General features: G+C 44.8%; 1 protein-coding gene across 1 annotated transcript; it reads right to left on the reverse strand.

Moving 5' to 3' along the window:
* Positions 1 to 31,616: 31,616 nt before the first annotated feature.
* LOC120909305 (membrane-spanning 4-domains subfamily A member 4D-like) lies at positions 31,617 to 102,637 on the reverse strand. The gene is made up of 7 exons (XM_040321053.1): positions 102,420 to 102,637; positions 84,147 to 84,490; positions 75,293 to 75,403; positions 56,217 to 56,273; positions 46,925 to 47,083; positions 39,496 to 39,615; positions 31,617 to 31,770 (listed from the first exon to the last, which is right to left on the reverse strand). Exons 2-7 carry the CDS (start codon positions 84,483 to 84,485, stop codon positions 31,651 to 31,653), a joined length of 906 nt encoding a protein of 301 aa, XP_040176987.1. The 5' UTR covers positions 84,486 to 84,490; positions 102,420 to 102,637; the 3' UTR covers positions 31,617 to 31,650.
* Between the last annotated feature and the right edge of the window lie 17,080 nt (positions 102,638 to 119,717).

A 119,717-nucleotide genomic window follows, 5' to 3' on the forward strand; every position in this document is an offset into this window, starting at 1 on the left:
CTGAAGCCACAAAATGAGCTTGATAGCCAGTAAACTAGTATTTTCAATAGGCATGAAGGCAGTGCCTCTGAAATCACAGAATCCCTTTGCAATTTCCATGGGCAACTTTGAGACAAAAGAGATCAATTCACTAACGCCGTGTACACACGACCGGTTTTTATGTCATGGAAAAAACAAAGGGCCAGATTCATAAAAGAGATACGAAGGCGTATCTCCTGATACGCAGTCGTATCTCTGAGATACGACTGTCGTATCTATGCGCCTGATTCATAGAATCAGGTTACGCATAGATCTCCCTAAGATCCGACAGGTGTAAGTGACTTACACCGTCGGATCTTAGGCTGCAATTCTAGGCCGGCCGCTAGGTGGCGATTCCATTGCGGTCGGCGTAGAATATGCAAATGACTAGTTACGCCAATTCACGAACGTACGCTTTGCCCGTCGCTGTAAATTTACGTTGTTACTGTAGAGATATGCGGCGTAAAACTAAACCTGCCCTCTAGGTGGTCTAGCCAATGTTAAGTATGGCTGTCGTTCCCGCGTCGAAATTTTAAATTTCACGTCGTTTGCGTAAGTCGTCCGTGAATGGCACTTGAATTGTTTTTTTTTTGCCAGCATTTTTTTTTATTCAGCGGGAAGGCAGCTAATAGCTTATGACTCATAGTTTGTTAAGGACGCAGCAGCCGGCTTCCCGGCCCCTGCTTAGCAACCAGCTAGAGTGCCACCACATCTGAATCAAAGGTATTTTATGCATTTTTCCATTCCTAATTTCTATTTAAAGAAGAAAGAAGTAGTATTACCAAAATTATTTTTTGGGGTAAATGCACATGGATATTTCAAAATGCAAAACTTCCACCTTCGTTAAATACGTCAGAACCACATGCATGGGTAAATGCTGATGCAAAGAACCATCAGTGCTTACAAGAATAGGGCCTTCTCCAGCCATTCACTTGTATAGCGGACTCTAAGGCCCCATACACACGAGAGGATTTATCCGCGGATACGGTCCAGCGGACCGTTTCCACGGATAAATCCTCTCGAGGATTTCCGCGGATTTCTATGCGATGGCGTGTACACACCATCGCATTGAAATCCGCGCCGAAATCCTCTGGCGATGACGTGTTGCGCCGTCGCCGCGATTATGACGCGGCGACGTGCGCGCCGCTGTCATATAAGGAATTCCACGCATGCGTCGAATCATTACGACGCATGCGGGGGATCCCTTCGGACGGATGGATCTGGTGAGTCTGTACAGACCAGCGGATCCATCCGTTGGGATGGACTTCAGCAGATGGATATGTTCTGCATGTCAGCAAATATTCGATCTGCTGGAATCCATCCCAGGGGAGATATATCCGCGGAAACAGATCCGCTGGCGTGTATACACCATAGGATCTATCCGCTGAAACCCATTTGCGGGGATTTATCTGCGGATGGATTCTATGGTGTGTACGGGGCCTTAGGGGGAGATTTACTAAAACTGAAGCGTGCAAAATCTGGTGCAGCTCTGCATAGAAACCTATCAGCTTCCAGGCTTTTTTTGTCAAAGCTTAATTGAACAAGCTGCAGTTAGATTGGCTTACTTCAGTGATTAGCTACCATGCACAGTTGCACCAAACAAAACAAAAAGGGTATTTACACTGCAATTTTTTATTTATTTTTTCTTCCATGTGGTTGCATGACTGCAAAGCTCCGCTCTCTCTCCTTCAGGAGTGGATGACATCACTGCACTATTGAATCCATTCCTGTTGTTGGCCCTCCACGTTACAGAGAGGAGCCTGATGTTTCATGACTACAAAGAAAATATGCCAAGGACGTGGTGTGGGAAAGGACACATTTCTCATACCACACAGAAATGTGCTGCCCTAGATAGATGTTCACGGGTGCCATTAATTGATAATGCACCCCAAACACATCTAACAAATGCAGACCATTTTTGGCCACTAGGGATGAGCCGAACACCAGAACCTTCGAATGGACCGAACGTTCGCACAAACATTTAGAACCCCATTGACGTCAATGGGACTCGAACGTTCGAATTCAAAAGTGCTAATTTTAAAGCCTAATATGCAAGTTATTGTCAGAAAACGGGTTTGAGAACCCGGGTCTTGCCCCAGGGAACATGTATCAATGGAAAAAAAGTTTTAAAAACGGTAGTTTTTTCTGGAGCAGTGATTTTAATAATGCTTAAAGTGGAAAAAAAATGAAAAATTCCTTTAACCACTTGCCGTCGCTGCACCGCCGAAATACGTCCACAAGGTGGCTCTCCTAGGCGAGACCACGTAAATGGACGTCCTGCCTATTAGCCGCCACTAGGGGCGCACGCGCGCCCCCCGCTCGCCCCCGACTCCCGTGCGTGTGCCCGGCGGGCGCGATCGCCGCCGGGCACACGCGATCGCTCGGTACAGAGCGGGGAACGGGAGCTGTGTGTGTAAACACACAGCTCTCGTTCCTGTCAGCAGGGGAAATGCTGATTTTCTGTTCATACAATGTATGAACAGAAAATCAGTGTTTCCCCTAGTGAGGCCACCCCCCCCCCCACAGTAAGAACACACCCAGGCATACTTAACCCCTTCCCCGCCCCCTAGTGTTAACCCCTTCACTGCCAGTGGCATTTTTATAGTAATCTAATGCATTTTTATAGCACTGATCGCTATAAAAATGCCAATGGTCCCAAAAATGTGTCAAAAATGTCCGAAGTGTCCGCCATAATGTCGCAATACCGAAAAAAAAATCGCTGATCGCCGCCATTACTAGTAAAAAAAATATTAATAAAAATGCCATAAAAATACCCCCTATTTTGTAAACGCTATAACTTTTGCGCAAACCAATCAATAAACGCTTATTGCGATTTTTTTTTACGAAAAATATGTAGAAGAATACGTATCGGCCTAAACTGAGGAAAAAAAATGTTTTTCTATATATTTTTGGGGGATATTTATTACAGCAAAAAGTAAAAAATATTCATTTTTTTCAAAATTGTCGTTCTATTTTTGTTTATAGCGCAAAAAATAAAAAACGCAGAGGTGATCAAATACCACCAAAAGAAAGCTCTATTTGTGGGAAAAAAAGGACGCCAATTTTGTTTGGGAGCCACGTCGCACGACCGCGCAATTGTCTGTTAAAGCGACGCAGTCCCGAATCGCAAAAAGTACTCTGGTCTTTGGGCAGCAATATGGTCCGGGGGGTAAGTGGTTAAATATCGCACCTGCTGGGTGTCTATAGCATGGGTGCTCAACCTGTGGCTCTCCAGCTTTTTCAGAACTACAATTCCCATGAGGCATTGCAAGCTACTGACTGTTACAAGCATGACTCCCAAAGGCAGAGGCATGATGGGACTTGAAGTTCTGCAACAGCTGGAGAGCCACAGGTTGAGCACCCATGGTCTATAGTATGCCTGTGAGGTGGCACGTGTTTAGAACTGTCCCTGCACAAAATTAGATTACTATAAGAAAAAGGTAATTTAAAACTGCTTGTGGCTTTAATGTAATGTCTGGTCCCTGCAATATGGATGAAAATCATTGCGAAAAATAGCATGGGTTTCCCCCCACTCCCCCCAGGTCATTACCAGCCCCTTTGGCCCTATATACTTTGCACGGCCTGTATAATGCTGTTCAAACAAGACAGGCACTGTAGGTTTGTTGTTAAGTAGAATCTGTTTGTAATTGTGAACTGGTACTTTTTTAAAGTGTAGCTCCAGCCATAAAATCTATTTTTAAGCTTTTCTGAAAACATAGAGAGGGGTTATCACCCCTGTAAACATTTGTTTTGCTGTCTGTGCGCATCTGTTCAGAAGATTGCAATTCAGTTTCTGTCCCAATGACAAATGATGTTTTGAAAATGTTTTTTTTTTTTTAGTGAAACAGGGATTGGTGATAAAGCATCAGCGGACAGGAGACACCTCTTACAGAAGAGAATTTCCCTTCCTAGAGGTAGATTTCCTCTCACTTCCTGTTGTCTCCTTCCGTTTGCAAATAGGAGTCGTTTGTAAGTTGGATGTTTGAAAGTATGGACCTGCCGTATATACTCTGCAGAAATTTGGGCCATAGGTGTTGGTGTTGCCACAACACTGTAAGCCCTCAGTTTGTCTTGGTGGGCGCTGGAATGCCCTGCTGTGTGAACTATTAATGTAATTGCATGCCATTGTTGAACAGTGGTAGAAAAATTGGGCCTTTGGTGCTGGCACTGGTGCCACAACTCTGTAAGCCCTCAGTTACTCTTGGTGGGCACAGGAATGGGCCCTGCTGTGAAATAATAGATCAAGAATTGTAATTACATGCCCCTGTTGAACAGGGGCAGAAAAATTGGGCCTTTGTTGGTGGTGGTGGTGGAGCCGGTGCCACAACTCTGTAAGCCCTCACAGCTACTTTTGGTGGGCCCAGGAATGGGCCCTGCTGTGAAATATTAGATCACTCTCTAGTGACGTTGCAGCTGCACATTGTACACACTAGTAGAGAAAGTCACACTGAGTGTGGGAGTGGGGCCCTCTCAGGTAAGCTATAGGGTAATTTGATTTCTAATGGTGACCCTGGGCACCCTGATCACCATTGTAGAGGGGCACACCGACCATCATTGTACAGGGCACGCTGATCACCGGTATACGGGGGGCACCCTAACCACCATTGTACAGGGGGCACACTGACTGCCATTGGACAGGGCGCACACTAAAAACCAGTAAACATGCAGCACACTAACTAACAAAGTAAAATTGTACATAGTCCTGACCCCCACACATTATACACTACATAGCTCGGATCTCTTCACTCTATACATTATGTTGTATGTTTGTATTAGTATGCAATATTGGGGGTATTTTTTGTATAGTTCTAGGGGTTAACAGTATGCATTCCTGGGGGTGTATTACTGTGCAGTGCTGGGGGAGATACTGTGTCATGTTGGAAGTTTATTATTGTACCATAATGGAGGTTTGTTGTTGCCATGCTAAAGGATTAAATATTGTGCACTGTTGGGGGTTAATTATAGTGCAGTGCTGGGAGTTTATTATTCTGTGATGCTGGTGGGTATTGAGCAAGGGATGAACCCCATGAAGCCGCACATCAATGCAAACCCACTGGTGTAGGAATGAATGGCAGTCTCAGCCTGTGCTCCCACCAGGGCCATTCATTCCTATACCAGTGGCTTTGCATTCATGTACGGCTTCCATCTCTTGCTCAATATTTGCTTGGATTCGAGACAAACTCCCTCCCTGGCCTGCACTTACAACAGTGGACACAGGACTGCTTTCCCTTATAGCCTAAGCAGCACACAATTTTCATTACTCGTTCACAAGCTGGTGCTTAGTTATTGTGCCATGCTGGTGGTTAATTATTGTGCCATGCTGATGGTTAGTTATTGTGCCATTCTGGGTGTTAATTTGTGTTCTGTACTGTGGGTTAATTATTAAGCCATGCTGGAGGTTATGACCGGCCCTGACATATGCTAGGGGTTATCATTGCTGGCCCTTAAACTTGCTGGGGGCTATATTCTCTATACAAAAGGGGCAAGGTGACACACTACAGGCTATAGAATGTAAAAAAAAAACCTGTCTTTGGTTACACTCACATTTGGACACCCCCACTTGGAAAACACTACCACTACCGTTTTAGAGATAGATGTTCTCCGTGGCTTCCGGGTATGGGCTGCGGGACTGGGCATTCATTCCTGTTTGATTGACAGCCTTCCGACTGTTGCATACAGCGTGTCACCAGTTTCCGAAAGTAGCCGAACGTCGGTGCACAGGCGCCGTATAGAGCCGCACCGACGTTCAGCAACTCGTGACGCGCTGTATGCGACTGTCGGAAGGCTGTCAATCAAATAGGAACGCCCAGTCCCGAAGACCATACCCGGAAGCGGCGGAGAACATCTATCTCTAAAACGGTAAGTACTGCATTGATTTTAAACAAAACACCGGATTCTGCTTCCTGCAATTAGGCCCAATCTACCGTTAAATTTTTTTTTTAGAGTGAACTCCCGCTTTAAAGGAAAAAAGAATCACATTAAAGTGGAGTTCCACCCATAAATATAGCATTACATCAGTAGTTTTAAAAAAATGTCATTAGTCCTTTACGGAAAACATTTTTTTTTTAGATGCCTTCAAAGTGTTGTTGCTAGGCAGAATAGTTAATCTTCCCACTTCCTGCACCTAGGTGCTTAATGCTTCCTAACCTACACCGCACAGACTCCTGGGAATGTAGTGGGTGTAACTTTCCAGGAGTCTGTGCACTCCCCAGTCTCAAAGAATCATGTGACTTGGACAGCACAGGTGCTGAAACCTGATCTGACACTGCTTGTGCAGCACTGAGCATGTGCTAGACCTGCAAGGCTGAAATCCAGGAAGTCATACAGTCTGGCTTCATGATGCCCACACTTAAGATGGCCCCAGTCAATTTCTATTTTATAAAGTGTCTAAATGCTGTAACAACCTAACAAAACGGACCTTAGTTTACAGACTAACTTTACTAGAATACATTAAGCTTGTGTATTACATGGGTATTTATATTTAAAAAGTGAAATTGTGGCCAGAACTCCGCTTTAATTGATCTATTTAAAAAGAGCAGTTGTTTTATAGAGATCACCTAAAGAACCAAAAAAGATAAACATTGTTTTTGCTTTGTGAAGGAAAGGAAGCATGAACACAGAAAATATTACTTGGAAACAAGGTATGTAAAAAATGCAAATGCGCAAGCTGTCAAACAAACAAATGTCAATGCCTGGCTTCTATTGTGGTTCTGTGATCTGGAGACTTTTAAGCTGGGTGGGGGGAAGTTAGTATTGTGCTGCATAAGAGATGTGACAAAGATATTCATTTTATTTATTTTTTCAGGGCTGTGGAGTGATATTAAAGCTGACCATACCGATTTTTACATGAACGCTTGTTCAAACATTCCCAGTACATTGAATGACTTTATGAAAATGCTTAAAAATTTCATTTGGTTTTAACATTCGATTTTGGAGTGAATGGACAGAAATGTCAGAAATGTGTTAACATTTTTCCCATCCTGCTACCTCAAATTTTCTTGTTACTGTGGTCATAAATGAACGCTGATTTGGCCTCACTAATGATTAAAAAATAGAGCTAAAATTTTTCTGGTGTATGGCAATTTTAAAGCCTAGTACACAACCGCCAAATGTCGGGTGGCATTGGACGCTTCAAAAGAAACCAGCTGACATTCAGCCTGTGTGTGCGTTCGGCTGGCTTCTGTTAAAGAGGCATAACCAAAAAAGATCTACCGACCGGCATGTGATCAGTGGTCTCAGCCAGCATTATGTGGGATGGGGGGGCAGCCGGTCATTTTGCCCCGGGCGTGACATTTAGGGGGCACAAAATTATTCCTCCGCATTCCCGAGGGTCTGTGCTGCAGCTTTTTGCCTCCCCGGCCCCTACACCTCTGATGAGGCATTTGGGCATTCCTCTCTGCGGCACCCTATTCCAGCTCCTCCCAGCCCCAGGACTCCTTTGGTCCAGGCTGTCCCTCTGGTGTGGCCTGTGTAGGAGTACAGCGGAAGGGTGGTCCTTGGTGCAGATCATGGGAGAGGTGCAGTGGCTGTTAGCTCCCGTGGGATGCCAAGGAATGGCTGGATGGCAGGGACTCCTAAACAGCACTGCCTGCCATCTGATCAGATAGACAATGAGGTCATGGAGAGGTAAGAAGAATGATGGATCCACCGATCTACATCGAACTTTATGTGAACTGTGTGTTTGGGGGGTGTGAGTAGTGCAGGAAGTAGGAATTGGGTAGGTCAGTGGAGGGGTCAGGTAGGTCAGTCTAGGGGGCAGGTAGGTTAGTGTAGTGGTCAGTGTAGGTAGGTTAGTGTAGGGGTCAGGTAGGTTAGTGTAGGGGTCAGATAGGCCAGTGTAATAATCAGGTAGGTCAGTGTAGGGGCTAGTGTAGGAATCGGGTAGGTTAGTGTAGTGGTCAGTACAGGAACCAGGTAGGTCAGTGTAGAAATCAGGTAGGTCAGTCTGTGTAGGGGCCAGTGTAGGAATCTGGTAGGTTAGTGTAGTGGCCAGTGTAGGAACTCGGTAGGTCAGTGTATTGGCCAGCGTAGGAATCGGGTAGGTCACTCTGCAAGTGCAGTTGCTCCAGAGGTAAGGCTTCACTTTGCAAAGAATACCCAATCATGTGCAAGGAAAATGAAAAAACAAAAAAACAGCATTTTTACTTGCACATGATTGAATGGTTAGTTAGTTATTGAATGCAAGTTATCATGCCACGTACACACTATTGGAAATTCCGACAAGAAAACCGTGTTTTTTTTTCTGGCCGAATGTTGGCTCAAACTTGTGTTGAATACACACGATCACACAAATCTTGTCGGAAATTCAGACCGTCAAAAATGCGGTGATGTACAACACATACGACGAGCCGAGATCAATGAAGTTCAATAGGCAGTTTGGCTCTTCTGCTTGATCCGGAGCATGCGTGTTGTGGATGGCTTTGTATGTTGCGGTAAGAATTTTAAATGTTATACATTGAGCTAATGGAAGCCAGTGAAGGGACTGGCAGAGAGGGGCAGCAGCCACAGATCTGTTAGTAAGGTGTATAAGTCTAGCAGCAATATTCATGAAAGACTGAAGGCAGGCCAGTGAGAAGAGAGTTGCAGTAGTCAAGGCAGGAGATAACCAGCAGGGAGTGCATACATTTTTTAGTTAAGATGGGGTGAAATCTGGAAATGGAGAGGTCAGATTCTAGGATTATACCTAGCACCCTGGTGTGTGTGGAAGGACCAATATTAAGCTACAGTATTGATCTCAATGGTAAAGTCATGAAGCAGGGATTGAGGAGGAGGAAATATTACAAGCTAATTTTTAGAGTGATTGAGTTTGAGACAATAGTGTGACATCCATACTGATTTTGTGATATTTGAAGTGACTGAGGGGATGAGCTGGGAATTAGAAAGCTAGATCGTGGGTCATCAGCATAGAGGTGGTAGGGATGAATTAAAGGGTTGTAAGGTTTATTTTTTATATATTTTATGTTATACTTACCTCCACTGTACAGTTTGTTTTGCACAGAGTGGCCCCTGATCCTGGTCTTCTGGGGTCCCTCGGCGGCTGTCTCGGCTCCTCCCCGCAAGAGCTAACCCCCTTCATGGTAAGCGCTCTCCCAAGGGGGCCATAGCCGCCGGCTGTATCACTCGCCCCCCCCCCCCCCCCCCGGCACGCCGCTTCATTGGATGTGATTGGCAGCAGTGAGAGCGAATGTCTACACTGCTATCAATCCATCCACTTTAGCCAATCGACGGCCAGACTCCATGGAGAATAGGACATCAGACACGCACACAGCAGGTGAACAGGCTCAGGTAAGTAAAATGGGGGGGCCGTCAATGCCAGGTGTTTTTTCACCTTAATGCATAGGATGCATTAAGGTGAAAAAACACAAACCTTTACAACCCCTTTATTAATCAGCGGATGGACTGCTTATTCACCCTTCTCGGCCTGGTGTAATTAGTAAACTGGCAAAAAGCAATGTTAGTAACCATTAACTAGTTTAGTAATTTACAGCATTCCTCTGGATCAGACCCCAAAGCCCCTTTGTCATGTCCCTTCACCCAGTGGGACCTAAGGGAATCATGTTCTCAAACCATGTAAGAGATTATTTAGTGGACCTGATAAGGGACTACGAGATTAGCACAACAACTGGTAGGTGGTGCTCTAGAGCCCAGTTCACAGAGTGAATTGAGTTGGCCAGAAAAGCATATTGCCCCTTTGTGATGAACCCCAGTTTAAAGCGGGAGTTCACCCGAAAAAAATGTTTTAACATTAGATTGGGCCTAATTACGGGAAGCAGAATCGGGTGTTTTGTTTAAAATCAATGCAGTACTTACCTTTTTTGAGATAGATGTTCTCCCGCCGCTTCCGGGTATGGTCTTCGGGACTGGGCGTTCCTATTTGACAGCCTTCCGATGGTCGCATACAGCGCGTCACGAGTTGCGAGACAGCTGTATGTGACGGTCGGAAGGCTGTCAATCAAATAGGAACTCCCAGTCCCGCAGCCCATACCCGGAAGCGGCGGGAGAACATCTATCTCAAAAAAGGTAAGTACTGCATTGATTTTAAACAAAACACCCGATTCTGCTTCCCGTAATTAGGCCCAATCTAAGGTTAAAAATTGATTTTTTGGGTGAACCTCCACTTTAAAGAGAACTCTACAAACTAATTTGCTCAACTTTGTTCTCCTATGAACCAAATTCATAACATGCAGCCAAATAATTTCTAACAAGAACTGATTCTAGGGCAATGTTGGGTAGATATATTCGGGATGCTTGAAGTTTATACACAGTTGCAGTTTTGCTGTCATTAGATGAAAGTAGATTTTTGTCAATTTCTGCTGATTGACCTAAGTTGATTTGGGACCTTTTTCTTAAAGTTGGGGATGTCTAGCACAATAAAAAACTAAAACCACCAGAACTGAGACCTTCGCTAGCATTGGAAGCCTCTGCACCAGATATGACGTGATAACCAGTTGCTACCCTCACAATTATTTATGGGTTGTTGCGTCTGAGTGTTTCTAAGGTAATTCATTTAATCCCGATGCCTATTGAGCATCACTTCTCTTTTTTTGGGTTATTGACTGTAGCATGACCACTTAGTTATACATCACTACCCCTTCCCATACACCAGCTGATGGAGCTGTCCAAATTTCTATTTATCATCTGAATTTTTGCCCATGATGAGCAAATCCAACAGATTTGGTGCATGTGCCAAACACCTCTAACACCCAGGGTAATTACTATATTGGTATGCCTATGAACAATCATACATGGCTTATTTTTTTTTAAGCAGATGTATATCGGCCTCCATTGTTGGCAAAAGCTCATTGACTGATCAGTTATTAGCACAGACATTTCAAACAAAACTTCTTGGAACTGTAGTGTAAGGGAACCTAAAATCTAATCTACCTAATGCCCCGTACACACGATCGGATTTTCCGATGGAAAAAGTCAGACGGACTTTTTCCATCGGAAAATTCCAACCCTGTGTATGCCCCATCGGAGTAATTTCATGGGATATTCTGATGAATTCCATCAGAGTTTACATAGAGAACATGTTCGCTTTTCCTCCGATGGAATTCCGTCGTAATTCCGATGTGAGTTTAATATTCGGGACTTAAGGGCCAGATTCACAAATGAGATACGACGGCGTTTCTCCTGATACGCCGTCGTAGCTCTGTTCCTATCTATGCGACTGATTCATAGAATCAGTTACGCATAGATATCCATAAGATCCGACAGGTGTAATTGTTTTACACTGTCGGATCTTAAGATGCAGTACCGCGGCCGCCGCTGGGGGGAGTTTGCATCGTAAACCAGCGTCGGGTATGCAAATTAGGAGTTACGGCGGATCCACAACGGTTTTTCACGTTCGCTACGTCGCCGCTAGTCTAGTTTCCCGTCGCAAAGTTAGTCGTTTTTTTTGGTGCCCTAACTTTAGTCATCAAGTGTATTGCTGTCTAAAGTATGGCCGTCGTTCCCGCGTCGAAATTCAAAATTTAACGTCGTTTGCGTAAGCCGTCCGGGAATACGGAAGTACGCTACGCGCGTCGCCGTTCAAAAAAAAAACGTCACGGCGCGCAAAGCACGGCGGAAGTTAAGAAACGGAGCATGCGCAGCAGGTCCGGCGCGAGAGCGCGCCTAATTTAAATGGCACACGCCCATTTGAATTGGCCCGCCTTGCGCCGGAGGCCGCCGGCGTAGTTTTCATCGCAAGTGCTTGGTGAATCAGGCACTTGCGATGAAAAATTGCGGCGGTGTAACGTATCTAGGATACGTTATGCCGCCGCGATTCTACGTGAATCTGGCCCTTAAAGTCTACCAGAAATTAAATTAGCAGATTTCCTAATTAATGATTGCTACCACTGTGATCTACCAGTAAACCCTCCATGATTTTAAACACGTATCTGAAGATCATAATTATCACAACATTGTGATTGCAATTTTTGGCAGCAGGTCCTGCGACCAATAGTCAATAATACTTCAAGGCTAAAGCTACAACATATTTTTAGATGCTCAATCATGCTACCAAAGCCTAGTACACAAGGGCTTAATGTCTGGCAACATCAGGCGGTTCAATAAAAAACAGCCAACATTTGGCCTGTGTGTATGGTAGCCGGTCCAACAGAAGCCAGCCGAATGGCTCCCGATCAGCGCTCTGTCAATGGCAAGGACTGCTGACCGGAGTGTTCTGGCTGGGGGGGCTGTCGCCCTGTCAGAACACAATAACTTAGAGGGGGAGAACGATGTACTAACTTTGGATAGTTAGTACAGCGGCTCCAAATGGAGCTGTCAGTTTTTTTGTTCAACCTTTTGGGTTGAACGGAAAAAAAACTTGTGATGTATACTAGACTTAAAGCTGCTAGTGAATAATTATTAATGGCCTCTAATCGGATAGAACAAATGGTTCCCTGGGTTTTGATCTACTCTTTGTTTTTCTAACTTTTCTTGTGAATTTCTAATCTGAAACTACATGAAAAAATATAAAAAGGGAAAAAAAAAGAAGATACACTACAAGCATGCATCAGCAATTAATCTCATGCAGTGCGTCAATTGTATGCTATTGATTGCGGTCACATGCTTCTTTAGGTCACACCATAGAAAGCAATCTGTTCCATTTGTTAAGCAACTGGGTAACCCTAGACTCTGAACCCACCTTTCAGGCCCATATCCAATCCCTGTCCAAATCATGCCACCTTAGCCTTCGCAACATTTCTAGAATACACCCCTTTTTAACCAATGACACCACCAAGCTTCTAATTCACTCCCTGGTTATCTCTCGCCTCAACTACTGAAACTCCCTCCCCATTGGATTACCTTTTACGTAGACTAATGAAAGCTGCTGCAAGACTTCTGCACCTTACCAGTTGTTCAGTGTCCTCCACCCCTCTCTGCCAATCGCTCCACTGGCTTCCACTCACAAAGCCATCGACAACTCTGCCCCGGCTACATCACTAACCTAGTCTCAAAATATCAAACAAGCTGCTTTATTCGGTCCTCCCAAGACCTCCTGCTCTCTAGCTCCCTTGTCATCTCCTCCCATGATCGCCTCCAGGATTTCTCCAGAGCTTCTCCCAACCTTTGGAACGCCCTAGCTCAATCTGACCGACTGTCCCCTAATCTATCCATCTTTAGACAATCCCTGAAAACCCTTCACTTTAAAGAAGCTTATCTTGCTTATAACTAATACACGGTTTTACTTTCTCCATCAGCTCATCCCCCACAGCTATTAACTTGTGTATCGATTAATCCTCCCTCTTAGATTGTAAGCTCCAACGAGCAGGGCCCTCTGAGTCCTCTTGTACCAAATTAAAGGTAGACATTACAGTAACATTACATTTTGTTAAGCGCTAGACATGTGCATTCGTTTTCGTCCAAATTTCTGTGATTTTCGCATTCGTTTTAACAAACGAGTCCAAGATCTGAGAGATCCGACATAAAAAAATAAATGCACGGAGCAAAGAAAAGAAATGCCATAGGCGGAGGGCTGGCATGACTATGGGAACAGGGGAATGGATGTAAGGGGGATGTGGATTGGAGGACTGTGGTGGGAGGGGAGGACACTGCAGATAAAAGAAGTAACCCCTCCCATCTCTGTAACACATCCCCAGGGAAAGTTTCCGCCCACCCTCCCCTAATATATGGTTTCTAGGGAGTTGTGTTGTGTGCTGTGTGTGTTCCTCTTTGTTTCCCTTAATGTGCAGATTATGACGTTGCCAATGTTGTGGCAGTGGCGGGTGTCTGGTCGTTGCAGGAGAAGGAAGTACCTGGTGAAAGATGGGTCAGGACTTGTCGTTGGTATGGGTCCTGATGTTTTGGCTTTCAGTTAGCGGAGGCTTAGCTGGAAGCATTGGGAACGGGTGCACTGCGGTCAGGACTGTCTCTGAGCCAGCATGTCGGCTTGAGGCCTAACAGCGGATTGGGGAGGACCGCAGTGCAAGAATTGATTGACATCTTTGACTGATGGTTTTGATAACTGTTTGAGTTTTATTGTTAAAGAATATATTTTAATAAAGGAGGCTGCTACGGCCATGTTTACTCCACACCCTTGGTATGGTCTAAATTACTCAGGTCTATGGTAAAGGGGGTAGTAGGGGTAAGGAAATACAGAAGGGACATATGTTATACAGTAGTCATGCTTTTTTTTTTTCATTTAGTTGCGGCAACAGTTCGATATAGATAGAAGATTCGACATGATGGTGACAATAGCAATCCGTGTCCATCAAACCTGTGGTTGAAAGTGCCTAACCTAACTCTATGTCGAATAATCTCGGACTAATAGAGAGAAAAGATTCAACATTATAGAGACATGAAGATTCGACGAAGCAGCTAAAAACATACGATCGCCACGAGCGGACATTTATGGTCAAATGCACCGCCCATAGGCTATAGAAGAATTCTAATGTTGGTTGACTAATAATAATAATTAATAAACATAATTATTACTAGTCATACAGCATTAGAATTCTGTACGATTGCGGCGTTGTACAGTTTAGCTGCTTCGTTGAAATCTTCTTAGAACATTCGACAGACACCATAAGCCTTCAATGACAGATTAGACCTTAATTCGGATTTTCAGACGAATGCACTTTTTAAGGAAACAAAATAAATAAAAATGAATTTCCGAAGTAACTAAATTGATTTTTTTGGACGAAAACGAAATTCTGAAAATATTTCAGTATGCACATGTCTACATGTCTGTTAAGCGCTGCCCAAACTGTTGGCACTATATAAATACTGTATAATAACAATAATAATCACTATTAAACATCATCATAGTGCTAAAGCCTAATCTGAAAATGTACCTGTCATAAAAGAAATACAGAAGTACCTATTGCTGTTCTCCTTCTAAAACTGAGCTGTGGATCTCTGCAGCTCCTACAGAGTTACCATGGGCTTCTTGGCTGCTTCTCTGATTAATGCTCTCCTTGCCCAGCCTGTCAGTTTATGTGGACGGCCATGTCTTGGTAGGTTTGCAGTTGTGCCATACTCTTTCCATTTTAGGATGATGGATTGAACAGTTCTCCGTGAGTTGTTCAAAGCTTGGGATATTTTTTTATAACCTAACCCTGCTTTAAACTTCTTCACAACTTTTATCCCTGACCTGTCTGTTGTGTTCCTTGGCCTTTGTGATGCTGTTTGTTCACGAAGGTTCTCTAACAAACCTATGAGGGCTTCACAGAACAGCTCTATTTATACTGAGATTAAATTACACACAGGTGGACTCTATTAATTACTTCTGAAGGCAATTGGTTCCACTAGATTTCAGTTAGGGGTATCAAAGTAAAGGGGGCTGAATACAAATGCACACCACACCTTTCAGATATTTATTTGTAAAAAAATAAATAAACCATTTATCATTTTCCTTACACATCACAATTATGTGCCACTTTGTGTTGGCCTATCATATAAAATCCCAATAAAATACATCTACATTTTTGGTTGTAACATGACAAAATGTGGAAAATTTCAAGAGGTATGAATGCTTTTTCAAGGCACTGTATTTATTGGGGCCAGATCCAGAGAGCAAGTATGCCGGCGTATCTACTGATACGCCGGCGTACTTTCAAATTTCCCGCGTCGTATCGTTGTTTTGAATCCTCAAAACAAGATACGACGGCTTCTGGGTTAGATCCGACAGGTGTACATCTTTGTACGCCTTCGGATCTAAGATGCAATACTTCGGCGTCCGCTGGGTGGCGTTTTCCGCGTCGGGTATGAAAATTAGTGATTTACGACGATCCACAAACGTACGCGCGGCCGTCGCATTTTCTAACGTCGTCTGTAGTCAGCTTTTTCTGGTGTATAGTTAAAGCTGGTATTTTTCGGTGTATACATAGAATTGCCATGTTAAGTATGGCCGTCGTTCCCGCGTCGAAATTTGATTTTTTTTTTTGCGTAAGTTGTCCGTGAATAGGGATGGACGTAACTCACGTCTAAGTTAAAAAAAATACGTCGCTGCGACGTCATTTCGCGCAAAGCACGGCGGGAAATTTCTGGACGACGCATGCGCAGTTCATTCGGCGCGTTTCATTTAAATGAAACCCGCCCCCAACCCGCCCAATTTCAAATCCGCCGCCATAAATACACTACGCCGCCGTAACTTAAGGCGCGAACTCGCTGAGGATTCGAATATACGGCAGGTAAGGTACGGCGGCGTAGTGTATCTCTGATACTCTGCGCCGATGCAAATGTATGTGGATCTGGCCCATGGTGTTCAAGTCAAACCAGGACTTTTAAATTTACAGATATAAAAAGAGATGCTAGTGTGGTGGTACTACACGCAGTACTAAGTAGCAAGTGTGTCCTACTACTGATAGGCAGTGAACATGTCATGGGACAGTCCAGAAACTGTTATTTAATATGGGAGACAACAGTAATACCCTGTACACACGACCAGTTTTCTCGCCGGAATAAACTCTGAGGCCTTGTACACACGGTCGATCCAAACCGATGAGAATGGTCCGACAGACCGTTTTCATCGGTTCACCGCTGAAGTGGCCTGACGGCCTGATATGCGTACACACCATTGTTCCAAAAACTGATCGGGTCAGAACGTGGTGACATCAAACACACGACGTGCTGAATAAAACGAAGTTCAATGCTTCCAAGCATGCGTCGACTTGATTCTGAGCATGCGCGGGTTTTGAACCGATGCTTTTCTGTACTAACCATCGGTTTGGACCGATCGGGCAGCGGTCCATCGGTTCGGTTTTGAAGCATGTTTTTAAATTTTGGATCGAAGGAAAACAGACCGATGGGCTATACACATGGTCGGTTTGGACCGATGAAACTGAACCTCGGTCCATTCTCATCGGTTTTGTCCGACCGTGTGTACGGGGCCTCATTGTTTTTCCGACGGAATTCCGCTCAAGCTGTCTTGCATACACACGGTCACACTAAAATCCGACAATCAAAAACGCGGTGACATACAACATATACGATGGCAGTATAAAGCGAAAGTTCCATTTCAACGGCGCCACCCTTTAGGTCAGATGAAACGTTCTCTGTAAGAACATGAAGGCACAGATCTAGAAGTGGAGAGAATATATATATATATATATATATATATATATATATATATATATATATATATTCTCTAAGATGAGACTTTGAATTACTTTGTTGGACTCTTGTATCATCTGTGGAATTTGGACTTTGTATGTTATTGGAAGTTAATTAAATTAGCTTTCTCTGGAGAACCTGTGTTGCTGCGAAACAACTTAATTTATAGTCATCATACTAACATCTAAGAGGCGATTCAGTTCGCATGAGTAGCACTATACAAGTCATTCATTCATTCATTCAAGATATCAATTATCTAACCGGAGTACTGGGAACTATGGGCCAGACTCACGTAGAATCGCGGCAGCGTAACGTATCCTAGATACGTTACACCGCCGCAATTTTTCATCGCAAGTGCCTGATTCACCAAGCACTTGTGATGAAAACTACGCCGGCGGCCTCCGGCGCAAGGCGGGCCAATTTAAATGGGCGTGTACCATTTAAATTAGGCGCGCTCCGGCGCCGGACCTACTGCGCATGCTCCGTTTCTTAACTCCCGCCGTGCTTTGCGCGCCGTGACGTCATATTTTTGAACGGCAACGCGCGTAGCGTACTTCCGAATTCCCGGACGGCTTACGCAAACGACGCTAAATTTTGAATTTCGACGCGGGAACGACGGCCATACTTTAGACAACAATACACTTGCTGACTAAAGTTAGGGCACCAAAAAAAACGACGACTAACTTTGCGACGGGAAACTAGACTAGCAGCGACGTAGCGATCGCGAAAATCCGTCGTGGATCCGCCGTAACTCCTAATTTGCATACCCGACGCTGGTTTACGACGCAAACTCCCCCCAGCGGCGCCGTGGTACTACATCCTAAGATCCGACAGTGTAAAACAATTACACCTGTCGGATCTTAGGGATATCTATGCGTAACTGATTCTATGAATCAGTCGCATAGATAGAAACAGAGATACAACGGCGTATCAGGAGAAACGCCTTCGTATCTCATTTGTGAATCTAGCCCTATACATCTATATCACTACATTTATTGGATGGAACACATCTATATCACTACACTGTCTGACTTTTTCAGTCGGAAATTCCGCTTGTGTGTACAAGGCATTATAGTGGGTGCATGGAAAAGCGTGATTATGTTTCTTGTGAACAAAGGTGTAAAACCCGTGAAGAAGACTTCAAGCTCAGTACAATGATGAGAAACTCAGCCGCAGTAAGACATTTGAATGGTGTAAATGTTTTAAAGATTGGCTGTACGTCCGTCAGTGACGATCCCCGCCATGGTGGTTACCAGCCCATAGCAGTCATTCCTGTGAAAATTTAGCATGTAGAAAAGTCTGATCCTGGATAATCATTGCATAACCTCTTGAAATTGAGATGAACCCTTCATTTAGGCATTGATGAGGAAGTGAAGCAGGCTATCCTAGGATAGTTCAGACGCACTGACCAATCTTTCTAAGCCAAAGCTTTCCAGACATTAGTTGGGATAAGTGTATAAAGTAAGCAGGGAAGTACCGTATATACGCGAGTATAAGCCAAGTTTTTCAGCACATTTTTTTTTTGTGCTGAAAATGCCCCCCTCGGCTTCTACTCGAGTCACCTTTTTGTGCCTGATCTCCCGGATTTTGGGGGCACGGTACTGGCTGGTCGTAGGTCCCCTGGACCCGGAACTTGGCACACATGTAGCCCCATTGCAAGTGTGCAAAGTTTGTCTGGGGGATCTACGGCTGGGGAGCACCGATTTTTCAAAGCTGGGCACCCCTTCCATAGACTCCCATGTTAAACGTCAGTCTAGTAATGGACACGGTGAGGCATGGACATTGTGAGGCATGCACATTGACACAGTGAGGCATGCAGATGGACACCCTTGGCTTATACTCGAGTCAATACGTTTTCCCAGTTTTTTGGGGTAAAATTAGGTGCCTCGGCTTATATTTGGATCAGCTTATACTCGAGTATGTCGAAAAATAAATGCAATTTCCACTCCTTGAAATTATTATTTTTTTGGTGTATATATATATATAGACTCAAAAGTCCCAGTTTGACTTGAACGCCCCTCGTATATAGACAGTATGGGGCAGATCCACAAAGATCTGCCCCGGCGCAGCGTATCTGAGATACGCTACGCCGCCGTAACTTACTTTTTTGGTTTGAATCCTGAAAGAATTCGCGCCGTAAGTTACGGCAGCGTAGTGTATCTCTCGCGGCGTAACGGCGCCTAATTCAAATCGGCGAGTAGGGAGCGTGTTTCATTTAAATGAAGCGCGTCCCCACGCCGAACGAACTGCGCATGCGCCGTCCCTAAATTTCCAGCCGTGCATTGCGCTAAATGACGTCGCAAGGACGTCATTGTTTTGACGTGGACGTAAATTACGTCCATCCCGATTCACGGACGACTTACGCAAACGAAAAAAAAAAATTCAAATTAAACACGGGAACGACGGCCATACTTAACATATCAGGTTTAACTGTACGCCACCAAACAGCAGCTTTAACTATACGCCGGAAAAAGCCGACTAGAGACGCTGTGAAAGAATGCGACGGCCGCTCGTACGTTCGTGGATCATCGGAAATAGCCAATTTGCATACTCGACACGGATTACGACGGGAACGCCACCCAGCGGACGCCGAAGAATTGCATCTTAGATCCGAAGGCGTACGAAGACGTACGCCTGTCGGATCTAACCCAGATGCCGTCCTATCTTGTTTTGAGGATTCAAAGCAAAGATACGACGCGTGAAATTTGAAAGTACACCGGCGTACTCGCTTTGTGGATCTGCCCCTATATCTATATATAACCTAGAACTAAGCTGTCACAAAAGAATCCCTATTTGTGTACTATAAAGTAAAACAGGATCACAAAATGATTTTGTTAAAAAAAAATACACTTTTTTCTTTACGTAGTTCATGTTTTCTCTCCTTGCGCTGTACACATCATGTAGACTTTTTTTGTATAATCTTAATTTGAATATATTCCTAAGCGACAGCAGTGACTACAGCAGAAATCTCTAATGCAGTGTACATTGGCATGACTAATTTTAGTCCAAGGCTGTCGCAAAAAGGAAAGGGAAATGCTTGTGGACACACTCACTAGATATGATATAAATTAGAGGAAGAACTATAAAAAGATTAAAGCTTAAAGTGCCATGTTATAGGTCAGGGCTATATATATATATACGTACAATACATACTGTAGGTACTCACATGTTGGCGTAGCTGCTCAGAAACCTTTGACTGTGGAACTGCAGCTTTTGTCTCTTAAGTTCCTTTTTAGTTGTCAGATCAGATCTCACAGTCCATACAGCTTCTCACATTACCTTTTAGCTTTGTTGTCTTTGTGACGATAGTATCAGGATATACATAGCTGTGCTGGTGCAGGTATGTGGAACAGGTAGGGCTTATGTCATGCAATCACTAAGTGCATTTATTTAACATATGAACTATAAAAAAAAAGTGAACTGACCAGTTGCTCAAAGTGTTTGTATCCTAAATAGTTTGCAAATGTGCTGCAGGACCTCTAATGACCTAGGTCAGTCTAATTGGCAAACTTAAATGACTTGATAGTGATGCAGCTTTGTCTGTCACTTGTCTCCTGCATTTATTTATTAGCTCATTACTGCTCTGGGCAACCTTGCTGGACAACAAGATTTTGTTGGAGGAGGGAGCGGGTGGTCCAGCCTTAAAGGATCACTAAAGAAAAAAAAATAACAAACATGTTATACTTGCCTCCACTGTGCAGCTCGTTTTGCACAGAGTGGCCCCGAACCTGGTCTTCTGGGGTCCCTCGGCGGCTGTCTCGGCTCCCCCCCGCAAGGACTCAACACCATGCAAGCTCGCACGCATGAAGGTGTTAAATCCTTGCGGGCGCGCTCCCGTGATACAGCGGCGGCCATAGCCGTCGACTGTATCACTCGGCCCCGCCCCCGGCGCGTCATTGGATGTGATTAACAGCAGCACCTGCCAATGGCTGCGCTGCTTTCAATCCATCCACTGTAGCCAATCAACGGCCAGGCTCAACAGCGAAGAGGATGCCGGGGGCGAGCACAGGACTTTCAAAGCGTCAAGTAAGTATAACGGGGGGGTGGGGGGCCGGTATTGTCGGATGTTTTTTCACCTTAACCACTTGACTACTGGGCACTTAAACCCCCTTAATAACCAGACCAATTTTCATCTTCCGGTGCTCTCACATTTTGAATGACAATTACTCAGTCATACAACACTGTACCCAAATGAAATGTTTGTCCATTTTTTTTTCAAAAATGTAGCTTTCTTTTGTTGGTATTTAATCACCGTTGTTTATTTTTTATTTAAAATCCTTTGCAAACCCTTTTAAAAATGGACAGTCTACAATCCATATTACTGGCAGTGAATGTAAAAAATTGGATGCTATCAATAGATTTGTCTGACGCCTATCTACATGTTCCTATACACCAAGCCTATCAAAAATACCTATGTTTTGCAGTAGGACAGCAACATTTTCAATTCCAGAGTCTCCTGTATGGAATATCGACTGCTCCCAGAACTTTCATGACAATTTTACTACCAATGACTACCACCACTATCTCGGCTCCTCCTAGCCGACAGCCAAATGTCTCTGCTCCACCATCGAGGAATACTAATCTCCACACTGCAACAATTCGGGTGGATAATAAATTGCAAGAAAAGCAGTTTGGATCCAGCTCAAACAATGATCTATTTGGGAGCGGAACTAAACACCAACTCCAATACGGTAGGACTTCCCCAAGAAAAAATAGGACCGGTAGTTCAGATGATAAGGAGTACAGTACATCTTCCTGCCAGAACGTGCCTGAGAATCTTGAGATCAATGTCTGCCACCTTTCTAGTGGTCCAGTGGTCCCAGTGGCATACAAAGAAAATTCCAGAATTTATTCCTGAAACAATAGAATGGAATATCAATGAGTCAACTGATCGTTATCAACAAATCTGTGAAACACCCTGCATGGTGGTGGACACGAGTCAGCAACCTAAAATGCCATCAACCCATTGCTCCTCCCCAGCTGGAAATAAACACATCAGATGCCAGTCTTCAGGGATGGGGAGCCCATGATCGGGATCATGCGGCACAGGGATGTTGGTATTTCCAAACACATGGCGTAGTCTCAAAAATCCTGGAGTTCAGAGCCGCTTTCCAGGCCCTCCTAGTGTTCAGCCGATTCCTCACAGGGAGAAGTGTCCTGCTACGCATGGACAATACAGTGGCTGTAAATTACATTCAGAGAGAAGATGGCACCAAGAGCAACACAATCATGAAGGAAGTGCATCCTATCCTCGACTGGGCTCAGATACATCTGGCAGACCTAAAAACAGTATACGTCCCAGCAGTACAGAACCAACTTTCAGACAATCTAAGCAGAATATTCATCTCGAACAACGAATGGTCCCTGAGTCATAAAGCTTTTTCTCTCCTGACACACAGATGGGGTTCCCCCCCATATCGACCTGGCAGCAACCCCATTGAACAAGTGTCCCAAATTCCTGGTGAGAGCCGCCTATCCAACGGCGATAGGAATCGACAGTCTCCACCAGCCATGGAATTTTCGTCTGGGATATATATTTCCTCCAATTCCTCTAATAGCCAGATTTATGGCCAGACTGAGAATCTCGACCTCAACAGTCATAGCGGTAATACCATTCTGGCCAAGGAGGCCATGGTTCATGACCATTCTACAGCTGAATATGGATGACTCATTACTTTTTCCAGTAACCCCGGATTTACTCTCACAAGGCCAGTTCTTGCACCCAGCACCAGAGAACCTACAACTAATGGCATTGAAAGGGAGAGGCTTCTAGATCAAGGGTGTTCACTTAGGGGGGTGGCCAGAAAGAAGTCAACTAACAGCACTTACAACAGAGTGTGGGAAAGATTCACTGCATTTGCACAGCAACAGTCCTGGGATCCACTCTCTCCTACAGCATCACAAATTCTCACATTTTTGCAACTAGGCATAGAAAGAGGTCTAGGTTCTAGCACTCTAAGGCCTTGTACACACGACCGAACATGTCCGCTGAAACTGGTCGGTCGGACAGGTTTCCAGCGGACAGGTTTCCAGCGGACAAAAGTTTCTTAGCATGCTAAGAAACTTGTCCGCTGGAAGCCTGTCCGTCGGACATGTCCGATGGTCAGTACGACTCATCGGACATGTCCACTGGCCCGAAATCCCACGCATGCGTCGAAGTGATTCGACGCATGCGTGGAAGCATTGAACTTCCTGGTGCGCGCACGTCGCGGCGTCACCGTCGCCGCCACATCACCGCGTATTCTCACACCCATTGGATATCAAGTCTGTTTTTTCTGTATACTTGGAGGCTACTAACCCATTAAGGAAAGCAGAGAATCTTCTAGTTATACCGCACAACGCTAAAAGAGGTTAGGCAGCTTCTTCAAGGACAATAGCCTCTTGGCTAATAAAAAACATCAAGAGAGTATACATAGTGCAGCTCCTCCAAATACGACAAACTAAAGGCTCACTCGACTAGGGCAGTGGCAACCTTTTGGGCAGCATACTGTAGAGTGTCTTCAGAAACGATATGCAAGGCAGCAACTTGGTCCTCTAGAACCACGTTCATGTCGCACTACAGAATAGATCCTGCTCAATTAACAACGGTTGAATTTGGAAAATCAATTATTCAATCTAATTCTTTTATACCCTGTGGATAAAAATAAAAAATCTTCTGTAGCGCTACCCCCGGAGGAGCCGCTGGTTAGATTTGGTATGGCATATTTAAGTTACCTCTGTGATGTGTCTAGGGATGATGACGGTGATGAGAGCAGTGATGGAATGTCCAGACAGATAGTTGACGTTTTCAATGCTTTTATTTCTGGTCCAACACGACCAACAGTCAACTCAAGGTAGATAGGATAGGTTGGTGAAAGGAGAATAAACTTTGCAGATTCAGGCGATGGATAAGGAAGCAGTCCTGCCTCCAATGATCACACTTGTCTCGTCGCCACTCCAGCCGGAGTGGGTAAAGTGCCCCTGGACAGACCCCTCTCACAGGCCTAGCAGCCAGAGCGTCACTTAGAACTTTTTGGGGAGGAACAGGTCTGCCACAGACCTGGCTCTATTTGGAATTTAGGATTTGTAAGAGACCTCTGCCACAGGCCTAGTACATCAAGAACAGCGAATCCTCCCCGTTGATAATTGGCCTGAATCTCCCTCAGGTAGACTTTTTATCCATGAGTCTCCGACTGACAGTTTGCAGCATACAACCTGTCAGTGTCCGGCCACTCAGATCCCCAATGGTTCGTCTAAGCACTGTTGGATCACCTGCCTCCGGGCTCACCTCAGACCGACTCCCCATCGAACAGCACAACTCGTTTGGGATCTCCTTGATGAGGTATGGGGAACCCAGTAAGTCACTGGGGTCCCTTTGCATCAGTTGCCAGAGTCAGGAACTCCGCGTAGCATGTGCCCCCGGCCTGGTAGGCCATATCGCCGGGGCCCGTGATGTGCGCACACCCTAAAGGTGGGTGCTGCACCTGGAACCAGGAACCCGCAAAGAACCCTGAACCACGGCCTCCGCCACAGAAATTCCTCCCCCCAGCATGCTCCGCAAGGGAAAACTCCTCTAATTGGCTGCTGGGAAGAAGCGGCTCTGCCTGGACTCCCTCTGGCGCCACCTGCCATCCAGAGATGGAAACGGCATCTCTGAAGCACAGAATGACCCAGGGAACAGTTCAGGGCTACCACCACCAGAAATAACACCTTTACAATATGGAGGCTTACCAGAAGGCAAGCATAACGAGCCTGCGGCTGTAAACCCCAGCCTGGGCCTTTGTGAAGTCCACACCGGGTAGGAACCAGTTGAGGGAACCTCCAAATGGATCGTCAGCAGGTTGTGTGTGTCAAAACAAATATATGCATAGTTAAGAATTGCAAAATAAACATGAACAAATATGACTATCACTAGCAAGAGTGCCACCACCACCAGATCACCTAGTAAATTGAAGGCTTACCAGAAGCAAAGTAATATGAGCTTGTGGTTATACACCCTAGCCAGGGCCTTTGTATGGACCGACTGCTGACTCTGATGTCCTACAGACCCTCCAGATATTACACCAGTGATGATTAGCCAAAAAGGAATAAAGGAGCCCACATGGTGACGTACGCTTAAAAAATCCTCCCAAGTTTAATAAATAATGCACTTACAGAAAAACAGATGGCTAAAAGCATGGAAAATTGTAAAGCCGGCTGGCTTACTCGAACGCCCGTTCCACTCGGATCGTCACATCATCCGTTAGCACGTCACCTTCCCGACGTACGTTTCGTCATAAAATTGACGTTGTCTAGTGCCCCAGACGACGTCAATTTTATGACGAAACGTACGTCGGGAAGGTGACGTGCTGTAACTTTGTTTTTTTAACAGTTCAGGGCTGGCGACAGCCAAATTTAAATAAATCAACATAGATGAGAGCAAGCAAGTCTCTCATCCCACTAAATTTAACATAGCACCTGTACTGATAAGTACACAGGTGCTACACTTCTAAAGCACCCACCCATGTAGCGAGTTATTTCCCAGTGTGTGTGCTGCCATGATGCAACAGGAAAATGGAAAATTGTATACTCACCTTTCCGTATTTTTTCCTTTCCTGATGCATCCTATGGCAGCACACAGACACCCACCCATTTAAGGTGATAGTTACTGAGAATGCAGCGGTGGACTCCTCTTCAAAACTTATAGATAACCAGTCCTATTAGGTTGTGGGGGTGGAGTCACAACCCAGTGTGTGTGCTGCCATAGGATGCTTCAGGAAAGGAAAATACGGAAAGGTGATTATACAATTTTCCACATGGAAATTCCTCTAAATTCTTTTGCCATTGGCAAGATTGGAATCCCCCTTTAGCATTCTTCACCTCTTGCCTAGAGAAGAAAATGAGGCTTGAACAGTGATGGGAAACATACTTTGGTTGCAAATCCAAAATTTTCTGATTCAACTGCAACAATTTGTATACATAAAGGGCCAAAAAAACAATCAGATTTTTTTTTTAATATACTCTGCCCTTGAGAAACCTAAATGTTCGAACAACACTGGGAAAAATAATAAAATCGTTCTTTGACATATGGGCAATGGCAGAATATATGCCTTCTAGCTCACAAATGTTCCATTAGTGCATGCGCTCAGGAGGTGAACAACCAAATACTCTCCTTTTGGTGTAGGACTCCTACTCAAAATTGTGAGTATTCACATGCTGGAGAGGCAATAGAGAAACAAGCACTCTCAGGCCGCGTACACACGGTCGTTCCAAACCGATGGGAATGGTCCGATGGGCCATTTCCATCGGTTCACCGCTGAAGTGGCCTGATGGTCTGATGTGCGTACACACCATCGTTCCAATTGTTGCTGGATTGATTTACTATTGAGGGAATGGTTACTGGTGCTGGAGAGTCTATTAATGCTGGACTGATGCTAGAAAATCTGCTGATGCTGCTGGGGGGGTTCTATCGTTGCTGGGGGAATCAATTGTTGCTGGGAAGAGTCTATCATTGCTGGCTACAGGGGATCTACTTTACTGCTGTTCTTATTAACAAATTCCATACAAATTGCTTATCACCAGAAAATGGTTCTGTATTCTCTAAAAGGGGTGGTACTGGGAGGTGGGTAGGGGTGAAACTAAGGGATGTTGCTTGGAGGTGGGTAGGGGGCAAAGACAAGAAGTGACTCAGGAGGGAGTTCCTGCACTTATTCTCTGAGAAAAAAAGCCCTGTGAAGGACTAAGCATAGAGGGCCATATTCTCAGTGAAGTTACGATGGAGTAAGTCAGATACTCCATCGTAACTCCCTTTTTTGGCCAGTGTATCTATGCTCCTGATTCTCAGAATCATTTTTGCATAGATACACTTAAGATCCGCCATCTGTAAGTCACTTACACTGGCGGATCTTAAATGCAATGACGCCGGCCGCCGCTAGATGGCATTTACGTGAAGGAGTCATTTGCATATGCAAATGATCCTTCTACGCCGATTCCCGAACTAGTTTGCGTCGCGTAACCGTCGCTAACGTCGTTTGCGTAAGCGGAAATTTAGTCCTGCTATATGGAGGATTAAATTTCCGCAAGTCTCGCGTAGGCCATGTTACGGATGGCGTCGGGTCCCCGTCGTGTTTTTTCGTCGGGTACGTCGTTTACGTAAGTCGTTCTTGAATACGACTTTACGTCAATGACGCACACGTCGGCGTCATTGACATTTTCCGCCGAGAACTGGAGCATGCGCACTGGGCTTTTTGCAGCCCGGCGCATGCCCAGTTCTTTCGCATCGGGGGCGCTCTTCATTTGAATAGAAGACGCCCCCTTGGAGATCCGCCAGGCTACGCCGGGACACTTACACTCCGCTGTCCCAACTTATGGAGCAAGTGTTTGGGGAATACAACACCTGCTCCAGTAAGTTGGGACAGCGGAGTGTAAGTGCCCTAAGCGCAGCAGGCGGATATTTTTCGAGAATATGGCCCAGAGAGCTGATAAATGGTACTGACAGAGGTGAAAGATAATCCCCTTTCTTTTTCTTGTCAATTTTGTTTATTGAGTTTTGAAAATTTTACAAACATATCCATATTTGATAAGCATAGTTACAATAAATAGTAGCAGTTTAAGAAAACATATATTTGGTAATTGTGTCTAAGTTGCGTTTCAAAATTAAAAGAAAGAAGACTTAAGTTTAACCTATGTTAACCCATAACTGGTATTTAATTTATTATGTTTGGTGTAGAAACCAGATAGTTACAAGACAGGTGTAATTGTTTTTAGCATGGTGCAGGTTCCATTTTTCTCCCTTCCTTCCACATTCCAATTTTCCTTTACCCCCCTTCCCTTCTTTTTTCCCCCTTTCCACACTCTCCCTTTTCCCCTCCCTTCCCCTACCCTTTTTCTTCCCTTCACTGTGCCCTTTCCTTCCCCTCTTTCTTCCTTCTATTCCTTCTTTATTTCTTCCCCTTCCCTCTTTTTCCCCTTTTTTTTCCTTCTTTCTTTTCTGTTTTCGCCTTCCCTCCCCCGATTCTATACTTTCTTTTCTCCCCTCCCCCTTTTTCTTTCCACTTTCTTATTCTTTTTCCCTTCCCTCCCCCTTTTTTCCCTTCCTTTTTCCTCTCCCGTCCCTCCTCTTTTTATTTCTTTCCTGTCCTCCTTCTTTCTTTCATTCTTTTCCCTTCTACTACCACTTTTTTCCTTCCCCTCTCCCCCCCCCCTTTTTTTCCCCCGTCCCTCCTTTTTCCTTCCTCTTCCTCCCTTTCCCCTCTCTTTTTCCCCCTTCCCTTTGTTTTCCTCCCCCCCCTTCCTCTTTACCTCCTTTAATTTCCCCCACCTTCCCTCACTTCCCCTTTCCCTTCTTTTCCTCCCTTTCCCCACCCTTCTTCCTTTCTCCTTCCTCCCTTCCATCTTTCTCCCCCCCCCCTTTCTTCCTTATTCTGCCTATATCTTCACATGGTGGTCCCAACTAGGCCATTTATGCTGTTCAGCATCATTAAATAAATGTATTTATTTTATTAGAGTGTGTCACATAATTCCCCCTTGTTTGCCACGGGGGATACTTGTCTGAGCCGATGCCTGGTCCATGAACCCCTTTTTGGTGAGCAGATAGACATCTTTCTTTGACATTTGACTGTATTCATGACACTAAAATGCTGTAATTTTATATTTACTTTGTTTTTTGTAAATTGTTGCTAGTTATGTAAACTATATTGTATATTATACAGATCCTCCTGAAGAAGCGGTATCACCGCAAAACCGGTCGAGGTCTTGGCCCTCTTCACTTTAACAGACATGACGGTTTTCCTTTATTTACAATGCTGTTTTTCTATTGTGGGGTTTGGCTCAAATGTTTTTAATACTGTATGTTTTTTTTTTTTTATGTTAATAAATATTTTTATGTTAATCTTTTGTTGTGTTATCAGTGCCCAGAAAAGTCCTAGTCTACATTCCCATGACCGGTGATCATCTACGGGTTAGACGGCACTAGCAGCCCTCACCCTATGCTCACTCGGTCCCATTCCTGTATCATTTATTCTGGATGATGGCATTTATTGTATTTTTTACTTTATTAGTTTCAATTGAGGCCATACTCAAAAATTAAGACAGGTGTAACTATTATATAATATGTTATATTAGTAGAAACTATAAAAAAAAAGAAGATAATAGGACTTAGTTTCTAATTTACATATATCATTAAATTATTGAAGATATATATTTTTTTGTATATCTAATATGTGCGTATTAAATCAATGAAAATCAGTAACTATTGTTTAATAATAAATAAGGAGTTATAATAGAAAAACTCAGCTACTAGTTTTGTATAGAAAAATAAAAGACAAACTAAAAAGAAGTAGAAGAGAGAGAAAGGTAAAGAAAAGAAGAATGAGGATAAAAGTAGAAGTCCCTGAGGTTTCTTATAGTGGTAGTCATATATATATGAGTGTGTTACCAAGGTCTTAATAATGTGGTGTCAAAATTGGGAGAGAATAAATTGGTCACCGAAGGATTCCAAATTTTCTAAAAAATTTTGATATTATCATTGGATATGGCTTCTTTTTTTGAGTGGGTCATAGCTTGATTTATTCTATTTTTCAGAAATTGTTAATGATGCGGTTTTCCAAGCTTCGGCGATTGTCTGCTTTGCTGCTGTGGCGATTTGTAGCAGGAGGTTAAATTGAGTGTGTGAAATATTGTTCGGTTTTAGATTTAGGAGTGCAAATGAAGGATCCGGTTTGATCGATTTATTGAATAGGGTTGAGAGCATGAGAAAAACCTCTTTCCAAAACTGTTTTGTAAATGGACAGTCCCAATATATATATATATATATATATATATATATACAGGCCCGGATTTCCCACAAGGCCACTGAGGCCAGGCCTTGGGGTGGCAGGGCTCCAAGGGGCGGCAGTGGCATGGAGTCCCCCGATGCCCGGAACATACAGTTGAGGGCGGTAAGTTATGGGGGAATCCGCTCGCTCGTTAACAAGTGATTGCGGCGATGTCGCCAAAATCACTTGTAAAATATGTGCTCCCGTCCGTCCTCCCCTCTCCCCCCCACCCAACATACCTCTCTCTGCTAGCTCTGTCTTCGGGACTCTGTCCTCCCCCCGGCCACCGAGTCTGTCCCTGCTGCCGATGTACACAGTGAGAGGGGAGAGCTGTGCTCTTCCCATCTCAGCTGTGACAGGAGTTCTAGCACAGTGCTAGGACTCCTGTTTTGGAGGTGACAGGGTCAATAAAGAGAATGTGTCACCTCCAATTGCTATCACACAGGAAATTGTTTTCTCCTGTGTGATAGCAAAAAAGTTAAGTGAAAAAAATTTGATAAAAAATAAATAAATAATAAGAAATAATAATTAAATTAATAAAATAAAAAAGTAAAGAATAAGATATATATATATATATATATATATATATATATATATATATATATATACCCAGATTCAGGTAGAGCGGCGCATGTTTAAGCGGGCGTAGCGCAGCTCATATGCGCTACGCCGACGTAAAATAGAGAGGCAAGGCCAGTATTCACAAAGCACTTGCTCCCTAAGTTACAGCATCGTAGCGTAAATGGGCCCGGCGTAAGCCCGCCTAATTCAAAGTAGGCAGGTAGTGGGCGTGTTGTATTATAATGAATCATGACCCCATGTAAATGAAGCACCGAACGAACGGCGCATGCGCGCGCATGCTCAGAATCACGTCGCATATACTCCCGAAGATACGACGGCTCAATGCGTTCAACGTGAACGTAACCTACGCCCAGCCCCATACACGTACGACTTACGTAAACGACGTAAAATCCAACGGCAGTTATTTGGTGGTTTATCTTTACGCCCGACGTACGCCTTACGTAAACAGCGTATACTCATGCGACGGGCGCAAGTACGTTCGTGAATCGGTGTATCTTGGTCATTTGCATATTCGACGCGTAAATCATTGGAAGCACCCCTTGCGGCCAGCGTAAATATGCGCCCAAGATACGACGGCGTAGGAGACTTACGTCGGTCGGATGGAGCCAGATTTCAGGCGTATCTTATTACAAGAATAAGGCGCATAGATACGACGGCGCATCCATGGACTTACGCGGCGTATCATTAGATACGCCGGCGTAAGTCTTTCTGAATCCGGCTTATAATATATATAATTTCCTAATTCACCACAGCCACAAAAGCAGAGCAGAGAGTATTGGGGAACATATTTTGCAATTTTGACAGGGACCAAATACCAGCGCATAAGTAGTTTATAGTTTGTCTCCAGAGCTATAATATTTTTTGAAGATGATTTTGTTGCGGTCCAAATTTTATCCCAATTTGATGCTTCCAAATGAAGTCCAAGGTCTCTCTCCCATTTCATCATATATGATGGTAGATCTGCATTAAGAAAAGTAATAAGGTAATTATATAATAGTGATGTGAGACCTTTTGAGTGGGGGTCACGTTTACATATGCGTTAAAAATGTGTGAATTCATCTAGGTTACTCCTTTCTTGTAACCTTCTTTTCCAATAGAAATCACTTTTGGAAACAGAATCTAAGAATTTACTAATATTGCTAAGTCACTAATTTGTAATAATTAGGGAGAAATCCAAAAGAAAGCTGATCCATCCGTAAAATATGTAGGTGACAGGTTCTCTTTATTAATGGATTGGTCAAAGTTTAACTACATTAACTGAATATGCCAGTGGTGGTTGTTGAGCATAATTGGTAGTTTGAGCAACGGGAACACCAGTATTCATTGCAAAGACAACATCATTCTGTATCACGAACACCTGCAGAAGAGAAAAGTACAATAAAATAAAATACATTAAGGCTAGAGGAAAAAATTCTGAGAAATACGAATTATAGAAGGAAAGCTCTTAAACATGAACATAACCTACAATAAAAAATAACAAACAAGATCAAGGGCCAGATCCACAGACAGAGTACGCCGGCGTATCTACTGATACGCCGGCATACTTTCAAATTACCCGCGTCGGATCTTTGGTTTGAATCCTCAAACCAAGATACGACGGCATCTGGGTTAGATCCGACAGGTATACATCCTCGTACGCCTTTCGGATCTAAGATGCAATACTTTGGCGTCCGCTGGGTGGCGTTCACGTCGTTTTGCGCGTTGGGTATGCAAATTAGCTATTTCCGACGATCCACGAACATACGCGCGGCCATCGCATTCTCTTACGTCGTCTCTAGTCGGCTTTTTCCGGCGTATAGTTAAAGCTGCTTTTTTGCGGCGTATAGTTAGATTTGCCATGTTAAGTATGGCCGTCGTTCCCGCGTCGAAATTTGAATTTTTTCTTTTTTTAGCGTAAGTCGTCCGTGAATCGGGATGGACGTAAGTCATGTCTAAGTTTAAAAAATGACGTCCTTGCGACGTCATTTCGCGCAATGCACGGCGGGAAATTTAGAAACGGAGCATGCACAGTTCATTCGGCGCGGGGACGCGCTTCATTTAAATGAATCACGCCCCTAATCGCCGATTTGAATTACGCCGCCAGAGATACACTACGCCGCCGTAACTTACGGCACAAATTCTTCCAGGATTCGAACCAGCCAAAAGTAAGTTACAGCGGCGTAGCGTATCTCTGATATGCTGCGCCGATCTAATTCTATGTGGATCTGGCCCAAAGTGTCTGATTACTAGGTTTTTAGAACAATCCTCTAAGGCAGGGGTAGGCAACTTTCGAGAGATGGAGATCTCCTTAAACAATACTGATGAAGTCAAAGATTACCAGGCACAGTGGCACAAAAATAAGTATTACAAGAGAGTGCAGGGTTTTGGAGTGTGTTGTAGTCAGAATGCAGTGTTCAGGCGCATGTTGAGGTCAGAATGCAGGGATCAGGAATGCATTGCGCTCAGAATGCAGGCTATAGGAGTGTGTTGCGATCAAAATGCAGGGTTCAGGAGTGCATTGTGGTCAAAATGAAGGGTTCGGGAGTGCGCTGCGATCAGAATGCAGGGATCAGGAGTGTGTTGTGCTCAGAATGCAGAGATCAGGAGTGCATTGTGGTCAAAATGCAGGGTTCGGGAGTGCGCTGTGGTGAGAATGCAGGGATCAAGAGTGTGTTGCAGTCAGAATGCATGGATGGGGAGAGGTGGGGGGGTCATGTGAAGGGTGGTAGAAGACACTGCTATGGAAGTGACCCTGCCCATAACAATTTCCTCTGCCCCCTTCACATCACACCCCCCCCCCCCACACACACACACACATAGTGTTGTCTTCTGCCCCCCCCCCCCTTTCCCTCCTATTTAATAGCAGTACCCTACCTGTTTCCACAGTGGAGACTGTGAGGCAGCACATTTCTGAACAGAGGGGCAGAGTGACTTTTCATATTAGCGAACTGGTGATTGATTGCTTAGGACCACCCTGTAAGGTAGCAACAAATCACCAGCGGTTTAACATAAAACGTTTGTTTGGCCAGCTCCTCCTCCCACCCTTCGTCCTGGGCTGTGCTTCCTCCTGGTCTCCACTGTTTATTGATCACAGCAGTGGAGGAGGATGGAGGCGGGAGGGAGAGAGAGACAGGACTGGCACATAGGAGGGTGTTGGCGGCGCAAGTGGCAACTCTATACATCTCCCTTCCTCTTCAGCACCGATCTGACCCCCCCTGCAAACCCTGCAGCTACCCTCAAGAAGCCAGCTCTGCCACTCCTGCCAGCTTCAGGTGCTGCAGGGGCTTAGAGGGGATCACACTTTGTCCCCCTTATCAATAGACATGTGCATTCGTTTTCGTCCGAATGCATTTTCTACGAATTTCAGGTATTTTCGTTATCGTTTTAACAAACGGTAACGAAAGCACAGAAAACGAAAACCGAAAGATCCGACATAAACAAATGCTTTATTTTCGTTTTTGTTGCGGTCGAATGTGCCTAACCTTAACTCTATTAGTCCAATATTCTACATAAAGAGAAAAGATTCGACATAGAGAGAAAAGATTCAACATTATAGAGACATGAAGAAGAGTCGACATAGAGAGACATTAAGATTCGACATGGAGAGACATAAAGAGTCACATTTTTTTTATTTTTTTAAAGATTCTGTCGAATCTTCTTCTTTTTTTTTGTTTTTTTCTTAGAACATTCGACAGGCGCCATAAGCCTTCAATGAGAGATTCAACCTTAATTTGGCTGATGCCACGGATGACAGGTCCATGGCCACACCGCTTCGCTTATGCAGAGCAGACACGGACACAGCCCGCTGTTCCAGAACTTTAGCTGATTGGATTCTAGTCTCCTTCCCTCTGTTCTTCCCACTTGGCATGACAAACAGCAGAGGCGTAACTAGAACCTTCAGGGCCCCTGGTGCAAGAAGCCATAGAGGGTCCCCTAACCCTTGGCCAGGGCCCTTCCCACTGATCCCAGGGGCAGCAGGACCTGGATAGGAAGGGCGGCATATAGAGGAACAAATCCCCCTCTATTTTCCTCCTGCAGCCGCTGAATGATTATGGAAGGGAGAGGAGGAGATGCTGACTTTTAGCAGCTACAGAAGAAAAATGGAGGGGATTTGTTCCTCTATATTCTGCCCCCTCCCTATACAGGTGTACAGGGGAAACACATGGGCCATTGCAATTGCGACCCTTGTAGTAACGCCCCTAGGGTGAGTGGCAGCAGCGGTGGTGGTGGGGGATGGGATCAGTGGCAGCAGTGGTAGTTGGGTGGAAATGGGATCAGTGTTAGCTGTGGTAGTGGGGGATGGGATGAGTGGCAGTGGGATGGGATGATTGATAGCAGTGTTGGTGGGATGAGATGAGTGGCAATGGTGAAGGGGGATGGAATCAGTGGCAAGTCTGGTGGTTGTGGGGGGGGGGGGGTGGGATGATTGGTAGTGGTGGTGGGGGGTGTCATTAGTGGCAAGGTTGGTGGTTATGGGATGGGATCAGTGGCAGTGGTGTGAGGGGAGGTGCGATCAGTGTCAGTGGTGGTGGTGTGGGATTATTTGCAGTGCTGATATGAGGGATCGGATCAGTGTCACTCACTTGCAGATCACTCGGTTTCCCCTCCTTGCTAGTAACTCGTATCCTGACATGGGGACACCTCAAGCAGTGGAGAGCTCCTCCGCCTTCACTCTTTACTGGCCTGGCCTGGCCCGGGACAGCTGATTTTGGCCGATTTTTCTCTTTCAGTCTCTCGACATGGCATCTCCCCACCCTACAAAACTCAATAGGAGGCAGAGAGGATGGGCGGGGACCGTGTGCCTGTGAGTCCCTGTGAATGACCAGTGTACTATCTCCCAGGCAGCGGTGGACCCCCTACAGTGGCAGAACTCAACTGTGACTGTTGCAACCCTGGTAGTTCCGCCATTGATACGCAGTGGAGAGATCCTCCGCCTTCACTCTACTGGCCTGGCCCGAGACAGCGGATTTTGGCCGATTTTCTCTTTCAGTCTCTCGACACAGCATCTCCCTACCCTACTAAACTCAATAGGAGGCAGAGAGGATGGGCGGGGACCATGTGCGTATTTCTGCTACCAAAAATTAAGCTTCGGCTGTTTTTATTTCTTTGTGTTCTGGAAATATCAAGTTTGTGCAAGGCATCGGTCTGTGACACTGGGAAATTAGGCAGGGTCCAGGCTTCTGATAGGTGAAATGATGTTTTCGCTGGCCACCTTGGGAATGAACTGCTCCACAGGTCACAATTTCTCCCTGTCTTGGAAACACAAGACATAGCGCTCTGAAGCTCTGGGGGCCTGAAGTTTGCATGCTCTCCTCCTGGAGGTTACTGCTATTAGAAAAATTGCCCACATCAAACAATGCTCTGTGGGGGGTTGTGCAAAAGGCTGCTTTGATTGAAAATCAAGTAGCACAGACAAATCCTATTGGGGAAATGTTCTCTTCCTGGGAGATGGATTTTGAACACAGGGAATTGGATAACTAGCGGTTCCTCCATCCACTTGACCTTTGTTTTTGCCGAGATTGACGCAACCTGTACTTTTAGATCTTAGGCTCAACCCCAGATCTAGGCCAGTCTGTAGAAAATCCATTAGATCCAAAACAGATGGAGAGGTAGGGGAAAAGTTCCTTCCTATCACAAAAGAAACAAATCTGTTCCATATATTTTAATAGACGATATTAGTAGTGGGTTTTCTAGACCTCAAAATCGAAATGACTTGTGTTGAACATCCTAGGTCCTCCAGTCTTCCTTTTTAACCATCACCCTCAAAGGCCTGGCTTGCTCAAGTTCGGGTGTACCAGGTTCCCCTGTGACAGCATATTCAACGTGGCCAGAAGATGCATTGTGGCTTGGGCGATGAGACTAAGTACGAGACGAAACCAGGATCTACATGGCCAGTGTGGTAAGATGGTTATCATCAAGACTTTCTCTCTCATTGGTCTTGACAAGAATCTCATTATGAGCGCTTACAGAGGGAAGACATATGCAGAAATCGAGTCAGAAACCTCAGAAATTTGTATTTGCTTGAGGATGGGAAAAGATCTATTTGGGTAAGTACCCACATATGGACCAGCTGAAGGAAGACTTGCAACTACAGCGACCACTAGTTTGAATCTGGTGATAATTGTGAAAAAGATCTGCTTCTATGTTCAGCCTGCCCAGCAAGTAGATTGCACTCAGATCTTTGAGGGAAGTTAAACCCATTATGGCTTGGGCAGAATTACACCTGAGAGGGGGTGCTACTGGGTGTACCCCCTGTCTTTGAATGTAGACAACTACTGCCTTGTTGTCCACCTGCAATAGGACTGATGTTCCCTTGATCCTGGCAGCTGGGGCTGTAAGGGCTAAATGGAATGTAAAAAGAATGGGCTCTAATTTTCCTTGAACGCAGAAGCCCTCACAAGCCACTTCACAGCCCGTCTCACTGGCATCCGTCATAATTAGGTTTATTGAGTTTGACCACAAGGATGGCGATTACACCAGAAAGTCCCTCTTCAACCACCACCACAGACTCATCTTCATGTAGGGCAATAACCTGATCAATTGCCCCAAGTGTTGCCTCTTACTTAGGGCAAGAAAACCTTTCTGGAATTACCGTAGGTGCCAGTGTGCCCAAGGGACCATTGGGATACAAGCTGAAATTTCACCCAACAAGCCTAGACATTGGGAAGCTGACAGAAGAGGGGAGGTTGCTGTTTTTGACTGGGAAAATCAATAGAAGCATTGCCTGTTTTGAAGAGTATACCAAGTATACTATCTTCTGATAGCGGAGGCCCTTGCAACAGGCACAACTTGGGGGAAGACGGGAGAGACCGGGTAGGAGACAGCCCCAAACCCCAAGGGGAAAACTGAGAAGAAAACAGCACAGACCTGGAGAAGGCAGGCATAGAGACAATATGCACAGACTTAACTTGTGGAAAAAAAACATAAGAGAAAGGCAGAGTTCACTTAGGAGAATTGGCTGTTCAATACTCCAAAGCCCAACAGTAGGGATGAGCTGTTTTTCCCGACGAGATTCTTCGCAAGAATCTCTTGCCGCCCAAGTGTACACACTGATCTTTTCAAAAGAACCGCGGTTCTCTTGAAAGGCAAGAACACGGTGACGTCATTGCGTATGACGATAATGCGCTCGTCACATTCAATGCCGTCGCCGCCATCTTGCTTCACCCAACCTATGCTATGGAAGCTACCGCGCATACTGTACTGTACGTCAAAGTCATTTTGAGCATGTGCAGGTTTCCACGTCGACAGGTAAGTATACACACTCTCAAGCCCCATACACACTATCAGTTTTCCTGATGGTTTTCTCTTCAGGTTTACCAAAACCATCTAATATGAGGTCAAACCTTAAGCGTTTCAATTTGAATACAATCAGGCAGGTCCTTGTACTACATGGTTTTGGTAAACCTGAAGAGAAAACCAGCAGGAAAACTGATAGTGTGTATGGGGCTTCAGGTTTCTCGTCTGGAAACAGGCCGACAAGAATCTTGACGAGAAAAAAAAAAAGGTTCTCTTTTTTTTTCTCGTCGAGATTCTGGCCAGATTTCCTGACGAGAAACCTGAAAGCCTCATACACACAAATGATTTTCTCGGCAAGAAAGCTCTGCCAGCAGTTTTCTTGCTGTTTTTTAGAGAGAAAAGCGGTTGTGTGTATTCGAGGCCTCACAGTGGAAATCTTCCAATGAGGATACTTGTTAGTCATATTGGAGAGGCTCGGTTGTAAAACTAAAGGTTTATTGATTTTTTTCTATATTTGTTACTAAAAAAGTAATCTAATTAAAGCGGGGTTCCAACCACAATTGGCATTTTTTTAAATGTATGTCCTTTCATCATGCGTTTTTATAATATAAATCCGGTCACTTACTATTTTACAATCCGCCGCCGCTCCGCATAGTTATTCAAAAGTCCACACCGTTGTCATTTTGCTTGTGGGCATTGTGAAGCTCACAAGCACTTAGGGCCAGATTCAGATACATTTACGTTGCTCCACGGCAGAGTAACGTATCCCATTTACGGTACACCGCCGCAGGTTTACAGCGTAAGTGCCTGATACACAAAGCTCTTACCTGTAAACTTGCGGCGGTGTAACGTAAATCCGCTCGGCGCAAGCCCGTCCATTTAAATTAGGCGCGTTCCCGTGCCGAACGTACTGCGCATGCTCCGTCTGGAAAATTACCCGACGTGCATTGCGCTAAATGACGTCGCACGGACGTCATTTGTTTAGATGTTAACGTAAATGGCGTCCAGCGCCATTCACTGACGACTTACGCAAACGACGTGATTTTTTAAATTTCGACGCGGGAATGACGGCCATACTTAACATTGCTTAGAACACCTAGGGCTCAGCCCTAATTTTACGACGCGTATCTCGACGGAAACTACGTGAAGTTAGAGCGACGGGTAACGCGGACGTTCGTGGATCGCCGTAACTAGTCATTTGCATATTCTACGCCGACCTCAATGGCCTCGCCACCTAGTGGCCGGCATAGAATTGCATCCTAAGATCCGACAGTGTAAGTCAATTACACCTGTCGGATCTTAGGGCTAACTATGCGTAACTGATTCTATGAATCAGCCGCATAGTTAGGACGGGCGGATCACAGAGATACGACGGCGTATCAGGAGATACGCCGTCGTATCTCTTTGGTGAATCTGGCCCTTACTTCCTGGAAGTCTTGGATGGGGAGTGATAATTGGGTAGCGCACTGCATCCTGGGAAATGATGACACACATTTCCCAGGAGCATTAGAGGGAGATGATGTCAGAATCCTAGGTGGATCCAAAGGCAAATTTCGTGGGACCACATAGCAACAGGCATTTCCAGATGGGTAAAAAAATTTTTTTTCTTTTTTAGGTCTAATGAGCACAATAATGAAATAATATTTTTGGGATGGAAACTCCACTTTAAAGAGGTGGAGATCGTGGTGTTACCATTCATAAATTCCTAGAGCAGGATGATGTCTAAACACAATCCTAGTTAAGGCCACAGTGGAGAGTTAGGACAAAGATCTCAAAGCAAAGGGGTTTTCCAAAGCTGGTGGGTGATAAGACTTTGCTAATCCCCTGACTTGACACTTTTTTAATTGTAATCTCGTACGTCTCTTACCTGGTTGACATTTTGTTCTTTTGAGAGAGACCGGCATCCAAAAACAGAGGTGGAAATGGTGATACAGAAGAGCAGCAAATTTATCCCAAGCAGTACAGATAGAACAGCATAACCCCTCGTCTGTAAAAAAAAAAAAAAAAAACTGTTAAGTCAGCAACACTAACACAATAAATTACCCACATTTTTGTAAAAAAAAAAAAAAGATGTGGTTGCACCAAGTAAATAGATACCCAACATGTCAAACCTTAAAATCACGTGCACCCGTGAAATGGCACCAAATTTCTGTAGCCTATATTTTTCAATAGGCAATGCTTTTAAAGTCCCAACAAGTCATCAGGTTGGAGATTGCCATGAATAATGGGCCTATAATTATTGATCCCACTCTGGCGTGCTTGGCGATTTGGATTTTCCCAACACATGTGTTGCGCTCACCCCCGAAGGAGCCGCTGGTTATTGAATGGGATGGCCTGTTACCTCTGTCACCCCGCCGTCTAGGTAGGGTTGCCACCTCATCCCTTTAAACCCGAACACATAGTAATTACACAGGTTCTGGGGCTAATTTAATGTCGATAAGGCACCTAGTGAGTTTAATTAGCACCTTAATCAGCCAGAGAACCTGTGTAATTAATATGTTTTCGGTTTTAAAGGGATGAGGTGGCAACCCTACGTCTAGGGTAGTTAATGAAAGCCGTAGTAATGGAATATCCACTCAGCAGGTGTCTTTCTCTTGCACTTTTATTTACCCAACAAGGTAAAACAATAAAACTTTCAGTGGAGGGTAAAGATGTAGAAGGAGGAGAAACAGCAGACTCAGGCATAACGATATGGAAACAGTCCTGCTTCCAACCACTTTGTTTCTTCGTCGCCACTCTCGCCAGAGTGGGTTTAGTGTACCTGGACAGGCCTCTCACACTGACCTGGCAGCCAGAGTATCACTCGGAATGCTAAGGGAAGAAAGTTTCTGCCACAGACCCTCCCTGTAATGTAGATCATGGAAACAATTCTCCTTAATATGCTTTGGACCTGTATCTCCCTCAGGTAGTTTTTTCAGTTAGGTACCGACTGACAGGTGACTAACGTCCACCCTCCCAGTGTCCGGATACCTTGATTCCCAGTGGATTATCGAGGCCCTATTGGAAGGCCAGCCTCTCTTGGCTCTCCTCAGGCGGACTCCCCACCGAATAGCTTCCCCTCAAAGGAACAACGCTTGGATCTTCTCAGAATTTGGGGACCCAGTAGATTACTGGGGCCCCGCCACAGCTTAAACATTCCAAACGAGCCGTGATGTGTGGTCACCCTAAAGGTGGGTGCCACACCGGAAGAAGTACCCTCTCCCAGCATGCCTCGCGAGAGAGCCTCTCTCCTCATTGGCTGCTGGCAAACGGCACCCAAGCCTCAACTCCACTGCTGCCATCTGTCGCCCCGAGGTTGTATGACACTCCAGCCACAACAGAATGGGCACACAGCACAGCCAAGCCGAAACAGAGACCCTTTTCTGCAATGTAAATTTAGATCAGAGTCACTTACACTCTGATCACCCCTAAAATTTTGTCAGCACCAGTACTTAGAAGTAACCCGGCGCTACACATGCATTTACATTCGTATGTTTGTGGGGGTGGGAGACTCCACATTTTTGTGGTTGATTTTAAAGTGATTGTAAATGATCACCTTGTAAAAAAAAAACATTCAGTTTAAAATAGAAATGAAAGACAACAATGTGATCACATTCCCTCTGTTCTAAGCTGCATAAGCGATGGGGGGAGAAGAAGCAGCAACACACTGAGCTTCTCAGTGAATGGCTGTGCAATGGGGGGGGGGGTCAGGACAAGTCTGATAATTGGAGGAGAGCAGGCTGAGTTCCCAGCACAGATAGAGAACTGACCATGCTGTGCTCTCCTGCTTAGCGTGGTAATTTTTTTAATAGGAAAGCAGAGGAACTGGCAGGAACAGCAGGAAGCAATAAAAAGAGAACAGGATACTTTCTCGTACAAGTACATTTCTCATACAAGTACATGGTACAGCAGGCTGCCGTAGCTAGAGTTTTGGTTGATACATCAGGAATACATCAGGAATCAGATTAAATTCAGTCCATGCATGGCCAGCTTAACATACCAAACAGTGCTGATTTCAGGAAAAAACTATGCCCAAGTTGGGGAAATGGGGTGCCCCACCACTACCACTAGGAGGCAGGTAGGCCCTATCCATGGCACTGCCCTGGACCCAAAAGGACTGTTGTGTGTGTGTGTGTGTGTGTGTGTGTGTGTGTGTGTGTGTGTATATATATATATTGTAAGATTGGGGTTATTAGACTCCAGCGATAGATGTGTTTTCCAGTGAGTGCGCCAGTCCAGAACTGAGTTTTTAAAGGCCTGGTAGCCCACTTTTATTTAAAAGCACAAAAGTTCACAAATACATTAGCAGCCCTCGCAGGGGGTTCCACCATTCCTGCATCTTGCAAACTCAATAGATTACCCTCCTGGCTTTCACACTTGCCATCCGGCAGTTTCAGACCTCTAGCTTAGGCCTAAGGTTCTGTTCCTTCAGAACAACCAGTTTTCTAGAGTTAAGCACACAACTAGCTTACTCCTGTCAGCGTCTTGCTGTTCAATCATCAAATGACATCTGCCTCCTGCAGATATGCATGCTTTAGCTGTCCCCATGCAGCATCTCTGACACTCAGAGAGATTTGGGAATCCACCTGATTCCCGGGAACAGACTTCCTGTCTGTTGGGTGGGGCCCTGAGCCATAGTCAGGTCAGAACTAAATAGCTGAACACACAGCTGTGCAATTAGTGTGTCTTTCTCTCCAGAATATGGTGTAACTCAGCACACATAGCACAGAATCCCACCCTCACTATATATATATATATACACATACACACAGATTTCATATTGTGACAACAAGGTCTGTGTGTGTATATATATATATATATATATATATATATATATATATATATAAATACACCAATGACCCAGTGCCACTGGAAGCCATGCATGCCCATGCCATAAAGTTTCCAAACATGAAAAAATCCTTGAAATCGTGTCTCTTGGGGTGATAGATGACAGAAACACCAAAAGTGCACCTTCCACCAGGAATATAAAAAGTGTGCCCTTACCGGATAGCTAGACTCCAATGATGTGTGAATATAAGTCTTAGGCTCCTATAACATGAAGATCCATCCATTGGAAGCAATGTCTTACTAGGCTCCTATAACGTGGAGTCTAGCTATTCGGTAAGGGCATATCTTTTATTTTAACAGTGGAAGGTGCAATTTTGGTGTTTCTGTCATCTATTACCCCAAGAGACACAATTTCAAGGATTTCTTTATGTTTGGACACTTTATGGACTAACAATTATTATATTATTAGCGACATCCCCGACCTCCAAATGCCTAATGTGGACCTCCAGAGTGAGGGAGAGCTGACATCCTTCCTCACAATATGGGTTACTAGGCATGGTGGGTGTAATTCAAGTTGAAAACACCGGTGCCAGTCACTTCTTGAATGCAAACAAAAGAGATTTATTGTCTCTTAACAAGAACTGAGGGAGAGAGGGTTTAGGGCCATGACACCATTAGGCATATGCAATAGCAATTGGCAGACTCAGAGACAAAATAATAGGCAGACAGCTATACAGGTAGAGGTGATAAAAAGTGATCAGCGTATAAATTGAGTAAATCAATAATACATAAATAAATATTCCAAAGTGAAAATTCACTTAGTGATAAAATGCCAAAAATATTGTGCAAAGTGCAGCAATACTGTGTAATATATGCATAGGACGAATAGTAAACAAAAAAGTCCCAAAGTGGATGATAAAGTGTCCATGCAGGGGCGGACTGACCATTGAGTCACTCGGGCACTGCCCGAGGGCCCCATGCCGCTAGGGGGCCCCATCCGGGTTACCAGGCTCAGTAAAACCAGGGACAGTATGTAAAAATCTGTGTTTTTTTTAGATCTGTCCCTGATATGTCCGAAAATTACATGCTTTTAATGTGAATATCCCAAGATTTTAGCTGCCCGCCTCTGCACTACCTCCTGGCGTGGTGGCCATCTGTAAGCCAGAGGGGCCCCATACTCTTCAATTGCCTGGGGGCCCCATGAGTTGTCAGTCCGCCCCTGTGTCCATGTGTAAACAGATATCCAAACAAATGTGTCTTCACAGTCTTCTTATGTAGCTCTTCCATAAGTTGTGCTCACAGAGCGCTTACCTTATGGAAGGTGTATAACAGCTTGTGCGGATATAAATAATCCAGGGATGGTTCCTCTGCGTTGGTCTCCAGCTGTTGTCTGTCACTGTGGGTGTAGATGGCTTCACAGGATCTCTCCTCGATGTTAGTCCAAGTGTAAAGCAGAGAGACATCCCATAGTGAGGTATATCATTGAATTGTATTAAATAAAAACATATAAACTTACATAAAGGACTGTTAAGCAATGTAAAACAATGATTCAGCATTCAGTTCTTCTAGTGTGCACCAGGAAACACATTTGTTTGGATATCTGTTTACACAAGTACACTTTATCATCCACTTTGGGACTTTTTTGTTTACTATTCGTCCTATGCATATATTGCACAGTATTACTGCACTTTGCACAATATTTTTTGGTATTTTACCACTTTTATCACTAAGTTAATTTTCACTTTGGAATATTTATGTATGTATTATTGATTTACTTAATTTATGCGCTGATCACTTTTTATCACATCCACTTGAGGTATATAATTATTTATTTACTTATTCAGAATAAGCAGCATTTATTTGATTGTTTATCCTTATCTTACATTTGGTGACGCAGAAGCACCCTTCTCCTTTTATACAGGTAGAGGGCCTTTAAGCTAGATGCAGCAACTGTATTTGTAGAACTGCTGTGTCCAATGGCAACTGAACTTTTAACAGTCAATAGAGATCAGTACACAGTAACCCGTTATAGATCTTTTCCAACATCTCACAGTATCGTACTGTAGATCTTCACACACTGAGCTCCCGGTCTCTCACTAGACTTCAATATCTCAGTCGTCATTGGATCCCCTGAACTCTTCCACAGCTAACCCGCTGTATTCTCCTCAAGCGCCACCCCTGCAAACCCACTGGGTCCCCGACTTGGCTGTAGCTTTCCCGCCTTCCCCGGCTAGTGAATAAGGCTGCTCTGGTACTTATTCAGACTTCCATTACTGGCCTCTGATAACTGGGGTGGTTGTCCCTTAATGGCGACTGTTTCTCCTTTATCTCTGATCCTCACTTGCCTCTGGAAACAGGAGTGGTCGTCCCATGTGACAACTGCTTCTCCCTCACCGCTGGCAACAATGTGGAACCTCGGCAACTTGGTTGGGCTTCTGGCCGAAAGCCCCAACCTCGCACTGCTTCTCTCATACGTGGATAGGCCTCAGACAGCCTAGCAGCCAGGTGCTCCCAGGATAGGCCTCAGGCTTTTGGCCTAGCAACCCGGAACCTTGTAACACACGTACACCCAGGTGGCACAGAACCCCGATCACCTGACTCCTCCCGAATAAATAGGTGCTCCCAGCAGGCTAAGGGACCAACGAGACGCCTGCTAATTGGATAAGTCAACCTATTCACTCCTAGTCTGGATTCCCTATGCCCTTATCATTCTGCTGCCACAGGCAACAATACCACCTAGTGACCAAAGGGAGAGGTGCATCAAATCCAGAGTTAGGGAAAAGGCCAGCAAATCCCTGATCAATCAGCCAGGCTAGTTTCCACCTAGCAAGCTAAATTTGTTAGCAACCCACCCTAATATCCGGGTGCTACATATTGTTCACAAGTTATTAGCAAGGCAATTTTTTTTATTTTAATGTTTTTACACAAAGTGTTCTGTTGTGTGATTGCCAGATGCTTTTTATTTGATTATTTATCACTACTCTTCACCTGCGCAATTACTACATTTCTTTTTCCATACTATCTTTCCACCATCCCCATCCACAACACCCCCACTCACAGCCACCACCACTTTCCCCATCCACTGCATTCCACTGCATTCCCACTCACAGACACCTTTTCACCACCACATCTTCCCATCCACGACACCCCCACTCACAAACATCACACCATCTCCCCATCCACCGCTACCGCACTCACAGCCACCATTCCACCACCCTCATCCCCATCCCCCACACCCAACTCACAGCCACCTTTTCACCATCCCCCTCCCCACCTTCCACTCCCCCACTTATAGACACTAAAACAATGGTTTTATACTATTTATATGTAGCACTACCCCCAAGTTTAAGGGTGTATGGTAAAAGCAGTAGTAACGGAATGTCCACGACAGGTGTCTTTTTCTGTGCTCTTTATTACCTAGCTGGGTAAAAACAATAAAACTTGTGGTGAAGAGTAAAGATGTAGTAGGAGAAGAAACAGCAGACTCAGGCGTAACAAATAGGAAACAGTCCTGCTTCCAACAACACTTTGTTTTCTTCGCCACTCCAGCCAGAGTGGGCGTAGTGTACCTGGACAGGCCACTCTCACTGACCTGGCAGCCAGAGTATCACTCAGAACTTTAAGGGAACAAGTCTCTGCCACAGACCCTCCTTAGAATTGAGATAGCGGAGACAATCCTCCTTGATAGACTTTGTGCCTGGATCTCCTTCAGGTAGTTAGTAGTTAGGTTACCGACTGATAGGTGTCCAAGTCCAGCCTTTCAGTGTCCGGTTACCTTGATCCCTGGTGGATTGTCGGGACCCTATTGGATCGCCAGCCTCTCTTGGCTCTCTCAGGTGGACTCCCCACCGAACAGCTTCCTCTCAAGGGAACAATGCTTGGGATCTTCTCAGGATTGGGGACCCAGTCGATCACTGGGGCCCAGCCACAGCTCAAAATGTTCCGGACCAACGTGGTCCCGGAACCAGGAACACCGCGTGGCACGCGCACCCCGGCCTGGTAGGCCATTTCTACCAGGGTGCCGTGATGTGGTCACCCTAAAGGTGGGTGCCTCACTGGAAGAAGACCCAGACCAATGGCGTCTGTCCCATAAATACCCTCCCCCAGCATGCACAGCAAGAAAAACACCTCCTGATAGGCCGCTGGGGAAAAGCACCCAAACCTCGACTCCACTGCTGCCACCTGTCGTCTTGGGGTGGCATCAGCACCCCAGAAGCGACAGAATGAGCCCACAGCACAGCCAAGCTGAGACAGAGACCCAAATTCAAACAAATCAGCCTGGTCAGAGCTAACTAACGCTCTGACCCCCTCTAAATTTAAATTAGCACCGGTTCTTAGAAGTAACCAGGCGCTACACATATTGTACAAAAAACGAGCCCATTTTTGAACAGGAATCCTTTTGCGAAAATAGAATAACATTTGAATCAGTATACCTACCTTTTTAGTGATTAATGTTTTAAAGAACTAAAATATATATATATGAAAAAAAAAAACCTTTCCATTTATATAATTACCAAAATAATACTTACAAGTTCCTGTTGGCATAGATAGTACCCATCCAAGTTAGTGTAACTACTAGAGTAATTAAAACGGTAGCACTGAATGATTATGAAATCAACACTGTTTAGGATCACAGCTGTCATGCTGAAAATGGAGCTAATGATGTTCAGTCCCAGAGAGCCTCTGATCTGTAAAGTGAAAACAGGAAGAATAAACCCATGAGACAACAATAACATTAACAGACTTATTCAAGTAAAATGTTTGCAAACTGTTATGTAGCCAGGGACTCTGTAGCTGGCCAGCTAAGACCCGTCCTAGGTTGCTAATGTGACTTGCATGCAGCTAGAACTGCTAATAACCTTAATACAATTCATATGCTCATATGTGAGAGATAAAAGCAGAGCTATTTACTGTGACTTTATATATGGATGTCCTGTAACTGTTGTATATTGTGTTCATAGAAGCAAAAAGAGAGAATGATAGCTAGATTCAGAAAGAGTTAGGCCGGCGTATCAGTACATACGCCGACCTAACTCGGAATCTGCATCGTCCTAAGTTTAAGTGTATTCTCAAACAGAGATACACTTAAACCTAGCTAAGATACGACAGCCTGCGCCGTCGTATCTTAGGGTGCAATATTTAGGCTGGCCGCTAGGTGGCGATTCCATTGAGTTTGGCGTAGAATATGTAAATCACTAGATATGCCTATTCACGAACGTACGTGCGCCCGTCGCAGTAAAGATACGCCGTTTACGTAAGGCATTTTCAGGTGTAAAGTTATTCCATCAAATAGCTGGACTAGTAATGTTAAGTTTGGCCGTCGTTTCCGCGTCGAAATTTGAAAATGTTATGTTGTTTGCATAAGTCGTCCGTGAATAGGGCTGGACGTAATTTACGTCCACGTCGAAACCAATACGTCCTTGCGGCGTACTTTGCCGCAATGCACACTGGGATATGTACACGGACGGCGCATGCGCCGTTCGTAAAAAAAACGTCAATCACGTCAGGTCAACCCCCATTTACATAAAACACGCCCCCTCAGCCTAATTTGAATTAGGCGCGCTTACGCCGGCCACATTTATGCTACGCCGCCGTAAGTTAGGAGGCAAGTACTTTGTGAATACAGTACTTGCCTATCTAACTTAAGACGGCGTAGCGTAAATACGATACGCTACGCCGCCTTAAAGTTGCGGCGCTCTACATGAATCTAGCTATATGTCTTTTAAGATTTGTTGTGTGAGGCTCAATGACACAGCAGAATTGAAACCAGAAAGCATAGAGTTAAGCTTTTGTTATTCAGGAGGAGTATTGGCCAATCACAGCCAATCTCACATTGAGCAGGAGTCTTGGCTAATCACACCCAGCGTACACAACCGTTTTTGGCCATTGAAATGGCCATTAAAAATTTCGAACATGCTCTATTTTTTTACTTTGTCGTTTTTAAGGTTGTAAAAAATGGTCGTGTGTGGGCTTTAACGACGTGAAAAAACGCGCATGCTCAGAAGCAAGTTATGAGACGGGAGCGCTCATTCTAGTAAAACTAGCGTTCGTAATGGAGCAAGCACATTCATCACGCTGTAACAGACTGAAAAGCGCAAATTGTCTTTTACTAACACAAAATCAGCTAAAGCAGCCCAAAGGGTGGCGCCATCCGCATGGAACTTCCCCTTTATAGTGCCGTCGTACGTGTTGTACGTCACCGCGCTTTGCTAGAGAATTTTTTTGTTCACGATCGTGTATAGGCAAGGCCGTTTCAATGATCCTTAAAAACGTCATTTTTTTAGAACCCGAAAAACTGTCTTGTGTACGCGGCATGTCACTCATTCTGTCTGGGAAATTCCCAGCACATTGCTAGAATTCATTACACCAGAAAGAGAAGATCTGAACAGACACACACCAGTCAGAGTTCTGTTTTATGGAAGAAAGTGGCAAAAATATGTTTTTAATACAGTTATATATGTTCCTATTGTTAATAGTGTGATTAGAACTGTATACTGAACTAGTTGTGTGTGTTCACTTGTAGTTCCACCAAACGTGCTAACAAACATCATAGCAAATGTTCAAGCAAACAAACGTGTTATCAAACATCACAGAAAATGGTCAAACTACTAACAGCAATATAGAGCGAGTAAAACTATTGATTAAGCCTCATAGAGATCATAAATAGGTAGATTCAGGTAGAGTTAGGCCGACTTATCAGTAGATAAGTCGACCTAACTCAGAATCTACGCCGACTTATGTTTAAGCGTATGCTCAAACAGAGATAAGCTTAAACATATCTAAGATACGACGGCTTGCGCCGTCCTATCTTAGATTTCAATATTTTGGATGGCCGCTAGGTGGCGCTTCCATTGCGGTCGGCGTAGAATATGTAAATGAGGGGATACGCCGATTCACGAACGTACGCCCGGCCGACGCAGTACTTTTACGCCGTTTGCGTAAGAGATAGGCCGCGTAAAGTTAGAGCTAAGCCCTAGTGGAATAGTAATGTTAAGTATGGCCGCCGTTCCCGCCGCAAAATTCAAAATGTTTACGTCGTTTGCGTAAGTCGTCCGCGAATCGGGATTTACATTGTTTACGTCCACGTCGAAATCAATAGGCCTGTACGGTGTACTTAGCCACAATGCACACTGGGAAATGTAGGCGCCCGGCGCATGCGCAGTAACAAAAAAACATCAAAAACGTAAGGTCAAGCCTTATTAGCATTAAACACGCCCCCCTTCCACACATTTGAATTTGACGCCCTTACGCCCGCCTGCTTTAGGCTACGCCGCCGTAACATAGCAGGCAAGTACATTGAGAATCATGTACTTGCCTAGCTAACTTACAGCGGCATAGCCTAAACACGCTAAGCTACGCCGCCGCAAGTTTAGGCACTTCTCTCTGAATCTACCTAAAAGTGTTTAAATAACTTAAAGTGAGAGTACAGATACTGAAGAAAGAAATATATCTACTTTTTTATGTAGAATGACAAGATTGAACAGTTGAACCGCCATTTGTTATACTTTATTCAACACATGTTTGTACATGGACTGTCTGCTACGAAATTGTCAGTGTTATATATGGAGAAAAGCTGAAGTTAATAAAGAAGTTATCTCAAGAGTTTGGTGTGCTCTTTAAACCTACTGCTTCAATAGAACGGCGCTAGAGGAATTATAGAGTAACAGATGGTCTTTTTTTGGACTAAAATCAAAATTCTTCTAATGCCACAGCGCATAAAGACACTTCATAGTGCTGCGCCTGCCACAGACTTTTGGAGGAGCAGGTTGTGTGCTTCTGTGCCCTCTCCCCTCCTTTCAGAAGACGTGGACAATCACATTTGTAGTGATCTACACCTCCACAATTGTAGCAAGTCACTGAATCTGCCAACCATCGGGTCTAAGGGATGAACTCCCCTTAAGGCTCGGTTCACAATGCTGTACTGCGAATTTGTTCAGTTTTTTTGTCCTGTGTGAGGTGCGAATTTACCGCAAATTTCAGGAATTGGACATTCTGCGATTGATGTTCTAACCATTGGAATCATAATGTAAAAAAAAAGGTGTTAACTTCCTGTGTATTTTCAGTTTTTTTGTGGAGAGTAGTGTGGTGGAATTCACACATATGTGAACCATCGATGCGATTCCAGAACGATTTACATTGATGTCTATGGAGACTAAATTCGCAACGCTGTAAACTCGCACAAGACCCTTTTTTTATTGCATTCGTAGAGGAATCGCAACGCATGTATGTGAACGACTTTCATTGAAAACAATGACTTTATGGATGTCATGCGAATTTAGAATGTTTGTTTTTGACGCATCACATTAATTATGAACTCGCATCAGTGTGAACCGGGCCTAAAACCTGTCTCATCTGGACTTCATCTACTGAGCTGGGATTTATACCTTTATTCAGCAGCAGCTGATGCATTATCTTGGCAAAGCACCTCTGTATTCGGACAGCTTCTCCCCCCCATTCTGGTAGGTACCGTATTTATCGCGGTATAACGCGCTCACGCGCTCACGCGTATACCGCGCACCCCTAAAGTGGCCCCCAATCTTGTGGAAAAAAAGTTTATTTTGTACTTACAGTTTTGGTGTCTTGCACGGCGTCCATCGGCGGCCTCGTCGGGTCCGGCGTCCGTCTGTGGCTTCGGGTGTCCTGTTCGTCGGGTACGGGGTCCGTCTGCGGACTTCGGGTGTCCTCTTCCTCGGGTCCGGCGTCCTTCTGCGGACTTCGGGTGTCCTCTTCGTTGGGTCCGGCGTCCTTCTGCGGCTTCGGGTGTCCTCTTCGTCGGGTCCGGGGTCCGTCTGTGGGCTTCGGGTGTCCTCTTTGTCGGGTCCGGCGTCCTTCTGCGGCGTCCTCGCGTCCTCCCCGCTCGTTTCCCGCGCCGAGTTTGAATACTGCGCCGACATATACAGAGTGCAGTACACTCGTGTATTGTCGGGCAGGCTCGGCAACACTCGCGCTCACGTCCTGTACGTCCAGGACATCAGCGCGGAAGGTGCCGAGACTGGCCGACTATACCCGAGTGTACTGCGCTCGGTATATGTCGGCGCAGTATTCAAAACTCGGCGCGGGAAAGCGGGTATAGGCGTATACCGAGCACCCACGATTTTGCCCTGATTTTCAGGGCAAAAAAGTGCGCGGCATCCGCCGATAAATACGGTATGTTAAAACTGGTACATGATGTTGGAGGCCTTTTCTGTTCTCCCAAACACATCTTGAAGGATACTCAAGTAATCATAGGTGGTACAGTCTGGTTTGCTGAGCTTTAGGTTCCGAATAGCTATTGAGGCAGGCCCCCCTTAAGCACTTGGTGATCCTCTGCTTTGTCTGGGTCTCAGAAATATTATTCAGGGTTTGCAGGGCTTGCTCCAACCACTCTTTAAAACCTTCATTATTGGCAAGCACTGGCTCGTTGCTTGAGAAAACCCTCAGTTTCCGATACCCGGACTCAGTGTATGTTGGGCTACTCTTCTGGCAATTTGCCGTGAACTCTTCCAGTGTGGCAATGAATTCAGGCCCTATCATGGCCAAAGGTACTGGCAAAGCAGTTCCTTCTGTTGGAGTTGCTTGGCTTTAAAGTGGATGTAAACCCAAACATTTTTTTTTTATGTCACAATGTAGAGTATAAGATTTCCTATCATTTTTGCCCAGTCTTGCCACACAGAGTTAATCCAGCCCTGAGCAATCCTCTTTTATTGTTCAGTGAAAATTAACAGACTTCCAGATAAAACCCTGTCTAAATACAAAGTCCATTCCTCTCTCCTTGCTTTGAGTGACAGGTTATTTACATATCTAGCTTGGACATGTTTATCATATGTTATGTTTATCATAATATGAGGTGATCCACAGGTCATTGTATATTACCAGGATGTGTTATGTGGGGGAAGGGTGGATTTCTCACTTTTTATACTGTGGATCACCTCATATTATGATTAACATAACATATGATAAACATGTCCAAGCTAGATATGTAAATAACCTGTCACTCAAAGCATGGAGAGAGGAAAGGACTTTGTATTTAGACAGGGTTTTATCTGGAAGTCTGTTCATTTTCACTGAACAATACGAGGATTGCTCAGAGCTGGATTAACTCTGTGTGGCAAGACTGGGCACAGATGATAGGAAATCTTTTACTCTACATTGTGACATCAATGGCAATTGTGAAATTTTTTGGGGTTTACATCCACTTTAACCGGTTGCCGACCGCCGCATGTACATGTACGTCCACAGAATGGCACATGCAGGCATATGGGCGTACATGTACGTCCCCGCCTTTCCGCAGGTCGGGGGTCCGATCGGGACCCCCCCCGCTACATGCGGCGGTCGGATACCCGCGGGGAGCGATCCGGGACGACGGCGCGGCTATTCGTTTATAGCCGCTCCGTCGCGTTCGCTCCCCGGAGCTGAAGAACGGGGAGAGCCGTATGTAAACACGGCTTCCCCGTGCTTCACTGTGGCGGCTGCATCGATCGAGTGATCCCTTTTATAGGGAGACTCGATCGATGACGTCAGTCCTACAGCCACACCCCCCTACAGTTGTAAACACACACTAGGTGAACCCTAACTCCTACAGCGCCCCCTGTGGTTAACTCCCAAACTGCAACTCACAATAAACAATGCAATTTAAATGCATTTTTTGCTGTGAAAATGACAATGGTTCCAAAAATGTGTCCGAAGTGTCCGCCATAATGTCGCAGTCACGAAAAAAAATCGCTGATCGCCGCCCTTAGTAGTAAAAAAAAAAAAAATCATAAAAATGCAATAAAACTATCCCCTATATTGTAAACGCTATAAATTTTGCGCAAAACAATCGATAAACGCTTATTGCGATTTTTTTTTACCAAAAATAGGTAGAAGAATACGTATCGGCCTAAACTGAGGGGAAAAAAAATGTTATATATGTTTTTGGGGGATATTTATTATAGCAAAAAGTAAAAAATATTGAATTTGATCAAATACCACCAAAAGAAAGCTCTATTTGTGGGGAAAAAAGGATGCCAATTTTGTTTGGGAGCCACGTCGCACGACCGCGCAATTGTCTGTTAAAATGGTCCGGGGCTTAAGTGGTTAAAGCCAAGCAACTCCAACAGAAGGAACTGCTTTGCCAGCACCTTTGGCCATGATAGGGCCTGAATTCATTGCCACACTGGGAGAGTTCACGGCAAATTGCATCCACTTTAACTCTCTTGGTTGGTATGTGGCACTCTCAGCTGAACCAGATGAGCTTCAACATCATCAGTCAGCTGTAGATTAGCCCTCTGGAAACAGTTAGGGATTCCCCTTCTCCACTCTAGAAGTACATACTGTAAGAGCAAAAGGCGTCTTGATCTGCTTTCATGTGCAGTATGTACACTCACTGGTCAGGAACTAGTGCCATCACTGCTTGTCACATTTTTGCGACCCTTTTACAGTATTGTAAATTAAACCTTCTACCCACTGATTGTATTTGTGAAGTGGAAGGAAAATGACAAATGGTTTTCAGAAATTTTTACAATTATGTTTCACTTTGTGTTGGTCGCTCACATAAAATCCCAATAAAATACATTTAAGTTTTTGGTTGTAACATGACAAAATGTGGAAAATTCCAAGGGGTATGAATACCTTTTCAAGGCCCTGCATGTACCAGGATCTAGTGAGTAAAGCCTTTACCTGTGCTCATGCTACTTCATGGACCCCAACCATGAACCGTGGACTGTTTCAGTCAGGGATGGACTGGCCATTGGGACTACAGGGAGTCTCTCGGTGGGTCGATGGGTCAGTGGGCCGGCTTCAGTGACAGCAGATCGCCGCCCCCATCCGCTCCTTGGTCTCTCCCTCCCCGCAGCGCTCACCTGGGGGGAACAAAGAAGCAGAGGGAGGACCAGAGGAGCAGGGGGGATGACAGAGGAGCATGGGGGAGGGGACAGACAGCTGACTCAACGGCTATGGCCTGGGAGTTTCTCACTTCTGCCTAATCTTGTCCCATAAGGGGGGGGCACCAAACTGATTCTTTGCCCCGGGTGAAATAATGTCTAACTTCCCCACTGGTACTGCCAGGATCAGTACCAGCTGTTCTACTCTAATAATGTAGAACACCAGGTGGCTAGTGAAGGGGGAGAGGGGGCTTGTGTGGCCAGGGGGGGGGGGGTGCGGGAGTTGTCCGGCCGCCATGGGAGAGACCTGTCAAAGTGGGCCAGTCTGGATGAAGTCCAGGGTCAAATTTTTGTCCCAGTCCAGCCCTGGTTTGAGTCTGCCTTTACCTGTGCTCATACTACTTCATAGTCCCCAGCCACGAACCGTGCGCCTATACGGTATAGTGCTACAGCAGCTAAGCAAGAAGTGCCCCCTGCTAGCAATACTCTAATGCCGCGTACACACGACCGTTGTTCATGTCATGGAAAAAAAAAAAAGTTTTTCTCGACGTGATTCTGTGTATGCCTGCCGTGCACACACACGATCGTGAAAAAAAAAAGCTTGAGCAAAGCGCGGTGACGTACAACGCGTACAACGGCAATATAAAGAGGAAGTTCCATTCGAATGGCACCTTGGGCTGCTTATGCTAATTTCCCTGTCTCATAACTTGCTTCTTAGCATGCGTGTTTTTTTCCCCCCTCATTAAAGAGTACACACGACCGTTGTTTTACGACGTAAAAAACGACGAGAAAAAATAGAGCAGGTTCAAAATTTTTAACGCACATTTTTCTCGTCTAGAAAAATGCTCTGGAGCCTACACACGACCGTTTTTCACGACCAATTAAAAAAATTGAATTTTTCTCCTCATGAAAAACGGTCGTGTGTACGGGGCATAAGACTGATAACTGAGCCGGAGTGAATGAACTGTTGTTGTGTGCCTGGGTGCCTCTGCAGTGTTGGATAAAGAACCTGTCTAAACGAAAGCAGCTCCTTCACGGGTAGCGCTACATGAACACTCAGGAACTGCTTTTTTTGCTTTTGCAGTTGCTGCTTGACATTCTCTGTAAGTACCAGGGCTTTTTTTCAGGGGGAACTTGGGGGAACTCAGTTCCACCACCTCTGGCTCAGACCCTTTGGTGCCTGCTCACCCCAATCACTTGTAAACACAGAAGTCTGGCTTCTGTGTTTACAAGTGACAGCTCCGCACTCTGGCCCAGATTCAGGTAGCAATTGCGTCTGCGTAACAATAGTTACGCAGCGCAATTGCTTACTTGCGCCGGCGTTTCAAATGCTCCTGATTCAGGAACCTTGTTACGCCGACTGCAGCCTAAGATATGACTAGCATAAGGCTCTTATGCCCGCATATCTTAGGCTGCATTCTTACGATGGCCACTAGGGGGCGTTCCCGTAGTGGTCAGCGTATAGTATGCAAATTGCATACTAACGCCGATTCACTACCCTACGCGAGCCCTGCGTACGCCGTTCGTCGGGTTTCGCGTAAGGCTGCTCCTGCTAATAGCAGGGGCAGCCAATGCTACGTATACCCGTCGTTCCCGCATCGCGAAGTTTAAATTTTACGTCGTTTGCGTAAGTGAATGGTGAATGGCGCTGGACGCCATTTACGTTCACTTTGAAGCAAATGACGTCCTTGCGACGTCATTTGCCGCAATGCACGTCGGGAAAGTTTCCTGACGGAGCATGCGCACTACGTTCGGCGCGGGAACGCGCCTAATTTAAATGATCCACGCCCCCTACTGGATCATTTAAATTACGCGCCCTTACGCCGGGCATTTTTGAGGAGCGCCCACACAAATTACGTGGATACTGGTTCGTGAATGAAGCGTAGCGCAAATAATTTGCGGGGGCGCAGGGCAAAAACGGGACGCTGCGCCTCCGTAATGTTACTTTTCAGCTACGTAGAAAATTAAAACAAAAACTCACCAAGCAGATATTGGGTTTTGTCTGAGCTGCAATTGTCAGAGATCCGGCAATTATGTACTGCAATAAAAACATAAAAACAATAATAACACAACTGAACATTATTCTAAAACATTGCTTGCACAAATTTCACAAGCATTTATGCAAACTGAACAAGATGTCACAATTTTTTCAGAGAAATTCCTGTATTGTCAGCGACAAAATGTAGTATCGTTTTCTAAAATACTTCAACGAGAAAACTATTCTGCATTTTGGACACTAGATGGAGATTAATATACAGGACGCGGACATGTCCGACCGAGTGTACGGCCTAGCGGACAGGTTTCCAGCGGACAAAAGTTTCTTAGCAAGCTAAGAAACTTGTCCGTCGGACATGTCCGATGGTTAGTACACCTAATCGGACATGTCGCTGTTTATGACGTGTAACCAGCGTCCCAAAATCCCGCGCATACGTCGAATTGATTTGACGCATGCGTGGAAGCATTGCATTTCCGTGTTTGAGAACGTCGGTGTCTTCTACGTCACCGTGTTCTCTGTCTGCGGGGATTTTGATCTGATGGTGTGTACACACATCAGACCAAAAGCTCCCAGGAGACATGTCCGATGAAAACGGTCTGCGGACCGTTTTCATCGGACATGTCTCCTCGTGTGTACGGGGCCTTAAAGGGTCACTAAAGGATTTTTTTTTTTTAAGCTAAATAGCTTCCTTTACCTTACTGCAGTCCTGGTTTCATGTCCTCATTGTTAGTTTTTGCTCTAATCCTTCTCTGTTCTGAACACTTCCTGGTTGTCTGTTTCCTGATGAAAAAAGTCATGGGAGCTTTCTCTCTGTGGTCACTAATCAAGGAGGTGTGATTACTGTGGCCCGGATTCACATAGGAGTTACGACGGCGTATCTCCAGATACGCCGTCGTAACTCTGAGTGCGGGCCGTCGCAACTCGGCGCCTGATTCATAGAATCAGATACGCCTCACAGTTGCCTAGATACGAGCGGCGTAAGTCGTCGTATCTTAGGGTGCATATTTACGCTGGCCGCTAGGTGGCGCTTCCGTATATTTCCTTGTCGAATATGCTAATTAGCTAGATACGCCGATTCACAAACGTACGTGCGCCCGGCGTATCAAGATACGTCGTTTACGTAAGACATACGCCGGCGTAAAGTTACCCCTCATAAAGCAGGGGTAAGTTATGTTAGGTATGGACGTCGGAAACGTACGAACAGCGTCGTATTTTACGTCGTTTGCGTAAGTCGTCCGTGAATGGGGCTGGACGTAAGTTACGTTCACGTCGAAAGCATTGACTATTTGCGGCGTAATTTAGAGCATGCGCACTGGGATACGTTCACGGACGGCGCATGCGCTGTTTGTTAAATGCGTCAATTACGTCGGGTCACGATTCATTATCATAAAACACACCCACACCAGCCGACTTTGAATTACGCGGGCTTTGTGAATACGGGACCTGCCTCACTAAGTTACGGCGGCGTAGTGTATCTGAGATACGCTACGCCCGCCTAAAGATAGGCGCGTCTACGTGAATCTGGGCCTCCTTTGAAGGTAGATGTCAAAACTGATAGTACCTGGTACTTACTCCTAACAGGGGGTAACAGAATAAAGTCTACAAGATATATGCACAGAGTATCTGTTTGCTGTGGCCTGCAGCAAAGCCAGATGAGTCAACAGGGGGAGCTGTCAAAAAGCCAACTGATGAAAGTGAGAGCACTAGAAGAGTTACCACTGAAGTTGCTGATTCTCAGCGTGCGCGCTGTGTTGGAGTCAAGATAGAGGTCCTCCCGGGTAGTGGTGTAGCATTTATGATATGTTTTGAAATTCTGAAGATATTTAATGTGTCTTATAGAACCAACTATACCCCTGAAGATGACCGTTCATAGGTCGAAACGTGTTGGCTTTCCTACATCTTTTAGCATCTCGATATGTAACAATGTGTACAATTTTGTGTAATCTTGCTTATTGTGGAGTACATACTGTAGTATTTGGCCAGTTTTTAGATGTTGTATTTTAACTACATTATGACATCTGTTTATCTCTGAACAAATTTACCTTTTGCTATCCATTATACACTTTTTTGACCTTTACTATATTGCTGTCCAAAGCCCCATTGGGGAAACTGTTCCATAATATATTGTTTCGGGATGTGCAGCGCATACATCTCTCCCATATGTGTTTTTCCTATACTAGAAGCAAATCTTCAGAGCCGGCAGCCACTGACATCTTTAACGATCGCTGAGGCTGAGAAGCCATCCGCCGCATCCTTAACAACCAATGTCTCGAACCCACTGACAGATGAATGTAAAAAAAACAATTGCCGGCAATGAAAAATTAAGAAAAAAAAATGGCTTGGGGCCTCCCCAGTCCATTACCATTCCCTTAGGTCTGGTATGGGGTTTTAGGGGAATCCCACGTCAAAAAATCAATACTAGGCCCTTATCTGAGCATGAAGCTAGGCAGACCAGGGGTAACCATACCAGGCCACATTCCCTCAACATGGGGGGGGGTCTTGTGTTGATGGGGGACAAGGGCCTCTTCCCCCTAACCCTGGCCGGTGGTTGTGGATGTCTTATCAGAATTTCTAAGCTCCCTTCAACAAAGGGGCCCCCAGATCGGGGCCCCCCCTTCTACGTGAATGTGTATGGGGCATATTATATGGTCACCTGATCCCATTCAAAACCCCATAATTGACCCCATATGACCACGTCTATCTACCCCTGTGATTTGGAGCCAAATTTCTATTGGATTTTTAGATATTCATCAGTATTCAGGTAATTGAGACTTGGGGATAGTGTAAAGGCTGATACATATGTGAAGAAATTACACTTTGTTATACAAGCTGTACACTCCGTACTTTACATTGCAGCACAGTGTAAATTTGCTGTCCCCTCAAAATAATCCAACACACAGCCGTTAATGTCTAAACCACTGGCAACAAAAGTAAGTACACCCCCAAGTGAAAATGTCCAAATTAGCCATTTTGTGACTCGTAAGGCCTAGTACACACGAGAGGATTTATCCGCGGATACGGTCCACCGTATCCGATGGAGTGTACTCACCATCGGATCGTAATCCGTGCCGAAATCCCCTCGCGATGACGTGTCGCGCCGTCGCCGCGATGATGACGCAGCGACGTGCGCGACGCTGTCATAAAAGGCATTCCACGCATGCGTCGAATCATTACGACGCATGCGGGGGATCCCTTCGGACGGATCGATCCGGTGAGTCTGTACAGACCACCCGATCGATCCGCGGGAGCCAATTCAAGCGGATAGATTTGTAGACATGTCTACAAATTTTTATCTGCTGGAATTGGGAAATTTCCGCGGATAAATATCCGCAGGAATGTACACACCATAGAATCTATCCGCTGAAACCGATCCGCTGAGATTTTTCAGCGGATGGATTCTATCGTGTGTACGGGGCCTTAGTGTTAAAAGGTCTCAGGTGTGTTATATTTGGTGTTATCACTCTCAGGCCCCATACACACGACCGAGTTTCTCGGCAGAATTCAGCCAGAAACTCGATGGGAGCCGTATTCTGCCGAAGGAAACCGGTCGTGTGTACACTTTAGGCCGAGGAAACCGACGAGGAACTCGTCGAGCCAAATAGAGAACATGTTCTCTATTTCCTCGTTAGTCAATGGGGAAACTTGGCTCGCCGAGATCCTCGGCGGCTTCACAAGGAACTTGACGAGCAAAACGATGTGTTTTGCCCATCGAGTTTCTCGGACGTGTGTACGGGGCCTCATTCTTATATTGATCACTGGAAGTTCAACATGGCACGTCATGGCAAAGAACTCTCTGAGGATCTGAAAAATAGAACTGTTGCTCTACATAAAGATGACCTAGGCTATACAAAGATTGCCAAGACCCTGAAACTGAGCTGCAGCATGGTGGCCAAGACCATACAGCGGTTTAACAGGACAGGTACTACTCAGAACAGGCCTCACCATGGTCGACCAAAGAAGTTGAGTGCACGTGCTCGGCGTCATATTCAGAGGTTGTCTTTGGGAAATAGACATATGAGTGGTGCCAGCATTGCTGCCGCACACTGCATCAAATTGGTCTGCATGGCTGTCATCCCAGAAGGAAGCCTCTTCTAAAGATGATGAACAAGAAAACCTGAAAACAGTTTGCTAAAGACAAGCAGACTAAGGACATGGATTACTGGAACCATGTCCTGTGGTCTGATGAGACCAAGATAAACTTATTTGGCTCAGATGGTGTCAAGCGTTTGTCACGGGAACCAGGTGAGGAGTACAAAGACAAGTGTGTCTCTCAAGCATAGTGGTGGGAGTGTCATGGTCTGGGGCTGCACGAGTGCTGCCGGCACTGGGGAACTACAGTTCATTGAGGAAACCATGAATGCCAACATGTACCGTGAAATACTGGAGCAGAGCATGGTCCCCTCCCTTCGGAGGCTGAGCCACAGGGCAGTATTCCAACATGATAATGACCCCAAACACACCTCCAAGACTACCCTCAGCTTCTTTAGCAAGGCAGTGGTAAAGGTGATGGACTGGCCAAGCATGTCTCCAGACCTAAACCATATTGAGCATCTTTGGGGCATCCATAAAAGGAAAGTGGTGGAGCGCAATGTCTCCAACATCCACCAGCTCCGTGATGTCATGGAGGAGTGAAAAAGGCCCCCAGTGGCAACCTGTGAAGCTCTGGTGAACTCCATGCCCAGGAAGATTAAGGTAGTGCTGGGAAATAATGGTGGCCACACAAAATATTGACACTTTGGGCCCAATTTGGACATTTTCACTTAGAGGTGTACTCACTTTTGTTGCCAGCGGTTTAGACATTAATGGCTGTGTGTTGAGTTATTTTGAGGGGGCAGCAAATTTACACTGTTATACAAGCTGTACACTCACTACTTTACATTGTAGCAAAGTGTAATTTCTTCAATGTTGTCACATAAAAATATATAATAAAATATTTTATATGATACTGATCTATAAATTTTTCTTTTGGTTTATGATCAGGGGCAGTATCTTGATGATACACTTCTTGAGTGTGTTTTGTACCCCATTAGCATGTCCTTGGGCTTGAAAAAGGAGCAGTTACGCTCCAAAATATGTAGCCACGCTTTCTAAGTTGTGGCCCTCCCAGGTGTGACCACACTTCCAGTATTGTGCAGTCCATGCGCTCCAGGATTTTTTAGTTTTGTTTCTGGTGTCCTACACAGCTCCTGACAGCAGCATCTGGTTTCTGAAGACACACTAAGGCCCAACAGCTAACCGCACTGGGTGGATGACATGCTCTTATCCTTATGCACCTTCTGAGTTAATATTTGTTATAATAAACAAATAAAGTATGTTCCTATATACTGCATGTAGGTGGCGCCCACTGCTGTTTCTTTTGTATATTGCAGCGATCACTTCAGTCTCATTGAGGAGCTGCTATGGATAATTTTTGACATATGGACTTTCTAGTTTAATCCTACACCCCTTTGCACATTCATGTGTAGGATTATTTTTTAGCTCAGCTGTATCCCTATCTGCACCATTTTAGAATATTCCCTATGTGACCTTATGGAAACTACTGGGGTTAAAAGAATATATATGCCTTTATATTATATATTTCTTTCATTATATGCTTTGAGCAAACCAAAAGCCATCTTGTATAAAGGAGATTTTCTTTAAGAGGTTAAACTAAGATCACTGGGCCAGATTCATCAAGGGGATACGACGCCGGATCTCCTGATCCGCCGTCGTATCTCTGAGATCCGACGGTCGGATCTTTGCGACTGATTCATAAGAATCAGTTCCGCATAGATCTCCCTTAGATCCGACTGTTGTAAGTGACTTACACCAGTCGGATCTTAGGCTGCAATCTACCGCCGGCCGCTAGGTGTCGTCGCAGTTTTTTACGCGTCGCATATGCAAATGAGGAGAACCGCCGATTCACGTCCGTACGCCCGCCCGTCGCTCTTTTTCAACTTCGTTTGCGTTCGGCTTTTTCCGGCGGATAGCTACCCCTGCTATATGATAATAATGTTAAGTATGGCCGACGTTCCCGCGCCGAGTTTTAAATTTGTTACGTCGTTTGCGTAAGTCCGTCGGGAATACGGATGGCCGTAAGTAACCTAGCCGCCGAAAACAATGACGTCCTAGCGACGTCATTTGGAGCATGCACACTGGGCTTTTTCGCCGGCGGCGCATGCGCAGTTAAATCGGCGCGGGAACGCGCCTGATTTAAATTGTACACTCCCCCTAGCCGCGGAATTTGCATTCCGCCGGGGGGAGTTAGGATCCGACGGTGCAATTTGCGAGGTAAGTGCTTGATGAATCATGCACTAGCCTCGCTAAATTGCACCGGCGGATCGTAAAACACGTAGATCTAGCGGATCTAAAGATCCGCTGATCTACATGAATCTGGCCCACTGTCTCTAAATAAGAGATCTTTCTTTTGTAAGAGAATTTTAGGTTTCTTACCTTATACTGGGTTATGTTAGGTAGATTCACACACAATAGCCTAACTTGCGGCGGCGTAGCTTAGCGTGTTTAGGCTACGCCGCCATAAGTTAGCTAGGCAAGTACATGATTCTCAATGTATTTGCCTGCTATGTTACGGCGGCGTAGCCTAAAGCGGGCGGGCGTAAGGGCGCTGAATTCAAATGTGTGTTAGGGGGGCGTGTTGTATGCCAATTGTGCTTGACCTTACGTTTTTCACGTTTTTTAAGAATTGGGCATGCGCCGGGCGCCTACATTTCCCAGTGTGCATTGCGGCTAAGTACGCCGCAAGGGCCTATTGATTTTGACGTGGACGTAAACGACATAAATCCCGATTCACGGACGACTTGCGCAAACGACGTAAAAAATTTGAATTTCGACGCGGGAACGGCGGCCATACTTGACATTAGTATTCCAATAGGGCCTAGCTCTAACTTTACGCGGCCTATCTCTTACGTAAACGGCGTAAAAGTACTGCGTCGGCAGGGCGTACGTTCGTGAATTGGCGTATCTCCTCATTTACATATTCTACGCCAACCGCAATGGAAGCGCCACCTAGCGGCCATCCAAAATATTTCAATCTAAGATAGGACGGCGCAAGCCGTCGTATCTTAGATATGTTTAAGCGTATCTCTGTTTGAGCATACGCTTAAACATAAGTCGGGCGTAGATTCTGAGTTAGGTCGGCTTATCTACTGATAAGTCGGCCTAATGCCCCGTGCACACGATCCGAAAATCGTACGGAAAATGCCGCTTTCGAAACGATCGTACGATAATCGGATCATTAGTACAGCGCTTCCGAGAGCCGATCAGGACAGTTCATCCGATTTTATTTATCGGACATGCACGAATTTTTTTTTCGTACGATGCCAGATCGTCCGATTTTCGTATAATCAGTACAGCTGCCGTTCGAAAATGCAATACAAATGCATTACAACACATGACATCATTTCCAATTTTTTATTCTGCCGTACGAGAATTTTCGTGACTCTAGTAAACTCATCAGATTCGACGTGAGATTAGCATACAAAAAAAAACGGACGATCATTCGTCCGATAATCGGATCGTGTGTACGGGGCATAACTCTTACTGAATCTACCTATATATCTTTTGTCTTTGACACTTATAGAAAAGGGGGATTCCACAGGCAACATATAGATTAGAGAATCGTATTTCAAGTTAGTTTACAAACCTAATTGGTTTTGTGGCTTAATTCTGGAAATACCAGAGGGCTTATTCACAAATTAAGCTATTGTATAATATATTTTAAATAATGTTTCTTTCATAATATTTTAACAACATATTATTTAGTTATTCATAAAACCTGCAAAATACATATATAGATTATTATGATAAAAGTTGCAAACATGGTATCCTATTAATGAGACTGTTCATGAATAACTGTTATGCTTAACGTTAGAATTATGACTTCAGTTTCAAGGAATTTTTTAGCCTCAGCTAATTATGTGGGGTATATTTTCTCATATACATATATCAAAGCTAGAGCCAGAATATCTGGAAGAAATTGACACATGATTGTCAACCTGTTTTTCTGTGAAGCCTAGGTCAAAGGGTTGTCATAAATTGACTTAAACAAAAAATAACATTTAAGTCATTTTGTATACAACCCTGCCTCTAGAGCAGGGGGTCGAATGATGATTTGCCAGGGGTCACCGAATCATGGGCTGTTCCTGAAGCCTGCATTACTCTCCCAGTCTTTTTGCGGCTGCCCAGGATGGCTGTCCGTGGAGCCCGTGGCCACCCACTCAGCCACTTCGCAGCCACCCATTGAGTTCACGGCATGGCTGGGGGAGTAGAGACTAGATGTCAGCTGACTGGTGAGGAATATGAAGTGGGAGAGGCTGGAGGACCCTATCCTGATTTCAGCATAGGTGTCACTGCTACGAGACACCACAAAGTCAGAGACACAGTGAGTAACACTACCTGTGAGTATAGTTGCCTCTAAAAGTCCTCACTATAGTTCTCAGATCAGCAGATGACCTTGATCAAGAGCACCAAAGTTGGCTGATCCCAACTCCCCACCAGCACTGCCACTGATCCCAACTCCCCGCCAGCACTACCACTGATCCCAACTCCCCGCCAGCACTACCACTGATCCCAAACCCCCTGCCAGCACTGCCACTGGTCCCAACACCCCCCCCCCCCACCACCAAGGTGTAAAAATAGAGAATACACAGAAGGGAGAGAAAAAGTGGGGTAGGAACAAAGAAAGGGAGAGAAAGAATAAGAGAAAGAAAAGAAAGATGGCTATAGAGAGTGATGGGGAAAAGAAAAGAAAAATGTAGGATAGAGAGAGGTAAAAGGGAAAGAAAGGAGAACAACAAAAATGATACATCCTAAAATGTACCATAGGGGGGTTCAATACTGTACGAGTGGAAGGGACTTATGGAGCGCAAAATGTCCAAGGGTAGGGGCGCAAATTACTTGTCTTGGGTGCTGACAACCCATGGTACGAAAATAATTTTACTGTTAGGCCTCGTACAGACGAGGGGACATGTCTGATGAAAACGGTCCGCGGACCGTTTTCATCAGACATGTTCGCTCAGGGGATTTTGGTCTGATGGTTGTACACACCATCAAACCAAAATTCCCGCGGACAGAGAACGCGGTGACGTATACTACACCGACGTTCTCTGACGCGGAAGTTCAATGCTTCCACGCATGCGTCGAATCACTTCGACGTCATGCGCGGGTTCTCGGGCCAGCGGACATGTCCGATGAGTCATACTGACCATCGGACATGTAGATGGGGTGTATTTCCGCGCCAAACTGAGGTAAGTATATAAAATTAATCACTAGTGAGAATTAATAAGATACTTAGTGACAAGCTGCTCCTCTGTGACAAAACATATACAAAAACATATTGTGCAATACAATCAATAGTGGGGGAAGAGGGCGCTAGTATGAAAATAATAATACCTGAATTGGGGCGTCCTAGGGCAGGGGGCCCCAATGGTATAAGTGAGAAATTAGAAAAATATATTGTTAAACACTCGAGTGACTAAGCAATTTGTACATAAATTGTTACTCAGCTAAATCGTGTGCAATACCAAATATTACAACACTGTACTATATGCAACAAAGTCGCTGGTGCAACCAGTGAGTGGTGCAAAAACACTTAAGCGATAGTGCGTCTTATAAGTGATAGCTCAAAAACATAAGTAACAGAAATAAACAGAAAAAACAGAAAAAAACACAGTCCAGGTGTAATTGGTTGACCGATCCAGAAGATAATTAAATCATGCAAAAAATCTTGAGTGCTGCTGCAGCCACCACCAATAAAACATTTGCACCCGAAGTGATCTTGCCAAAGAAAAGGCTTACCAAAGGTAATGGACCCCTTTCGTAAGAATTGGGTCTAATGAGCTGAGCAGGTATTAGTAATATATATAGAGAAAAATTGCGCTAATCACGTAAAAATATATATAGTGTATGGTATAGCAGCTGACATCAACAATGGAACAACTTTGTGTACAGAAATAAAAAAGGAAAAATGCAGCGCTAAACAATATATGATGTGAAAGCATATATGTGTATCATTGTGACACGAGTGCTCACACTCAAGTGAGAAAGGGTGAAATCAAAATATAAATATATATTGATGTCTATATATCTGCAGCTAATTTCTCACTTATACCATTGGGGGCCCCTGCCCTAGGACGCCCCAATTCAGGTATTATTATTTTCATACTAGCGCCCTCTTCCCCCACTATTGACCATCGGACATGTCCGGCGGACATGGTTCCAGCGGACAAATTGTCCGGTCGGCCCTACACACGACCGAACAGTTTCGGCAGACATGTTTGGTCATGTGTACGAGGCCTTAGGGGTCCCGACAACTTGGGAAATGTTATCAAGGGGTCACGGCACTAGAAGGTTGAGAACCACTGCTCTAGAGGTTGAACATAGTAATAATTTAAGATGGCCCCCAGACGTGGCCATCATGGTAACATATAAAACACATCGTCATATTACACTATTCATTACGCAGTAATGACACACATACACCCACTTTTGGGGTGGGATAAAAGTAGGTAGACACCACAGAGAAGGGATCTCTCTCTCTCTCTCTCTCTCTCTCTCTCTCAGAAAGAATGCTAAAGAGGTTAAATGCTAGAATGCGAGGAGATTCCAGGCTAAAGGAAGATCTCGGAGGAATCTAGAGAGACTGGGAGATCTTGAAAGGCGGAAGGATGTAGGAGGTTGAAAGAAGTCCTGTGGGACTCATCATTCTGATACTTCTCAAAAACAAAGTTTCTTAGACTACTGGTAAAGTATTAATCTTATATAGTACAGACCAAAAGTTTGGACACACCTTCTCATTCAAAGAGTTTTCTTTATTTTCATGACTATGAAAATTGTAGATTCACACTGAAGGCATCAAAACTATGAATTAACACATGTGGAATTATACATAACAAAAAAGTGTGAAACAATTGAAAATATATTTCATATTCTAGGTTCTTCAAAGTAGCCACCTTTTGCTTTGATTACTGTTTGGCACACTCTTGGCATTCTCTTGATGAGCTTCAAGAGGTAGTCACCTGGCGCAGCACCCCATCACTCTTTTTCTTGGTCAAATAGCCCTTACACAGCCTGGAGGTGTGTTTGGGGTCATTGTCCTGTTGAAAAATAAATGATGGTCCAACTAAACGCAAACCGGATGGAATAGCATGCCGCTGCAAGATGCTGTGGTAGCCATGCTGGTTCAGTATGCCTTCAATTTTGAATAAATCCCCAACAGTGTCACCAGCAAAGCACCCCCACGCCATCACACCCCCTCCTCCATGCTTCACGGTGGGAACCAGGCATGTAGAGTCCATCCGTTCACCTTTTCTGCGTCGCACAAAGACACAGGGGTTGGAACCAAACATCTCAAGTTTGGACTCAAAAGACCAAAGCACATATTTCCACTGGTCTAATGTCCATTCCTTGTGTTCTTTAGCCCAAACAAGTCTCTTCTGCTTGTTGCCTTTCTTTAGCAGTGGTTTCCTAGCAGATATTCTACCATGAAGGCCTGATTCACACAGTCTCCTCTTAACAGTTCTAGAGATGTGTCTGCTGCAAAAGGTGGCTACTTTGAAGAACCTAGAATATGAAATATATTTTCAGTTGTTTCACACTTTTTTGTTATGTATAATTACACATGTGTTAATTCATAGTTTTGATGCCTTCAGTGTGAATCTACAATTTTCATAGTCATGAAAATAAAGAAAACTCTTTGAATGAGAAGGGGTGTCCAAACTTTTGGTCTGTACTGTATATTAATCTTTTCATGTGTACATTTTTGGTAATTGAATTGTTTTTGCATATACATTACTAAAACCATTTAAATATATGGCAGAGCAAATTGGAGTTGTATTATTTTTAACTGCAGTATGAAATAATTATATTTCAAATATTAAGAGACATACACAGTTTTGTCTGTCTTTCAATAGCTAAAGCCGACATTTGTACAATGGTTTTGTCATTATATTTTTTTAGATTTAGCATGAATCTATTTTTAAACACATACGTCTTGATCAAATTATCAAGCTATGCACAATATAACATTTTTGTTTGTGCATTTTAGAGTGTAAGTAGAAGGTCTGTTTGTTTTGAGAGGGAATCATTATGGTGCTAAAGAAAACACCAATTGTTTGTACAAGTCCGTGAAACCACGAAGAGCTATTCACAAGTTACCAAGTGTAAAATGTAACCAGTTATCATTCAAGTATTGAAATGTGGTATTGTCAGGGCCAAAGCGCTGTACTTCCTCCTTTAACACACCAGCGTAGTAGATTGGCTTCCCGGCGGCTAACTGGGCACTTTAGGCGTGTGCGCATACGCATGTGACCTCTCGGGGCCAATCACCAGCGTGACCGCCCTATTTAAACCAGCTCCTGTCAGTAGACAGGTTGCTGGTTTATCGTCAGCTACTTCCTGAACCTGTGTCTCTGGAAACCATTTCCTGTTGGAATTCCGTTCGACTCACCTCTCACCTGGAACCTGACCTCGGATTGCTTCACCTCTCTATTGAACTCTTCTGACCCCGACCTCGGCTTGTGACCTGGACTCTGTTGTTGTTTCTCCTGCCCTTGAACCTCTTGGCTTGTGACCCGGATCTGCTGTCTTCTCTGCTCCCCGAACCTTGGCTTGCACCCCGGACTTTCCAGTTTGTTTCTTGGACTCTTTCAGTACCGGTTATCCGGCTTCAGTATCGTTTGTTCCTGTTTCCGTCTGCAGTCACCCAGAAGCACCTGTCATCTACAACCTCCACCGGTCAACGCTTCTCCACTGGCACCGGTACTGCCTCGTGCTTCCGCCACCTGTTCCAAAACTCAGTGGGCGGGCGCGCTTGGTCGTAAAGGTGAACCACCCTCGGCAGTTCGGTCTCGGTGAGTACTTGATTCCTGATAGTATAAACCAGCCGAAAACAAAAAATGTCCGAGACCGACAGGGTGCGTTCACCTTTCGAGACACTTTGCCAGCAGGTGTCCGCGCTTACCGAGGCGGTGCAGAAACTTCAGGAGGGATATGTCCAAGTCGATGGCCGTCTACAACAGTTCACTGGGTCTCCTGGGGTAGCACCCCCACCTGCTGCATCTGCTGTCGGGACTTCCTCATCACAGTCCATTCCCAGTTCAGCTGTCGGATTGATCCACCCGGAACCTCGGGTCCCTCCTCCGGAGCGTTTTTCTGGCGAACGCCGAAAATACCGGGCGTTCAAAAACGCGTGTACTTTATACTTAGACCTCCAGCCTAGAACTTTTTTCTCCGAGGCCGTGAAAGTTGGATTTGTTATTTCCCTCTTGTCCGAAGAACCCCAGGCTTGGGCGCACAGCCTAATGGAAAAACGAAGTCCGATCCTAGATTCACTGGACTCTTTCTTTGATCATATGGCTCAGTTATATGATGACCCGCAGCGTATGGCTTCTGCTGAGACCGTCCTCCATAATCTAACCCAGGGGAGGCGTCCGGTAGAGGATTATACCGCGGAATTCCGCAAATGGTCAGCTGACACCGGCTGGAATGACGCAGCACTAAAATACCAATTCCGCCAGGGACTCTCAGAAACTCTCAAGGATGAGTTGGCAAGAACCGAGGCTCCCGTTTCGTTAGAGGCCTTGATCCAGTCCGCCACCCAGCTGGACCGACGTTTACGAGAACGACGCACTGAGCGCTTCCAGACTTCACGCCCTGCTTGGGTTCCACCCAGGGTAGTTCCAGCTGCATCCCCTCCTGTGGCTCCTCAACACGGCAGTCTTCCAGACCCGGAACCCATGCAACTCGGACTGGTTCGAACCCCTCTCACCAGTGAGGAAAGACTGCGTAGACGCCAGAATAACTTGTGTCTGTATTGCGGTGCCACCGGTCATTTTCTTCGCACCTGCCCCATAAGACCGAGTAAGGTCCCGATTCAACCCGTTTTCAACCTTCATGTCTCAAATAGTTCTCAGACTCATCTTGTACTCTTCGTCTCTTTAAAGCTAACGGAAAAGACCATCCGCCTCCCGGCCATCCTTGATTCAGGTGCATGCAGTAATTTTCTGGACTCCAATTTAGCCCTTAAACTCCACATACCCCTTCGCAATAAGGATCAACGCCTGCAAATACATTTGGCCGATGGCTCTCTTCCTAAATCGGGACCAGTCTCACAGGAAACTGTGCCTCTTCTAGCCATTACCGATTCAGGTCATCAGGAATTTCTACGACTAGATCTCATTCCTTCACCGCTTTTTCCTATTATTTTAGGACTCCCCTGGTTGCAAACACATCAACCTTGCATCGATTGGCTGAAGAAAGAGGTCAACTTTACATCTTCCTTTTGTGCCCAAAACTGCTGCGCACCCACGGTAGCCACCTGTTCAACTGTGGTAACCTCACCTGAACTTCCACCTCACGTCCCCTCTGTTTACCATGAATTTAAAGACGTTTTTGATAAACAGCAGGCTGACTCTCTCCCTCCCCATCGGCCTTATGATTGCCCGATTGATCTCTTACCTGGCTCTGAAATACCTTTCGGCCGCATCTTCCCGTTATCTGAAACCGAGCTTGCGGCTCTTAAGGAATACATCGACGAAAACTTACAAAAGAACTTTATCCGACCTTCTTCTTCTCCAGCGGGGGCAGGTATCTTTTTCGTTCAAAAGAAAGACGGCTCGTTACGACCCTGTATCGACTACAGAGAACTTAACCGGATCACCATCAAAAATAGGTACCCGTTGCCTCTCATACCAGAGCTTTTTCAGAGATTTCGAGATGCCCAGGTGTTTTCCAAATTGGATCTGAGGGGTGCCTACAATCTTGTTAGAATCCGAGTCGGGGATGAATGGAAGACCGCCTTCAGGTCACGGTTCGGTCATTTTGAATATCTCGTCATGCCATTCGGGCTCTGCAATGCCCCGGCCACCTTTCAACATCTGGTCAATGATATCTTTCGTGAGTATTTGGACGATTTTTTAGTTGTATACCTGGACGACATCCTCATTTTTTCCCCTTCTCTTGAGCTTCATAGACACCACGTCAAGAAAGTTCTTACTATCCTCAGGAAACACAAATTATTTTTGAAAGCCGAAAAATGCGAATTTGAAAGAACGACGATACAGTTTCTAGGTTTTGTCATCTCCACCGGCGGGGTCGCCATGGATCCCCAGAAGATCAAAGCCATCTTAGACTGGCCGACACCAGTGGATAAGAAGGCAGTGCAGCGGTTTATTGGCTTCGCCAATTTCTACCGGCGATTTATTGTCGGGTTTTCTGCCATCGTGATTCCTATCACCAAACTTACCCACCAAGGCAGCCATTTTCAATGGTCGCAGGAGGCTCAGGAAGCTTTTGAGAAACTAAAAAAGATTTTTTCTTCAGCACCTGTCTTACGGCACCCTGATCCAAAGTTGCCCTTTACTTTGGAAGTGGATGCCTCTGAGACAGCCCTAGGAGCCATTCTTTCACAAAGGCAAGGGTTAAAGTCCCTACTCCATCCCGTGGCCTTTGCCTCCAGGAAACTAACAACTCCAGAGAAGAATTATGACGTAGGGGACAGAGAACTCTTCGCTATCAAATTTGCCCTCGAGGAGTGGAGGTACTTGTTAGAAGGAGCAATTCACCCGATTATAATTTTTACGGACCATAAAAATCTCGAGTACTTGCGCTCCGCAAAACGTTTGAGACCTAGACAAGCTCGATGGGCTCTTTTTTTTTTACGATTTAATTTCCATATTACTTATAGGCCTGGTTCGAAAAATGGAAAGGCGGACGCACTTTCCAGGATGTTCCCAGAGACTCCTTGCACAGCGGAACCAAGTACCATCCTGCCTTCCCGGAATTTTCTCTTGGTTTCTGAAACTGATCTGTTAAATTCCATCAAAATTGCATCCAGACAAATCTCGGACCCAGTATCATCGTCACTAAAGGAGCGCGATGGCTTATTTTGGCTTCAAGACAGGATCTACGTTCCCACCGACATCAGGCAATCAGTTCTGAGCACCTTCCACGACCGTAAGTTAGACGGTCATTTTGGGGCAAGGAAGACCTCTGAACTACTTTCCCGTTATTTTTGGTGGCCAAAATGCAAACAAGACTGTAAAACTTACATTTCTTCATGTGCAATCTGTCAACGCAACAAGGGTCCTAAAACCAAGACCTGGGGGTTACTTAAGCCTCTGCCAGTTCCAGAACGTCCGTGGGCTGATATTGCTCTAGATTTCATCGTAGATTTACCTCCATCGGAGGGCTTCACGACAATCCTGGTAGTCGTGGATTGCCTGTCTAAAATGGCACATTTTCTACCCATGGTTGGAACCCCTTCTGCTGCCGAAACGGCGAAAATTTTCTTCAAAGAAATCGTTAGGCTTCACGGGGTCCCCAAAACCATTGTCTCAGACAGAGGGGTCCAATTTACCTCTAAATTTTGGAGAGAGCTTTTCAGATCCCTGGAAGTCAAAACATGTTTGTCATCGGCCTACCACCCGCAAAGCAACGGGCAAACGGAAAGGACGAACCAAACTCTTGAACAATACCTCAGATGTTTTTGTTCTGCCTCCCAAGATGATTGGTCATCTCTATTGCCCACCGCGGAGTTTGCCTTCAATAATTCTGTTCACACTACCACCAACCAAACACCCTTTTGGGCTAATTGCGGTTTTCACCCGGCCTTCTTGCCAGACCCTCTCCCGGAGATACCTGTCCCAGCTGCCCAGGAACGTATAACCACCTTACAGTCTAACTTTCGAAAACTCAGGGATGTAATGCAGCAAGCCCAAGAGGATTATAAGAAATTCTATGATAAGGGAAGGAAGGACTGTCCCTCTTTTGAAATTGGGGAAGAGGTCTGGCTCTCCGCGGCTAATTTGAAGTTACCAGTTTCTGCCCGGAAGCTAGGTCCGAGATTCATTGGCCCGTTTAGAATCAAACGCAAGATCAACGAAGTAGCTTTTGAACTTTCATTACCCAACTCTTATAGAATCCACCCGGTTTTTCATGCCTCCCTCCTAAAACCTACCATCCCCGACCCTTTTCAGGGAAGGGCAGCTCTTCCTGCACCACCAGTGGAGATTGATGGAGAAGAGGAGTTTGAGGTCGAGGCCATTTTGAGCTGTAGAAAAAAGGGGAGACAACTCCAATACCTTATCAAATGGAGGGGCTACCCTCCAGAAGACAACTCATGGGAACCTTCAAGAAATGTGCATGCCCCTCAGCTAATTCGTGTTTTTCACCAGGAGCATCCGGAGTTGATGGCCAGTTTAGGCGTCCGGAGTCCGCCCCTTGGGGGGGGGGCACTGTCAGGGCCAAAGCGCTGTACTTCCTCCTTTAACACACCAGCGTAGTAGATTGGCTTCCCGGCGGCTAACTGGGCACTTTAGGCGTGTGCGCATACGCATGTGACCTCTCGGGGCCAATCACCAGCGTGACCGCCCTATTTAAACCAGCTCCTGTCAGTAGACAGGTTGCTGGTTTATCGTCAGCTACTTCCTGAACCTGTGTCTCTGGAAACCATTTCCTGTTGGAATTCCGTTCGACTCACCTCTCACCTGGAACCTGACCTCGGATTGCTTCACCACTCTATTGAACTCTTCTGACCCCGACCTCGGCTTGTGACCTGGACTCTGTTGTTGTTTCTCCTGCCCTTGAACCTCTTGGCTTGTGACCCGGATCTGCTGTCTTCTCTGCTCCCCGAACCTTGGCTTGCACCCCGGACTTTCCAGTTTGTTTCTTGGACTCTTTCAGTACCGGTTATCCGGCTTCAGTATCGTTTGTTCCTGTTTCCGTCTGCAGTCACCCAGAAGCACCTGTCATCTACAACCGTCACCGGTCAACGCTTCTCCACTGGCACCGGTACCGCCTCGTGCTTCCGCCACCTGTTCCAAAACTCAGTGGGCGGGCGCGCTTGGTCGTAAAGGTGAACCACCCTCGGCAGTTCGGTCTCGGTGAGTACTTGATTCCTGATAGGTATTTTGTAATAAGAGCTTGTGTGAATATTAGTTGTATCATCATTTATCTTTGATATTTAGAAGTACCGTATTTATCGGGGTAAAGCGCGCACCGCCGTATAGTGCATACCCCCAACCTAGAAGGGAAATTTGAGGAAAAAAGAATATACTTACAGTTTGAATGCCCCTCGTCGGTGTCTTGCCCGGCGTCCATCGGCGGCCTTGTCGTCCGTCTGCGGCCTCGGTGGTGTCCTCCCCGCTTTTCCCGGGCTCTTGTTGTTCCGATTCCGGCTTCCCGCGCTATGTTTGAACGCCGCCGCCGACATATACCGAGCGCAGTACACTCGGGCATGCTCGGCCATGCTCGGCTCCTCTCGCATAGGAGGCGGCACAGGGCGTGACCGCGATGGGGGCCGAGCCTGGCCAAGTGTACCCGAGTGTACTGCGCTCGGTATATGTCGGCGGCAAGGTTCAAACACAGCACGGGAAGCGGGTATCGGTGTATATATCGTGCCCCACGATGTTCCCCTTTATTTTAAGGGGAAAAAAAGTGAGCGGTATACGCCGATAAATACGGTAAATCCATTTATTTGTATTATCACAAAATTTACCTGATATTAATTTGCACTGTATTTTTGGTTAAAGCGGGGGTTCACCCAAAAAAAAAAAAAATTAACATTACATTCAGCCGAGTTGTCAGAATGACATTAGGCTGTTTTTATTTATTTCATTGCCGTACATACCGTATTTTCACCGCCGCTTCCGGGTATGTAATCTGCGGGACTGGGCATTCCTAATTGATTGACATCCTTCCGACCGGCGCATACAGCGCGTCACGAGTTGCCGAAAGAAGCCGGACTGCGTTTCAGCTCTATACGGCGCTTGCGCACCGACGTTCGGCTTCTATTGGCAACTCGTGAGGCGCTGTATGCGCCAGTCGCAAGGATGTCAATCAATTAGAAAGTGGAACTCCAGCCAAGTTTCTTTTTGGATAGCATAGGAAAGGGTTGGAGCTATTTCATGTTATTCTTTTTGTCTTTGTACTTATTAAGGAAGATTCAAACCTTCCCAGCTACATTGGTAAAAGTTAATCATTGGCTATCAGGTGAAACTGCAGGCCGATGCCTTTTTGCACCCAGTTACTACACATCACAAACAGCAAATTGTAAAGGTACTTACAAACACCGGGCCCCAAAACGTAATGCCACTTATAATCGTGGTAGATAAGGAACTGAAGATCAATGCAATTCCCAGACCAATCTCCAAGATGGCTGCCACAATGACCAGAATCTGAGGTAAAAAAGAACAAGGCTTAATTAGTTTGATGCAGCTTTGCACAATACTCTGCTTAGTGCTATTACATACATAGTTACATTGTAGGTGAGGTTAAAAAAAGACACAAGTCCATCAAGTCCAACCTATGTGTGTGATTATATAATTACAATTGATATCTAGTGATAGCTGAAAAGATTTGCCTAGTTGATGATTCAACCCAGATGGGGATTCTTTCAAGGTAAGTTCAAGTTCCTCAAAGAACTTTTCTCATTTTTTTGTGGGTCTTACCAAAAGTCAAACAGCAATTTGAGCCTGACGTGGCATTTGTTAGGATCTCTGTACAGACTTATATCTGCCGTGTATTATTGTGCTGTCAATTCAACGTTTAGATTTCTTTCAAGTCATCTTGACAGTTTTTGAGTGTCTTTTATCAGAGCTAATTGTACTGTTTGAAATGCTGCTTTATGCATTGACCTTCATACAGTATCTCACAAAAGTGAGTACACCCCTGACATTTTTGTAAATATTTTATTACTGTATTTGCTGGCGTATAAGACTACCTTTTACACTTAAAAAAACTGGCCAAAAAGCAGGGGTCATCTAATACGCCGGGTCAGCAGCTTGGATGTCTGCTGGATGTGCAGTAGATATGTGCATTCCCGTTCGTACGAATGTCATTTTCGTACGAAAATGTTAATTTTCGTACCCGCAGAATAATGTGTACATACGAAAAAATTAAAGCACCAAAATACGAAAACGACGGGATTACGAATGAGCCGCATAACGAACAACCGCAAATACAAACGAACGATCCGACGAAAATACGACAAAACGAAAACGGCAAAAGAACGAAAATGACATCTATAACAAAAGATTTGCATTCTGTATTTTGTTTGAATCCTTTTTCTGTTCATATGTTCATATGACATCTATAACAAAAGATTTGCATTCTGTATTTTGAATTCCTTTTTTCTGTTCGTAATTTGGTTTCAAAATACAGAATGCAAATCTTTTGCTATAGATGTCATATGAACATACGAACAGAAAAAGGATTCAAACAAAATACAGAATTCAAATCTTTTGTTATAGATGTTATATGAACATACGAACAGAAAAAGGATTAAAAAAAATACAGAATGCAAATCTTTAGTTATAGATGTCATTTTCGTTTTTTTGAATGGGCAGTGAGTGTAGTTAGTTAGTGAAGCAGCTTCTCTTTTGTGCTGAGTACAGTAGTACAGTAAAGCCAAATAAACTTTTCTGTGGATTTTCGTCTGAAGGGAGAGATCAGTTGGCCAGACTTTTGAACCTGGAACCCAAAAATGGTTTTCTGATGGAGTTTAAAAACGAACGAACGTTCGGAAAAACGATCGTTTTTATGTTTGTTGTTAAAAAAGTCTGACCAAGTGTATGGGGCTTAACAATAGTTAATATGGATGAGCCGCGTGTTGAAAGTGCCGCGAATCCCGCGAAATATATTTACGAAAGTACAAAATGACCAAAATTCACGAAAATTATTGTCTAACAAGTAACGAACATGAATTAAACAGAATAACGAACCATCCCGCATGTACGAAAATAAAACGGTAACCAAAATACGAAATGATCGGAATACGAAAAAATCGCGTTGTACGAAAAACGAACGGGAACGAACAGGAAAACGGGCGTCTTACGAAAAATGAACGGAAACGAACCTACGGAACCATACGAAACGGAACAAAATAATACAAAAATGTTTTCTGTGCACATGTCTAATGTGCAGTAATACTCTATGTAGCTTCGGCTACATACAGTATATACCACTTAGCCAATCCCGGTGAGAGACGTATTCAAATGACTACAGAGCCTGCTCGGATTGGAGAAACAACTTCTGCCAATCCGAGCAGGCTACATACAGTAGCCTGCTCCGATTGGCTTTGAGAGTCAGAGAGGCGTGGGCTGATGATGTTACAGCCTCTGCCAATCAAAGCAGGCTTTGTATTCATTAGTAGAATACTTTGCTCGCCGTGATTGGCTCCAGCTCCAGCAAGAATGAAGAAGAATATATGTCTCCAGAAGGAAGAAATATGAAGCATCGGAAGCCTTGGAAGGGGGGCCGTCTTATATGAAGAGTACAGGCAAAAAATCTTAGAAAACTGTAAAATTAGGGGGTCGTCTTATACGCCCGGTCGCCTTATACACCGGCAAATACGGTATATCTATTCATGTGACAACACTGTAGCAAAGTGTAATTTCTTCAGTGTACAGTAAAGTAGTGAGTGTACATCTTGTATAACAGTGTAAATTTGCTGTCCCCTCAAAATAACTCAACACGCAGCCATTAATGTCTAAACCGCTGGTAACAAAAGTGAGTACACCCCTAAGTGAAAATGTCTAAATTGAGCCCAAAGTGTCAATATTTTGTGTCGCCACCTTTTATTTTCCAGCACTGTTTTAACCCTCTAGGGCATGGAGTTCACCAGAGCTTCACAGGTTGCCACTGGAGTCCTCTTCCACTCCTCCATAATGACATCACAGAGCTGGTGGATGTTAGAGACCTTGCGCTCCTCAACCTTCCATTTGAGGATGCCCCACAGATGCTCAATAGGGTTTAGGTCTGGAGACATGCTTGGCCAGTCCACCACCTTTACCCTCAGCTTCTTTAGCAAAGCAGTGGTGGTCTTGGAGGTGTGTTTGGGGTCGTTATGTTGGAATACTGCCCTGCGGCCCAGTCTCTGAAGGTAGGAGATCATGCTCTGCTTCAATACGTCACAGTACATGTTGGCATTCATGGTTCCCTCAAGGAACTGTAGCTCCCCAGTCCCTGTACTCTCCTACCACCATGCTTGAATATAGACAAGAGACACACTTGTCTTTGTACTGCCACACATGCTTGACACCATCTGAACCAAATACATTCACCTTGGTCTCATCTGACCACAGGACATGGTTTCAGTAATCCATGTCCTTAGTCTGCTTGTCTTCAGCAAACTGTTTGTGGGCTTTCTTGTGCATCATCTTTAGAAGAGTCTTCCTTCTGGGATGACAGCAATGCAGACCAATTTGATGCAGTGTGAGGCGTATGGTCTGAGCACTGACAGGCTGACCCCCAACCACTTCAACCTCTGCAGCAATGCTGGCAGCACTCATACTCATATTTCCAAAAGACAACCTCTGGATATGACGCTGGGCATGTGCCCTCAACTTCTGTGGTTGACCATGGCGAGGTCTGTTCTGAGTGTAACCTGTCTTATTAAACAGCTGTATGGTCTTGGCCACTGTGCTGCAGCTCAGTTTCAGGGTCTTGGCAATCTTATTATAGCCTAGGCCATCTTTATGTAGAGCAATAATATTTTTTTCCAGATCCTCAGAGAGCATGTTGAACTTCCAGTGACCAGTATGAGAGAGTGAGACCAATAACACCAAATTTAAAACACCTGCTCCCCATTTACACCTGAGACCTTGTAACACTAACAAGTCACATGACAGCGGGGAGGAAAAATGGCTAATTGGACCCAATTTGGACATTTTCCCTTAGGAGTGTACTCACTTTTGTTGCCAGCGGTTTAGACATTAATGTCTGTATGTTTCATTTATTTTGAGGGGACAGCAAATTTATACTGCTACAATGTAAAGTAGTGAGTGCACAGCTTGTATAACAAAGTGTAATTTCTTTAGTGTAGTCATATGAAAAGATATAATAAAATATTTACAAAAATGTGAGAGGTGTACTCCAATGCTTTAATTAGTGGGGAAACTAAAGAACATTCGAAGCCCACAGTAAACTCATCTCCCTCCATCTCGCTGTGCAATATATCATGGGAGACATCAAAGGGCTGGGATTGGCCGGAATCCTCCTGGGCCTCATCAGCCAGAGAACCAAATAGGGTGGTGGATTGACTCTGCGTGTGGAATGTACCCAATTCCTTTAGGGACTGTTGCACCACACGTTTGACAAGATACTCCATATGCTGAGTTTCCGTCTCATTTTCCCCAACCACCCGGGCATAACAAGGATCACATAAGGATTTGCCTTCTGGGACTTGGGTCCCACTTCCCCAGCAGGCTCTGTGGTCAGAGCGGCTATCATGGTGGTGGTAGTGGTGACTGGAGGAGGAATGGAAACATCTCCCCTGATGGTGGGTCTCAGACGGACAGCCAGCGACAGCATACCGGAGGCCAGCGCCACCTAGGACAAGGTGGTCCCTTTTGCTTTCTTTGTTCCTGTGACTGATCTTCATCCTCTTAAAGGGGAAGTCCCTAAAGGAATTGGGTACATCCCACACGCAGAGTCAATCCACCACCCTATCTGGTTCTCTGGCTGACGAGGCCTCAGAGCGGCTATCATGGTGGTGGTAGTGGTGACTGGAGGAGGAATGGAAACATCTCCCCTGATGGTGGGTCTCAGACGGAGAGTCGCATTTGGACCTAGATGAAGAATGTTGTTGCGGCCTGGCAAGGTCCCTATCGACTAGAGCCAATAATTGATGATCTAATCTGGCAGGGCTATAAGAAAGCAAATAAGAAGAAAAAGGGAGGGGGGACCAAGACCAGCAATTAGTGTCTTCTGATGTAAATGTGAATTCCACCCCCCTTTCCCTCATCCGCACATACCTTGTGCGAGAGGGCTGGCCACACAAAGGCAGAGACTTGTCCATGAATCTCAGACAATCGATCAAAGACACAGACCGGGAAGATTCGGACACCCCTCGGACTAGGAACCTAAGCACCAGAGAAGCAGTCCACTTTTTAGTATACATGCACTCCTTTCTTTTTTTTTTAATACTTCCCCTTTAAGAGGATGAAGATCAGTCACAGGAACAAAGAAAGCAAAAGGGACTACCTTGTCCTAGGTGGTGCTGGCCTCCGGTATGCTGTCGCTGGCTGCCCACAGGTATCCCAACCTGACAGGTGCTCCCAGCGTTTTAAACCCCCTGCCGGAATGACGTAATTTCCAGCCTCCGTCGCTTACCTGCGCCCTGGAGACTGGTCGAACGAAGCCTGTGCAGTCACAGGACCCCTCGCCGTTCCGCGAATGCGCATAACCAAGCCTCAGAGTCACAGAGACCTCGATGCTAGTGGCGGCCGGAGACCCAGAAGGGATGCAGCGTCCTCGAATGCAGAAGCGCTCCATGCATCATGAAGACCAATGGGAAGGAAAGAAACAAACAGCTAAAAGGAAGGCTAAGACAAGACAACACACAAAAACTGCTGCCATGGAATAGGGAAACCAGACCTTGCCAGCCGAGAAGGAGCTTCTGACGAGTTCCATCCTGGTATACAAAGGCCAGTTCCCTTCCACCATATGGGTATTAAGGCCCAAGAACCGCTCGCCCGCTCATAGCTGGGCCCTGGGATGCACCGCACAGCTGCCACCAGGAGCAGGAGTGCCCCTTTAGGAAGAAGGGTGTTATATTTCTTCCTTCGGTGCGAAGCGGTGGGGGGGATATGTGGAAAGGTGACCCTGTGTAACATGGTTTTAGCAAGCTGGGTTCATATTCCCCTCAGGAAGAGAGCTCAGAGCTCGCACTTGGAGAAAGCTCCACCCTAGAGACAGGAGGCAGACGTGGACCCCGACCGAGCAGCACAAAGCTGACCAAATAAGCTCCAGAAGGGAGTTTGATCAAGCAAGACTGAGTAAGCCAGGAGACTGAACTTTGTGTTATACAGTGATGGTGGAACCTCCTGCGAGGGAAGATTGCTGTTATTTTCTTTCAACTTTGTTTCCTTTAAATAAAATTGGGCTGTCATGGCCTTAAAAATACAGTCTGGACTGACTGGTGTTCCTGAAATTGCATAACCATTTGAGCATAATCACCCCAGATCTTTACACCATGTTCCTCAACAGATGCTCCCACATACGGCTGAGTTCACCATAGTAACACTATACTACTCTGAGGGGGTGATCATGGATTTTTTCACTTGTTTGCTGTTACAATGATCATCATTATAACAGCAAAGTTTTCAGCTGTCATGAATGGGTTACATTCATGATGGCTGTGATCACTAGTGATTGGCTGCAGCTAATCACATGGTACAGGGTGCTATGATTGGCCCAGGTACCATGTGATAGCCAATACTATAAAAAAAAACTCCTGCTCTACTACAGAGAATAAAGCAAACAAATAAAGTGCAATAATGTGAGTGTCTGTTGTGGTGGCTGTGTAACACAAACAGTGTACCCACATAAACTATGAAGCAAAATAATAATCAAACAATAAAGCGCTACCTAAATGAACAAAAAAATGGTAACTAAAAAAACATACATAAAATTAAAAAGTTGTGGCTAGAGTGATGATAGTCCTTGCATCCACTGCAATAATGTGAAAAATTCCACTATAGTACAAAGCACACATATTGATTATTTTAACACAGTGCACATTATTTATTTATTTATTTATTTATATATATATATATATATATATATGTATTAGGGCTGTTACTGATCAAAATTTTTCTGTTTGATTAATCGTTTTTTTTTTAATCGATTAATCGACTAATTTCGATTAATTACAATGCACATACAGATCCAATTACTTTTAGTTGATCTCCTTGCAGGTTGATTCCCAGTGCAGCTACCAACCACTGGAAAAATGGATAGCAGGATACAAAAAACACACAAAGGCAGCACTCGATGGAAATAGAATTAAAACTTTTATAGTCTTCAAGTAGGTAACCAAATAAATATTGCACTGGAGATAAAATCGATGTAGCTACATAAACTGTAAAAATGGTGCGAGTAATACCAAACGGTAGCAAAAGCAGTCCTAAAAACATGTAGCTAAGTATGATACTGGTAAAAAAATGTGTACAACGATACCACTGCTGAATCCAGATGAGGAGAGGTTAACATCAGTCCGTCGGCATGTAGATGTCCCATGAAGGGAACTATCACAACTCCCAGTGGATGGTTGTAGAATCCCAGGTTGATAGAGGGAAGTGATAGAGGGAAGTGTAACAGCCCTTGCGTTTGGCAGATAGTGAGGTCCCGCCGGCATGCAGATATGAAGGCACAGCAAAGGAGCCCTTCAGATGGACACGGCAAGCCCCGCCGGTGTCCGTGACGTTACTGGATCTTCGACGGAACTCCCTGAAGGCCCAGAAGCCGGTGGAGAGGTGAGTACCAATCAAAAGAATTTTAATCGATCAAAAAGATTTTGATCGATCAAAAAAATTAAAGATTAATCGATTAATTAAAAGTTAATTTGCACAGCCCTAATATATATATATATATATATATATATATATATATATATATATATATATATATATATATATATATATATATATATATATATATATATATACATTTTGTTTTCCTCTTCACTGATGAGTTGACACTGATAAAGTGGCACTGGGCACTGATGAGGAGGCACTGATATGTACAATTGATGGGCACTGATAGGCGGCACTGATATGCAGCACTGATGGGCACCAATATGCGGCACTGATTGGCACATCTGAGGGGGGCTGTGCTAATAATCAATGTGCTGATTGTCAGCACAGACACCCCCCCCCCCCCTCTGACAGGGAGAGTCGCTCTCCCTGTCAGCATGAACCGAGGAATTCTGTTTACCGGCACTTCCTGGTTCACACGATGATCAGCTGTGATTGGTCACAGCTGATCACGTGGTAAGAAGCCTCTGTCAGAGGCTTCTTATCATGATCGGAGATGCGGGGTGTCAGACTGACATGCCGCACCCGCGATCGGCATGTTGGACGTCATATGACGCCCAGTCAGCAGTCAGTATAACAGAACCACTTCCCGGCCATCAATATGCTAAAGGCCGGGTGGGAAGTGGTTAAAAAATGTTTTAAGGGATATTTATTATAGCAAAAAGTTAAAAATTGTTTTTCTTTTTCAAAATTGTTCGCCTCTGGGTTTTTTTTGTGCTATAAATAAAAAAGAGAGACAAATACCACCAAAAGAAAGCTCCATTTGTGAGAAATTTTGTTTGGGTACAGCGTCAGTTGTCAGTTAAAGTGACGCAGCGCCGTATCGCAAAAAATGGCCTGGTCATTAGGCAGTCAAATCTTCCGGTCTGTAAGTGGTTAAGATAAAAATAAAATGTTATTATTATTATTATTGTTGTTTTTTATTATTAATTTGTTACGTTATATTTGTTGAGATGCGGCATTTGTTTTTACGGATAATTCATAACTTTGGATAAATTTGTATTAGTTACATTCACTAACAGCCAAATTTGAAAGGAAATTCTAATACCTATAATTTAATAGTTAGTAATAATAAGAACGAAAATCCAAAAATTCAAAACAATAACTTTCCGATTTTTCCGGGTTTTTGAATTTTCATTCTTGTTTTTGGATTTCTGAAATTTCCGAAATTTGGATATTGGAAATTGGAAAATCCGAAAATTTGAAATTTCGGAAATTTGAAAATCCGAAAATTTGAAATTTCGGAAATCCGAATTTTCAGTTTTCAAATTTACGAATTTCCAAGATTTAGAATTTTCGGATTTCAGAATATTCTGAAAAATTCGGAATTTCCGATATTTCCGAATTAATGAATTTGTCTAAATTTGTTAAACGAATTTGGAACTAAACGAATTGCACATGTCTATTGAGATACAGGTATACTTGTGTGTCAATACAGGGTCCTGTACCTACAAAGATCTACCTGTATCTCCATTTCTACTCTTCCCTATACATCATATTGTCTAATACAAAAGGACAGATACACTTTTAGATGTGTTTCTCATAATGTCTTGGCTCCTTGTATAAATAAACTGTCCACCGTATGGTCACCTTTAATACTTACTCCCAGAGCCTTTGGTTTACCCTTCAGAAATGTTTGGAAAAATGGTAAAGATGGGTCCTTATTTTGGGGTATGATGGCGGACAGCTGCCATTGTGGTGCCCCAGTGGGGACACTCCAGTTCTGGTTTGTAGGAGGGCCGTAGTACATGGGGTGTTGGGGACTGACGTTCTGAAAATAAGATGCTACGGGCACATTTGACGCTGGGACTGCAAATGGAGCCGTTCTCGTTTGATTCTCATAAGATGGAGTCCTGCTCATTAGAGTCTCATAAGATGAAGCCCTGGTCATTAGAGTCTCATAGATATGAGATGTGTCTTCTCTCGTAGGAACTGACATCATGAAATCTAAAATAGAAGAAAAAGGTTTAAAAAGTTAAAACCAGGGTTTTGCATGCCTTCCCAAATAAATCAACACAACAGTGCTTCAATATTTTGCTGAATCACTGTTGTAACGGAATGACCGGTGACACCCAGAGACTTTTGAAGGATGGGGGGTACTCCTGTGCCCCTTTGGGCATAGGATGACTGAGAAATGATAATTATACATTTCATTTCATTACTGATAATTCATGTTTTGCAGATATCTTGGAATATTACAAGTTGTTAAAGTCTGACTCCAAATGGAGTGTTTTCATTCAATGGGGGGACACATGCTTTTGAGGTGTTAATTGCGTCTGCTCCTAGACATTCCATTGTGAGATGCTAATTAAGTCTGTAAAGGTCAGATGTCTAGCTTTTACTGTAGTAATTAGGTCATGTTAATTATGTCAGACCGGTGCCAAAACGTCTGACATAGGAATGTGTATTATGCAGGTGAATCGCGTCCGAACGTCTGGGGGATAATTAACTCCTCTGAATGTCATTATCTAAAAGAATGTGATTGAAACCCCATTGTGTGATGTGTGGGTGGAGAGTTTCTTTGTTCCTTTGATTAACTGTAACATGCCTGTACTGTATATAAGAGAGCTAACCATTAAAGCATTAGTTCATTCGTTTGAATCAGAAAGAACAGAGCTTGTCTCGTCTTAATTCTGGGGGAATGGATCGTGTCTGTTGGATGGTTGGAGTGTCGGATAAGCTGTCGTGGGTTGATGGAAGGGAATATCGTAAACGCTGGTGACCGTTACAACTGTATTAGGAGAAGGCTAATATAAAAATATATTTTTGTGCATACAGAAAAGAATGGTTGGATCCCCTGTAAGTCAAATCATTCTTTGAATGGCACAACTTAAGCTGGCCATTGACTGAGCAGTTGCAGGAAAATTGCTAGATTCCTACATCAACACTATCCGTGTTGATGGGGGAATCCTTCCCATGGAGCCATTGTGTTCTCCCGGTGGGGGGAGCCACTAGCAATAATCAAATGTAAAATCGAACAGGATGGATGTACCCTAGTTGATCAATTGATCAACTTGGGTACATTCAGCCTGCCCATACATGGTTGGAGTCTTGGCCGGTCCCTGCTGAACTGACCGAGATTCAAACAGTCTATGTCCAGCTTTGTATGGGGAGTCTTTAAAAAGTTTCTGTATGTGTGTATGTGTATATATATATATATATATATATATATATATATATATCGAGGACGTCATATGATGTCCTCGACTTTGTGCGGTGATATCTGAATGATGCCTGCAGCTACAGACATCATTCAGATATCACCGTCTTCAGCCGCCGATTCTCTGCACGATAAGAATGATCAAAGCGGTAGTTCCGCCGCTTGATCGTTCTTATAGGCAGCGGGAGGGAACGTTCCACCCTCCCGCCACCATCCGGTGCTTCTCCGCGCTCTCCCGTGCCATCGGGGGCCCGGAGAATGAATCGGCCGGTGCTGGCTGGGAAGCATAGAGATGACTGGTGACCAGATGTCACCAGTCATCTCTATGACCGTCGGAGGCCCGGGCATTATGACGTCACGCCCCCGTTACCCGGAAGTAAACAAAGCCGCAATCGCGGCTGTCGGAATGAGATCGTTTTTTTTTTTCACAATCTCATGCTTGTAAGCCTGGAGGAGAGATGTGGGGTCTTATTGACCCCACATCTCTGCATAAAGAGGACCTGTCACAGCGATTCCTATTACAAGGGATGTTTACATTTTCTTTGTAATAGTAATAAAAGTGATAATAAATGTTTTTTTTTTAAAGTGTAAAAAAAAAAAAAAAAAAAAATGAAGTGAAGTGAAAAGTGAAATAAAAAAACAAATATATATATATATTTTTTTTAAACGCCTGTGTCCCCAGTAGCTCGCACTCAGAACTGAACACGCATTTAAGTCCCGCCCACATATGTAAACGCCATTTAAACATCACATGTGAGGTATCGTCGTGTGCGTTAGAGCGTGTGCAACAATTCTAGCACTAGACCTCCTCTGTAACTCAAAAATAGTAACCTGTAAAAAAAATTAAAGCATCGCCTATGGAGATTTTTAAGTACCAAAGTTTGGTGCCATTCCATGAGTGTGAGCAATTTTAAAGTGTGTCATGTTAGGTATCTATTTACTCGACGTAACATCATCTTTCACATTATACAAAAAAATGGGCTAACTTTACTGTTTTGTTATTTGTTAATTCATGAAACCGTTTTTTTTCCCCCAAAAAAGGCGTTTGAAAAATGATTGCGCAAATACCGTGCGAGAAAAAAGTTGAAATGACCGCCATTTTATTCCCTAGGGTGTCTGCTAAAAAAAATATATATAATGTTTGGGGTTCTGAGTAATTTTTTAGCAAAGAAATTGAGATTTTTACATGAAGAGATGAGGAGTAGACAGGTGTTTGTAGTCCAAATCCAGGGCGTAGTCTTGGGTGACTGTGACAGACTCACCTGGGACAGAGGCTTTTGGAGGGCAATGAATGCTAGCCTCTTGCCTACCGATCACCGGCCCTGGCATTTGGGGGGACGGTGCTCTTTGTGAGCTGTATGCCTGGGGACTCTTAAGGTGATGTTACTTTGGATTCAGGTCCCAGTCCCCCTAATACACACAGACTATGGGAACCCTATGTATGCCATATTAAAAAGAGTGACTGATTCATAATGTTGGGACACATACTGTTAGGAGATGCCGATTTCAACTCCAGCCACCTGTCTGTTGTCTGCTATAATGTAAATGAATCTAGTATAACTTCTAAGAGTCTTTCACCCATTGTTGCTTGTGCTAATTAACCCTGCAATTGTATGAAGGAGTTCTGTGTTGATATGTATGATAATGTGTATTGTAGTTAGGGATTTACATCAGCTGCTTTAAGGGATTAGTTAATTAGCTCATGTTAATTTATGTTTCTGGCTACAGGTGTATTGTTAGAGTAATATGAGCAGGAGGTCGGAACCTCCTCCTCCTCCTCCTCAACTGTATATAAGACTTGTATTCTGGTTATAATAAACAGTATATGTTCAGCAATCAAACGAGTATCGTCTTGTTTGTAGACGATAAGGCGGTTGCTTAACTCTGGAGGACGTCCATGGACGTCCTCCCAGAATCGCGCTCCCGCGCGTCCTCTGGGGCGCGCACATGGGAATCTCCGGACCCGGCGGATCACGGATCACGGTAAATCGCCACTGATAGCGGCGGTTTACCACGTGATCGCTCCGTCCAATGACGGAGCGATCACTTGTAAACAAACCGGCGTCATGTGATGACGCCGGTTCCTCCCTCTCCTCTCTGTACCGAACGGTACAGTGTGAGAGAGGAAAGGGGAGAGAACGGAAGCAGCAGCAGCTGCTGCGGGCTGGATCTGTGACAAATGCAGTCACAGATCCAGCCATCCATCCCTCCCTGTGCAATACTCTGCAATAACACCAATACTCTGCAATGCCCCCATACTCTGCAATATCCCCATACTCTGCAATACCCCAAACTACTCTGCAATACCCCAAAATACCCTGCAACGTCGCCTATGGGGATTTTTAAGTAGCAAAGTTTGGCGCCATTCCACAAGCGTGTGCAATTTTGAAGGGTGACATGTTGGGTATCTATTTACTCGGCGTAACTTCATCTTTCACATTTATGCAAAAGAATGAAGAAAAAATACTAAATTTGCTAAATTTTATAACAGAAACAAAGTAAAATTCATTTTTTTTACAGAATTTTCAGTCTTTTTTCTCTTATAGCGCAAAAAATAAAAAACCCAACGATGATTAAATACCACCAAAAGAAAGCTCTATTTGTGTGAAAAAAAGGACGAAAATTTCATTTGGGTACAATGTTGTATGACTAAGTAATTGTCATTCAAATTGTGAGAGCACCGAAAGCTGAAAATTGGTCTGGTTATTAAGTGGGTTTACGTGCCCAGTGGTCAAGTGGTTAAAGATTCATACTTACCTAGGTGGATGGAGCACCAGACCGATGCTGCAGCTGTCCCCTGCCATCTCTGCACTAAGAACTGAGCCACCAAACATTGCCGATGGCTCGTGTAGCAAGGGTTGGCTATTATACTTATAATATAGAGACAATTTCTGTGTGATTAATGTGGAGTTGACTCCCTCTACTGTTTGCTGGACTCTATGTGTTAATTTCCTTTCCTGTGTGAAGATTCAGAGCAAAGCATCATGGGATGTGTAGTTCAGAATGCTAAAGCGACTATGCCAGCAGGACTGACCGGAACTACAAAGAACAGAATGCTGAGTGGACAGAACAGACTGCTGGAAGAGGATCTAAAAAGGCAGGTGCGGCCTATGACAGTCTCTCTGGATACCGTTTTGACTCTGCCAGCAGGAGGTCTGTGTGACAGGGAGTTGCTGATTCGTGGCCTACACAGCGGGAAGCCGGACAGCCATACCCAGAGATGAATATGACCGGAATTAAACAGGTGCCTACAAAAAGAGGATAAATGAAACGCAGTAAGCCAATTTCTACATTCTGTAAAAAGAATGGGTAATCTAGATTGTGGGTGTAGAAAGGAGTATGCCACTGGCCAGGTGATGCGAGAGAACGTGCCTAGCACAGAAGACCCCATTCCCTGAGGAAATGCAGGGTTATCATATAAGGCAGTGAGGGGATATGGGTCTGAAGACAAAAGCGCATGAAGACCTTTCCTATACCATGTGTGAAGTACAGCGATCATCTTATTTTTGAGTTTAGATATTTACTTTTGAGTTTAGATATTTTTTAAAGTTGACCTCCAAGCAGATATAAAATACACAATTAAATGCAGTTCTGTAAATGTTACTTAGGAAGTGTTGTAAATAAGTAATCTCTGTGAACAATAAGCAGCAGGGCCACCTACAGACAGTAAAGGGCAGCAGATCCCTATCAATGGAGGCTGACTTTAGAAGCCCCAGAAGGAGGAAGTGGTGGGAGAGACAGAGAACTGAATCACATGGGGCTGCTACTGCTGCTGTATTTTTACCCAGACCAGATGCAGAGATTAATAAGAATGTATTATTATGTTCTTATAGTAAAGCCCATTCGTGGGGATTTAAACTCCATTCATGATATCTGTCCTGCACACAGATGTCTGTAGTGTTTACTTATCTCTTTCCAAAGCCCTTTATGGTACCCTGTTCCTCTGTTATCAGCAAAGTCACTTGTGATAAGCTCTCTTACACAGGAGATAAAAGCAGCTGGAAATTTGTGTTGGTGAGGGAGCTTAGGCGATAGATTAGCAGAGAGCTGCTCTATTCACAGTACAGCTCTGCAAGTTTCTTCGTTCATTTACCTATGTGGATTGGGGGTGTGTGCCTTTCCTTCAATCAGCTCTCACACAGTGTAAGCCCAGACTCCCCACCCACTGCTGAAATGGGAAGAAACATTTCTAACACAATGTACACTTTCTAAAGAATGCAGAAAGGGAAAAAACTGCAGATATACAAGTAAAATGTATGTAGGGAGATTTGTTTTGATCTCTGTGTATCATCTGAGGTTGTTCACTTCACTGGGTATAGAAGAGGGTTTACAACCACTTTAACTGCAGTTGTCCATAGGTTTTTTCAGTGTATATCTACTGTATATCCTTATGGCAGTAGGATGTATATGCTTATGACAGATTCCATGCTAGTTGAACAACAGCTGGATGATCTCCCCATGATTGCAGATCTTGTCTTCAGGTCTCCCACCAAGATAAACGCTACATCTTGTTCACCCTCAGGGGAATGTTTCTGCAACATTCATCTGGAGGTATCCTTATTAGGCCTCGTACAGACGAGGGGACATGTCCGATGAAAACGGTCCGCGGACCGTTTTCATCGGACATGTCCGCTCGGAGATTTTGGTCTGATGGTTGTGCACACCATCAAACCAAAATCCCCGCGGACAGAGAACGCGGTGACGTATAAGACACCGACGTTCTCTGACGCGGAAGTTCAATGCTTCCGCGCATGCGTCGAATCACTTCGACGTCATGCGCGGGTTCGCGGGCCAGCGGACATGTCCGATGAGTCATACTGACCATCGGACATGTCCGGTAGACATGGTTCCAGCGGACATGTTTCTTAGCATGCTAAGAAACATTTGTTCACTGGAAACCTGTCCAGTCGGACGGAAAATTGTCCGGTCAGCCCTGCACACAACCGAACATGTCCGCGGGAACTGGTCCGCGGACCAGTTTCAGCAGACATGTTCGGTCGTGTGTACGAGGCCTCAAAGGGGTTGTAAACCCTTGTGGTTTTTCACCCTTAAAGCGGTGTTCCACACAAAAATGAAACTTCCGCCACAAGGCTTCACTTCCTGATTCCCTCAACGGGGATGGCGGCAGCAGCATCCTAGAGAAGAGCGATTGCTCGGCCTCGTCTGCCGACATTGCGGGCGTGCTGGACAGGTAAGTGAAATTTTTTAATAGTCAGCAGCTGCAGTATTTGTAGCTGCTGGCTTTTAAAAAAAAATTAAAATTTGGGTGGACCTCCGCTTTAATGCATTCTATGCATTGCGGTGAAAAACCTCTTGCAGTGCAGCAGCCCCCCAATGCCCCCATTTTACTTAACTGAACTCTCTTTCTTGCACCAGGGATAAGCACACCAGCTCTAGCCGGTGTCTCGTGTCCTTTTGGGCTAGATTGATAGCAGCGCAGCCATTGGCTCCCACTGCAGTCAATCAAATCCAATGATGCGGGCGCCGGGGGCGGGGCCGAGTCCTGCTGTCTGTGTCACACACAGGTGTCCCTGAGGGAGAGCACTTCTCTGACGGGGCACTCGAGAAAAGGAGGAGCCAGAAGCGCTGCTGAGGGACCCCAGAAGAGGAGGATCAGGGCCCTTCTGTGCAAAACCAACTGCACAGAGGATGTAAGAATGTTTGTTTTTTGTTTTTTCTAAAACACGAACCTTTACAACACCTATAATAACTACTGTATACTGTATAGCTGGGTATATGTGCATAAATCCACCAGAACTCTTGTTGGACCCTTTGGTGATAATATCTGTTAGTACAGACATCCAATGTACATTTATTAATATTTTCTTATGAAAGCTTGTATTATTTCCATACTAGACTGCATAAATATACTTCTGTATGTTATATGCTGGTTTCCAACTGCTTGATTTGATTTCTGGCTAATTTCCCAGGAAGAGAATCACCTGTGCTCACAGAGGGCTCTGTCCTGGTCGGAGGCACTGACAACTTTTGGGCCTCAAGAAATGAGATCGGCTGTCAGTGCATCAGAATTGATACATTTTCAAATATAAACCAAAGTTTGTAGACTCGAGAGCCCGGATTCACAAAGCACTTACGCCAACGTATAACAAGTTACGCCGACGTAAGTGAAAATGTGCGCCGCCGTATCTGTGCGCCAGACCCACAAACTAAGATACGCCTAAAAATAGGCTTCACCCCACCGACGTAACTTGCCTACCCTGGCGTAGGATGGGCGCACATTTAGGCTGGACGCATGGTGGCGCTCCCATTGATTAGCTATTCAAATATGCAAATGAGGGAAATACGGCGATTCACGAACGTACGTGCGCCCGGCGCAGGCTACGCGAGGTGTGCGTAAGTTGTACGTCGGGCGTAAAGTTATGCCCCATAAAGGAGGTGCAAACCAGCAGCAGACATGCAAAGGTCTGCACCAGGTAACACAAGCCGGTGTATTTTACGTTGGACGTGTGTCTGGCTGGGCGTAGGTTACGTTCACGCCATACGCAGTGATCCGGCTAAGTTTAGGCAGTTGTTCTGACGTGGTTGTGAGCATGCACGGGGGGATGCGTTCATGTGCATGCGCAGTTCGTGATACGTATCTGTCGTCATCATTTGCATGGGGTCGCGCCTCATTTGCATGGCTCACGCCCACTTCCACCTACGCCGGCGTACGCCTTCGAAACCCAGCGCTGCGTTGGTGTAGCGTACATTGTTTGCGCTACGGCGGCGTAATGTGTGCCAGCTCTCTGTGAATCTGGGCCTATAACTTTCCTACAGACTAAATAATATACATTGATATGTGTTTTTTTTTTTTTTTCACCAAAGAAATGTAGCAGAACATATTTTGGTCTAGATTTATGAAGACATTTTTTTATTTGCTAAACTTTTGAACATTTTCACTTTTTTTTTGTTTATCACCACTGGGATATTTATTTTTTGCTAAATAAATACCACCAAAAGAAAGCACTATTTGTGTGAACAAAATGATAAAAACGTAGTTTGTGTACAGTGTTGCATGACCACGCAATTGTCATTTAGAGTGCGACAGCGCCGAAAGCTGAAAATTGGCCTGGGCAGGAATGGGGTACAAGCAGGGGTCAAGTCCTGGGGAAAAAAGTGTGGGAACTCCCACCCAAGATTCACTCCCCCACCCAAAAAAAGAAATGATACGCTCATATGCATAATTACTAAACCGCATTTTTTTTTTTTTCGATCCACTGTACCTTAGTAATCCTTTATGTTACTGGCCGCTTCCTGTATATGGATTCATCAGGTAGTGTGCAAGTATTCCGTCACTTCCTCGATGCCGCAATGTCTCCTGGGAGCTTTTGTCATTGTTCCCAAGAGACATTGCGGAGGTCTGCCGCAAATTAACGCAGGATTTAGAAAGAACTTTAAGCAAGTGACTCGAGCTGGGCATCGCCGCTTAGTGAAGGATTGGCCTCGGGCGGCTCGGCTGCTCTCGTCCTGCAAAGGGAACTGCGTTCCTGCTGTGAAAAAAGTGCAGGAACTCCGTTTCTACGCGTTCCCGCACGACTTGAGCCCTGGGTACAAGTGCCCAGTATAGCGCGGCATGGTGTAGCACACTTTAGCTGAGAGTTCCCCTAGCCATTACTTCTGTAATTAAAGATCATTGGGATAACCTGATTGTTCCAGCTGCCACATTCACTCCTGGGGTACAGTACACCCAAAGATGTCGCCTCCCAAAAGGGTGTCTGAAGCTATTAACAAGCTGGACAAATTCCGCCATGAGGAGCAGGAGACCATGAGGTAAGATGACACAAGCTTCCTGCAGAGTCTGAGCTAGCCGCCTGAAACACCGCCAAGGTACTCAATGCTATCTCACAGTGCCACAGTGCTATCTCACAGTGCCAAACCACCCCAACCTCCAAAATTGAAGAGGTGAAAATGGATGCCTCCCTACTCAGACAAGACTTACAGAAACTATGTGACAGAGACTGAGTAGAAGATTGCGAAGGGTCTCCACTGAGCAAGTGCAGCACCAGCTCCAGTCCGTCATGCAGAAGGAAGATGACTTGGAGAAAATAGGCTGAGATGCTGCAACCTTCGCTTTGTGGGTCTGCCTGAGGGCTTGGAGGGCTCAGAGGGCTCAGATCCACACGCCTTCCTAGAGAATTTGCTCATCACCACCTATGGTAGGGAAGCCTTCTCAGCCTCCTTTGTTGTAGAAAGCGCTTACCGCTTGGCTGCCAGACCCCTTCTAGTGGTGCCCCTCCGTGCACCTTTATTGCCAAGTTTATGAACTTTAGTGACTGCGACTCCATTCTCGGGCTCACCCGAGAATGGAGTCACCGCACCCAATTTACCGAGGTCAAGCGCCAGCTGCGGTTCTGAAGTATGCTACGCTGTACTCTCCCAGATTACGGGTAATCTCATGGCTGGAGTGCCGCGACCAGGGCCGGATTTGCTCTCCCTGCCGCCCCAAGGCCAGGTTCCGCAACGCACCCCCTCCCTGCCAACCGAACCTCCCCCCCCCCAAAAAAAATCAACAGGGAATGGCAAATGGTTAGTTTAAATATTTTTTGCTTCTTTTTTTTTTACTTTTTTATCACTTTTTTTATTTATTTGTAGCTTGTCGTTTACTTTTTTTTTATTTTTGTATAATTTTCTTATTATTTTTCTTATTCTTTATTTTTTATTTATTACTTTAATTATTATTTCTTATTATTTATTTATTTATTTATTTATTTATGTATTTATTTTAAAAAAAAATTCACTTAAGTTTATTGCTATCACACAGGAGAAAACAATTCCATGTGTGATAGCAATTGGAGGTGACAGGTTCTCTTTATTGATCCTGTCACCTCCAAAATAGGAGTCCTAGCACTGTGCTAGAACTCCTGTTACAGCTGAGATGGGAAGAGCACAGCTCACCCCTCTCACTGTGTACATCGGTGGCAGGGACAGGAGACAGACTCGGTGGCCGGGGGGAGGACAGAGTCCCAAAGACAGAGCCAGCAGAGAGAGGTATGTGGGGGGGGGGGGGGTGTGGGAGAGGGGAGGACGGACGGGAGCACACATTTTACAATCACTTGTTAACGAACGAGCGGATTCCCCCACAACTTACCACCCTTAACTGTATGTTTTGGGCGTCAGGGGACTCCATGCCGCTGCCGCCCCTTGGCGCCCTGCCGCCCCAAGGCCTGGCCTCGGTGGCCTTGTGGGAAATCCGGGCCTGGCCGCGACAATGCTAATCAACCTCCATCGTGATCCATGCGCCTGGATACCCTCAACTGATGCCTTATTTGCGATGCCCGGCAGCACACCATTTCTCCTTCATTTGTTTACATCGAACTATGAGTTTTTTCCACCATAAATTTCTCTCCCTCTCCTCAAACACTCCTTGACGCAGACTGGAACATTCCCCCTTTAATATCCACCCAAGCATCCCCTCACTCCCACTCACTGTATACTGGCTGGAGTCCCTGGAGACTTTTCCATGGACCAACAACGGCCCCATGGACTAAGATTAAGGGCCCTTTCACACTGGTGCATTTTTGCCGCGTTTTTGCGGTAAAAATAGTGCTATTAAAACGCTCCCCATGCCCCTCTCCATTGAAATGAATTAAAAACGCGGTAAAATCGCGGTAAAAATGCAGTTTTTACAGCGGTTTTTAATTCATTTCAATAGAGGGGACATGTGGAGCGTTTTATGAGCGTTTTAATAGCGCTATTTTTACCGCATAAACGCGGCAAAAACGCACCAGTGTGAAAGGGCCCTAAAACTCCAGGTGAGCCATGTTCCAAGGCATGCCCGGCACTCAGCTGGGCCCCCTGCACCATGGCAGGCTTTTGAGCGATTGTTCGCCCCCTTTAGCACTTTAGTGCTGGAACTTTGTTTATTTTCTTATGTTTGGATCATATCCACTGTTCAAGCTGAGTTTCCCTGGCCAGCACACACTTCCCTAAGCAACCTCGGTTGTGTATTTTTGGGCTGGTCCAGTGTCTGCAGTTCACTCTAAACCATGACAGTTTTTCAGTTTTTATTTTTTCCCCTTTTTTTCTCAGTTATTTTTATTATACCGTGTTTCCCCGAAAATAAGACCTACCCCGAAAGTAAGACCTAGCGTTATTTTCCAGGAGGGCTGCAATATAAGCCCTACCCTGAAAATAAGCCCTAGTTTAAAATGCTTTTAAAATCCTATAACCCACTCTATTACAGTATTATATAATGTACAATGTGTGTGTTTCTGTAATATAATTGCGGGTCACAGAAGCGCAGAACGGCGCTATACAAAGATATTTGACACAATTAAATTACAGAAACGCACACATTGTACATTATATAATACTGTAATAGAGTGGATTATAGGATTTTACAAGCATTTTAACTCATTTAACACTGGGGATTCGTAACAGGCAGAGAGAGAGGGGGGAGAGAAGACAGCACATTACATGGTAAGACCTACCCCGAAAATAAGCCCTACTGTGTCTTTTGTTGCCAAAATTAATATAAGACCCAGGCTTATTTTCGGGGGAAACACGGTATGTGCAATGTGTACTCACCAGTGATTTTATACAGCAACTGTTCTTACCTCATTAATGATTTTTGCAGTATTGGTTATCCTATTCTTACAACACAGCAAGTGCTTTGCTCTGTGGTTACAATATGTAGTTCTGCTTTTGTTACCTGCCGGTTAGTTGACGCCTTGGTACAATGTTATGACACTATGTGGTCTCTGTTATACTGTATTTCCTGCTCTGGGCTTCTGTCTGCACATATCTACTCTACATCTCCCGTTATGGTACCTATTGAATTAGTGACATAAAAATGTCAGAGGAATGCGTGCCAGACCCAAACGCACTGCTGTCCTCTCTCATATTAAAGCCATGCAGGCTGATGTGTATATTTTATTAGAAATGCACCTTACAGGCCACCTTCAACTTACACTCAAAAAACCCTGGATAGGCTGGGTGTACCAAGCCCCGCCCCCACTCTCCCCACTCCCGCGGTGTGGCAATTCTTATAACCAAACGCACCCAATTCCAACTTCTAACATTGAGTACGGATCCTCGGGGCAGGGACATATTGCTGCATGCTATGTTTGGTGGGTTTGAAGTGTTACTACTTGCATATTATGTCTCCCCCCCTCCCCCCATCCCTTCATGCCCAACAAAAATACGGCTTTTAACTTAAAGCGGAGGTTCACCCATAGCCAACACCTTTTCCCCTTAGCTTCATGCTTGTTTTGTCTAGAGGAATCGGCAATTTGTTTTAAAATATGATCCGTACTTACCCGTTTTCGAGATGCATCTTCTCCGCCGCTTCCGGGTATGGGCTGCGGGACTGGGCGTTCCTTCTTGATTGACAGTCTTCCGAGAGGCTTCCGACGGTCGCATCCATCGCGTCACGATTTTCCGAAAGAAGCCGAACGTCAGTGCGCAGGCGCAGTATAGAGCCGCACCGACGTTCGGCTTCTTTCGGCTACGAGTGACGCGATGGATACGACCGTCGGAAGCCTCTCGGAAGACTGTCAATCAAGAAGGAACGCCCGCTCCCGAAGACCCATACCCGGAAGCGACGGAGACGATGCATCTCGAAAACGGGTAAGTACAGCTCATATTTTAAAACATCTAGCCGATTCCCCTAGACAAAACGAGCAGGAATCTAAGGGGAAACGAGAAAAAAAAAAAGAATTGGGTGAACTCCCGCTTTAAAGCGGAGTTCCAACCACAATTAGCATTTTTTAAATGTATGTCCTTTCATCCTGCGTTTTTATAATATAAATCCGGTCACTTACTATTTTACAATCCGCCGCCGATCCGCATAGATATTAAAAAAAGATATCTGCTCCGTCGGGAAACTTTCCCGATGTGCATTGCGGCAAATGACGTCGCAAGGACGTCATTTGCTTCAAAGTGAACGTGAATGGCGTCCAGCAGCATTCACGATTCACTTACGCAAACGGCCTAAATTTTAAATTTCGCGACGCTGGAACGACGGGTATACTTAGCATTGGCTGCCCCTGCTTTTAGCATGGGCAGCCTTACGCAAAAACCACCGTACGCAAACGACGTAAACTGCGTACGCAGGGCTCGCGCAACGTTGTGAATCGGCGTTAGTATGCAATTTGCATACTATACGTTGACCACAACGGGAACGCCACCTAGCGGCCTGCGTAAGAATGCAGCCTAAGATATGAGGGCATAAGAGCCTTATGCCACGCATATCTTAGGCTGCAGTCGGCGTAACAAGCTCTCTGAATCAGGAGAAGTCGTTACGCCGGGGCAAGTAAGCAATTGCGCTGCGTAACTATGGTTACACAGGCGCAATTGCTCTCTGAATCCGGGCCCCTGACTGTGGGGCCACTGGCAATAGCCATCAGAGAACACCCAGACATAAGAGCACTTAACTGCTTGCCGAGTAGCGCACGACTATATACGTCGACAGCATGGCACGGACAGGCAGAAGGACATAGATATATATAATTTAAGAAGCCGGCATTGTGGGCGCGCGCGCCTGCCGGGAGCTCCGTGACTCCGACCGCGGGTCCCGCGGTCCGAATGCATACCCGCGATCGTGTCACGGTGAGGAAGAAGGGGAAAATGCTTATGTAAACAAGCATTTCCCCAGTCTTCCTAGTGACAGGACAGTGTACACAGCTTCCTGTAATCGGAAGCTGTGATCACTGTAGTGTCAGACACAGCTTAGCCCCCCTACAGTCAGAACACATCCCTAGGCATACTTAACCCCTTCAGCGCCACCTAGTGGTTAACCCCTTCACTGCCAGTGTAATTTTCACAGTAATCGGTGCATTTTTATAGAACTGATCGCTGTAAAAATGACAATGGTCCCAAAAATGTGTCAAAAGTATCTGATGTGTCTGCCATAATGTCGCAGTCACAATAAAAATCGCTGATCGGCGCCATTACCAGTAAAACAAAAATATTAATAAAAATGCCATAAAACTATCCCCTATTTTGTAGGCGCTATACCTTTTGCGCAAACCGATCAATAATTGCTTATTATTTTTATTTTTACCAAAGATATATAGAAGAATACGCATCGGCCTAAACTGAGGAAAAAAAATGTTTGTTTATATATTTTTTGTGGATATTTATTATAGCAAAAAGTAAAAAATATAGAATTTTTTCCAATATTGTTGCACTATTTTGGTTATAGCGCAAACAATAAAAACCGCAGAGGTGATTAAATACCACCAAAAGAAAGCTCTATTTGTGGGGAAAAAAAGGACGCCAATTTTGTTTGGGAGCCACGTCGCATAACTGCGCAATTAAAGCGACGCAGTGCCGAATTGCAAAAAGTGGCCCGATCATTGACCAGCAAAATGGTTCGGGGGTTAAGTGGTTAAGGTCGGGATCCCTGGTAGAAACCATTAGCCTTTATGCTGATCATATATTGTTGCATCTAGAAGATGCGGGTCCCTCTCTGTCAGCAGCTCTGAATCTTATTGAATGCTTTGGGGCGTTCTCCGGCCTCCAAATTTCATGGGACAAGTCCTAGATTTTCCCCCTAGACTGGGGTCCCCCAAAACGCTGATAAAGCCCACCTCCCTTTGATAACAGCTAGCCAAATTAAATATCTGGGAATCCAAGTCACTCGTTCCCCTGGAAGAATATACTAGATTCAATGTAGAACCCCTAAACATGCTAATTAAATCCAAACCCCAAACCTGGGCGTGTCTTCCCCTTGAGGTCATGGGCCGCATCAACTTGATAAAAATGATCCTGTTGCCCAAACGCCTATATATTTTCTGGCACTCCCCAACTGATCTGCCACTTGGGGTATTTAAAACTATGGACTCCATTCTTAATTAATTTGTTTTGGGTAACCCCCTTCAAAAGCTATCTTGGGGAGCCCTGAAAAACCCCACAGAATTGTGTGGAACTGCCCTACCCGAAATGAATGTCTATTACCTGGCTACTTAATTGTCAATTTTTTTTTCTACTACGACAAACTCAGGTACCTCACTTTAGCATGCTCCACAGCCCCTACCCAGGTTGTGCACCCTTTTCAGATGGTACTTAGTGACACACGTAATTAAACCAAAATGCAATTAAAAGAAAAAAATTGTTGCATGTTAATAATACTGATGGGATATTGAATTTGGGGGGACCCCCATGCAATTTTTTTTTTACATTTTGGTTCGGCTTCCCCTTAATATTCATACCAGACCCAAAGGGCCTGGTAATGGACTGGGGGGGGGGGAACTCATGCTGTTTTTTTTCAATGACTGATATCTGTATTGCCAGGACCCGACAATTCTTTATAGCCGCAAGTAATTTTAAATGACTTTTTTTCCTCTAGAAATGTCATTTTGTGCAGGGACTGTTCTAAACACGGAAAAAATGCGCCACTTTACAGGCATACTATAAACACCCCCAGGTACGAAATTTAAAGGAATATTTCACTTTTTATTGTTTCACTTTAAGCATTATTAAAATCACTGCTCCCAAAAAACAACAGTTTTTTAAAACTTTTTTTGCATTGATACATGTCCCCTGGGGCAGGACCCGGGTCCCCAAACACTTTTTATGACAATACCATGCATATAAGCCTTTAAAATGAGCACTTTATATTTTTTTCCCTAGACTTTTAAAGGGTGTTCCGCGGCTTTCGTATTTGCCGCGAACACTACGTTCAACTTGAACATTGGGCTTATCCCTAATCATGAATGATTATTTATTTTGTAAGTCTGTGCTAACATTGGGCCTATGTTGTGCTCCAAAGCTTTCTGTACGCATCACTTTTCTCAGCACTAAAAGTTTGCTGGATTAAAAAAAAAGTGCCTGGTATTGAAGTGGTTAAAAAGAAAAAGGGGAGGAGGGTTGAAGCATAATGCATTATTAGGCCTATGGGGGATTGATGGGTACTGTACATCTGTATATAGATGTAGCACCCTGGAGTTTAGGCAGGTTTGCTCCTGAATTTACCTGCCAGGAGTAACAACCTTGGCTACGGTAATTGTTAGGGATCAATTGATTTCTCCGTAAGTCTGGCATAGCTGCACTTTTCTCTTCTAGGTGGCCGGGTACCTGGTGGCATTAGATACGAGAAGGGCAATGCAAGGTCAGATTATGGGTGTATGGGAGCATCTCAGCCAATGGCCAGGGGTTTTCTTGAAACTCTTGGCTTACTGGGAAAACCTATATATTTGGGTGAAGTCAGGTGATCTGTGTTTTGTGCCACCTGGATGGCTGTCTGGGTGGATGTGTGATGTATTGCCCAGGCTGCTAGGCCAGAGTTTGGGCCTATCCCGGGCACATCTGGCTGCTAGGCTGTCTGAGGGCGTATCTAGAAGCAAGAGAGCAGCGCAGGGTTGGGATTGCGGCTTCCAGTCCAACCAGAAGTTGCGGTTCTGCCCGCCGGAGAACCTGACGTAGTTGGAAGTAGAGGGAAAGCTGTCACCTTATTACCGGGGGCCACAGTGAGTAGCTATAGCAAGTACCGGAGCAGTATTCTCACCAAACGGGGACGGTGAAGAATCAGGAAACTTCAGCGGGTATCAAAGTGGGTATCAAGCCAGGGACCCAGCCAGTGGAGGTTACGTTTGCAGAGCAGCCTTGTATGTCAAGCCAGGGACCGAGCAGGCCAGAGGGCTGAAGCTTGATAAGTATCTTGAGTACCAAGCTAGGGACCCAGCGGAAAAGTGGGGATGACACTTGAGGAAGATACTACAGTAATGATTGGAGGAGCTCAAGGGATTTAGTGGCAGTGAATCAACTAGTCTAGTGAGAGAGACTGGTATCTCAGTGGGTTAAAGAACTACAAGGAGTGATTGTAGTGGAAGTGAAGGAACTGTTTCACTTTGTGTTAGAAACTGTTAAAGACTATTGCCATAGGAGACAGCACTCCTACACATGCAGATGTGGTGTCTTGCTGGATGCCTTTCCCCGCATGGCTGTTTTCCTGTTGAAGTATCGGAGTCTGCCAATTAATCTTGCAACTACCTAAGGGTATTCTGGCCCTAACCCTCTCTCCCAAAGTTATTTTAAGTGTCTGGCGCCCAATAAATATATCCGTACTGCACCCACTATGCCTTGCAACCATACAGAAGGATGTCAGCTATCTCTGGCCCTGGAGGTTCTCATTAGACCAAAGGACGCCTGGGACCTTGCTACATAAATATATACAGTGGAACCTTGGATTACAAGCATAATCCGTTACAGTGCTTGTAATCCAGAGCACTCGCATATCAAAGCCAGTTTCCCCATAGAAGTCAATGGAAATTAAGATAATTTGTTCCACATTGACTTCTATGGCATGCAATACGGCATGTGGCCAGAGGTGGGGGGGCGGAGAGACTCGGAAATACTCGGAGACCGCTCGGCTCGAGTTACTAGGGGAATACATAAATGAGGGAGCCGCGTGGTCCATAAGGTATCGCTACCCATTAATCGTGTTTGTAAGTCAACCAGCATAGACAATTATCACAAGGACCCCACGTTTCCCCAATGCAGATAATGGTAGTAGCTATAAACACCACAACAAGCACATGGTAATATTTATTCTGCCACCATCCAGAGAATACAGCCTTGTGGGAAACCTTATGTCTGACACCTCTGATCAGTACACTTGGCTCTCAAGTAGACTTGTACACAGGATTTGGAGACCACATACACTGCTCTCACTATCGGTTACAGGTTAGCAAAACAAGGCAATATTCCTTCTATGGTTGGTACAAACACCCACTCATGATATCTTACCACCAGCCACCAAAAGAGGAGACTCACCCAAAATCTAGCTGGCTGGAAACACGCAGGCAAATGTAAATGTTTGCATCCAGTCTGATGTACTCCGATGGTTGTGTAGTAGCTTGGGTAATTTCCTCATTCCTCCGATGGTTGTTTGGTAGCTTAAATAATTTCCCCATTTCTCTGAGATGTCCCAAGCTATGCTGTGAACTAGATTTACACAACCTCTGTCTGACAATGAGATCTGTTAATGCCTATGATAACTTCCACACACTGGCACTAATCTGCATGAAATCAGATTGGCCATCTTGTTCTGTGTCAGCCGACTGCTCCAATACAGAGAACATGGGAGCACATCCACACAATGCAGTCTGATGATAGGTGTGCGCAGCCTATTGCATTAGGTTGCGCACCCCAAAGCTCAAACACACATGAGCGCCACCTGCTGTCACAGGGAAGAGGCTGTGGTGGCGGGCGGAGACAGCTGATTTGGGAGCATATTACGTTACACCCTAAATAAGGGTATAACGTGTTCCTAAAGTTGAACCTAGCCTTTAATATAATGGGGGCATTTACACTGGCCACAGGCACCCACCGACCACTAACCTGGTGCTGTCCCAGGATAATGCAAATGCACATGGGGTGATTAGTGTGTGCCCAGTAGGGATGAGCTTTATGTTCGAGTCGAACATGAGTTTGACTCGAACATTGGCTGTTCGCCCGTTCAGCAAGAAATTTGGGGTGTTTGCGGCAAATATGAAAAGCCAAAAACCCTTTTAAAAGTCTATGGGAGAAATCTAAATATTCATTTTAAAAGTTTATATGCAAGTTATTGTTATAAAAAGTGTTTGGGGACCTGGGTCCTGCTCCAGGGGACATGTATCAATGCAAAAAAAAGTTTTGAAACAGCCGTTTTTTCGGGAGCAGTGATTTTAATAATGCTTAAAGTGAAACAATAAAAGTGAAATGTTCCTTTAAATTTCGTACCTGGGGGGTGTCTATAGTATTCCTGTAAAGTAGTGCATAAAGTAGTTTCCCAAGTTTAGAACTGTCCTTGCACAAAATGTCATTTCTAAAGGAAAAAAAGTAATTTAAAGCTACTCGCGGCTATTCATGAAATGTCGAGTCTCGGCAATACAAATCAAAGTCATTGAAAAAAACGCCAGCCCCCCCCAGTCCATTATCGGGCCCTTTGGGTCTGGTATAAATATTTAGGGGAACCCCGAACCAAAAAAAAGCGTGCCCCCTCCCCAGTCCATTATCAGGCCCTTCAGGTCTGATATGGATATTAAGGGGAACCCTGCACAAAAATAAAAAAAATGGTGTGGCCCCCCCAAAAAATCCATACCAGACCCTTATCCTAGCACACAACCTGGAAGGCCGCAGGAAAAGAGGGGGGACAAGAGAGTGCCCCCCCCCCCCTGATCCGTACCAGGCCACATGCCCTCAACATGGGCAGGATGTCCCCATGTTGATGGGGACAAGGGTCTCATCCCCACAACCCTTGCCCGGGCTTATTGGAATCTGGAAGCCCCCTTTAACAAAGGGGACCCCCAGATTCCACCCCTCCATGTGAATTGGTAACGGGGTACATTGTACCCCTGCCATTTCACAAAAGAAAGTGTCAAAAATGTTAAACACAGACACAGTTGGGATAAGTCCTTTATTAAAAAAAAAAAAAAAAAACATTCCAGCGATGTAATCCAGTCTGTCCAGCGTTTGTAATCCATTCTATATTATGGGGCATTGTTTAATCCCACTGATGCCAAGACAATCTCTTCTCTCACTGGCCGTAGTGCGGCCCCCCTAAAGGCTACAGGACAGTAAACTAGCCATTTGTTTAGAGACCCCTAGCCTACACTAACAAACCTGCATTACTAACTAACATACACACATATTAAGACATACATCACTCCTACATATATGCACACATTCTGTAATGGACAGAATTAATACTGGGTGGCAAAAAAAGAGCACTAGACGGGATGGCTATATACCATAATGGAATGTGAGGTTTAATTTGCTCCAGTGGGGGAAAAATGTTCTAATCCCTTTTCATCAAAAACTAAAATAAAAGTTTTGCCTTTAGCCTAGGTTCACATCTATGCGGTTGTTGTTGATGCGGTTTGCAGGTGTGTTTTGCGGTGCACTTTGTATTTTTAAACCCACATTTTTGATGCGTTGTTGCATGCATTTCCTAACCAGGCAAATTTTCAGCTTTCGGTGCTCTCACAGTTTTAATGGAAATTACTCAGCCATGCAACACTGTACCTTTTTGAAACGTTTGTCGTTTTTTCCTCACAAATAGAGATTTATTTTGGTGTTATTTAATCCCCACTAGGTTTTTTAACCACTTGCTTACTGGGCACATAAACCCCCTTCGTGCCCATGCGAAATTTCAGCTTCCGGCACTGCGTTGCTTTAACTGACATTTGCGCGGTCGTGCGACGTGGCTCCCAAACAAAATTGATGTCCTTTTTTCCCCACAAATAGAGCTTTATTTTGGTGGTATTTGATTACCTCTGCGGTTTTTATTTTTTTGCGCTATAAACAAAAAAAGAGCAACAATTTAAAAAATATATATATATTTTTTACTTGTTGCTATAATAAATATCCCAATTTAAAAAAATATATATATATTTTTCCTCAGTTAAGGCCAATATGTATTTTTCTACGTATTTTTGTAAAAAAATAAATAAAATCGCAATAAGCGACTGGTTTGCGCAAAAGTTATAGCGCCTACAAAATGGGGAACAGAATTATGATTTTTTTTATTATTTTTTTTTTTTACTAGTAATGGCGGCGATCTGCGATTTTTATTGGGACTGCGATATTGCGGCGGACGTATCGGACACTTTTGACACAAATTTGGGACATTCACATTTATACAGCGATCAGTGCTATAAAAATGCACTAATTACTGTATAAATGTCACTGGCAGGGAAGGGGTTAACACTAGGGGGTGAGGAAGGGGTTAAATGTGTATCCTGGGTGTGTTCTAACTGTGTGGGGGGAGGGGGGTGACTGGGGGAGGTGACCGATGCTGTGTCCCTATGTACACAGATCGCTCTCCTCTCCTCTGATAGCACATGGTGCTCTGTGTTTACACACAGAGCTCCACATCCCTGCTGTGTTCCCGACGATCACGTGTACTCGGTGGACATCGCGGCCGCCAGGTATACGCATTGGCTTCCCAGCGAAGCGCCGGGACAGTGTTTACCCGCTGCGTGCCACCCAGTGGCGCGCGCGGGTAATGCTTTTAAAAAGACGTCCACCCGGCACTTGAGAGCCGCGCTGTTGACGCCTTTTGTCAATAGCGCGGGTCTCGAGTGGTTAATTTTTGCGCTATAAAAAAAAAATGTTGCTAAGAAAAATTTAATGTTTTTACAAAATTTTCGAACAGAAAAAAACTAGTAATTTTTCTTCATAAATTTTGCCCAAAATGCATACTGCTACAAATCTTTGGTAAAAATAATCCAAATCAGTATAAATCATTTGGTCTTTGTAAAAGAGTCTACAAGCTATGGTGCCTATCATTTGAAATTGATCACACCTGAAGTACTGACAGCCTTTCTAATTTTTTGAGACACTAACAAGCCAGGAAAGTACAAACACCCCCAAATGATCCCCTTTTGGAAATTAGACATCTTGAGCTATTTATTAAGAAGCATGGTGAGTTTTTCAAGTTGTAATTTTTTTCCCACAATTCTTTGTAAAAATTGAAATTTTGAGATTTTTTTTTAGAAATCGTTATATCAACAGGTTATTTCTCTCACACATCATACTGTATGCATACTTGCAATTACACTCAAAAACACATTCTGCAACTCCTCCCGAGTATGGCGATACCACATGTGTAAGGGCACTTTCACGTTGGCGTTAGTGGTAAAGCGCTGCTATTTTTAGCGGCGCTTTACCATAGTTTTTGCTGTGTTTTTCTGCTGCTATCGGGCGATCTTTTAACCCCCGCTAATGTCCGAAAAAGGGGTTAAAAGAGCCCGCAAAGCACCCCTGCAGCGTCGCTTTGCCAGCACTGCCCATTGATTTCAATAGGCAGGGGCGCTGTAGGAGCGGTGTTTACACCGCTCCTGCAGCTCCTCAAAGATGCTGCTTGCAGGACTTTATTGAGCGTCCTGCCAGCGCACTGCTCCAGTGTGAAAGCCCTTGGACATTGGAGTGAAGGGAGAGCACTTGGCAGGCGCTATAGCACCTGTAAAGAGCCTCAGTGTGAAAGGGGATAAAACTTTTTCACAACCTGGCCACATACAGAGGCCCACCATGCAGGGAGCACCGTTAGGTGTTCTAGGGACATCTAATTTCTTGACAACCTATTACACATTTGAAGGCCCTGGAGCACCAGGACAATGTAACCACCCACATAATGACCCCATTTTGGAAAATCAAAAACCCCAACGTATATTCTATAAGGCATTATGAGTCTTTTGAACGTGTTATTTGTTTCTGCACATTTTTGGAGAATGTGGAAAGAAAATGAAAATGCACTATTGGGCACTGATAAGCACTAATAGGGCACTGTAGCGGCACTGCTGAGCACTCACTGATGGCACTGTAGGTCACTGATGAGCACTCACTGATGGCACTGTAGGTCACTGATGAGCACTCACTGATGGTGCTGATGAGCACTGTAGTGGCACTGTTGGGTACTGATAAGCACTGTAGTGGCCAGGGGCGGACTGACCATTGGGACACTCGGGCACTATGCCACTAGGGGGCCCCATCAGGGTTGCCAGGCTCAATAAAACCAGGGACAGTAAAAATCTGTTTTTTTTTACATCTGTCCCTGATATGTCCAAAACCGACATGCTTTTGATGTGAAAATCCTGAGATTTTAGCTGCCCCGCCTCTGCACTGCCTCCTGGCGTGGTGGCCATCTGTAAGGCCATCTGTAAGCCTGGGGGCCCCATAATCTTCTATTGCCCGGGGGCCCCATAAGTTGTTAGTCCGCCCTTGGTAGTGGCACTGATAGGACTGTAGTGGCACTGGCATTTATGTGGCACTATTAGCACTCCAAATCCAGCCCACTCATGCTGTTGCACTGTGTGGCACTGATGAGCACTGTAGTGGCACTGATTAGCACTGTGATGGGCCACTCACCCTGCTGCACTGATAAGCACTCACTGATGGGCACTGTAGTGGCATCGTAAGGCACTGATGTACACTGTAGTGTCACCGTAGATCCCTGATGTGCACTGTAGTGGTATTATAGGGCACTGATGTGGCACGTATGAGCACTGTGATGGCACTGATGAGCACTGTGGGCACTCCAAATCCAACACACTCTTGCTGCTGCACTGATAAGCATTCACTGATGAGCACTGTAGTGGCACTGATGTGGTATCGATGAGCACTGTGATGCCACTGATGAGCCCTGTGGGTACTCCAAATCCAGCCCACTCTTGCTGATGTACTGATGGTACTGTTGTGGCACTGATGAGCACTATAGTAGCACTGTAGGGCAGTGGTTCTCAACTTCAGTCCTCAAGTACCTCCAATGAGCCAAGTTTTGGGTATTTTCCTTAGGGCACTGATGAGCACTGATGAGCACTTTAAAACACAGAAAACAAATTCTCCTGCACACGAGTGGATTGTCCAACAGTTAATGTTCCATGGAAAAAATGCCAAAAATAGTAACACCGGCCCTGCTGCCCTTCATGGATGGGGAGTATCCTAGTAGAAGAAGAAGAAAGAAAAGAAAAAGACGCACCAGCCTAGTGTGTTACCGTTATAACAGTTTAATAGAAAAAAAATATATAGAAAACCTACTCACAAAGAAAGAATCGCAACAGGCTTATCGACAAACGCTGTAGTGAATACCCCTCGAACCACACTCCAAATGGGGGGATGAGGGTGTGTCACTGCCGGCTGATCCGTTTCGAGGCTCCAAAGACCTCTTTATCAGAGCCCAGCAGTCAGCAGTCACTGATGAGCACTGTAGTTTGTAGTTTGACAAAGCGATCGCGTGGTAAAGGACTGCTGTGATTGACCATACCTCCCAACTTTTCAACTTCAGAGTGAGGGGCAAATGAGCATACCCTCAAACTAAGTTGTTGAGCGGGGGGGGGGGGGGGGGGGGCGGTCCACGGATCAAAGTTGTTGAGCGGGGGGGCGGATCAAAGTTGTTGAGCGGGGGGGAATCGCGGGGGGGCCCGAAATCGCGGGACAATAGCACTGCTCTCGGGACGTCGGGATTTACCGCGAATCGCGGGATATTCCCTCAAAATCCGGGACGGTTGGGAGGTATGGATTGACTCTATACTGTGATCCGTGATCTGGTGGATGTTGCGGACCCAGGGGGTGCACGAGAAGCAGATGCACAGGAGGATGTCAAAAGATGCCCTCCCAGAACCAGCCGGCTGCGCTGTAGGCACATTGGACAATTTTGTGCTCTCATCTTTGTGGGAACAGTTTGGGGATGGCCCCTTCCTGTTCCATTATGACTGCCCACCAGTGCACAAAGGAAGGCCTATATTCATGTTCCATATTTATGCTGTATACAAATAATTTTTCTTTTTGTACTGTGTAGAGGCATTAAAGCGGTAGTAAACTGCTGGCTTTTGTTTTTGTTTGTTTTTTAAACCTGCAAGGCAAAGTTATAGTGTGCTACCAAGTATCACATACTTACTACATGCTTACTGATAGGTAAAAATCACCCATGGGAGTATACTCTCACTTTAACAAGCTCAGCTGGAGCAGGTTGAGTACTCTGGGCTCTATAAAACTCCCAGGCTGCTTTGGGAGGGGTGCTTCACCCTAGACCAGATGGCTGTGCAGGAGAGACTGGGTTGCAGCCATATGCTTGTATGGGGAGATTAAGGCTGGCCACACATTATACTTGTTTAATCTTTCATTAGGTTTACCAAAATCATATAATATGAGGTCAAACCTAAACCCTTTCAATATGTATGCAATCAGGCAGGCCCTTGTACTACATAGTTGAAAGTAAATCTATAGGAAAGTTGTATAATGTATGGCCAGCTTAAGTCTGTGTGACCATGGACTATGGGCCATATTCTGAGTAAGGATACGATGGAGTGTCTCAGGATACTCCATCGTATCTCTCTTTTTTGGCCCGCGTATCTATGCGACTGATTCTTAGAATAATTTTCGCATAGATACACTTAAGATCCGGCATGTGTAAGTCACTTACACTGTCGGATCTTAAATGTAATTACCCAGCCGGCCGCTAGGTGGCGTTTACGTTCAGGTCTCATTTGTTTATGCAAATGAGCCTGATACGCCGATTCCCGAACGAATTTGCGTCGCGTAACTGTCGCTAACGTCGTTTGCGTAAGCGTAAACTTACCCCTGCTATATGAGGGGTAAGTTTACGCAAGTCCCACGTAGGCCATGTTAAGTATGGCGTCGGGTCCGCGTCGTGTTTTTCCGTCGGCTACGTTGTTTCCCTAAGTCGTTCTTGAATACGACTTTACGTCAATGACGCACACGTCGGCGTCATTGACGTTTTACGCCGAGAACTGGAGCTATTTTAAGCCCGGCGCATGCGCAGTTCGTTAGAATCGGGGGCGCGCTTAATTTAAATAGAAGCCGCCCCCTTGGAGATACGCGTGGCTACGCCGGGCCATTTACACTCCACCGCCCCAAACTACGGAGCAAGTGTTTGGGGAATACAGCACTTGCTCCTGTAGGTTGGGGCGGCGGAGTGTAAATGGCTTACGCGCCGCCCGCGGGAAATCTAGGAGAATATGGCCCTATATCATAGGCTTTATTGTTGGCCAGCAGTAGGCTGCACCAGGACAAGTAGTTAGGTCAGGGCCGGTGTTCTGTCGAGAAGTGCTGCCCCATCGAATAGTGCCTATGCATGCACAGGACAAAGCTGCACGCCAGCTGAGTTGCCGATCAGCTGGAGTGACATGACCAGGGCATAAGCACACATCATAGATGGGAGATACCATTTCACAGGCACAATTGAGACCAATACAAAAAGCGGGGGGAGACCGCAGTTCTCACATTGTGCCTTGCTGTTGCGGGTGGCTTTATAGTGTGCTGATGGTCCGATTTTGTCTGTGTTGCAGGGCGGGTTTGCTGTGTTGAATGGCCTGTTATTCCTGAGTGAAAGGGCGGGTTGCAACACAGACAAAAGCAGCCCTTCAACACAGCCACACAGGGCCGCCATCAGGGGGGTACAGGCAGTACACCTGTAAGGGGCCCGGATGGCAACCCCCTTAAAAAAAAAAAGGGGGGTCCGGAGGTCCACAAGGGCCCCAGATGGAAACCCCCTTTTTTTTATTTATTTTTTATAAAAAAATATATTTTTTTTATTTTCTTTTTTATTAAAGGTCAATCATTTTTTTTTTTTTTTTTTTAGAGGTCCGGAGGTCCCCAAGGCCCCGGAGGCTCCCAGGGCCCTTGATAGCAACCCCCCCTTTTTTTTATTTATTTTTTATTTAAAAAAAATGTTATATATTTTTATTTTATTTTTTATTAAAGGGCCAATTTTTTTTCGGGGTCCGGAGGTCCCCAGGGACCCGGAGATCCCCAGGGCCCCGGATGACAACTCCATTTTTTATATAAAAAAATAAAAAAAATGTGTGTATGTATATATATATATATTTTTTTTTTTTAATTATTTTATTTTTATATATATATAAAGATAACCCCCTTTTTAAAAAAAAAATATATATATATATATACATATATATATATATATATATATATATATATATATATATATATATATATATATATATAATTTTTTTTATTAACCACCTAAGCCCCGGACCAATATGCTGCTAAATGCCCAAAGGCGTTTTTACAATTCGGCACTGCGTCGCTTTAACAGACAATTGCGCGGTCGTGCGACGTGGCTCCCAAACAAAATTGACGTCCTTTTTTCCCACAAATAGAGCTTTCTTTTGATGGTATTTGATCACCTCTGCGGTTTTTATTTTTTTGCGCTATAAACAAAAATAGAGCGACAATTTTGAAAAAAATGCAATATTTTTTACTTTTTGCTGTAATAAATATCCCCCAAAAACATATATAATTTTTTTTTCCTCAGTTTAGGCCGATACGTATTTTTTCTACCTATTTTTGGTATAAAAAAAATCGCAATAAGCGTTTATCGATTGGTTTGCGCAAAATTTGTAGCGTTTACAAAATAGGGGATAGTTTTATTATTATTTTTTTTTTTTTACTACTAATGTCGGCGATCAGCGATTTTTTTTCGTGACTGTGACATTATGGCGGACATTTCGGACAATTTTGACACATTTTTGGGACCATTGTCATTTTCACAGCAAAAAATGCATTTAAATTGCATTGTTTATTGTGAAAATGACAGTTGCAGTTTGGGAGTTAACCACAGGGGGCGCTGTAGGAGTTAGGGTTCACCTAGTGTGTGTTTACAACTGTAGGGGGGTGTGGCTGTAGGACTGACGTCATCGATCGAGTCTCCCTATTAAAGGGATCACTCGATCGATGCGCCGCCACAGTGAAGCACGGGGAAGCCGTGTTTACATACGGCTCTCCCCGTTCTTCAGCTCTGGGGAGCGATCGCGACGGAGCGGCTATAAACGAATAGCCGCGCCGTCGTCCCGGATCGGTCCCTGCGGGAATCCGACCGCCGCATGTAGCGGGGGGGGGGTCCCGATTGGACCCCCGACCCGCGGAAAGGCAAGGACGTACCTGTACACCCATTTGCCTGTACGTGCCATTCTGTGGATGTACATATACATGCGGCGGTCGGGAAGTGGTTAAAGGTCCCCAAGACCCCAGATGGCTACCCCCCTTTTTTTTTATATTACATATATTTCTTTATTTCTTCTTTTTTTTGTAAAGCCCCCCCCCGCTTCTCAATTCGCGGCAGCCCCCCCCCGCTTCTCAATCTCAGGCGGCAGCACCCCCCCCCCCGGTTCTCTGCACCAGGGGGCCCATGCCTGAAGCTGTGTACTGATGGCGGTGCTGCAGCCACATGCCACCCTCCAGCAGCAATGCACAATCTGAGATCTACAGTCTCCCCCCACTGTTTATATATATTTAAATTGTGCCTGTGAAATGGTATCTCCCATCGAGAGATACATCCTATGATGTGCGCATGCGCCATGGTTACGTCAGCCCAGCTGATCGGCAAATCAGCTGTTGCGCTATGTTGAAAGGCGCATGCCGGGGCACTATTCCATGGGGGGACATTTCTCAACAGAACACCGGTACAATTTGCAGGAGGGAGGGGGCGCAGGTGAAGTGACCGAAGTGTGTTTCACAGTAAACACTTGCCGGCGTCACTAATAGCTTTGCCTGTACTGTAGTAGTTTGTACCTGTTTCTGTAACGATGTGCCGAGTGCGCTCCTGCACCCGGCACAAGTCTAGACAGTGACATACCGCACCATCCCTTCCCTGTCAGTGCTTCACTCCCCTATGAAGATGCTTTTGTAGTCCCGTCCCGGCGGCATTACGTCACTTACAGCCGGAGATGGGCCATAGACCTTGTCCCAGCAATAAGTTGGGTTCCTGTGTTTTTAGTTAGACGCTCAATGTGGCAAGGGTTTATTTTACTGTTTTGGTACCTGCACCTTATGAACGGAAAATGTGTAAATAAACCACACTTGTGTTTCAAGAAGATGCGGCTATCTTGTTGTGCCTTTTCACTGTGTCACAAATCATCCATCACGCACAATCCGCTACTGAGCTAATTCCTCACAATAAGAAAGCTTTAAGCATTACCTGAAAAAGTTCTATTTGTCTTTGTTCTTAAAGAGGAAGTAAACTCTGACCCTCTGAAGCTACATTTCAAAGAAGGAAGTATAGTATAGTGTTACTAGGAGTCAGCCTGTCAGTGCTCAGACCATACACCGCACACTGCATTAAATTGGTCTGCATGGCTGTTATCCCAGAGGGAAGCATCTTCTAAAGATGATGCACAAGAAAGCCTGCAAACAGTTTGCTGAAGACAAGCAGACTGAGTACATGGATTACTGAAACCATGTCCTGTGGTCTGATGAGACCAAGATAAACATATTTGGTTTAGATGGTGTCAAGGGTGCATGGGGGCAACGAGGTGAGGAGTACAAAGACAAGTGTGTCTTGCCTACATTCAAGCATGGTGGTGGGAGTGTTAAGGGACTGTGGAGCTACAGTTCATTGAACCATGAATGCCAACATGTACTGTGACATACTGAAGGCAAGCATGATCCCCTCCCTTTGGAGACTGGGCCGCAGGGCAGTATTCCAACATGATAAAGACCCCAAACACTCCTCCAAGATGACCACGGCCTTGCTAAAGAAGCTGTGAGTAAAGGTGATGGACTAGCCAAGAATGTCTCCAAACCTAAACCCTATTGAGCATCTGTGGGACATCCTCAAACATCAGGTAGAGGAGTGCAAGGTTTTTAACATCCACCAGCTCCGTGATGTCGTCATAGAGGAGTGGAAGAGGACTCCAGTGGCAACCTGGGAAGCTCTGGTGAACTCCATGCCCAAGAGGGTTAAGGCAGTGCTGGAAAATAACGGTGGCCACACAAAATATTGACACTTTGGGCCCAATCTGGACATTTTCACTTAAGGGTGTACTCACTTTTGTTGCCAGCAGTTTAGACATTAATGTGTGTTAAGTTATTTTGAGCGGACAGCAAATATACACTGTTATACAAGCTGTACACTCACTACATTACATTGTAGCAAAATGTCATGTCTTCAGTGTTGTCACGTGAAAAGATATAATAAAATATTTACAAAATTGTGAGGGGTGTACTCACTTTTTTTTATACTTTCAATTTTTATTATTTTTGACAAAATACATTCCAAAATAGATGAATACAATTAATTGGTATTGCTTATCATATTGCATAGAACAGATAATAACAAAAATTGAGGAATGAATAATCAGAAGTAATAATAACTTAAAGGTACAATATCTGAAGTTTGAAATCCTGCAACCGCCCACCCCAAGTGGGATCATACTGTAGGCGGGAGCTGGTCATCAAATACTCCAATTTTTTAGGAATAAAAAGAAGAGGGGTCTATAAGAAATTCAATATCTTGGTGTATTATATATCGCTATTCTTTAACTACTTGCCGACCAGCCGCCGTCATTCTACGGTGGCAGGTCGGCTCTCCTGGCGAGAGCCCGTAGCTCTACGTCGGCTCTTTTAGCGGCCACTAGGGTTGCGTGCGCGCCGCCCGCTCGTCCGTGACTCCCGTGTGGGTGCGATCGCCGCCAGGCACCCGCAATTGCTCATTACAGAGCGGGGACCGGGAGCTGTGTGTGTAAACACACAGCTCCCGGTCCTGTCAGGGGGGGGGAAATGCTGATCCCCTGTTAATACAATGTATGAACAGAAGATCATTGATTTCCCCTAGTGAGGCCACTCCCCCCCCCCAACGGTTAGAACACACCCAGGGAACATACTTAACCCCTTTCCCGCCCCCTAGTGTTAACCACTTCACTGCCAGTGGCATTTTTATAGTAATCCAATACATTTTTATAGCACTGATCGCTAGAAAAATGCCAATGGTCCCAAAAATGTGTCAAAAGTGTCCGAAGTGTCCGCCATAATGTCGCAGTACCGGAAAAAAAATTGTAAACGCTATAACTTTTGCGCAAACCAATCAATAAACGCTTATTGCGATATTTTTTTTTACGAAAAATATGTAGAAGAATACGTATTGTCCTAAACTGAGAATTTTTTTTTTTTTTTTAATATTTTTGGGGGATATTTATTATGGTAAAAAGTAAAAAATATTAATCTTTTTCAAAATTGTCGCTCTATTTTTGTTTATAGCGCAAAAAATAAAAACCGCAGAGGTGATCAAATACCACCAAAAGAAAGCTCTATTTGTGGGAAAAAAAGGACGCCAATTTTGTTTGGGAGCCACGTCGCACGACCGCGCAATTGTCAGTTAAAGCGACGCAGTCCCGAATCGCAAAAAGTGCTCTGGTCTTTGGGCAGAAATATGGTCCGGGGGTTAAGTGGTTAAGTAATTGGAGGCTCTCAGGTTGTTTATCCAAACTTGCCAATTTTTTTTTTTTAAATAGTGATAGAGACATATTTGAATGCTAACATCAATTGGTATTGGGCCTGAGTGTTTGGTCTTATAATGGCATTTCACAAGTTAGGAGCTTCTGTGCATTTCCACATGTTGGCAATGGTAAGTCTTGCTGCTATTAGGATATGTGATACGATTATAATATAGCAATGTGGGTATATATTTAGATTTAATCCTGATAATGCTGTTACTGGTGTCAGTTTTGTCAAATTACCTGTAATGCCCCATACACATTTCTCGGGGGAAAAACAGAGAACCTGCTCGGTAACTTTCCTCGTGTACACACCAGAGGTTTTCCCATTGGGAAAACTGCGGTGAGAGCTTTGGCCGGGAATCCCGGCCGTGTGTATGCTCCACCGCAGTGTTTCCCATAGGGAAACTGCCCGGAAAAAGATGTTCTCTTTTTTTCCCGCCGCGATTCGCGGCAGTTTTCCTGACGGGAAAACTGCAATTTAGTATACACACGACTGTTTTTCCTGGCGAAAAACTTTCATGGCAGTTTTCCTGCCGGTAAAAACCGGTCGTGTGTACGAGGCATAAGCTCTGCAATAAAGGAGAAAACTGAGTTCCAAAAACTTGAAAGGTTCTTGCATGACCAAAGAATATGGTATCGGTTTCCCACTAATCCGTCACACTTCCAGCAGATGGGAGAGGTGGAAGGGAATATTTTGGACAATCTATAAGGTGTCAGGTACCATCTGTTAAGATTTTTTTGTTAATTATTCCAATGTTCTACACATGAGGATGCTTTACTAGTGATCAATTGAGCTTTATGCCATGTTCCCATGTAAGGTCTTGTGAAAAGTCCTTTTCCCATGTTGGGATTTTTTTCTTCTGGGGAAGAAGGGGTGAGAAGGTTGTAGAATAGCCTAATTCTTCTTACTTTCTGAAATTTGTGGTGTGTGAAATATTGCCATATTTCTGTTAGGATAGCAATATTGGGGTAGATTCAAGAAACAATTGCGCCTGTGTTACACAGCGCAATTGCTTACTTGCCCCGGTGTAACGAGTGCTCCTGATTCAGGAACCTCGTTACGCCGACTGCAGCCTAAGATCTGCGCGGCATAAGGCTCTTATGCCTGCATATCTTAGGCTGCATTCTTGCGATGGCCGCTAGGTGGCGTTCCCGTTGTGCTCAGTGTATAGTATGCAAATTGCATACTAACACTGATTCACAACGTTGCGCGAGCCCTGCGTACGCAATTTACGTCGTTTACGTACGGCGGTTTTCGCGCAAGGCTGCCCCTGCTATTAGCAGGGGCAGCCCATGTTACGTATACCCGTCGTTCCCGCGTTGCGAAATTTGAATTTTACGTAGTTTGCGTAAGTGATTCGTGAATGGCGCTGGACGCCATTCACGTTCACTTTGAAGCAAATTACGTCCTTGCGACGTCATTTGCCACAATGCACGTCGGGAAAGTTTCCCGACGGAGCATGCGCTCTACGATCGGCGCGGGAACGCGCCTAATTTAAATGATTCCCGCCCCCTACGGGATCATTTAAATTGCGTGCTCTTGCGCCGGGCATTTTGCCGGCGCGCCCGCGCAATTTACGGAGCTTCTGCTCCGTGAATCGAGGGCAGTGCAAAAAAATTGCGGGGGCGCAGGACAAAATCGTTGCCCTGCGCCTCCATAATAAATGCGCAAATCTCTTTGAATCCGGCCCACTGTCAGTAAGGTTTATATTTTTTAGATATGTGAATTTGCTGAATTTTCCTTCCACTATGTTCTACTAGTGTGCTGGTACGCAATTATAAGTTTGGAAGCCTTGTTTGGTCCATTCTTTTGTTGATTGACGTATTTTACAGTAGTCTATTATTCTTGTGGGAAATTTTACCGAACAAGTTTCCCTTTTTGGTTTTAGATTGTTTCTAAGCTATTAAAGTTGATTTAATAGAAAGGAGGTTTGGAACAATTATTGTTTGGGTTATTACATGCTTTGCCATAGAAAGGGCGAATAGGTCATGACCTATAGTAATTTCCTTTTCGATATTCAACCATAGTTTATCATTAGGAGAGGTAAACCAATATTTCATTTGCTGTAATAAAGAAGCATATTGATAGTTTCTAATGTCTGGCAGTCCCATTCCTCCTAGGTCTTTGTTGGCAATTAGTATTGAGAATGCTACTCTTGTTTTTTTCCCATTCCATATGTAATTTTTTAATTTAGTGTTCATTTGTTTAAAGACTTTGGAGGGTAACAGAATTGGAAGAGAGTGGAAGTAATATATAGCCAGATTCAGAGAGAGTTACGCCGACGTATCAGTAGATACGCCGTTGTAACTCTGAATCTGCGCCGTCCTAAATTTAAGTGTATTCTCAAATTGAGATACACTTAAATTTAGCTAAGATACGACCTCGGGCGCCGTCGTATCTTACTTGCCTATTAAGGCCGGCCGATAGGGGCGTGTATGCCGATTTACGCCTAGAATGCGTAAATTAGCGAGATACGCCTATTCACGAACGTAAGCCCGGCCATCGCAGTAAAGATATGCCGTTTACGTAAGCCATTTTCAGGCCTAAAGATATTCCACCAAAAAGATGGCGCATCAAATTTTAAAATGTTTACGTTGTTTGCGGAAGTCGTCTGTGAATGGGGCTGGGCGTAATTTACGTTCACGTCGAAACCAATAAGTCTTTGCGGCGTAATTTGGAGCATGCGCACTGGGATATGTCCACAGACGGCAATCATGATGGGTCACGATTCATTAGCATAAAACACGCCCACCTCTTCACAATTTGAATTAGGCGCGCTTAGGCCGGCACATTTACGCCACGCCGCCGTAACTTAGGACGCAAGTGATTTGTGAATACAGCACTTGCCTCTCTAACTTACGGTGGCGTAGCGTATATGAGATATGCTACGCCTGCCTAACGTTAGGCAGGTCTACCTGAATCCAGCTAATAGTATTTTGGGCAATATTTGCATCTTTAATGCAGCTATCTTCCCGACCCATGAAAGTTAAGCTTTTTGGATTTGGTGCAGACCATTATTAGTTTGTTCTAGTAGTTTTGGAAAATTTACATCATATAGTTGGTGAGAAATACAGATATAACTGGGATAATCATTTTTAGGTATAAAACTTGCATATCCTTCTTCCAAAGTTTTTTAGTTTGCACTTTGTGGAGGTTCATGTGTAGGATATAACATTTATTTTGATCAATTTTATAGTAGGACACGTTACTAAGCTGCCCCCTAGGTGGCGTAGCCAATGTTAAGTATGGCCGTCGTTCCCGCGTCGAAATTTGAACATTTTACGTTGTTTGCGTAACTCGTCCGTGAATGGGGCTGGACGTAATTTACGTTCACGTCGAAACCAATGACGTCCTTGCGGCGTACTTTGGAGCAACGCACACTGCCGTTCGGGAAAAACGTCAATCACGTCGGGTCACCAATAATTAACATAAAACACGCCCCCTCATCCTCATTTGAATTAGGCGCGCTTACGCCGGCCCCATTTACGCTACGCCGCCGTAAATTAGGAGGCAAGTGCTTTGTGAATACAGCACTTGCCTCTCTGACTTACGGCGGCGTAGCGTAAATACGATACGCTGCGCCGCCGTAACAATGTGCGGATCTACCTGAACTCGGCCCATACTGTATAATGTATGAGGCAATGGGGAAGCATTCAATAAAAAATATATATAAAATTTATGAAAGGACCAGGGCTTTTTTCATCAGAAACTTGGGGGAATGCAGTTCCGACACCTCCCACTCTAAATGTATGTAATGGCAAGGGGTGCTGGGGGGTCTGTTGATCCTGGCTGCTGGGGATCTATTTTTACCGGAGAGGGTCTATTTTTGCATGGCAGAGGTCTATTATTGTTGCTGGTGGGGGGGATCTTTTAATTCTGGGGGGGCCTTATGTTGCTGGTGGGGATCTACATTTGAGGAAGGGGTCTATTGTTGCTGGCTGTTGGGGAATCTATTGTTGCCAGAGGGTGTCTATTTTAACATGGCAGTCTATTGTTGATGGGGAGGTCTATTGTTGTTGGTTGGGCTTATGTTGCTGGTGGCGTCAATTTCTGCTGGAAAGGATATACTATTGAGGGAGTGGTCTATTGTTGCTGGCTGCTGAAGAGTCTATTAATGATGGGCCGATGTTGGGAAATCTGTTGTTGCTGCTGGGGTCTATTGTTGTTGCTGGGGGGGTCTATCGCTGCTGGGGGAATCAATTGATGTTGGGAAGGGTCTATTGTTGCTGGCTACAGGGGATCTACTTGACTTCTTTTCTTATTATTAACAAATTCCATACAAATTACTCATCACCGCAAATGACACTTGGTCAGGGGCGGACTGACCATTGGGGGCCC

Source organism: Rana temporaria, chromosome 8 (assembly GCF_905171775.1).
Source record: "Rana temporaria chromosome 8, aRanTem1.1, whole genome shotgun sequence".
Classification (NCBI taxonomy): Eukaryota; Metazoa; Chordata; class Amphibia; order Anura; family Ranidae; genus Rana; species Rana temporaria.

Coding starts and splice junctions, on each gene's coding strand:
- LOC120909305 (XM_040321053.1), bottom strand. CDS start 84,485: ATGATGTCAGTTCCTACGAGAGAAGACACATCTCATATCTATGAGACT. Junction 75,404..84,146: donor GTAAACCAAAGGCTCTGGGA/GTAAGTATTAAA, acceptor TTTTTACCTCAG/ATTCTGGTCATTGTGGCAGC. Junction 47,084..56,216: donor CAAAACCCAATATCTGCTTG/GTGAGTTTTTGT, acceptor TTCACTTTACAG/ATCAGAGGCTCTCTGGGACT.